Source organism: Mustela lutreola, chromosome 4, assembly GCF_030435805.1.
Source record: "Mustela lutreola isolate mMusLut2 chromosome 4, mMusLut2.pri, whole genome shotgun sequence".
Lineage (NCBI taxonomy): Eukaryota > Metazoa > Chordata > Mammalia > Carnivora > Mustelidae > Mustela > Mustela lutreola.
The window spans coordinates 79746629-79890807 of NC_081293.1; the positions used below are offsets into that span (position 1 = coordinate 79746629).

The 144179-nt window shown below is 42.9% G+C and overlaps 1 protein-coding gene across 5 annotated transcripts; it reads left to right on the forward strand.

Annotated features, from left to right (window-relative positions):
- Positions 1-1019: 1019 nt before the first annotated feature.
- Positions 1020-111423, forward strand: MTR (5-methyltetrahydrofolate-homocysteine methyltransferase). Of its 5 annotated transcripts, none has more exons than XM_059170331.1 (34): positions 1020-1541; positions 4972-5186; positions 9616-9705; positions 11992-12061; positions 13801-13893; positions 15274-15380; positions 16826-16885; positions 17602-17696; positions 27053-27153; positions 28262-28323; positions 30367-30434; positions 32641-32720; positions 35968-36080; positions 45572-45712; positions 48143-48328; positions 60378-60557; positions 62523-62639; positions 62927-63067; positions 68537-68626; positions 70109-70261; positions 72049-72156; positions 73289-73389; positions 79921-79988; positions 80576-80696; positions 87650-87731; positions 90652-90750; positions 91840-91915; positions 94871-95026; positions 96202-96398; positions 98865-99065; positions 100066-100258; positions 101325-101437; positions 101893-101975; positions 109161-111423. In XM_059170331.1, exons 1-34 carry the CDS (start codon positions 1508-1510, stop codon positions 109165-109167), a joined length of 3801 nt encoding a protein of 1266 aa, XP_059026314.1. In that variant the 5' UTR covers positions 1020-1507; the 3' UTR covers positions 109168-111423. The 5 variants fall into 5 exon arrangements, with proteins under 5 accessions (XP_059026314.1, XP_059026316.1, XP_059026317.1 ...); XM_059170333.1 differs by having other exon boundaries at positions 4975-5186; XM_059170334.1 differs by lacking the exon at positions 94871-95026.
- The last annotated feature ends 32756 nt before the right edge of the window (positions 111424-144179 follow it).

The window sequence follows — 144179 nt, forward strand, 5'->3', positions numbered from 1 at the left end:
CAAGTATGACCATTTTTGGTAAAGATGCAATACACCTGATTATCATAATTTTTTAGATATAAAAAATTGAGGTATAATTACATAATAAAATGAGAATGGCATACAAATGTGTACTTTAAAATAAAAAAATTAGTAAACTTCATAATTTGGTCTCAACTTTATTTTCCTAGATTCATTTGCTTTCCTCCTGTCTACCATGCTCACCCTTACAGAGCTTTTCTTTAATTTCTAAGTCTCTCGAGTGCTGTGTTCTGCTCAGGAAGTCTCTCCGCACTGGAGAGCTCCTACGTCAAGTCTCAGTTACTTCCTGGAAGCTTTGCTCCAACACCCTTGGAGCAATGCAGCTCTTTTGGCACAGTGTATGTGGTTCTCATTTTCCCCTGTTCAATTATTAGTTTTAGCTAGTTGTGAGTTCTTTCTCCAAGACAGAGGCGGGGGTGTGATGTAGCTTGTCTTTCCTTGCATTTGCCCCGTGTTTAGCCCAACGCATGATACATAGTTAAGTGTTCAATAAATTACAGTGTCAATTAGTTGACAGTTAACACGCAGGTATGTACCTCAGAGTTTTCACAGCGCGTTGGCACGATCTCATTTTCCCCCTGCAACAGGCTTATAAAACAGCAATTACGACCACCCTATCATTTCCTGCTTGTGGAGCCAAGAGACTCAGAGGTTATTTATCTTGCCCAGAGCCAGCCAGTAGCAAAACGTGGCTAGAACTTGGTCCCCCGACTCCAAATTCCCCGCTCTTGACACCACCACAGGTTGAAGCTAGCGCCAACTCCGCGCTACGACTTAAACTTGAGAGGCCTCGCCGGCCGCATTTCCGGATATCGGGCTTGGAGACGCGCCCAGTTTCCGCAGGGCATAACAGTTTGGGGCTCATTGAGTGCGTGGGACCTTGGACTACATCTCCCAGAGAGCTCCGGGGCAGACCCTCAGGTGACTGGTTGAAATGGATCCGCCAATACGGCGCGACGTGCTCGTACAGACCAATCATAGGCCGGAAGGGGCAGGGCCTCCCACGCAGAGGCTAGATTGAGCGGAGACGCTAGCAATGTTGTTAGATGTCCCAAAGCCCAAGGGGCCTGAGATCCTCGGTCCCGCGCCTCGGGCGCCACGGCGTCCTCCTTTTCGGGTCCAGTCCGCGCCTTTCCCGCGACCCGCTTAGGGTCGCGCGTGTGTGGCCGCCAGCCCCGCGCCGAGGACAGGCCGGGTGACCGGGAAGAAAGCACGTGCTGGAGCGTTGTAGCGGCCGAGGGCTCGTCTGTTATCGCCACGCCGCGCCCAGGTCGTGCGGGAGGTCCCGCGCGGCGTGTGGTGCGCGGAAGGCCCCGGGTGTCGCGGTCCCGGGCCGCGGGCTCCGGGCTCCTCGGCGCCTCCGGCGACCTCGGCCCCTGAGGGCGGCTCTCGGGCGCTGGCTGGCGTCGCTCTTGGCCGTGTTCTCCTGTGCAGCCTGCGACTCCCCGGCTTCGCCCCTGGCCTGCGGAGGAGGAGACTCGGCGGCATGTCGCCCGCGCTGCCAGAGCTGACGCCTTCCGGTAACGCTGCCTCTAGCTCTCCGCGATCGGGTTGTGTACTGAGCCCTGTTACGGGCTCCTAATCCCTGGGATAATTCTCCTCGCCTCCTGGAGGCGCGCCGCCAGGTTTCCCCGCGGGCGGGAGGGCGGCGGCTTTGAGCTGGCGGAGGTTCCACGTGCTTCTGCTGGGTTCCTTCCGCGCCTGCACCTCTTCCTCCCCAGGCAAGCGGACTCTCAGCAGCTACGAGGCACCCTCTCTCTGCGCGCGCCCGAGACCCCTCTTAATGTACAAGTAACTTCGCTGTTGGGTACAACATACTTCAGCGGGGCGCAGTGGAAATTTGGCCAGAGTTAACGTTCTCAGTTCAATAATTATTTATTGAGCACTTGCTGTGTTCACCCAAAGAAAGTTTCTGTGTTGCAAGGCGGATAAGGAAACCCAGAGAACGATTAAAACTTAAGGAAACGTTTCTTTTACCACATCAGGGTTAGAGCAGTCGTTCTGCACACTCTAGATTGCATAGAACCACTTTGTAAAATGAGCAGATCGTACGTCGTGATGGGGAGTAGTAATCTCAAGCCATTCTAATGATGGCTCTGACATTAATGTTGAGAAAAAACTAGGTTAGCTCAAGAGCTGACAGTAGTTTCAGTTTTATAATGAGATCGGTCTCTAAGGTCATCCTTGATTAAAATTTTTGGTCGAACATACCCATAAAAACACAGGAGGTATGAGGTAGGAAATGTAGAAAGAAGAGAACCAGTCCTAAGGACGGAGCAGTACCTGGGTGTGGGGGAATGAGGGTGTTCAGCATGGCAGGAGCTGAATACTGAATTCGTAACTCAGAAGGAAATTTATCAGAGGTGAGCTGGTGACCCTATTGATTCTAGGGTTCTGATATGGGACTGGTAAAATTGTTCTTGAAACCAGTGGAAATGTGACTGAGGAACATTTTATCACTCTTGGTATAAAAGAAGAGGTAGAGAGGCAGATCATACCATTCTTTGAATAATATCTCTGCCTCATGACTGCTTGCTTTCCTATTTAATTAAGAAGGGAAGCAACGTTGTTTGCCTTCATCTAAATATATCAACAGCAGAATGCATCAGCTAAATGGGGGCAATGTAGAGCTATATATTTTTGTTTCCTCTGTGAGAGTTGTTGGGTAGAATCTGCCCTGTTAAGAACGTGGTTAGTCAGGAGTAAACTGTACAGAATGTTCTGTATGCAATGAACTGAATATAGATAAATAGGAGGTTGTTTTGGTTATCATTGTTCTTCACGGAAGATCTCAGTGACTGCTCACCTTACCAAGTGAAAGAATTGTTAAGGTGACTTGCTCTTAGGAGAAGCTTCTGGAGGGGCAACGGTGATTAGAAGCCAGTGAAAGATAACCCCCTGTTGGAAAAGCTTGGGGAATACATCAGGATTAGAACAGTGAACACTTAAACGAACAAAGGAGGACCTCTAAAAGGGAAATCTTATCCCCTACAGGGTCAATAAGCATGTGGATGATGTAGAAGCAGGGAATTTTTAAGGGCCTCAGTTGGGGGGAGTTTTGTCTTCAATGCATGCAATTCCCATTTTATTATGTCCCCTTTTATCTCATTTTCTGTTCACAGTTCTCATGGTCTCACAGGTGGCCTGGTTTCCATATTGCCATGTATTTGTATGTTTCCTTGTACTCTAGTGTGTGTACTTACTTTTAATTTATGTAAGTAGTATCTTGGTAGTTGATGATTGCTGAACTTTTCACTCAGTATCCCACCATTATCATAAAGCAGTGCGGTGTTCCCCACAAATGCCTACCACATTTTTTTTAATTTTTAATTTTTAATTTTTTATAAACATGTATTTTTATCCCCAGGGGTACAGGTCTGTGAATAGCCAGGTTTACACACTTCACAGCACTCACCAAAGCACATACCCTCCCCAATGTCCATAATCCCACCCCCTTCTCCCAACCCCCCTCCCCCCAGCAACCCTCAGTTTGTTTTGTGAGATTAAGAGTCACTTATGGTTTGTCTCCCTCCCGATCCCATCTTGTTTCATTTATTCTTCTCCTACCCACTTAAGCCCCCATCACTGCTTCCTCATATCAGGGAGATCATGTCTACCACATTTTACTTGGACATTTCCCAACATTGTCTCCAACGTGCCACTCCTACTAACATCCCCTTCTGTGTTCCCGGTGGATCAACCTGAGATTTTGTTTGGGAAATATACCCAGGATTGAGGTTGCTGGGTTTTCTGCATGCTTACTTTTTACCAAGTTCTGCTAGGCTGCTCTCCAGAATGGCTCTGTCCAGCAGGCATACTGGAGGGTGCAGATTTCTTTGGCATTATCCCGTTTTCTAATTATTGGCCATCTATTGGGTGCAAATGGGTATCATCTTGTTTTAATTCACATCCAGTCGCTAATGAGCTTGAGCATCTCTTTATATAGGTGCTGAGTATTATTTTCTTCTTCCTTGACTTGACTATTTGTATCTTTTTAGGAGTTCCTTGTACATTATAGGTGTTAGTCCCTTTCAGTTTGAGACATTGCAGAATCCGCCTCCAATCCATAATCTGTTTGTTAATTTTGCCTATGGTAACTTTGATTTCATAGGAATTCTTAGTTTTTATGGAATCACGTTCGTTCTTTTTTTTTTTTTTTTTAATATTACGTTGTAGTTGGGCTTTTTGAGTCTTAAGTCTTTCCCTATTCCAAGCAATGGAGATACTCTATATTTTACTCTTCCTTTTTTATGGGAATATAGTTTTATGGTATATTTTGATATTTAGTGGGCCAAAGTTAATTTAGCATTTTTTGGGACTTCAGTCTTCCATGCAGAGTATAGAATATGTTTGTCAGATTTCTAATAAAAAGTCAGATGTTTTATTTAGGGTCTCTAAAAACAGCTTTGATCTCTTGCATATATGATGACTCCTTTCACAAGATCTCAAAATTTGTATATGTGGGAGCTAGGTTGTTTCACAGTAACAACTGTATTAAAGACTGAAAATAGTTTCTATTTCTGGACTGAAAAGTGAATACAGTAGAGACCCTCTGGAAAAAATGCTTAGACTTTTTATGAAAATGGGAGGAGGAATGGAGGCATGTGCCACTGTCAGAGCTGCTGAGAGTACAGAAGTGCTCTTCCCTAAGGACAGAGAGAGAAAGAGCTTGAGCCAAGCTGTAAGAGGATTATGAGGTGGAGGGCGGGATGAGTTTTGGAGCTTTGGGTAGAAGACTTATACTGACTGGGTTAGGTCGAATTTCCTACAGAAGGAGAAGGATTTGGAGCTAAAAGAGAGCAGGTTTGGGACGGCATACGTGGGCTGTGGTGAGGATAGCCAAGAAAAGCTGAACCAGTCAGTGTCCTTGAGGCTTTTAGTAGTTCTTATAAACCCGCATGCAACTTTTCCCTGGGGTTTTGAATGTCGGATTTTTCACTTTCTTTAAAGCAGGTGTGAAGAAAAGCCTGCAGGATGAGATTGAAGCCATTCTGCGGGAGAGGATCATGGTGCTGGATGGAGGGATGGGGACCATGATCCAGCGGCATAAGCTAAGTGAAGAAGACTTCCGAGGTCACGAATTTCAAGATCATGCCAGGTCCCTAAAAGGCAACAATGACATTTTAAGTATAACTCAACCCAACGTCATTTACCAGATCCATAAGGTACAGTACTGCCATGCCTCCTGTTCTCATGCCATTATTCTGTAAGCCTCTTCGCATATCGAGGGCTCTGGAGGGTACAGAAGAAAGAGGTGATTCATTCACCAAGACGACTTTGGGCACTGAAGAAAGGAAAGGCCTTGCACTGCGATGAGCATTCAGGATAAGGAGGTGAGAAAGGTAGTTTTCCTGCCTTTGCGGCAGTTAAATGAAAGGCCATAGAAATCCTGGACAAATTGGGCTTTTCACATACACTGCTTTACCTGAGTCACCACAGCAGCCCCGATAAAGTAAAACCAAAAAGGTGGTCGTTATTCTTATTTTGTGGATTTAGAAGTTGTGGCTCACAGAGGGTAAAGAACTTGTCTGACGTTTGGGAGCTTCCTGACATGAAATCCCATGCTCTTTCATTCCATTTTTCTGCCTCCAATAAAAATGGTTAGCCAGCATGAATCAGGAACAAGTAACTGGGGGCAGTAGATTTTTAAAATTTAGAAAGAAACATAGAGTGAAATTGTTTGGTAGGTCATCGCCAGAATTTCATAAAATTACAACCAGAAGAGATACTGAGGTGATTGAATCTATTTTCCTGGTCTGGATTCAACTGGAAGGATAAGACATATTTGCCAGTGAAGTGAGAAAGTTTTATTTTCTGGAGAAGGGCATTGTTACAGATGTTTCAGTCTCTTAAGGGGAAAAAAGTCATCTAAACAAATCATTTTGTGATTAAGGGTCCCAATGAGAATGGAAGGGATCATTCTGTTGTGTGGTCAAGACTTGTTCTAGGTTAATTGCAGAATGGCGTTCATGTGAGGAAAGCTAAGAATGCCTTTCCTTTGCTCATAGTGGGAATTCCAGGTACCAGAAGATTTAAAATTGATCCTTAAAAAAGTATGGTTCTGCAAGAAGAATGGTAACTAAATTTTTCTGCGAGGCCTTGAGAGTAGTTAAATCCTATTATAAAATCTAGTCTGTTGTAGATTGGGAATATCATCATGGATATGAATGGCCTCGTATGGTTACAAATACACTTTTCAAAAATTTTATTTATTTATTTATTTATTTATTTATTTATTAGAGAGAGCATAAACGGGAAGCAGCAGGCGGAGGGAGAGGGAGAAGTAGGCTCCTCGCTGATCAAGGAGTCTGTTATTGGGCTCGATCCTAGGACACAGCAGTCATGACCGGAGTGGAAGGCAGTTGCTTACTCGACTGAGCCACCGAGGTACCCCATAAATAGACTTCTTAAAATGCAGCTGTTGAAATCACATGCACTGTCATACCTGTAGCTTCATCATTATTGTTCCTATGGATTACCGCTAGATTATAAGATGCTGCAGGGCAAGCAGCTTATAATTATGCCTCTTTTTTCACTACTGAAGCCCTACTGCCTAGAACGTTATCTCCCACATAGGAAGTGCTCAATAAATATTTGTTAGAGGAAAGATTCCTTGCCCTGTGTATTAGGTAGGCATCTAGATGGGAGAACGAGGTTCCCATGAGAGGTCTGTGGAGTGGAAATGGCTATAAGTGCAACAAAGTGTGCCAGGGTGTCCCATTTATGGGGGTGCATTTACTAGCCAGACATGTGGAGAGCATGTTGTGTTCATGGATGAAGAGGGGAAACAGACCAGGTTTTTTTTCACATGTGGCTATTTCTAGTGGAGCCAGTGACCATAGATCAGATCCTCTGGTGTATAATTTTAACGGAATGTCCAAGTTGTATTTGTAACGTAGGTGCCTGGCGGTGAGCTGCTTTGGTTGTAGCGTGAATGCCTGACATTGAGCTTTTGGTTGCCAAGATCCCCATTTCAGGGGACACCCGTCTCAATTAAACATGGTGCTGCTACTCGCTGAACTGGATACCTGATGGCCCTCACCCATGAGTTATGCTCTTGGGGAGCTCTGGACGAGCCCAACAACTGCCTGGCCCCATTTTTCCCTTTCCATACCCTGGTTCCCATTCTTATGTTTTAAATTTGGCAATAAAGAGTGAAACTGTGAAACCCTAGGTGCCCCATCCCTATACCCCCAGAAAGGCAGAACCCTATGTCTGTGCTCACTCCCCTGCCCATATGCCCCCCGCCCCTTGAAGTGTGGCCCTGGGCATGTCTGTACCCTCCAGGACTTGTGAGTAACACACTGTTTTCTCCCTGATGTTCCCTATGGTTGTAGCTGAGATGCCATGAGGGCTGGTGCCCCCACACCTTGGGCTTCACCCAGGAAAATGTTTGTGGGAGCTTGCCACCAGGATACCGGTGAACGCCACAGGCAGTCCTTGCCCACAGCATCGCCCCACGAAACACAATTCAGAACCTCTGTTAGCCTCTAAAAATGCTGTCCTTCCTGGCCTACTTTCCTCCTGACAGCTTGCTCTGTGAGGAGTGGAGAAATTCAGTAGCTTGACTCAGGTCATAACGTTTTTGGGTTTTTTTGCTTTTTGTTTTTTTTTAAAGATTTTATTTATTTATTTGACAGAGATCACAAGTAGGCAGAGAGGGGGAAACAGGCTCCCCATGAGTGGAGAGCCTGATGTGGGGCTCGATCCCAGGACCCTGTGTTCGACCTGAGCCTAGGGCAGAGGCCTAACCCACTGAGACACCCAGGTGCCCCAGATCACATGTTTTTTAAATTGGCAGGAATAGGATTGGAATTGAGGGATGTCCTGCCTGGAGTCCAGGAGTGGGATATTGAGCTAGGAGAAGAGGCATAGGGAGAGGGTGAAGAGCTAGAAGAAACACCTTCTAAACTGTATATTATGGAAATTTTCAAATATACACCAAATTGGAAAAAACTATGAACTGAGAAATTTTTTTGCTAACTGTAAAGACAGTACATGTTTATTGTTTAAATAAAAAAGATAATATAGAAAACTATAAAGGAGAAAATCAAAATCAGGAGATATGAATCCAAGACTAACTATTAATCACATATTTTAATTTATATTTTAAACTAGTTTTTATACTGGGATTTTAAAAATTAAATTTTAATTGTATTCATACTGTTGTATGATTTGCATTTTTATCTGTATATAGGAGCATTAAATATTCTCAAACATGGTTTAATAACTACATGATATAACCTACATATATTACTTAACTAATTTACTTATTCCTAGGCATTAATGTTGTTTCCAATTTTTCTTGCTCTTTTTTGAAAAATTTAATTTGCTCTCATAAGATAAGACCCATAGATTGAGAATAAATTCACTTTTTTTTTTTTTAAGACTTTATTTATTTGACAGAGAGAGAAATCACAAGTAGGCAGAGCAGCAGGCAGAGAGAGGAGAAGCAGGCTCCCTGCTCAGCAGGAAGCCCAGTGCAGGGCTCCATCCCAGGACCCTGAGATCATGACCTGAGCCGAAGGCAGAAGCTTAACCCACTGAGCCATCCAGGCGCCCCGAGAATAAATTCATTTTTGACCACTATTCCAAATTTCTGTTTTTTTTCTCCTAAGATAACAACTTACTTATATATGTCTTTCCACATCAATTTGCTACGCATTTATGTATATATGAATTATGTATATGCGAAAACGTGTACTGTTGTATACATGTATGCTTTAAACCTAATGTGTTGTGTTTTACATATCAGTCAGTTTTGCTTTCTACTCAAGCCTATTTTTGGAGATCTTTCCATGTCAATATCAGTCGCTATACACAGTGTTTTTAGCCTTCACAAAGCATGTTATCAAATGGATACATTCTAGCTTATTTGTTTTTTTTTCCAACTGGTGGATATTTAGGATGTTTGTGACTTACTACAACTGAGAAATTCACTTCCCAGCTCTTTGTCAAGAGTGTGTATCAGTTAGGGAGGGGGTGGGTTTGTTCACTGTTGGGAAAAATCAAGGGAGTTGAGAGATTCCAGAGTGTTCCTCAGATTGAAGCTGAGGAAGTGTTGTCCCTGAAGAGTGAAATGGGGAAGGTGAGTTTCAAACCAGGAGGACAGGAAGGCATCGAGAGCCTCCGGGTTCTAGAAGGAATGCCCATCTGGCTCAGAGGGACCTGCAGAGAGGGACTGAAACAATCATGGGCAGAACTGGGCTCTCAGAGATACAGCCATCGCCGGTGGGAATCAAACTGTGCTGAGGCTGGAGATCGCCCTCCTGGGCCAGAACTTGTGTCATCACACAGCCACCCTGTGGGGTTGCGTTCTGGTACTTTCCGTGAGGAAACTAAAACTTGGGGTTTAAGGAACTTCATTCCATTCACCCAGCTTAGCATGTGAACTGTGTCCAAATCGAGCTCTGTGTTTGTTTACACCTCTGTCAAATCCTTGTATCTTTTTGCGTCTCTGGGCTCCAGGGCAGTGCCTGTGCTTAGTGGGTGGTCACATGGTGTTTGGGGTGGTGGTGACGAGCAGAAGTGTTTATTGCGGGGGGACAGGGCCTCTGAAACCCCGAGCACTGATGTTGCTATCTCTTATTGCAGGATTACTTGCTGGCTGGGGCAGATATCATTGAAACAAACACTTTCAGCAGCACTAGCATTGCCCAAGCTGACTATGGCCTCGAACACTTGGTAAGAATGCCATTGTTCCTCGTAACTAAGATCTTCCTGAATGCTTTCTGCCTTGACAGTTGCTAGTGAGAAAACCAGCCGAAGCTGCAGAGTACAGCTGATGCCTCGCTGTCTGTCGCTTGTGGTCAGACTGGGAAGACGCTTTGAATCTTTTCTGCTTCTGAACACAGCAGACTATTCATTTCCTAACTGGTGTCTTTTATGGGCCAGTAATCAAGTAAAAATGATACTTATTATGCAGTGGTTGCTGATAAAGGCACAGTGATTGGCTGTGTGGGCACCCTTTTTCTGCCCTGCATGGCAGATTTGGTTCTTTTTTTTAAATCATGGCAAAACACATGTAATGTAAAATTGACCATCTTAGCCATTTTTATGTACGGTTCAGTGGGATTAGATACATTCATCTTACTGGGCAACCATTGCCACCGTCCATCTCCAGAACTCTTGTCATCTTGTAGAAGTGAAGGTCTGTACCCATTACATTCAGTAGTAACTCCCTGTTCTTCCCTAACCTCTCTGGACCCCAAAAACCACCATTGTACTTACTCTATGAATTTGTCTCCTCTAGGTATTCCATGTAAGTGGAATCATACAGTTTTTGTCCTTTTATGACTCTTAGCTTAATGTTTTCAAGGTTCACTCATGTCGTAGCAAGTGTCAGAATTTTCTTTTTAAAGTTGAATAATGTTCCCCTGTACGTACGTATATGTGTGTATATATATGTGTATGTATATATATATATGTATATGTACACATATATACATATATATATTACATTTTGTTTATCCATTCATTCATTCATTAGGGACACTTGGGTTGATTCCACCTTTTTGTTATTGCGAACAGTGCTGCTGTGAACATGCATGTACAGCTAATCTGTTTGTATCCCTGCTCTCATTTCCTTTGATTACATGCTCAGAAGTGGAATTGCTGATTATATACTCAGAAGTGGTGATTTTGTTTCATTTTCTGAGAAACCGCCATACTGTTTTCCACAGTGGCCGCACCATTTTATATTCCCACCAACAGTGTGCACGCATCCCAAGTTTTCTACGGCTTTCTCGACACTTGGTGTCTTCTGTTTATGGGGGGTTTTGTTTTGTTTTGTTGATAGTAGCCACCCTAATGGGTGTGTGGTGAAGGATCTGGTTTCTTTTTAATCAAGATGATGCTCCTTTTTCAGATTTTGTAAAATGTGGAATGATGGGGGTACATAGTAGATGCTGCCGTACCCACGTCTGTGTGGGATTTTTCCAGACGCATGCCTCTGTTTTCATGTAGCACTGATTGCTCTCCTGCTGTTGGGACTTTGTGAGATCTTGTGTCTTTTGGGTTATCAAGAGCAAATCATTAGTTTTGTGTGACTTAGGGCAGGAGTTGACAAACTTTTTCTATAAAGGGCCGGATAAGTAAATATTTTAGGCTCTGTGGGCCATAAACAGCAACTATTTGATTCTGTTATTATAGTACAAGAGCAGCAGTAAACAGTATGTAAATGAATGATGTTGATTATATCCCAGTAAAACTTGATTTATAAAACTGGCCCAGGCTAGATTTGCCCTAGGACGTATAGAGTTTGCCAACCCCTATTTTAGAATACTCTGGTTTCTTAATTACTAAATAATGAAGATCCACAGCACGTAAGATTTGAGAAGGGCTCATGAAGGCCACAAATCTGGGACCTTCTAACCTGGTCTGGGAAAGATTTTGGAAGGCCCATGAACCTCTTTATATTGTAGCATTACTTTGTGTGTTCGTGCATACTTTTTATTTCCTACTGGGGGGGTTCATGGCCCTTTACCAAGTTCTAAAGAGGTTAGTAATCTGCAAAAAGCTCAGAGGCCCTGAGTACAACACCCCTACAGCAAAGGGAGTCAGAGCTCGGAGAAGCTGCTAAGGGAATGGCCCAGGCAGGCACTGAGAGAGCTGGGCCTCGAATCCTGGGCTCCTATCTCTGAAACCTGCGCTTCTTCTGTTCTTATGCTTTCTCAAATTCGCAGAGCATTTAACTGCATCAGCTTATTCTTTGATGTCCCAGATGGCCAAGAGATCACCCTTTGTTATTGGTTAGCTCATGGCTATGAGAGGAAGCTCAGAGCAGTTCTCAAGGACTCTTAGCTCTCCTGCTGCCTTCATGGCTGGGCCAGCTGAGAGGCCTTCTCAGACCTCCTGTTAATTCTGTCTACATTTCCTTACTGAGTAAAACTGGCTTTTATAAGGTCACGAGTCCCTGGTTTATGGGACGGAGGGGAATAAGCCCCCGCTAATGTTTGCATTCATGTGTAGGCCTACCAGATGAACAGATGCTCTGCGGGGGTGGCCAGAAAGGCAGCCGAGGAGGTGTCCCTCCAGACAGGTAAGGAATGTCTGCAAGGATGACTCCTTTGAGATTCGCAGGTGTCACATGCTGTCTTTATTGTGCTTTTCCCTTCTGTGACAAGTGGCCCCCAGCAGCCTGCAGATACTGTTTTGTACTTGTGGGTAGGTGACTTCTTTGCAGTTTCATAATCAAGCCCTCCAGAGCCTCTATGATTTGATTCTATCCCTGTGGACCTTGGGCTCAGGGTTTACTCTGTGTTTAGTGCGGGCTCTAGCTTCACTTTGTAGCTCTAGCTACTTTGTATATTTATGGTTTTAGCTTCTTTGGGTATTTACAGCCAAGCTGATCATTCTCCTTTTGGAAGCACATTACTAGGTAGTTCAGGTGTTCTGGTTATTTTGATAAACATTAAGATATTTGATCTTACCCAATAAAGCTAGCCTCATCCTTGTGATTGGCTCATGCAGGTGAACAGTATAATCCACATCCTATCCCTAATGTCCTTGAAGGCTCTGTGCAGCCCGCCCAGGACTGTGGCATGCGATTCAGGCTTGCTGGGATGTGAAAAGCGGCCTCTTGAAATAACTAACCCCCTGGCTGGCTGCCATAGCGTGACTTCGGTGCCAGCGGGTGGGGAGGCTCTGAGGGAGGGAATGGAATAGAAGAAATATGTGGAGCCCCTTAAGATTTGGAAATGTAAAATTATTGCCAGCGGGAGAAAATATAAAGGGGAATTGCTAGGAAATGAGATACAGCATATTAATGAAGACTGAAGCGGTTTGTGGGAACTCTGCTTCTGGGAGGTAGTCTTTAAATCCATGGACATGCAGAGACCATTACCCCAACAGAGTCACAGGTCAGAGAATATGAAACCAGCGAAAGCAGGGAAAGAGAAGGACATTTTTCTTACACGCATATTATTGTTCAGCTCTGGGAAAGGTAACCTGTTCGAAGGCTGGGTTATCAACTCATTGGTAGTCTTCTGTTAAACTGTAAATCGTGACCCAGGTTACTGAGTAGTTACCGTCATCAGTGTACCCCCAGCTTTGGTTATGCTGTGTGGATGAACCCAACCTTGGAGGCTCTTTTGGAAGCACCTGGACTCCAGCCCAGAGGAAAGGTTATCAAAGAATTATTCAAAGAGTGCTTACAGTAAGATTTGATCTGTTTCATACTTGAATTTTAGGCTTTATAATTGCTAATCCTGATTTAATAGTCCCTCCCGCCCCCCCCAGGGAAGGGCCTGCAGCATGATACTGGGGAACATTTCAAGTTGAATGCTACCATGAGGAGCTTTTCTAGAATCTGTGTTGAGTTCAGGTTCTTGGAGATACCTTAAGAGGAAGGGGAGGTAATTGATCCAAACATGACTGTGGAGATAGAAAAGGGTTAGTTACTGAAACGCTTTGAAGCCAGATAGGTGAGAATTTGGAGTCTTTCAGATCAGCTTGGCAATCACCTGTACACATCCCTCTATTTCAGAATTTTCCCAGTGAGGTCGGGGATAGCTCCCATCCTCAGATACTCATTTATAGTCAAATCTGTGCATTGTCTCACCGAGTGTGATCAAGATTATGAAGAGCTTCTTGTTGGTCCAGGAGAGGTCAAGTTTGTTGTCAAACGAATTAAGAAAATAACTTGAACTTTTGTATTTAAGAGTTGTGGATAAAGAATTACAGACTTGTGTTCTAGGGGAAAATCTTTTAGCCTATAGAGTCACAACAAAAAGGTCAAGCTGTTCAGAGATTTTTACACTTCTTTTTCTTTTCCCAAAGGAATTAAGAGATTTGTGGCAGGAGCTCTGGGTCCAACTAATAAGACACTGTCGGTGTCCCCGTCTGTGGAGAGACCAGATTACAGAAACATTAGTAAGTATTGTAAATAGTCTTTGAGCCCCTCTAAGTATGTCTGTGTTTCAATGATCTTAAAATCTGTACAATGGGATAACAGGCACTTCCTCAGGGTTATTGTGGCTTAATGGACATAAAGGGCTTGTAACAGTGCCTGAAATGTAGTAAACATCTAAATAAAAAGTCAGATCTTGTTATTATTACTACTATTCTTATTTCAAATGTACATGGTACTGTGATCATGCTTCTTTATCAGCTGAGAAAATAAAACTAATCAAGAGAAAGCTTTAAACTGAGAAGTTGAGCAAATATGGACACCAGGCCTTGGTCTATTATAGAGCAGCCCACTAGGTCCCCGTTTTGTGTCAGAAAGTGCTCCAAACTATATAAATGTACTGGCATTGTTGACGTTATAAACTAGCGTACATAAACATACTCACATTGAGATTTTATGAAAAACCTAAGCATCTAAGTCAATTTCTTAAGCATGGAGACAATGAAATACAAAAAGAATTAAACTTAGCTGAGTAGTACTGATACTTTGTATAGTGAAGAATATTGTGTAAGTGGCAAGTTCAGGCAAGTATGGTTTGTAGGTTTTTGGTTATAGAACTTTCCATGTGGTGATGTCATAGTTCTTCACCAGAGGTTGCTCATACTGGGCTTATGCTTGGTCGAGGCTTGACTGGGAGGGGATAAGTTTTCCTTTTTCTTGTGCTTTATACAGCAAGCGTGAAGGTAGTATTGGGTTTTTCTGTTGAATATCCAAGCTTTTTTCTTTTTTCATTGGGAGGTAAATGGCGAGAGGGCTGACCTCTCAAATGGAAATGGACAACTCAAGATGTTTCTAGTAAAAATTGTACCCTGGAATGATTGAACACTTTAGATTCAGACTGAAATTGCCCTATAAGGCAGGTTTTCTCTCTAGCAGGAGTGAAGTCCACAGGACTGAAGCCCTTTATCACTGCAAGTGTGAGAGGATGTGACTAGACCCACCGTGTTTCTAAGTCCGGGTGACATGGTTCTCTCCTTGTTTCTCACACTCATCTCTTAACTGACTGATTAAGACCATCCCTGGGAAGAATGATCTACTTTAAAGGTGTTGACAGTAAGGTATGGGGCTCATGAAACCACGCACCTTCCTGCCTCCTCACTTACTTCTTGCCTCGTACAGGGCAAATGGAGGTTGTATGGCAAGTGTTCAGGAGTGTTCAGTCTACAGGTTTAATTAACATCGCTGCCCCATTTCTTTATTTGGTTTCTCACAAAAGGTGATATCCTTAAATCAAGCATTAGAAACCAGCAATAGTTGACAGGTGCTAGGCCTGAAGACAGCATGTCCTGGCCATTGAGAGGATTTTGGTGACTGACGCCTTGGATGTGCTTTATTTTTTACAGCATTTGATGAGCTCGTTGAAGCATACAGAGAGCAGGCCAAAGGGCTTCTGGATGGTGGAGTTGATGTCTTACTCATTGAGACTATTTTTGATACTGCCAATGCCAAGGTGAGTTGAGGGAGATGAGAAGGACAGCCAGGGTGGGGGCTGTGAGGATCCCCAGTGGGACAAGAAGACAGACCATCGCAGCCATTGTCAAAGTTACATGAAAGTCTTCTGTTCCATTCTGTTTTTGAGCATTTCTAGTTAAGGCCAGTGGGATGAGAAAAAACTCAAAAGATTATCTTTTTAGCTTTCAAAAACACTTTTTTAAAAAATTATGAAAGTAAATACACATATAGCTGTTAGGTGCACGTATGCAGATATAGTAAATACATATAGATGGTTCTAAATTTAGAAGGTACATAAATGTAGGGAGTGAAAAGTAAATATCGTTTCTTCTCCTATTCCCTGGGCGTCCAGGTCTTTCCTGGGACACCTGTTACAGTGTGGGGGGTTCCTGAGAGAGATGCTACACAGGTATAAAAAAGTGCAACATAGCATTGTTTTGATTATTGAGGGACAGGTTGTCCCCATGATGCGTCTGTAATTTATTTTGGAGTAAGGAATGTGGTAGAGTTCTAACTAGGTACTCTTTTGCTCTAAGGTTTACCTAGTTGTCTTAACATCATCTATTAAATATCCTGCCATTTTCCAGTGACAGGAATTGTATACCACCCTAAATTCGGAAGTGCGTCTGGGTAGAATTTATTCCAGTCATCTGTCTGATGTCACACTCCCATCCTGCTATTTTCTGTAGCGTTATGATTAAAATACATCCTGAATAACTGGTAGGCTTTCATGAGCCTCTCCCCGCCACACTGTTTTTCCCCCAGAATTTACCTGGCTATTCTTCCTCATTTATTTTTCCGTCAGATCTTTGGGATCAACTGGGCTAGTTCTAAAAATAAAATAAAATAAAATTCTCATATTGTTGAGTTAGTAACTTTCAATGCAAAAGAACCCCCCCCCATCCCCAAGAAGGTATACATTAAGGACAAGTTGCATTCCAACTACAGCAAATTATGAAAATGTGCACATCTTGGAATCAGGAAATACAGTGATCAAAAGAAGGAGATGTTCCCTAGAACCTAATGCAGCTTGGGCGTGCGCTGAGTTACTTGGCATTAGTGCCTGCACAGTTCACTCTGAGCTCACTGCGTGCCCCTCATTTCTGTACCCCGCTGTATCTATGAGGATGGGGACGGCGCAGGCATTCGTATTTATCTCTTTTTAGTTTTGACTGGGAGAAGGAAGAAAGAGCAGAGCTCTTGAGCTCTTCTTTGGAGGAAATACTAGTTCATAGGTAAACTCTGAGGCAGCATGTTTCGTTTCCATAGGTACCATGTGCGACTTGAGATGGGGTGTTGGGATTGGGGATTGTACCTTATAGGGAGGATGTGCTTCCTCCCCAGGGAATGCGACGTTGCTCTCATCTAGAGAGGCTTTGGAAAAGGGAACATTCTGGGGACACAGTCTCTCAGGAACAAAGATGTTCTTTTAATCCCTGACAGGCAGCCTTGTTCGCACTCCAGACACTTTTTGAAGAGGAGTATCCCCCTCGACCTATCTTTGTAAGTTCTCAAATTTGCATGATGATTTTTGTCTTTTATTAATACTGTCATTTTGAGGGTAGGGTTTTTATTTTCCTGGCATAGGAGAACTATCTTTAGTATCTTTAAGGAACCACCCACTTCGGCTTCCTCTGTTCACCTTCCTCCTACCAGTGCAGTCTCAGCTCAGGAGATGGGAAGAAGGTGAACCCAGAAGGCAGGCCACTGGAATTGAAGCCTGGCTGAGTTGGTCCCCCAAAGTCAAAGGCTTTAGGACTCCCTCTGAGAGGGGCCCTGGGAGAGGTGGGCTTGCATGCTGACCCAAGTTTCCAGATCGGATGGCACCAGCCTACAAGTAGGCAGACCCCTGGGGGAGTCCCAAGATTGCTTGGTGAGAAAAGACTAGAATCAAATCAGGGGGTCTTAGATGAACCAGGGATCACAGCCTGAGGTCTCTGGGAAAGCCTTCTGGGTGGGACTGGATGTGTCAATTCCAAAGCTGTGTTGGTCATTCTTTTGCCTCAGTGACTTCCCCTGTTTTTTATGTGATGGCTTCATGACTCATCCCCGCAATCCCCTTGCCCCTGTCCTTTCTGACCATGATGAAAAGTGCTTCCTGTGTGAGAGCTCCACACTCCTCTTCCTCATAAAGGAACAGTGCACTCATTTTATTTCACTCTCATGAACCGTGTTCTTAATTTGAGCCTCCTTTGACCGAGTTCACTTTGTTAATTCAGATTTCAGGGACAATTATTGATAAAAGTGGGCGAACTCTTTCTGGACAGACGGGAGAAGCATTTGTCATCAGCGTGTCTCATGCAGACCCACTCTGGTAAGTGATCATTCTTTCCTTGACCCCATTCCTTCTAGAGCGACCTTTTCTCATGGCTTCAAAAATCACTCCTGCATATTTCTGCTGAGCCATCCGCATGGGATGTTGGATTTCTAGAAAGTACATTCTGAATTCCCTTCAGGGCATCAGAAGGTCAGTTTGAGGGGCTGGGCAAGTGCTCCTACCCCTTGGATCAGGCATGTGGTTGGCTCTTTCTCTGTAAATGTGCCTCTCATAGTTTAAGGAAGTGCTTGGCTCAGCAGCAGCTCTGCACAGACAGTGTTTCTCTTCCTAGGGCAGGGCTCTGCAAAGTGTTTTCAGTCACTGCTTATGAAACAAACAGTAGCAGTCCAGCTTGGAATAATGTAGGCATTCTAAAGCTCAGATTCTCATCTTTTAAAATTAACCTGGCTTTGGGACGCCTGGATGACTCAGTTAAGCGTCTTACTCCTAGTTTTGGCTCAAGTCATGGTCTCAAGGTACTGGGATTGAGCCCTGAGTCGGGCTCCATGCTCAGCACAGAGTCTGCTTGAGATTCTTTCCCTCCCTTTCCTTCTGCCTCTCATGCTTACATGCTCTCTCTTTCTCTCTCACAATAAAAAAAAAAAGGTAAATCTTTAAAAATAAATTAACCTGGCTTTTATTTTCTACTTTAAAATATCTCCCCATTTTTCTTATCAGAAATGTTTTGTGTTCCCCGCCCCCCTCCCCCCCCCAGCTAAGATTTTATTTGTTTATTTATTTGCTAGAGAGATGCAAGAGTACACGCAGGCTTCCCGCTGAGCAAGGAGCCCGATGTGGGACTTGATCCCACAACTGTGGGACCATGATCTGAGCTGAAGTCAGACACTTAACTGACTGAGCCACCCAGGTGGCCCTCTTAACAAAAATGTTTTAAATTACATACCGTGAGTGAAATGGAACCTCCAAGAGTATATACTGCTTTTACAGTATGTACTGTGCCTTTTCCACACATGTAGTGAGCTTTTCCAGAGCCATCTCTTCATCATCTCTATGTCTCTAGTGCTTTATCGAGTCCTTGGCTTGTCAGGTGGCTGCAGTAAATGTTTAACAGGAAAACTGAAGATAGGAAAATGTAGGGGTCTCTAGTTTACTTTCAGATTTTTTTGTCTTTCCTCAGATATTTAGACCATTCCTCCTTTCATTCTACTACTCTCCTCCCACCCCCTTTACTGAGTCTTAATTTGTGATCTGATTGGGGCCCCTAGATGTGCAGATGAAACCCCTGCATCTCCCCAAATGTCTTGTGGCTCTTCAGTTCACTGACTGTTCCCAGAGGACGTCCTTAGAGGATGTTCTCCCAGCCCCTGCCTCACCTTTGGGATCCAAGGATGATTTTTGTGGAGTTTTAAAAATTGAAACTTCTGTTCTTTAAGCAAACTTGCAGTGAATTCTAACTTTTGACCCACACAGTGGTTCATTTTTTCTTTTTATTGTTATCCTATATTTTATTCTGTTCTTCAACATTCATCTGTGCCCATTCACAGAGAGATATATCTGGTCTCCTATTTGTTAGGAATCTTACAGACCAAAGGGGCAAATAGGCAGATGCAAGGCAGCCCAAGAACTCGAGAATTGTATCAGGTCCTAATTATAGTTTTCCAGGTTCAGAACTCTGAGGAGTGCCTACTGTTTTCTTTCTAGTTTAGTACTAAGAGTCGAACTCAGTATAGAGGAGTCGTGTTAACAAATATATGATAATTAAAATATGTGTCTATGCACATATATGTGTGTATATAAACAGGTAGTGTGTAGCAAAGTGAGTGTGTAAGAAACTGTTGTTTACTGATTGTGATTCTTGCAAACTGTACATATGTTCACAAAATATAGAACCTTTGTAGTAGTAGTAGTAGTATTAATTCATTGAGCTTTAATTGAAATCCTACTCTGTGCCCTGGAATATGGGCAAATGGGAAATAGTCCACACTAGGAGAAATACGTAATTAAATTAAAATATAAAATATCAACTGCTCTGCAGAGGTGTGAACACAAATCTGGCCAGACAGATGGAGTAATGGTGTCCTTGTGATATTCAAGGCTGGCTTTGTCGAGAAGGTGACACTTGAACTGGTTTGTGAAGCATGAGTCAGAGTCCATTAGGCAGAGGCAGATGGATGTCTCAGAATGAGCAGCAGCAGGGGCAGGGCTGCATTTTTCTGAAACATTTTCATATATCTGATGTCACTCCCACTTGACCCTCACTGCTGACTGGGCATTGTTTTCTCATGCCGCAGGTGAGGACCCGAAGCCCACCTCACTATTGGACCAGATGAGTTAGGATTGGAACGAAGTTTAGAAAAAGTCTAGGATCCTTTCTAATGAGAATGTCATGATTTAAAAAAATTTTTAGCTTATTACCTGGTGTTGCGTGTGGATGACAGTGCAAGATTTAAAAAAAAAAAAAAAGAGTTAAAGCATTCTGAATGGAGACTGGTGCAACCGAACAGGTCTATTCAAGGTCTGTAACTTAGTTCTGCACAGGACCTGGGAATCTTTTTTTTGTTTTTTTTTTTTTAATGGAGGTATAACTGACTTAAACTACTATATGAGTTTCAAGTGTATAGCATAGTGGTTTGACACTTGTGTACATTGCAAAATGATTGCCACGGTAAATCTAGTTATCGCCTATCACCATATGAAGTTAACACAGTATTACTCACTGTGTTCCCCAAGCTGTATGTGACGTCCCAGGGATGTCCCAGTATTTTGTAACTGGAAGTTCCTGCTTCTTGATTTGCACACATGTCATTTCCACCGTACACCCCTCCCCGTGGCAACTGTTGTCTGTTCTTTATGCCTGTGAGTGTGGGTTTCCTTTTTTGTTTTTTTTAAATTCTTTGTGTAAGTCGAATCATGTGATCTTTGTCTTTCTCTTTCTTATTTCACTTAGCATCATACCCTCATTGGCTGTTGTAAGTAATGCTGCAGGGAACATAGGGATACATGTATTTTTTTTTTTTTCCCCCTTTGGGTAGATGCTGAGTAGTGGGACTGCTGGAACATATGGTATTTCTGTCTTGAATTTTTTTGGAACCTTCCTACTATTTCCTATAGCAACTGCATCAGTTTGCATTCCTACCAACAGTGCACAAGGGCTGCCTTTTCTCCACATCCTCACCAACACTTGTTGTTTCTTGTCCTTTTGCTGCTGGCAGATCTGACAAGGTATCAGGTGATCTCTCATCGTGGGTCTGATTTCGATTTCCCTGATGAGGAGCAGTGTTGAGCTTCTTTTCATGGGCTTGTTGGTTATCTGTGTATCTTCTTTGGAAAAATATGCATTCTGATGTTCTGTCCATTTCTTAATTGGATTTTCTTGTTTTTATTGGGTTGCATGAGTTCTTAATATATTTGGGATATCCGCCTCTTACCAGATAGATGATTTGCATGTCATCTGTGCGCCAGGGCCCTGCTGATCTTCTCTGTACCACTCTCGCTGAAGCAAGCCCCTGGTGCATGATTTCCAGATACCTTCTCCCATTCCGCAGGCTGTGTTTTAGTTTTGCTGATTGTTTCCTTTAGTGTGCAGAAGCTTTTCAGCTTGATGTGGTCTCAGTTGTTTTTCATTTTTGTTTCCTTTGTCTTTGGAATCAGATCCCCCAAAAAACATTACTAAGATGGATATCAGGGAGCTTGCCGCTTATGTTTTCTCTCGGGAGTTCTGTGGTTTCTGTTTTTACATTTAAGTCTTTAATCCATTTTGAGTTTGTTTTTGGTCTGGTGTAAGAGAGGGATCCAGTTTCACTCTTTTTGCATGTAGCTCTCCAGTTTTCCCAACACCATTTATTGAAGAGACTCTCCTTTCCCCAGTGTATATTCTTGCCTCTCTTGTTGTAAATTAATTGATTGCATATGTGTGGGTTGATTTCTGGGCTCTCTTTTCTTCTCTTGATCTGTGTGTCTGTTTTTAGGCCAATAACATACTATTTTGATGACTTAGAGTATGTAGTATGATCGGAAATCCAGGCATGTTATATCTCCAGGTTTCTTTTTTTCCCCTCAAGATTGTTTTGACTTTAAGTATCTTTTGTGGTTCCATATAAATTTTAGAATTATTTTTTCTAGTTCTATGAAAAGTGGATATTGGAATTTTGATACAGATTGCCCTGTAGATTGCTGTGGAATCTATACATTGCTTTGGGTACCGTGGACATTTTCACAGTATTCTTTTATTCCATGAGCATGGATATCTTCTGTTTCTTTGTGTCATCTTCAGTTTTCTTAGTGTCTTCCAGTTTCAGTGTACAGGGTTTTCACCTCTTGGTTAAATTTATTCCTAGGTATTTTATTCTTTTTGATGCAATAGTATGGGATTGTTTTTTTAATTTTTCTTTCTGATGGTTTGCTATTAGTGTATAGAAATGCAATGGATTTTTTTTTTTTTTTTGTATGTGATTTTTGTGTCCTACAACTTTACTGAATTCATTTATTAGTTCTAGCAATTTTTTTTTTAGTGGAAGCCTTCAGGGTTTTCTGTATATTGTATGATACCATCTACAAATAGTGTGTTTTACTTCTTTCCAATTAGAATGCCTTTTATTTCTTTTTGCCTAGTTTCCTCAGCTAGAACTTCAGATACCATGTTGAATTAAAGTGGGGGAGTGGGCATCCTTGTCTTTCCTGGTCTTAGAAGGAAAGCTTTAGTCTTTCACCATTGACTGTGATATTAGCTGTAGGTTTGCCACATAATGGTTTTTATAATCTTGAGGTATGTTCCCTCTATACCCTCTCTTTTGAGAGTTAACATAAGTAGATGTTGAATTCTGGCAGATGCTTTTTCTACATCTTTTTGAGATGATTGTATGAGTTCCACGTTTCATTCTGCTCACACAGTGTATTACACTGGCTGACTTGCAGATGTTGGACCATCCTTGCATCCCTGGAATAAATCCCGCTTGATCATAGTGTATGATTCTTTTAGTGTTGTCGAGTTTGGTTTGCTAATATTTTGTTGAGGATTTTTGCATCTGTGTTCAGGGATATTGGCCTGTAATTTTCTTTTTTGGGGCTATCCTTGTCTGGTTTTGGTATCAGGCTAGTATTGACCTCTTAAGGAGGTTTGGAAGCGTTTCTTCCTCATCAGTATTTTGAAAGGGTTTGAGAAGGGTAGATATTAACATTTTCTTTGAATGTTTTGGTAGAATTCATGAGTGAAGGCTTCTGTCCTGGACTTTGTTTTTGGTGAGGTTTTTGATTACTGTTTCAGTCTCCTTATTAGTGATTGATCTATTGAGATTTTCTGTTTCTTGGTGATTTAGTCTTGGAAGGTTGTAAGTTTCTGGGAATTTCTCCATTTCTTGTAGATTCAGTTTGTTGGCATACAATTATTCGTAATAGTCTCTTACGATTTTTGTATTTCTGTGGTATCAGTTGTAACTTCTCTGCTTTCATTTCTCATTTTATTTATTTGAGCCTTCTCCTTTTTTCTTAATGAGTTTAGCTGAAGGTTTGTCAGTTTCATTTATCTTTTCAAAGAACCAGCTCTTAGTTTCATTGACCTTTTCTATTTATCTTTTTAGTCTCTATTTTCATTATTTTATTTTATTTTTTAAAAGATTTATTTGTTTTAGAGAGAGAGAGAGTGCACACAAGCAGGGGGAGGGGCAGAGGGAGAGGAAGAGAATCTCAAGCTGACTTGGACTCCCTGCTGAATGCAGAGCCTGGTGATGTGGGGCTTGATCTCAGCACTCTGAGATCCTGACTTGAGCCGAAAGCAAGAAGAGTTGGCTTCTTAACCCACTGAGCCACCCAGGTACCCTGTCTATTTCATTTATTATTACTCCGAACTTTATTATTCCCTTCCTTCTGCTATCTTTGGGCTTCATTTATTCTTACTCTAGTTCCTCTGGTGTAAAGTTAAATGTTCATTTATTTCTCTTGTTTCTTGAGGTTGACCTTTGTTACTCTGAACTTTCAGAGTGTCACTTGGGCGGTCTCCCACAGATTTTGGTGTGTCGTATTAAAAGTTTTCACATGTCTCTAGGTATTTTTTTAAATTTCTCTTTTGATTTCTTCTGTGACTCAGCAGTTCAGTAATCGGTTTCATCTCTACATATTTGTAATTTTACTAGTTTTTTTCCCCTATAATTAATTTCTAGTTTTACTAGTTTTTTTTCTATAATTAATTTCTAGTTTTATACTATTATGGTTGGAAAAGATGCTTGGTTTGATTTCAGTCATCTTTAATTTTTGAGACTTCTTTTGTGGCCTAATGTGTTAAAGGGAATGTTTGTGTACACTTGAGAAGAACATGTGTTCTGCTGCTTTTGGTTGGAAAGTTCTGTATCTATCAGTTAAGTCCATTGGTCTAATGTGTCATATTAAGGCCAGTGTTTCCTTATTGATTTTCTGTCTGGATGATCACCATTGACGAAAGTGGTGTGCTAAAGTTCCCTGTTGTCCTGTTGCTGTCAATTTCTCCCTTTAGGTCTGTTAATAATTGTTTTATATGTTATTTTGCTCCACATTAGGTGCATATAGATTTATTGTTGAATTTTAAGAAATTTTTATGGTTTGGTTATCATTTCTTTATCAAATATGTGTTTTGCAAATAGTTTCTCCCAATCTGTGGCTTGTCTTCCCAAGCTTTTAACAGTATGTGTCTTTCATTGAGCCGAAGTAGTTGATTTTAGTGAAGTCCAGCTCATCAGTTTTTTCTTTCATTGATCCTGCTTTCAATGTTTTATCTATAAATTCATTGCAAAACTCTTGGGCCTCCTAAGTCTTCTCCTGTGTTATCTTTTTTTCTTCCAAGTTTTTCTTTAAATTCCAGTTAGTATAGTAAGTATAATATTAAATGTTTCAGGCTATGTTATCGTTTTATTTATCTTGTATCTTTAATAGTTTTGCAGCTTATATTTAGGTCTGGGATCCATTTTGAGTTAATTTTTGTGAAAGGTGTAAGGTCTGTGTCTTATTGAATTTTTTAAAATGTGAATGTCCATTTCTTGCAGCACTGTTTGCAGAGAAGAAGTTCCTGTGTTGGCTTCCCTTTGCTCCTTTGTCAAAGATCAGTTGACTGTATTTGTGTGTTTCTTTTTCTAGACTCTCTGCTTCATTCCATTGATCTGTTTGTCTCTTCTTACACTGATACCATTGATTACTTTAGCTTTTAGTGTCAGTCCTTCAACTTTGTTCTTTTCCTTCAATATTGGATTAGGTACTCTGGGTTGTTTGCCTGTTCATATACACACTAGAATCTGTTTGTTGATAGCTACAAAATAACTGGCTAGAAATTTCATTGGGTATGTGTGAATGAATATATATATATATATGTGTGTGTATGTATATTCATACATACCCCACACACACACATATTTTCATGGAATATATATTGATGAATTCATGGAATGTATATATTCCATGAATAGGAAGACTCAGTATTATTAAGCTGGCATCTTAATAATACTGAGTCTTGGGGTGCCTGGGTGGCTCAGTGGGTTAAGCCTCTGCCTTGGGCTCAGGTCATGATCCCTGGGTCCTGGGATTGAGCCCTGCACTGGGCTCTCTGCTCATTGGGGAGCCTGCTTCCTCCCCTCTCTCTCTCTCTCTGTCTACTTGTGATCTCTGTCAAATAAAATGTTAAAAAAAAAAATTTTTCCTTTAAAAAAAAAACTGAGTCTTCCTATTCATGGCTATGGATTATCTATTTACCTATTTAAATTTGCTTTGATTTCTTTCTTCAGAGTTTTGTTGTTTTATAGTATTCTTCAGGTAGATCATGTACATATTTTGTTAGAATTATACCCCACTATTTCATTTGTTTTGATGCCAGTGTAAATGGTATCATGTTTTTAATTTCTAATTTCAGTAGCTAATGTTTGGGATAGATGTAAACAATTGACTTTTGTATATTAACTTTGTCTTTTGCAACCTTGCTTTCAGTGCTTTATTAGTTCCAAGAATTTTTTGGTTGATTCTTTGGGATTTTCTATATCTTACCTATGAACAAAGATGGTTTTATATCTTCCTTTTCAGTCTGTGTACCTTGTATTTTCCTTCTCTTCTTGAATTAGCCAGGACTTTCAGTATTATGTCCATTAGAGTTGAAAAGAGACATCCTGTGTTTTGTTCCCTGTCTTATGGGGAGAGCATCTAGTTTTACATCATTAAGTTATTATGTCAGCTCTTGGTTTTCTGGATATTCTTTTTGGATATTCTTGGATATTATTATTTTTTTTTAAAAGATTTTATTTATTTATTTGACAGACGGAGATCACACAGAAGCAGACAAAGAGAGAGGAGGAAGCAGGCTCCCTGTAGATATTCTTTATCAAGTTGAGGAAGTTCTCCTCTATTCCTATTTTGCTGAGAGTTTTTAATCATAAATGGGTGTTGTGTGTATTTGTTAAATAAACTTTATTTTGGGATAATTTCAGATTTATAGAAAAGTTGCAAAAATAGTAGAGAGAATTTCCATATACTCTTCATCTAGTTTTCCCTAATGTTAGCACTTATGTAACTATGGTTCTTTTGTCAAAAATAAGAATAGTAATATTATTAACTAAATGCCAGACTTTATTCAGATTTCAAATATTTCCACAATTGCTGTTTTTTCTGCCTCAGGATCTAATATAGCATACCACATTGCACTTAGGAATCATAGTAAAAGAGAAAGATTAAAATATAAAAAACTAAAAAATCACATAGTCTAGTAGCTTCCTAGTTAATTTTCTGAATTCTTACAGGGCCCCCACTGAGAGTGGTATTGGAGGGGTTTCAGGCCCTCCACTCTACAAACTTCTATTAGAGCAACTCTGCTTGGATCCGTTTGATTTGAGCCCATAATAAGTTTCATTTGCAAAGCGAAACTTGGTTTTGTAGATATACCAGCTTAATTTATAAGAGGATAAATTTTAAGTCCAACGTTACCTTGCAAGTCAGCTACAGAGCAGGGACTACTCAGTCTTGGGTCTTCTGGGCTCCCAGAGTGGCTTCCAGGTATCCTCACTGTGTCTTCTCTTCTACATCCCTGATTTTCCTTTTTCCTTCTCTTTAAGTATTACTTTCAGATCAGATGTCTGTTAGCATTGGTAGTTGGCTGACATTTCTGTTTACCAGTATACCGGTAATCGACTGTGATCTTCTTCAAGGAGAAAGGCATGGTCCTTAGCTGTAAGATCATCTGACATTGCAGACATGGACAGAAACATTCAGAGCTTCAGGGAACTTCAGTGAAATGGCTTTGACTGTATCCGAATAAAGGTGCTAAAGCTAAAGTAGATGTATTGTCTGCTTTGTTTTAAATATAGCCATTTCTTTATTGTAATGTTTGATATACATAAATACCTTGTATACAAGATGGTATTCCTGATACCTTCTTATTGTTTTTACAGCATTGGATTAAACTGTGCTCTGGGTGCAGCTGAAATGAGACCTTTTATTGAAACAATTGGGAAATGTACAACAGCCTATGTCCTCTGTTATCCCAATGCAGGTGTGTATTTCTAGGGAGTTGCACGTGGGGATATCCAAATACACCGGACAGGGGTGGGGAGGGTTAAAAGAGTTTGGCTGAAAGAGTTGACTTTGCAGGTCTTGGTACATAGTTGAAATTCAGTGGCCATTTTTTAAATGAAGAGTGCTTGCCTCTAGACTTGAGGGAACAATGTGACTCACCCTGAAAGCTGCAGGATTGGATAGAACTTTGGGGGATGAAGCCCAGTTACAGAGCCTTGCTTTGGGTGACAGTGTTGGCCCTGTGAACAGAGCCAAAGGGTTGAGTGCCAAGAAGGGGAGGGGGGACCCTCCTCTCTGTTCTGCCATGTTGTTAACAACCAATGTGTCAGCTTTTTCCTTCCTGGAAGTTAGCACTTCTAGCTTACTATATACTGATATAGATGCAGGTATTTATGGACAGTTCTCAAACTACCCAGTTAGAAACTAGTAACCCATTCTGGATTAACCAGATTTCCTGGTAAATGTTTTTGAGCATTTGCTTAAGCTACTTAGGGCGGATAGTCCTTTTCCAACTTTCTTTCTCCAAATCAGTGTCTCTTAATGCTCACCAAATTTTATTTCCCAGAAGGCGTAAGATAACTGGAAGGAGTTAATAAATAAAATAGGAAATTGGTTAATTCAACATTAACATTTTACTTGGGAATATTTATTTGAAAATTGGAACTTGGGAAAATTTGAGAACTTGTGTTCTGTGTTTTTTATTCATATCACCAGGTGCTCATTAGTTCAAAGGATATGTAGTAGTCCCCCAACCTCTACCCGCAAGCAGATAGTTGACAAGGTTGAGTTTCCTACATGGGAAGGGGATGGAGTTGAAGAAATCCTGTCCCATATAGTAGTAACTCTTTTCTTTCAAATGGAAGAGAAACAGTCTATGTTTATTTGCTCCTTTGTGATTTTTTTTGGGGGGGAGGGGATGTGCTATCTCTGCATTTACTATGTTCAGTATTAAGACTTGTTTTTGCAAATAATTACCATTTAATTATAAATAAAAAGTTTCCTAACTTTTACACCTACAGCCTCAATGATCACTAGCTTGTTTGTTAAGATGGTTTTCAGTAATGCTTGAAATCATGCTTTCTTAGGTCTTCCCAACACGTTTGGTGACTACGACGAAACTCCGGATATGATGGCCACACAACTAAAGGTTAAGGATGGTCTTTCATTTGGTTTTTTAAGAGATAGAGAAATGGAATCTTAGATTTAGAATATTTAGAAGTAGAATTTTCTCCTAAAGAAATCCCTGTGTATATATAACAAAAGCTTAACCACTCCTAATTACTGTGGTAGAGGCAGAGGGAGGGGCTCGCTATCCACATCTTTCTCCCCATCTGGCCCTGGTGGCTGTTGGAAAATCCCAGTGAGGCCGGACCCACACTAACAGAAATTTGGATATCTTCTGCAGTCCTCTCAAGTGAGGCTGTTATGCCCAAGTTTTTGTGTCTGAGAGACCACCAAGGAGCCAAGCACCGATGCAATCACACGAGGGTTTATTTGACAAGCTTAAGCTTGGGCCCAAGTATACCCAGCACAGTGGAGTAGGGTCTTGGACCCCGAGCTTAGTTAAGGCAGGGGTATTTATGGCTTCCTGTTACTGAAGCAGGGTGGGGGTCTCTGGAACTAAAGCAGGGTGGGCTTACTAAAGCAGGGTGGGGGGTCTCTGAACTAAAGCAGGGTGGGGCTTACTAAGGCAAAGTAGGGGAAAGTTCAGCCCTTGGGCACAGGGGTCTGAGATGGCTGCGGAGCTAAGATGGCTGTACTTATGCTAAAGCTAAACCTGAGGTGGGATGGCCTTAATTTTCTAGGCCTCCACATTTCCCCCTGAACAATTTTGACCCTTAAATTTTTAAGGTGGTTGAAGTTGGAAGGTCTCATCTTCTGTAACTTCTTCCTGCTGAGTAGGGGTACAGAGTTGTCCCTACCAACTGGGGCCAACATTGATCAGTTGGGGAATGTATAGGGGAGTTATGAAAGACAGGCAGCTGAGTCTAGGGGTTTAAATCAATCATTAAAGGAGAGAGGGACTGTTTAAAGTGATAACCTGAGTAGATCAGAACCCAGGAAATATTTTGTGATAATCTGGAACATCAAGATGGCTGCACTTAGTCAGGGCTAGACTCGAGATGGGTATAGCCTTGTTTTTCTTGGCCTCCACAGGGGCCCCCTCCCCCACTCTACCACAACCAAACTGCTGGGTGGATGAGATGTCCTCCTTACTCCCTGTGGTCACCCACACACCTCCCACCTTTGAATCCCAGGTTGCGGGACCATAGTACCCACTAATCCCTGCATCTTTTGCCCCAGGTTGCGGTACCATAGTGCCCACAACCCCTGGGTCTTTTCCTCATTCCTTGGACTTTGAGCTTCTAACTCAGTAACATTCTCTCCTAAATGATTTGTGACTCCTCTCTTGTGGTTTCACTTCCTTATCTAGTAGATGATATTTCCAGTACTCCTAATTCCCAGTTTCTTAACTTCCTGCCTCAGTTACTATCTTTGGCTAGCTAGCATAAGGTTAAACTCTAGATCCCCAGTGGCCCGTATTTAGCCACTACCATGCGGTTATTGGAGAACTTGGAATGTGACTGAGGAAACGAATTTTTAGTTCTTTATTTTTTAAAAAGATTTCATATCTTTATTTGAGAGAGAGAGATCAGAGCACAGGTGGGGATGGGGAAGGGTCAGAAGCAGAGGAGGAAGGAGAGGGAGCCGCAGACTCCCTGCCAGGGTGCTTGATGATGATGTGAGACTTGATCCCAGGACCCTGGGATCATAACCTGAGCCAAAGGCAGACACTTTTAACTGACGACCCACCCAGGCGACCCTGAATATTTTTTTCTTTAGTTCTTTAAAATTTAATTTAAATGTAAAAAATGATGTTCACTTTGTTACTTGATACGTTTTCCAGCTCACATTCATTCAGCTCAGCATACGGGTAAAAGAAAAACTTTATTATGAGCAAATAGGCAAATGATTATGTAATTGTACTTCTAAATGGTGTGAAGGATTTCATAGCATTTGAACTATTTTCTGCTTTTAAACTGATATCTGGGGCACGTGAAAGCTTTATATTTTGTATTAAGTATGTTTAACTCTCTCTTTATAACAAAAAATTTGTTATTGAGGAATTGTCATCTCCAGTTTAGAATTCAGACGGATTCTGTGAAACTTACTCTTTTCTGAAATGCAGGACTTTGCTGCGGACGGCTTGGTCAATATAGTGGGTGGTTGCTGTGGTACGACCCCAGATCATATCAGGTAAGGATGGCTTCTAAACACTGGGTCTTTTGTTATGGGATGAATTGTGTCCTCCACCCACTCACCATTCGTGTGTTGAATTTCCTGCTGCCCAGTTCCTTTGAAATGTGACTTTATTTGGAGATAGGATCTCTAAAGAGATAATCAAGGTTAGGTAGATCATATTGGGTGGATCCAAATCCCATACAAGTGGTGTCTTTGTGAGGTGAGATGAGGACACAGACACACAGAGGAAGGGACCCAGTGGGGACAGACTGAAGGTGCAGGGTGGAGAGCGCTGTCTCCAGCAGGAAATGCTTGAGGGGAGACCAGCCTTGGCCTCACTGTGTCTCAGACTTCTGGCTTTCAGAAACTTGAGAAATGGCTGCTGTTTAAGCTGCTCAGCCAGGGGTATTTTATTTTGACAGCCCTGGCAAACTGAGATCGTTATATTGTGAAAAATTCCAAAAAACAAAATTAGATAATAAAATGACTCTCCATATGCTTATCACAGAGTTTCCATAATTTTAAAGATTTTGGTATTCTTGTCTATTATCCAACTTTTTCCTCTTAGAATACTGTAAAGCAAATTCCAGGTGTCATGATATTCTCTCCTTAAATACCTAACTAATATTCAGAAAATTAGGAAGAGATGGTTCGTGTTTCTTGTGGACAGATACATGCCTCCATTAGTTGTCTCATGGAAGGAGAAGACGGTAAGACAACAGGACCTTGAGGTCGAGATGTCACACTGTCATTGCTTATCCCATGATGTGAGTGTTGAAGCACGGGGGTGTGGAAGAAGAGCCTGGCCAAGTGTGTCCTTGCCATTTTGTGGCTTATAAGAGGGTTGCAGTCCAGTGGCATAGAATATAGTTTTTGCTATTTATAATTTGTTTTGTCTCTACTGTGACTGATGATCCTATTTTGAGCCAGTCATCTCACTGTTCTGAGTCTGCTTCCGTTTGCACGGTGTGTCCACCATCCTGAATTTCCTAACATTCCACTGCTGTTGTTAGCTTCTGTGATAGACTCTGTGAAGAACCTGTGGAATTTTTTTTTTTAAGATTTTATTTATTTATTTGACAGAGAGAGATCACAAGTAGGCAGAGAGGCAGGCAGAGAGAGAGGAGGAATCAGGTTCCCTGCTGAGCAGAGAGCCCAATGGGAGGCTCCATCCCAGGACCCTGAGACCATGACCTGAGCCGAAGGCAGAGGCTTTAACCCACTGAGCCACCCAGGCGCCCCAGAGCCTGTGGAATTTTAAAAATCTCTTTTAAGTAATCAGTAGTTGAAGGTGGATCTCTTTTTGTTTTTAAATCTTTGGATCTTTTTTTGTTTTTAAGGTTATCTCCTCCTTTTTAAAATGTTGTGTTAAAAATAACTGTGTGTGTGTTTCTGTGTATCGACATCAGATATATGTATATGTCTGTGTGTGTCTCTGGCTGTCTGTCTTGTCTGTGTGTGTGTGTGTCTGTGTTTCTCTGTGTGTGTCTCTGTGTGTGTGCGCGCGCGCGCACGTGTGTTATCTTACTTTGGTGTCTGCTTGCCAATCTAGGGGCAGCAAAGCAAGGAGAGGAGTTCATACTAGCCCTGATAAATTTAGTGGAATAGCCAGATTTTTCCAGGTTGATCAAAGACATAATTTACTAGAGCCAATAAAGTTGAAAAGTAGATGCATAATCAAAGCAAATTTTTAAGAGTCATCGTCTTGGCATTTTAGTGATTTATTCCTATGGACCCTCTCTCCTCTGTGCTTTCTGTGCTCAGTGGGGAAAACTGACCTAAAACACAGGCCTCCACTCCTGGCTTCTCCTCCTGTACGTCCCTCATTCTCAAAGATGAAGCCTTTTTTTCTTTTAAACCACTAAGAAGCAGGCACATATTTCATGGAGTAGAGGGCTTCTGTGGGCTTGGGAAAGAAATGAGATTTGCCATTTGCATTTGCATAAACCATAGCACATCTCGGTTTCCATCCCTGAGGGCAGAAACTGGTGCAGTCAGTCCACAGCAGACTGGGAAAATACAGAAAAGTTAAAGTTGACACATTCATTTTCTGCATTGCTGAGAAAACTAAAAGGCGTAACTGTTGCTGCACATTTGGAATTAGGTATATAATTATGTGCATAATTATGTTAAATAGACTTAATTTCATAGCTGGGAATTAGTTTAATTAAATTTATTTTATTCTGAATTAATGGATTTAGTGTTTTCTCTTTTAACTCAGGGAGATTGCTAAAGCTGTGAAGAACTGTAAGCCTAGAGTTCCACCTGCCACTGTTTTTGAAGAGCATATGTTACTATCTGGTAAGTGGTAAAGACATGATTTTTATCATTTCAGAAACCATTTTTGGGTTAATTTCACATGTTTATTCTAAGTGGTAGTGATGCGTGTGCCAAGCAACTTGTTTCTTAGGTCGAAGAAGTGTACATATTTTTTCTTGCATTTAAATGAATTCTGGTGAAGAGCAGGGGTGGGAAATAGGCAGAAGGCACAGGTGGTTTGCCCAAGGTGGGGCCCTTGCATAGGTTTTGAACGCGGCCCTGGCTCTGTGAGGCACGGCTTTGAAAACAAACTCTTAGCCATGGGCTAAGTATTTTAATTGTCAGACTTGCTATTAGTTATTGAAAATTCTAAACTGTCAGGGCCTATGGTGTGTCATGATAGCAGCCTCTTCATAGAAAATTGTGGTAGTTTCAGCAGCTTTATTGTCACGATCCCAGAGTCACCAAAAAGGGTTGTGTATTGAAAATTCTGTTTGGTGCTGCTCAGCAGTCCCATAAGGTGGGCACCCTCCCTTTTTGAGGATGAGTTTTGATGTTCAAATAAGGAACATTAATAAAAGAGTTTATCATGCTAACTTTTTTATTTTTAGGGAACAGATTTATTTTGATATTTCTGACAGTATCAGGAACTATGAAAAATAAGCTAAATATTTGGCCATACCAAAAGTAAAATACAAGTAAAAACAGCATTTAGAAATCATGTCTGACCTTACCCAAACATGGTTCAAGATACTAAGTTTACTCCACAATACTGGAGTTTTTTTTAATCGACATAACTTAAGAAAAGCAAAAATTAAAAGGAAAAAAATGAAACCACTCAATTCCCACCCTGGAATCTTGTCCTTTATAAAACAACATGCTCAGATGCCAGTGACAGTAAAATTGGAAAACCTTTCACATATCAATGAAGGAATTCAGATTCCAACAGAAGACCATGCTTTACACGTTTGTCGCATTCAGGTCTTAACCAAGTACAAACAAATAGAATAAGATTAACTTTAAATGTTATGTTTTCACCATAATACTTCAATGGTGTATTCTTAGGTAGTATCCCTAAGAAAAACAGTAAAATATATGTTTGTATATAAACAGATTCTTAACTGTACATGGGAAATTATGCACCCTAATAATTTTGAATTTAGCATCTCTCTGAATTGAAATATTTGTTCCTTAACGTTCCTCAAAGAAAATTGAAATAAAATACAAGGAACAGCAAAAGGAACACACCTACTTTCTCAGAACATAGTTTCATTGAATTCATCCCAGTGAGTGTGAAGTTGGGTTAAAAACCCTCTTCAGTCTTCCATGTTTTCTTTTTATTCTCCAGAAAACAGAGAGAGGTATGTTATGATAGTTTACTATATCCTTAGATCTTAAAATTATTGTTTGCTTCAGCCAAGTGCTAGCCATTTAAATAGTAAGTTGAAACAAGAGAACCACTTAGATGTGATTATTATTTAATTTATTTTTTTATTAAGATTTTATTTATTTGAGAGAGCACAAGAAGGGGGAGGGGCAGAGGGAGAAGCAGGCTCTCCACTGATCCCAGGTGCCCCTAGATATGATTTTTTAAACAAATTTAGATGTAAGAGTAAAAGAATCCTCTTCTTCTGATTTGAATTTCATGTGCTATTTCTAAATTGCTTAAAAATCACCTTCACGGAGTACCTGGGTGGTTCAGTCAGTTAAGTGTCTGCCTTTGGCTCAGGTCCTGATCCCAGGGTTCTGGGATCGAGCCCCACATCGGGCTCTCTGCTCATCAGGGAGCCTGCTTCCTGTTCTCTCTCTGCCTGCCTCTCTGTCTACTTGTGATCTCTCTCTCTGTCAAATAAATAAATAAAATTCTTTAAAAAATCATGTTGATTCAGATTTTAAAAGAATGACATCAAACATACTCTTTCATGGATTGCAAACTTAAGAAAAAGGTATTTTTTATGTCAGATACTTCACATGCATAACTGATGAGAAGCACTCCGTGTGTGGTGCTCATAGGGCGGTGACGCAGGACCACAGCAGCATTTGGGCTACAGTACAAATAGTACCCTGTTTGCCTGCTCTGAGAGCCCGGGATCTGACTAAGGACTGGGAGACATCCTGAGGCTCATGTGGAGGGTCACTACCAGTGGGAAGAAACCACAGGACAAAACTGGGACAGCATAGCTGCCCCCATCCCTTAAACAGTCTGGAATACTTCTGTGATTACTCATCTCATATTCGTTATTTTCCTCTCCCTGATACTTTGTTCTTTCTCAACCAGTGCTTTGACAAAGGACACAAAAGCCATTTTCTTTTGGCTGGTGCTAATTTTATGCTTATCCAGCGATCTCTAGTCTCCTTTTTATAATAGTGCTATGAAATGTATGAAACAAGTGCGAAAAACCGTCCTTTTTAAGTCTCTCTTTTTTTATGAGCAGAGGCTATGAAAGAAGTGTCCCTGGGCTGGGAACTGGGAACTGAGACAGATGGATGGGGCTTTGAACCTGCGGCTCTGTCCCTCCACCCGACCTGTAACCACCCAGGAAGACCCCTTGCTCCACTGTTTGTATAGAGCGAGTAGACAAAGACAGTTAAGGGCTGTAGTGATGCTTGACGCTGCATCTTGCTTTTTACGTCCCCAAATGTGTTCATAATTATAAAGTTGGTACTTGCCCCTCTGTTGGCCTGTAACAGGGGAAAGAGGTACAGAGAGCCCCGCTTTTCCCAGCGTCAGCTCATGAATGGGGGGTGAGCGCGGCAACTCTCTCCCTGGTCCAACCTGGGTCTTTCCTTGTGATCCCATTCATCCTTGCTGGTTGTCGGTTCTTGGCCTCTGGATCAAAGACATAAGGTAAACCCCTCCGCTCACTGCTGGGGGGATTAGGAAAGCTTGCTCCATCCGGCTTCAGACTGATATCGGAGTGGATAGCTGTGGAGCAATCCTGCCGATTCGAACTTCATGGCTTCGGCCCCCACTCTTGGTGAAATAGCGATATGACGATAATGTTTCCTTATTTCTCAGAGCTGGTATGAAGCAGTTCTTTGGAAAAATTTACATCTAAACTCCTAAAATACTTCTTTTGGGAGTTCTGGCTATCCATGTAGCCTTTGTTGTGTTTAAATATTCCTGGGGGAAAGGCCACAGACCTAATTGCACATCAGAGATCCTGTCTAGCCCCATGCATGGGCTGCGCCGCGGAAACTTCTTTCTCAATGAAAACATTTGTTTTCTGTCTGTCTCATGTCATCATATGAATTTTCAGAAAATTTTCAAAATACTTCTCCTTTTAAGGTCTAGAGCCCTTCAGGATCGGACCGTACACCAACTTTGTTAACATTGGAGAGCGCTGTAACGTGGCAGGATCCAGGAAGTTTGCTAAACTCATCATGGCAGGAAACTATGAAGTGAGCATCTCATTAAGACCCTTGAGGCATCTGCCATGTTTTTGGCTAGACAGCGTGTAAATGAGACAGCTCTGCCTTTGAGAGTTTTATTAGCAGAGCTTCTGCGGACCGTGAGGAGAGCGGTCATGTGTGTCTGCAGCAGGCTGGGCGGGTGGGAGGCTGTGACTAAGGAAGACCGAAGCTAATGTTAATATTTGTCAAAAAGAACTGCCTCTGGGATCTGAAGTGGGGTGAGGTGGGAGGGATCCAGGTTCTGGCTATTTTTATTAACTGTGAAATAAGGTTAAGAATTTGAGTATACTCTTCATGTTGGCTTCTCACAAATCTTTTCAGGGAAAGAGGAAGCCAAGAGCATTCCTGGTCACTTCCTCATGACCATATCCAACAGCTGACTAGGGTGGTGGTCTTGATGGTCCTAGCCCTAGACTAAAGTAAACAAGCCCACGGAAAAGAACGAATAGGCTCCCGCCTTGGAGAGTCTGCAGGATGGGTTAGTCATTTCTCAGCTTGGTCACTCTGTGGGTCAGCAAACTGATCCCCAAAGAGCCCAACCTATACAGCCGGGTAGATTTTCTTTTTCCCTTATTAAAATAGGATGTTAAACATTGGAGGGATTTAGTCTGGGCTTTCATGATGATTTATTTTCTCATCAACTGTCACTTGGAGTTTTCGCAGGCTTTAGGAAATAGATTTTCCAGAAACCAGTATCAAAGCAGATTGAATTTTAATCACAAAGAAAGGACCCATTTATCATCCTTCACGGGCTTATTAGTTACCCCTTCACGGTAGCCCTTGGTGGCGCCCCTCTGTGGCACTCTGGCAAGGCTTGCTTAGCTACTTTGCTGGTTCCTGACGGGTCCTGCCCATCCTCTGCCCTACATTGCTGCTGCTGCTTGCTGCCCCCACGTGCTCCTGTCGCAGCCTTCCCCCAGATGAGAAGCTTCCCCAGGATCACATTTTGTGCAGATTGGAGAAAATCCAAACTCTTCAGACCACTATTCATTTCACTCCACTTAGACACCAGACTGCCCTCCCATGCTGATCTGTCACCGAACATTCCAGAAAGCTTGCTTCTGCAGCCATGCCTTCTTTTTTTCTTCATATTTGCTCTCCTCCGAAATCCCCATGACCATATGTAGTTCCGTAACATTCTTCAGTTGGCCATGTTTCTATTTGTGTTTTCTTATGATCATTCTGTGGTTTCCTTTTGGGCTGTCAGATTTGATAGATTTGATACTGTGGACAGAGGGCATTTTAGGAAGATGAGCACAGATGGGAGTAATAATATGTAGCCTTTAGTAAGGTCTTACTATGTGACAGTCATGGTGCAAGGCACATCATGTCATTACTCACCGAATCCTCACAGACCTGTTCCGACCCTGTTTTACCCATGTGCCTCTGGGGAAAGGTGAACTACTCACTTGTTGTTTCACAGCAAGTGAATGATAGACCCAGCATCTACACTGTCTCTGCCTAGAAGACACAGGAGGAGGCGACAGTGGGATCTGGCAGGGGACTGCTAGGGCGACTCACTGGATTCTAGTTTTCCTTGAGAGAGTGATCCCTCAGGGCTTTGTGGTTTAACCAAAGGAGCACTGGCCTTCAAAGAAGCTCCAGGGCTGATTTTTGCTCATCTTGTACAAATGATGAGCATTTTAGCCTGCCCATTTGGGAAGGTTGGACCTCCAAGCTTTTACTTGGTGACTTTTCTGGAACAGAAAGGTGGGGTATTGGCATCTCTGCTTTCCAGCTCTTTCTGTCTCTGGTCTCATCAGGTTGTTGGCTGTCTCTGCTCTGCTTTTTCCAGTCTGTCCTCTAGGGGGTGGTTTCCTCCATCTCAGGCCACAGACACCGGCCCTCCCCTGCTGTGTAGGCCATCTCGCAGTTTACTCCCACCACAGTGCTGCGGACTGTTTGTGACTACGTCATAGGCCCCCAACCAGACACAAGCCCTTCAGGAACAGGGACTGGGCCACATGCTCTCGATTCTTTAGCGTACTTAACACATTGCTGCTACTGAAAAACATTTTTTGATGTGCTGAATTTTATTGTGCTCCCTTTTCTCATGTAACTTTTGGTCATTACAAATGGTCATCCTTATGGCATATGCCAAAGGGATAGGCCTGCTCTGTCACAACAGTTGCTTAAAATTTTGATGTGATCTTCTTAAGCTAAAGAAAAAAAGACAACCTTAGAAGTTATTTTTATCCTTATTTATTTGTTTGTTTATTTATTACGATTTATTTATTTATTTATTTTTAAATAAACATATGTATTTTTATCCCCAGGGGTACAGGTCTGTGAATCGCCAGGGTTACACATTTCACAGCAGTCATCATAGCACCTGCCCTCCCCAATGTCCATAACCCCACCACCCTCTCCCATCCCCCACTCCCCCCAGCAACCCTCAGTCTGTTTTTTGAGATTGATTCTTTCATGGTTTGTCTCCTTCCCAATCCCATCTTCTTTCATTTTTTCTTTTCCTACCCCACATTTTTTCTTTTCCTACCCCTCAAACCCCCCACATTGCATCTCCACGTCCTCATATCAGGGAGATCATATGATAGCTGTCTTTCTCCGATTGACTTAGTTCGCTAAGCATGATACCCTCTAGTTCCATCCACATCATTGCAAATGGCAAGATTTCATTTCTTTTGATGGTTGCATAGTATTACATTGTATATGTGTATATATATATATATATATATATATATATATATATATACCACCTCTTTATCCATTCATCTGTTGATGGACATCTAGGTTCTTTCCATAGTTTGGCTATTATGGACATTGCTGCCATAAACATTCGGGTGCACTTGCCCCTTCGAAGCACCACATTTGTATCTTTAGGATATGTACCCAGTAGTGCAGTCGCTGGGTCATAGGGTAGCTCTGTTTTCAGTTTTTTGAGGAACCTCCACACAGTTTTCCAAAGTGCTTGCACCAGCTTGCATTCCCACTAACAGTGTAGGAGGGTTCCCCTCTCTCCGCATCCTTGCCAGCATCTGTCATTTCCTGACTTGTTAATTTTAGCCATTCTGAATGGTGTGAGGTGGTGTCTCATTGTGGTTTTGATTTGTATTTCCCTGATGCCGAGTGATGTGGAGCATTTTTTTCATGTGTCTGTTGGCCATCTAGATGTCTTCTTTGCAGAAATGTCTGTTCATGTCCTCTGCCCATTTCTTGATTGGATTATTTTGTTCTTTGGGTGTTGAGTTTGCTAAGCTCTTTATAGATTTTCAATACTAGCCGTTTATCTGATATGTCGTTTGCAAATATCTTCTCCCATTCTGTCAGTTATCTTTTGGTTTTGTTAACTGTTTCCTTTGCTGTGCAAAAGCTTTGATCTTGATGAAATCCCAATAGTTCATTTTTGCCCTTGCTTCCCTTGCCTTTTGCGTTGTTCCTAGGAAGAAGTTGTGAGGTCAAAGAGGTTGCTGCCTGTGTTCTCCTCGAGGATTTTGATGGATTCCTTTCTCACATTGAGGTCCTTTATCCATTTTGAGTCTATTTTCGTGTATGGTGTAAGGAAATAGTCCAATTTCATTTTTTTTCTTGTGGCTGTCCAATTTTTCCAGCACCATTTGTTGAAGAGGCTGTCTTTTTTCCATTCGACATTCCTTCTTGCTTTGTCAAAGATTAGTTGACCATAGAGTTGAGGGTCTATTTCTGGGCTCTCTATTCTGTTCCAGTTTTTATGCCAGTACCATACTGTCTTGATGATGACAGCTTTGTAATAGAGCTTGAAGTCCGGAATTGTGATGCCACCAACTTTGGCTTTCTTTTTCAATATTCCATTGGCTGTTCGAGGTCTTTTCTGGTTCCAAATAAATTTTAGGATTATTTGTTCTATTTCTTTGATAAAAAAAAAAAAAATGGATGGGATTTTGATAGGGATTGCATTAAATGTGTAGATTGCTTTAGATAGAATAGACATTTTCACAATATTTGTTCTTTCAGTCCATGAGCATGGAACATTTTTCCATTTCTTTGTATCTTCCTCAATTTATTTCATGAGTACTTTATAGTTTTCTGAGTATAGATTCTTTGCCTCTTTGGTTCGGTTTATTCCTCGGTATCTTATGGTGTTGGGTGCAATTGTAAATGGGATTGACTCCTTAATCTCTTTCTTCTGTCTTGTTGTTAGTGTAAAGAAATGCAACTGATTTCTCTGCATTGACTTTATATCCTGACACTTTACTGAATTCCTGTACAAGTTCTAGCAGTTTTGGACTGGAGCCTTTTGGGTTTTCCACATACAATAGCATATCATCTGCAAAGAGTAATAGTTTGACCTCTTCTTTGCCGATTTGGATGCCTTTAATTTCCTTTTGTTGTCTGATTGCTGAGGCTAGGACTTCTAGTACTATGTTGAATAGCAGTGGTGATAACAGACACCTGTGCCGTGTTCCTGACCTTAGCAGAAAAGCTTTCATTTTTCTCCATTGAGAATGATATTTACAGTGGGTTTTTCATAGATGGCTTTGATAATATTGAGGTATGTGCCCTCTATCCCTACACTTTGAAGAGTTTTGATCAGGAAGGGATGCTGCACTTTTTCAAATGCTTTTTCAGCAACTATTGAGAGTATCATATGGTTCTTGTTCTTTCTTTTATTAATGTATTATATCACATTGACTGATTTGCAGTTGTTGAACCAACCTTGCAGCCCTGGGATAAATCCCACTTGGTCATGGTGAATAATCCTTTTAATGTACTGTTGGATCCTATTGGCCAGTATTTTGGTGAGAATTTTCGCATCTGTGTTCATCAAGGATATTGGTCTGTAGTTCTCTTTTTTGATGGGATCCTCATCTGGTTTTGGGATCAAGGTGATGCTGGCCTCATAAAATGAGTTTGGAAGTTTTCCTTCCATTTTTATTTTTTGGAACAGTTTCAGGAGAATAGGAATTAGTTCTTCTTTAAATGTTTGGTAGAATTCCCCCGGGACGCCGTCTAGCCCTGGACTTTTGTTGGTTTGGAGATTTTTGATGACTGTTTCAATCTCCTTACTGGTTATGGGTCTGTTCAGGTTTTCTGGTTCTTCCTGGTTTAGTTGTGGTAGTTTATATGTCTCTAGAAATGTATCCATTTCTTCCAGATTGTCGAATTTGTTGGCATAGAGTTGCTCATAGTATGTTCTTATAATTGTTTGTATTTCTTTGGTGTTAGTTGTGATCTCTCCTCTTTCATTCATGATTTTATTTATTTGGGTCCTTTCTTTTTTCTTTTTGATAAGTCTGGCCAGGGGTTTGTCAATCTTATTAATTCTTTCAAAGAACCAGCTCCTAGTTTTGTTGATTTGTTCTATTGTTTTTTTTTTTTTTGGTTTCTATTTCATTGATTTCTGCTCTGACCTTTATGATTTCTCATCTCCTGCTGGGCTTAGGGTTTCTTTCTTGTTCTTTCTCCAGCTCCTTTAGGTGTAGGGTTAGGTTGTGTACCCGAGACCTTTCTTGTTTCTTGAGAAAGGCTTGTACCGCTATGTATTTTCCTCTCAGGACTGCCTTTGTTGTGTCCCACAGATTTTGAACCGTTGTGTTTTCATTATCATTTGTTTCCATGAATTTTTTCAATTCTTCTTCAATTTCCTGGTTGACCCATTCATTTTTTAGAAGGATGCTGTTTAGTCTCCATGTATTTGGTTTCTTTCCAAATTTCCTCTTGTGATTGAGTTCTGGCTTCAGCGCACTGTGGTCTGAAAATACGCAGGGAATGATCCCAATCTTTTAATACCGGTTGAGACCTGATTTATGACCCAGGATGTGGTCTATTTTGGAGAATGTTTCATGTGCACTAGAGAAGAATGTGTATTCTGTCATTTTGGGATGGAATGTTCTGAATATATCTGTGATTTCCATCTGGTCTAGTGTGCCATTTAAGGCCTTTATTTCCTTGGTGATCTTTTGTTTAGATGATCTGTCCATTTCAGTGAGGGGAGTGTTAAAGTCCCCTACTATTATTTTATTATTGTCTATGTATTTCTTTGATTTTGTTATTAATTGGTTTATATAGTAGGCTGTTTCCATGTTAGGGGCATAGATTTTTAAAATTGTTAGGTCTTCTTGTTGGACAGACCCTTTGAGTATGATACAGTGTCCTTCCTCATCTCTTAATTATAGTCTTTGGCTTAAAATCTAATTGATCTGATATAAGGATTGCCACCCCAGCTTTCCTCTGATGTCCATTAGCATGGTACATTGTTTTCCACCCCCTCACTTTAAATCTGGGGAGGTATCTTCGGGTCTAAAATGAGTTTCTTTTGGCAGCATATTGATAGGTTTTGTTTTTTTTATCCATTCTGATACCCTCTGTCTTTTGATTGGGGCATTTAGCCCATTAACATTCAGGATAACTATTGAGAGGTATGAATTTAGTGCCATTGTATTGCCTGTAAGGTGACTGTTACTGTATATTGTGTCTGTTTCTTTCTGATATACTACTTTTAGGGTCTCTCTTTGCTTAGAGGACCCCTTTCAATATTTTCTGTAAAGCTGGTTTGGTGTTTGCAAATTCTTTCAGTTTTTGTTTGTCCTGGAAGCTTTTTATCTCTTCTTCTATTTTCAATGATAGCCTAGCTGGATATAGTATTCTTGGCTGCATGTTTTTCTCGTTTATGAATATATCAAGAATGTATCATGAATATATCATGCCAGTTCTTTCTGGCCTGCCAGGTCTCTGTGGATAAGTCCGCTGCCAACCTAATGTTTTTACCCTTGTATGTTATAGACTTTTTTCCCGGAGTGCTTTCAGGATTTTCTCTTTGTCACTAAGACTTGTAAATCTTACTATCAGGTGACGGGGTGTGGACCTATTTTTATTGATTTTGAGGGGCGTTCTTTGCAAATCCTGGATTTTGATGTTTGTTCCCTTTGCCATATTAGGGAAATTCTCTACAGTAATTCTGTCCAATTTACCTTCTGCTCCCCTCTCTCTTTCTTCTTCTTCTGGAATCCCAATTATTCTAATGTTGTTTCATCTTATGGTGTCACTTATCTCTCGAATTCTCCCCTCATGGTCCAGTAGCTGTTTTCCCTTTTTTGCTCAGCTACTTTATTCTCTGTCATTTGGTTTTCTATATCTCTAATTCTTTCTTCTGCCTCATTTATCCTAGTAGTGAGAGCCTCCATTTTTTTATTGCACCTCATTAATAGCTTTTTTGATTTCAACTTGGTTAGATTTTAGTTCTTTTATTTTTTCAGAAAGGGCTTTTATATCTCCCGAGAGGGTTTCTCTATCTTCCATGCCTTTTTCGAGCCTGGCTAGAACCTTGAGAATCATCATTCTGAACTCTAGATCTGTCATTTTACCAATGTCCGTATTGATTAGGTGTCCAGCCTTTGGTACTGCCTCTTACTCTTTTTTTTGTGGTGAGTTTTTCCACCTTGTCATTTTGTCCAGATAGGATTTGCTTTCTCCTCCTCTGGAATTCAGCTGTTCTCCTTGGTGAGTGAAGTTGGTCTTGGCTGGGTTTCTTGTTGATCTTCTGGGGGAGGCGCCTGTTGTAGTGATTCTCAAGTGTCTTTACCGGAGGTGGAATTGCCCCGCCCTTACCAGGGCCAGGCTAAGTAATCCGCTCTGGTTCGCTTTCAGGAGCTTTTGTTCCCTGAGCACTTTTGTAGCGCTCCGGAGGACGGGAATAATAATAGCGGCCTCCCAATCTCTGGCCCAGAGGAGCCGAGTTCGGGGTCCCGCACCTCAGTGCGCCCTCACAGAAAAGTGCCCAATCGCTCCCATCTCCCTGGCCTCTGGAGAAAAGCGCTTGGAGAAAAGCGCTCAATCACTTGGGCTTGTAGAAAAGCGCTTGGTCGCTTCTGCCTCCTTGGCCTCTGGTCACGCTTGGAGAAAAGTGCTCTGTTACTTCGGTCTCCCTGGCCTTCAGCCACGCGCTTGGAGAATAGTGTTCAGTCACTCACTCAGTCTTCCTGGCCTCTGGCCACGCTCTGAGCTCACCTAGCCTGTGCCTGGTTCAAGGTAACCCCGAGCTGAGAGCTCACTCCTCAGCTTTGTTGATGTAGCCGGCTTCCCCGCTCTAATACCTACGAGCTCTGCAACACTCAGACACCCCCCAGTTCTTCTGTGACCCCGCGGGACCTGGGGTTACACTGACCCCGCCTGGGCTTCCCCCTGGTTTAGCCTCTGAAGTGATGTCCCTCAGTGGAGCAGACTTTTAAAAGTTCTGATTTTGTGCTCTGTTGTTCTGTTGCTCTGCTGCTTGTCCGGAGCCGACCCCTCCCGCCGTGGTCTATCTTCCTGTTGCTTTGGATTCACTTCTCCACAGGTCCTACCTTTCAGAAAGTGAGTGATCGATTTTCTGTTTCTAGAATTGTTGCTCTTCTTCTCTTCGAGTTCCCATTGGATTTGTAGGTGTTTGCAATAGTTAGATAAGCTATCTAGCTGATCTCCCGCTACCTGATGTCATCTCAGCCTGCTACTTCTCTGCCAACTTGACTCCTCCCTCCCTTATTTATTTTATTACATGACAAAACATACAGTGCAGACCTAAAATGAACCCTGTTTTATCAGTTAGAAAGCATTATGGAACATGTATATTTTGCCCAGTCTTGTTCAGAGGAGATCAGGAGAAACCTAAGACCTTTCAGAGTTCCAAACACTAACACTCTATTTTGAGGAATAAGCTGATATGAAATCCTGAGGAAATGATATTCTCATAAACCAAGATGATGTAATGATCACAGTTGTTACAGAAGTTATAGAAGCAGCAGGGCGTTGTGGAAGAAACAGTGTTTCCCTCCCAAAGTATGCTCTCTGGAACCCTGAGCCAACAAGATTATTCCTTCAGTGATCACCAGTGAGAAATGCTACATATTCTCTTCTTGGATATTCACAGTGTGAAACAGTGTATTAATGGATTTGAAAAGCCTTCCAGTATAAAAACCTGCTGGATTTTATTTACCTCGTAGTTCACATAACTCTTACCAATGGCCTACAACACACTTTGCATGTCTTGGCAAACACAAGAGTCACAGAAATTTTGGATAGTTTCTCTGAGGGCTTTTTTGGGAGGAGCTAGGGCTTGAGCTGGGTCCTGAACAGTATAGAAGGGAAGGGGATTGTATCCCAAGCAGCGGGGATGACGTGATCTGTGGCCCTGAAGTGGAAACACACATGGCTTGGTGAGGGGAACCGGGAGGGGAGGATTGGGGCATTCAGTTAGGTGAGGCGACAGGGTCCGATCACAGAAGGCCTCGAACGCCAGGCTGGGGAGTTGAGCTTCTTTATTTACGGCAGGAAGACAGAGCCTTGGTGGATTCTGAGTCCTGACTGACATGAGGGAGGAGATGTGCAAGGAAGGCCAGTCGTCAGACTATGATGATGGATGGGAGGAGAGCTGGCGCAGACTCGAGGAGGCTGGTTCGCCCAGTCTTATTTAAACGGACTGCAGGAGGGGGGCGGGTGGGAATAAATTGGGTAGCTTTCTCTTGAGTCACCTTCTCCTAATGGTGCCTCATCTGGTGTTCCCTCAGGAAGCACTGACCATTGCCAAAGTGCAGGTGGAAATGGGAGCGCAGGTGTTGGATATCAACATGGATGATGGCATGCTGGATGGTTCGAGTGCCATGACCAGATTTTGCAACTTCATTGCTTCCGAGCCCGACATTGCCAAGGTTGTACAAAATGAGATTTATGTGCCCTCATCTGTCACTCTAACTTTGTCACTTGCCCCAGGGATCTGTCATCTCACACCCTGGTGTTCTGTTTTCCCACAGTGAAAGCCCAGTGGTTTCTGTTTGTCACTTTGTTCCCTGATGGCAGCCTTTCAGTGTAAACCAGAGCTGTGACCTCAGCTCAGCTGTTTCCAAGGTTTCTGGATTGAGTTTCCTCTGATGTCTGGATGGACTAAGAACCTGCTTCCCACGTCTGAAGGATACACTTGCCCATTGCTACCAGGATGTTAGCTCCATTCCAGGCACAGGGACCCTCAGGCAGTTCTTCCTTATTGTGGGAGGAAGAAACCTTCTGGGGTTTATCAGAGTTAACAGAACTATAAAATTAGATTAAATGTAAATAGTATGTGTCAGCTTTTACATTTATTCTTTAAAAGATGAAAGTTAACTTGTATGTCCAATTTTTTAAAAAAATTTTTGGGTGGATTCTAAAATCCTTAAAATTTTTACTTCATTTCTTTACTATTGAATTTGTGATGAGAAGTGATTTGTGAAGTTTTTTGTTTTTTTTTTTTTAAGATTTTATTTATTTATTTGACACAGAGAGAGATCACAAGTAGGCAGAAAGGGAGGCAGAGAGAGGGGGAAGCAGGCTCTTTGCTGGGCAGAGAGCCTGATGCAGGGCTCGATCCCAGGACCCCAGGATCATGACCTGAGTGCAAGGCAGAGGCTTAACCCACTGAGCCACCCAAGCACACCTGTGAAGTTCTTTTTTAAAGAAACTTCCTAGTGCTTTGAGAGATGGGGCTGTCAGTGTTTCATTAGGCCTTCAGCAAATGCTTAAGTTAGATGTCCCGTGATAAGCAGTGCATTAACCCGTCTTTCATTTGTGTCTTGAAAACTTCTCAGTAAAAAGCCTCATCACTCCCCTGGGAGTAAATACTTTGAGAATTTAAGATGCGGAGAAGCCAAATGACTTGTTCCGAGTCTGTCAGAATCAGAGGGGTAGAAGCTGTTCATCAGCCGAGTGGTGGGAAAGGGGCTCTGCCGGGAGTCAGATGTATCCTATGGTCAACTGACTGTTGACCATAGTTTCCTTTCTCCAGCCCGAAGTGGGAGCAGTCATTCTTGCTCTGCCTAACTCCGGAACCCTGCAGATGAAAGTGCCTCCACTATGAACAACTGTGTGTAACTTAAGACATTATTAATTACTCTTCTGATTGCTCCAGTAATTTTTTTTCCTTATCTTTCCTGGATTGGACCTCCTACCAAAATTTCTTAGAGACCAAATTATGAAGAACTGGAGTCGAGCATAAAAAGGTGTGACTAGCACCGTTTCACCAGCAGAGCTGGACACAAGACTCACCCAGAGCTTTAAAACATTGGCCTGGGATTGGCACTGGTACTTGATCCCTTTCCTTGCAAACCTGTTGTGACCAGTGCAGTAGGAAAGGGTAGAATTGATGGACCCCTGGTCCCATTGTGCTCTCACCTTTGGAGATGTGGCCTGAGGAAGAGCAGAGCCTTTCAGAGAATTCTCCTGGCCCGCTCTCCCTGTGCCACAGGTGGGGTCTGGTGCCCCTGAAGCAGGCTTCTTTCATGGCACCTGTGCTCCTCTCCTGCCCTCCTGTCTCCCACACTTTAGGCCATTATTTGTTCAATTGTTTATCTTTATAAAGCTCAGGGAAGCCAGGGAGCCCCCTGCTCTGTCATTGCCCCCAAGTCTAGCGTGGGGCTTGAGGTAGTTGTCACTAAATATGTATTTATTGAGTGACTTAAGCAGCGGAGCTTAGATCGGCTGCCGTGTTTCATTTCTGTGCTTGACTCTAGTCCTGCTTCGAAACCCTTATTTCTACCCTCCCTGGAGCAGAGGCGTGAATGCATGGAGACTATTTAAAATGAACCTGTTCTCATCTGTGCATTTCAACTTTGTCCTTTGTTGTAGTTATATTCTTTTATTAAATATTATGTCTTTTCCTAAGAGTAAAATTTTATTTTATCTGGTCAGGAACTTGATTCTTTAAGGGGAAGATTGGATTTGAATAGGCCGGAGGGCTATTCCCGAGACTGTGAGGCCAAACGTTAATCCCGGAGTCAGATCTGGGATACCAGAATCCTGTTTGAGGTGTAGGCAGTGGAAGATGTAAACTGACGAAGAAGCCAGTGGACAGAGCTCAGTGATTTCATCCCGGTGTTCATCTGTGATCTTTGATTTTCGAATCCCGGGCTCCTGCGTGGGGTCCCTTGTAGGACTGGAATCACTCCAAGTGTTCTGGGCTTTAAAAGAACAAGTACATGCAGATCCTTTTTTCTGTCATGCTACTGTTATTCCCTGCATATGAAATAGGGACTGTTTGGGTGCCAGCTCGTGGAAGGGAATCCATGGTGACTTGCAATTTTCCTATGATTCTTCCTGCCCCTCTGATGTAGGTGCCCTTGTGCATTGATTCTTCCAATTTCGCCGTGATTGAAGCTGGCTTGAAATGCTGCCAGGGAAAATGCATTGTCAACAGCATTAGCCTGAAGGAGGGAGAGGATGACTTCTTGGCGAAGGCTAGGAAAATTAAGAAGTTTGGAGCCGCTGTGGTGGTCATGGCTTTTGATGAAGAAGGGCAGGTGAGTGATTTCTTTGGACCTGGCTCTGTGGCATTCCCCGGGTGAGACAGAGCATTGGAGGAGAACAGAGTCTGAAAACTGTGTAAACATAAACGTCATATGTGTATACATACACGTACAGACACTTGTGCCCATGTATGTATGTGAAAACTGGATGTGTAGTAAAATCATTAGATCGATGGAGAAAGGAGTTAGTCGGTAAATGCTATTAGAATGACTGGCTGTGCATTTGAGAGAAAATAAAGCAAAGCCCTATTCCCTCACCATCTACTAAAGTTGAGTCTACGTCAATGAACAATCTAAACGTGTGAAACAAAATTCTGAAGAGTATATCGACAAATATCTAAACTGGGGAAGCCAGAGGGAAAATTAACAGAGCTCTCCACATGGCAATGTAATACTTTCTCTGGTGAAGAGCATGGTATTATCTGCAACATGAGAGTTGCAGCGAGTTAATATCCCTCATGTGCAGCAGTTCTGTAAATCAGAAAACAAAGCAGCCAGATCAACCCAAAAGAAGGTAAAGGAAATGAAGAAGCACCTTTTGGAAAAAGAAATACAAATAGCCAATAAACCCATGAGAAGAAGGGGGAAAAAACCCTATGAGAAGATACTATATGTTGTAATGACTAAAGATAGGAAAAAGGAAGCATTAATGACATGTTTGCTTCTTTCAGCAAAGAGAAGAAAAAGTAAAAGATTGACCCAGGGGTGCCTGGGTGGCTCAGTGGGTTAAAGCCTCCTTTGGCTCAGGTCATGGTCTCAGGGTCCTGGGATCAGCCTCTCTGCTCAGCGAGGAGCCTGCTTCCTCTCTCTCTCTGTGTCTGCCTCTCTGATTAATTGTGATCTCTGTCAAATAAATAAATAAAATCTTAAAAAAAAAAAAAAAAGATTGACGCGGGGCACCTCTCACAAGATCTCTGCCCTCGGAGTCAGGGAGGGGCGATGGGAAACTTCAGACATAATGATAGTTCACGAAAGGGATGGGCGTGCAGTAATTATAGTGTTTTTTTAAAAAGATTTATTAATTTTAGAGAGAGAAAATGTGAATAGGGGAGGGGCAGAGGGGCAGAATCCTCATGGCAGACTCCCCATTGAGTACAGAGCCTGACCCTGGGTGATCTTATGACCCTGAGACCATGATCTGAGCTGAAACCAAGAATCAAATGCTCAACTGACTGAGCCCCCCAGGCACCGCTGTTAGTACTATCTACCTTATATGACTTTTATAACTATTTTTGTATCTGTTCAATATTTTTTAAAAAACAATGAAGAAACTCCATTCCTTGTGAATCAGCCCCCTCTGGGAATCTCATAATAAGTTGTTACGTAAGGGTATGTGTTCACACTTACTGTAGTCCTGCAGTAGCAAAAAATGGAAAGTAGTCTGGAAGTTCTTTAATAGGGGAAGGCTTAAATTTTTACTACATGCCACACAGAATACTGTATACCCTGTAAAAAGAGTGAGGTTATGGAACCATTAATACAATGTATTAAAAAATGGGAAAAAAGGTGACATGATTCTGGTTTTATTTAATAAGGAAAGAATTTTATGTGTGTATGTGTGTCTGCATAAGCAGAAAAAAAAATTGCTAGTTAACTGGAGTGTAGGGATGGTTTCAGATGGGGACGTATATACTTCTTTTATATAATTGACAAGCGGTGGGATTATATGTCCTTTTTCTTTCTCTGCTTTTTGTATTTTTACAATAAAACTGTTTTTAACTAAAGGGTTATTGTATTTGTACAAAAGATGTATTTTCATCAGAAGAGAAATTCAGATAATCCAGAAATGTGCAGAAAAGAGACTTTTGATAATGAACAGGTATTGCACCTTTTTACTCATACCAAGCAGGCACAGTTCACATATTAAATCAGCTTTTCCTCCCAACGTATAAACGTTGGGTGTGTATGATTATTATTTTTGTATTGCATGCACTTGAGTCCCTGTTGTCACACGGGTAGCAAGCAGTAGTTGCTAGGGTTTGAGCCGAGATCTGCTCTTCTTCAGCACAGTGAAGTGACAGTTGTTTCTGGTTTTTTCGTAGAATAAATGCGATCAGCAAATATGCTGATTCATTCAGCCCTTTACCCCTGTGCCGTGGTTGTCCTCATCTGTTCTTGGAAGCGGGGCTGCTAGGTCAAAGGGTGTGCACGTGGAACACTGGGGGCCCACGCTGTTAAATCGTGCTTCTGCAAAGTTGGTACCTAGCCCTCCTCCTCTGGTAGTTCAGTGTGGTGGGACCTCTTGATACAATTTTTATTTTTCTCTCGGATGTCCCTGTGGGGAGTTACAGAGACAAATAGTTCTGTGTGGCTCTTAATGGAAAACAGAAGCCCGCAGCCCTCTAGACTCCCAGATGCACCTGCCATCAACTTTGTGATCCTCTCCGTGTAGCATTTACCTCCTTATCTCCAAATCCCAGTGTCGGCTGTTACTCATTGCCTCTGTAGTGGCGACGGATTTGGCGTTTTTACTCTCGGCTCCCCCCACTTCACACATCTTTCCTTTACTCCCCCACCCTCCCAATATAGTTCATTTTCGTTGTAACTATTTTCAGTGCCCGTATCACTGAGCAGCGTACGGGCTGAGACAGAGTGTGCCAGCTCCTTGTCCTTTCCTGCACCCTGAGAGCAGGACTGTCTGTCTGCCTTGTTTCTTAACAGATTGTTAGTTCAGAATACCCCATGCTTGTGTACCTTTCCAGTATCCAGCCTATCCTGGCGCGCTCAGTAGACGGCCATTTTGATTTCTTGAAGAATCTCCCTCCTTCTCTTCTGACACAGTCTGGAAGGTTGTAGGCCAGCTGCCCAGCTGGCCCCTCAGCCATCATCCCAGGGATTCTTCTCGCCCCTGTCTTGGGTTTTTAGATCTCATAAGGTCCTCATTCTAGGCTTAATCTCTTATTTGGTCAAGTGTGTCCTCTGTCAGCTGTCCAGGAAAGAAAACATGACAGTAAATATTTTTGAAATCTTACATGTCTGAAAGTGACTGTATTCTACTTGGACACTTACTAGATAATTGTATGGGTCTTAGAGGTACAAGCTTGAAATCATTTTGAATTGTTTTCTAGTTTCCATGGTGCTCTTCGAACCTGTGGTTCTTTTTTGCAAGACCTATTTAGTTTCCCATTTTCTGGATGCTTTTTGGATCTTCTGTGTCCACGGTGTTCTGAAATCACTTGATGATGAGCCCTTTCATTGGGGAAACTTGTGACCACAGTGTGGCAAGTCTTCTGGAGAGGTTTTTTTCTTCTCTTTTGACATGTGCGGCATTCAGATACTAGATGTTTTGGAAAGCTTGCCTAATTTGCTTTTCCTTCCTGTTTTTTCGGCTCTAGCATTTTGCTTTGCTCAGTGTGAGATTTCTGCACCTACATTTATTCTCCAAATCCTCTGCTGAGTCTTTCTTCTTTTGCCAGGAGCTCTTTTTTGTTGTTGTTGCTGTTGCTGTTATCCAAGTGTTCTTTTAAAAATTGATATGGAAATCTGTTATTGTTTGATGGAAGCAGATGCCAGCCTTAATTCTTTAAAATATATCTTGAGCACCTGGTGCATGCCAGGTCCTGGGGAGATAGCAGGGAAAAACATAGTCTCTGTCCTTGTTTAGTTGATAAACAAGGGCAAAGGGAGTAAGAAACAGAAAACACAGATCACACACATCATCTGACCCATATAGATATATGTGGATAAACTTGGGAATAACTTGGGAATAACTTTGTACCTGGATGGGATTTAAAGCAGGGAGGTGACTGTAGAGCAGAGGTCCTGGGACCATGGCATCTTGGAGCTGCAGTGCTTGGGGCTGGGGAGAAAAGGAGACACCATCATCAGAAGAAGAATTTGAGGAAGAGCAGCCTCTTTGGCAAGAGAGGAACCAGAAGACAGGGTTCACTTGGAAGCCAAGAGAAGAACAAGCTTCGAGAAAGGCATGAGGAGCTATTTTAAAGAGCTGTGATAGATCAAGTTGGATGAGACAAAGAATTTATCAGTATTTAGAAATGGGGTAGTTTATGATCTTGCTGTACAGTCTCCAAGGAGATGAAAGCCCGATTGGAGTGGGTTCAAGAGGGACTAGGAGAACTGGAGGCAGCAGGTGTAAACAGCCTTTTCTGAGGCGTTTTGATGTAGAAGGGAACAGAGAAATAGTGTGGAAACTAGAGATGGCTAAGAAGTTAAGGAAGGGAGTGTGTGTGTGTGTGTGTGTGTGTGTAAGAGAGAGAGAAAGAGAGAGAGGGAGGATGAGTGATGTGATAGTCTGTGTCCAGAAGCTGATGATGAGAATGATCTGGTAGAGAGAGAGGGGGAACTGATGCACCAGAGAAAGGGGGCGTTTGCTAGGTCCGTGACCTTGTAGTTGGAGGGGGCCAGCAGTGAGCATGGTAGCGGAGCGGGATGCAGTTCGCTCCCACGTCGGGAGAGAAGGCGGAGTGAAAGAGGCACCCCGGGCGGTGTGCTGGTGGGAGTCCATAATTGCTTCTGTTTTCTCAGTGAAGTTAGCAAGCAAGGTCAGCTCTGAGAAAGAGAATGCAGTGTTGTGAGCTTTGCCTGTCTGTGCTGCTTCACTAGGAGTGTGAGGCAGGAACACTCCTGCGGGGTGTTGGTGGTGAGACCTGACTTCATTAATTTTTTTTTCAAATTTTAAATTCCACTATAGTTAGCACACAGTGGGACATTAATTTCAGGTGTGCAGTGTGGCGATCCACCAGTCCTCTCCTTCACCTGCTGCTCGTCCCAACCCATCACTGTGTCACTCATCTCCCCAGCCCCGCCCCTCTGGTGACCATCAGTTAATTCTCTGTAATTAAGGGTCTGTTTCTTGGTTTGCCTCTCTCTTTTTTCCTTTGCTCATTTGTTTCGTTTCTTAAATCTAGCTTCAGGAATTTTAAAGCCATGGAGGGGATGTATACTCTAATTGAAAACCACCTGCAGGGGGGATCTCAGTCCTCTTAGCGGCCAGCTGGGGTAGCTGTCATCCCATTTTACAGTGAGCCAAGGTCAAATGGCTAGGACATGCCAGAGCCAAGTTTGGATTCCTGCTCTGCCAGTGTGCAGACTTTTGCATATTTCCAAGTTCTGTATAATCCCCATGCTTTATCTGTTAGCACCGCATAGTGTTTGATCCTGTCTGAGAACAGGCCTTCCCAATTTAGATTGGAATGTGATTATGAAGAAAAAGCAAGTGTAGGGAAAAAAATTTTAACTTGCTAGTTATGAAAGAGTGCACATTAGAGCAATATTAAGGTAGTGTTTTATCCATACTAAGTTAGTAGAAGCAAACTTAAAAATGATCAAGATCTGTGCTGGTCCAGCAGTAGTAAATAGAAAGCTTATTCATTCTAGAGCATAGACGGTCCTTTTGAAAGACACTATAATACCTGCCAAGAGACATAAAAATGTTCCTACCCTTTGTGCTAATGATCTCATTTCTGGGAAATTATCCCGATAAAAGAATTCAACAGCGTAAGAATGCTATATATGCAAAGATTTTTCATCAGCTTTACTGAAATGAAAACCAACCTAAATGCCCAACTGGAGAGAAATGCTGACTTAGATTACATCATTCTGTTAGAATATTATTCAGAGTATTCAGATTTAATTTTGAAGATTATGGAGCAGGATGACAGTGGTTATAAAATGTAAATAAAAATATAAAACCAAAATTATATATACACTGTGTATATGACTACGTAAAAACTACACTTGAAAAAGACAGGCAGAAAATGCTGTAAAGGGAAGGAATTGCTAGAGTAAGGTGGTAAAACTGAAGATCCCTTTTATTTTATTTTAATTTTTAAAAATATTTTATTTATTTGACAGATCACAAGTAAGGGAGGCCCGCGGGGGGTTGGGGGGAAGCAGGCTCCCTGCTGAGCAGAGAGCCTGATGCGGGGTTCCATCCCAGGACCCTGAGATCATGACCTGAGCCAAAGGCAGAGGCTTTAACCCACTGAGCCACCCCGGCGCCCCTGAAGATCCCTTTTAAACGCTGCTTTTTCTATTATAAAATAATTTTTCTGTATGACTGTAGACCTAAACGTTCACTGAAGGATTGTGGTGAGCAGTTATAAAGAGCCAAATTACAAAGAGCAAAACAAAAAAATTCACGTATTTGCAAAAAAGCTCAGAAACCAACAACCCAGATATTTTGGTTTATAAAGGCATGTTTTCTGTCGATGAGCTCTTGTCACGCTTTTGGGTGTAACAGTCAGTTAAGAACCAGAATTCGCTTTGCGTGCATGACACGGTTGCTTCTTAGGAGAATGCAGCTCTCTCAGATGGAAACCACTGCTGCACCTGAGCAGAGCCGAGGAACTCATGCTTGCTTTTGTTGCACTACCTGGTCGCTGATTTCAGTTTACGTTTTTGATTTGTGTTGCAATGAAAACTGCCAGCTCAGCCATCGGTGGCAGAAGGGACTGGCCCTGGAACTTCTGCAATAAAGGGCGAACAAGGAAGCATTTCTCTGTCTTCTCTTGATGTTAGTGGTTTTGATCACCTATTATTTTCTTTTTTAAGATTTTATTTATTTATTTCGAGAGAGAGAGAACACAAGCGGGAGGAAGGGCAGAGGGAGAGGGAGAATTCTAAACAGATTATCTGCTGAGTGTGGAGTCCGGTGCAGGGCTCTCTCTCCCAACCCTGAGATCATGACCTGAGCGGAAGTCAAGAACTGGATGCTTAACTGACTGAGCCGCCCAGGGGCCTCCCCCAGCCTCCACCTGTTGTTTTAACTCTAACAAAATACTCAACACCTTTATCATTGAGATTTCTATGGGAAAGTAACTTTATTCCTACTCATTTAATTTTCCTTTTCTAATTGAAATTATTATTTTGTATGATAATTTTTGTTAATGTAAGATTTCTTGGTATAATTATCACATGATAGAATGGGATGTATCATTTTTGTTTGTGCCTGTGCAGACTGTATAAAAGAACAATCAGTATTCTGTAAATGCATCCATAATATTCAACACATTTTCTTATGTTAAAATGATTTGAGAAGTAATTTTCCAATTTATGGAGAAATAAAGCCCCATTGAGATACTGATTAAAATTTCATTAACCCTAGCCTAAAAATAATGCTATCTTGGCAATATTCAGGGTCGTCATACAGGAGCATGGTATGTCTTTCCATTTACTATTCATCAGGTTTTATAGTTGTTCTTAAATAGGAAATCTCAAGAACGTTCCCAGGTATTTTGTGTTGCTTTGTTGTTGTGATGGTGGTTGGATGATTTTTCCTTTCGTAAATATTTTTCCTTTGGTAGTGATTTTTTTAGATTTTTATTTGCTAATGGCCTCTTTTTTGAATTTAGATAAATTGATAGTGTTTTTCAGTTGAATTCCAGGGAATTCCAGGAAAATATGCACCATGGTATCATAAATAGTTCTAGGAAATGGAAGTAATAGTTTTTAACATTCCCTTTATTTTTACCCTGTTAAAGGCAGTTGGCCCACACCCAGGAGCTGATTCTCATATGTTCTTCTCTGACCTTCTGAAAATCCGACCTATATTTCTACATTTCAGGTGCCTCTTTTTTAGTGGCTCTAGAGAGGTCCCCATTCCCTGGCTAAGCTTACATGATTATTTCTGTTCTTGGGCCTTGCCTTATGAGATGGACTACAGATCATATATTATTTTTTAAAGTTTATTTATTTACTTAAGTAATCTCTAAACCCAGCATGGGCCTCCAGCTCAGAACCCCGAGATCAAGAGCTGCATGGTCCTCTGACTGAGCCAGCTGGGCACCCCGATCTTATATTCTTTGTAAGAAAGAGACTTCTCTAGATTACCTTTGGAGGAGGTCTGTGAGATATGTGAGGGATAGGGGACCTGCAGGCACTCAGTCCCAAGACCCCCACGGAGCCTGGGATGGTCACTGACCTCACAAGAATAACAGCTCAGCCTACAGTTGGCGTCTCTCCTCAGCTCAGGCTCCTGACTTCCCAGAACATGCCTGGCATTCCTCTTCATGAAAGAGAAGATTTTAATGGAGTCATGTACCTCTGTTAGGGTATGGTGCTTCTTCACCTGGGCACTTCTGAGTAGGATTTTGCAGCAAGCAGCCTCTGCCTGAGGTTTCTAGGGGAAAAAAAACATGGGTAGGATCACGATGGTGACCATGCAAATAAGCCTGGTTTCTGATTTCCTCATTTGCTGTGTCACCAGTGGTTACAACTGAGACCCTTTTCTCCTCCCTGCTGTGAGCACAGTGTGGAGAGCACATCTCAGGCTCTTTTCCCTGTCCAGCATCATGTCTGTTCCTGCCTGCTTCCCAGAGTCCCTGCTGGAATGTGAACTGTGCCAGGGGCACTACTTCCCTCTTTCAGGTGGAGAGCGAACCAACGGGCATTCCAGGTTGGCCTTGCTTTCCGGTGACCCCAGCTCACTCTCCTACTCTGCTCTAAATCTATTTATCTAATTATATTAGATAAATATTCAGCGTTTTTCCTTCTGACTTGTCGGTGCCCTCCTGATGGTGGCACAGACGTCCCTTTCCGTCACTGCTGTTGGGGACCTGGTGGCAGCAGAATGGGCCTCCTACGGCGTTCCCTGGCCCATGTGAAGCACATTCCCATGTGAAGCTCATTGGAACCTTTAATCTACCTCGTAATTGGTCTGGTGCTTTCCCTGTTCCTTGTCAGGCTGTGTTCCTGCAGGATCTCAGTATCTTCCCCCTTTTCTTTCTTTTCCTCCCAGTATCCACCTTGATGAGTCAATCAGAAATTGTCTTAAGTCTATCTTCTTTTTCCCGGAGTGTGGTATTCTGGCAAAGCCTGGTGGTTGGATTTCTTAACTAAAGCTTCTACTTGCTGGTGGCTGTCTAACTTTCTGAAGCTCAAGAGTAAACTGGGTAAATCGTAGAATCATAAAAGGTATTTATTCCGTCGTGATCCCCAGATTTGTGGTGTCGTCTCTCAGGTTTTCTTACAGCTTCACCTGAGAAGGTGGCGCCTCACTGACCTGGCCTCCATCCCGTCTGTATGTTAGAAGCACTAGGGACTCCTAAAAATGCTGTTGCTTACATCTCTTCTCAAGATCCTGGTCTGTCTGGGTCTAGGGTGCGGTCCAGGTGTTAGTACACAAGCAAGAAGCCCTCCATTGATAACGTGCACCCATGTTGAGAGCCCTTGCGAGTAGAGGAAGGCTCCCATTCTGTGCTTTCGTGGACCTCTCTTTGGGTCTGTGGGATCCTCAGGCATGACTAAGCCTCACCGATGGGTGTATCTCCTAACCCTAGCCGAGGAGCCCAACAAAGAAAAAGTTGGCAAATCTAATGTGATATGACCTGCTCCTGGCAGAGGCCTGTCCCCTGAAACTCTGTTCATTCTGAGATTCTTTTGTTCATCCGGCAGCAGGAGTTGTGTGTCTGTTAACATGATAGGCACTCTGTTAGGTGCTACAGGAACAATCTGACAAGGCCCCATCATTCTGGGCCTGATAGTTGGTGATTCTGTTCTGGTCCTATGAAAGGATTCCTGTCCTGGGAGGACCCTCCTCCTTGTGGCTTGTGTGGTGGCTGGACTCTCCTGCTCGCCTATACAGAGCATACGTGGCCTGCCAGACGAGACCAGGTGTCCTTTATGACTTGGAGAAATGAGCAGGACCTTGATTTCTTGACCTACCAACCAAACTAGGCTCTAGGAAGCTCTAGTAGCTGCTGTAGGCCCAAACCCCTGTACCTTCTCTCTTAGGGATCTCAGCCAGGCCACTGAACCTGGAACCTTGAATCCTCACATGGCTCACTGGTGAAGGGTGAACCGAAGTTGAAGACTAAAGGCATCCCTGGGTGACTGCTTTCTTGTGGGCCCACATCTTGCTCTTACTTAACCTTGTTACTCTCACTGAAGGAGTAAGTAGGTTGTTAAAGAAATTTAGTTAAGGAAGATGAGAGAGCTTTCCACCTTGCCTAAAGCCTGGAGCATTAGGGCCCCAGAGCCCACTCCTGTCACCCTCTCCCTTGGCCCTTTGGTTTGCTATGCCCCAGGGGCACTGACCCCGCCAGACAGAATCTAACCCCACCAGCTGCAGGAAGCAGGGAGACATTGGAGAATGAAGGGAACAGTTGAACGGATACCAGAGTAGGTGAGCTTGTTGGAAGCCTAGGTGTAAGAGTGAGCTTTTCGTGTAATTTGACTACTGTGTCTTTTTCTGGAAGGTGGGGCCTCCCTATAAACCCGGAGCTACAGCAGTGTCTCCCTATCTGTACACTTGCCTGGAGAACTGTCTCTGGGAGGTCAGTGTGTGCAAACAGGACCTGAGTCTTCCCCATGCACTCTATCCACTTCCAGCCATGGGCTCCCTCCTTCAAAGTAGTCAGTTTGGAAACTGAACACGCAATTCAGTGGTCTTGGCCACTTTTCCGGAACATTTTGCACGTCTGTTCAGAATTGTATGTGACTTAGTTTTTTGGAACCACTCTAGTGCTAGCAAGTGTTCAGTTTTTCTTCAGAGTTTTTCTTCAGATTTGGTTTTTTTAAGATTTTTTATTTATTTATTTGTAAGAGAGAGAGAGAGAGTGAGAGCGAGCACAGGCAGACAGAGTGGAAGGCAGAGTCAGAGGGAGAAGCAGGCTCCCCGCAGAGCAAGGAGCCCGATGTGGGACTCGATCCCAGGATGCCGGGATCATGACCTGAGCCGAAGGCAGCTGCTTAACCAACTGAGCCACCCATGCGTCCCAGATTTGGTTTTTTTAAAGAGTATTTATTTATTTACTTATTTGAGAGAGAACAGAGAAGGGAGAACATGAGGTGGGGGAGGGGCAGAGGGAGAGGGAGAAGCAGATTCCCGGCTGAGCAGGGAGCCAGATGCGGGACTCGATCCCAGCACCCAGGGATCATGACCTGTGTTGAAGGCAGATGCTTAATTGACTGAGCTACCCAGGTGCCCCAGATTTGATATTTATACAAGAAATCACTCAGAATGTAATTTGTTATGGAAGCCCTGGGTTGAGATTGTAAATTTGATCTGAAAGTCTCCTTGACAAAGTTCAGAAAGTGAGTAAAAGCAGCATGCGTTCTTTCATTCAGTGAATGGAATTGGGTGCCACCCTAGGCAGGCACGAGACTGTAGGCTTAGGGGATGGAGCAAGATGGGCATTCTGGCTCAACAAGGTAATAATAAATAATAAAACAGATAAAAAATAAGTTGCCAAATAAATGCAAGTTCTAGAAAGAGAGGTACCCTAAAGAAGACAGAGGAAGCAAGCAAAATGGCAGAGGGGCTGGTTGGAGCCGGTGAGTGAGGAAGGCCTTACTGGGAAGAGCCATCTGGGCAGAGACATGAGTGATGTGTGCCATGCAGCCACGTCCTGGCGTGTCCCGAGCAGTGGCAGCAGTAAATGGAAAGGCTCTAAGGTAGGAGGGGCTTGGCAGGTTTCAGGAAAGTCAGAGGAGCATGGGGGAGAGTAGAGTAGAGGAGGGGCAAATAGGAGGAAATCAAACTGCAGATGTGGGCCCTGATTCCAAGGATGAGGGGGAGGGACTGGGAGTTTCAGTCTTTGCTGGAGTCAGTTCCTTGCCTTGCAGTGTCATTATTTTGAAGAGCAGTACTAATTTCCATTGATGGCTTGAGGTCCACGTTAATTAGTTTGTTTTGGGGAGGGCTGGGAAGAAGCTGGGGGCATATCCTGGAATCCTTGTGGGATATCAGAGCAGGAAGCTCAAGAAGCCTGTGGTAGTGTTGCCTGAGTGAGGTGTGACATAACTGCGGGCAGATCAGGACAGGAAGGGTGCTCATTTATTAATTGTTCCTTAACATGTGTGTATTTTTTACGAAGCCTGTGTATTCATCTACCCATCTGTGTGTGTAAGGTGTGATTTTCGCACAAGCAGTGTAGCTGTTGTGCGGATGAAAACACGAAGTGACTTTAAACCGTCTCCTCTGAGATAATTTGATAAATGCTGAGAGGCTGCTTGGCGTTTGGATTTCTATGAAATCCAAGCATTGATAGTTAAGTGCCTTCGAAAAGTGAAATGTGCTTCTGTTTTCATAAATAACACTTCATTTTTCTATTTCAAATTACATCCTTTGCTCCTTCCCCAGGCGACAGAAACAGACACCAAAATCAGAGTGTGCATGCGGGCATACCACCTACTCGTGAAAAAACTGGGCTTTAATCCAAATGACATCATCTTTGACCCTAACATCCTCACCATTGGTACTGGGATGGAAGAGCACAACTTGTATGCTGTTAATTTTATCCACGCAACAAAAATCATTAAAGTAAGTGTGGATATTTTCTCTCTTCTACTCAGGACACCACTCAAATTTATCTCATGGCTCCAGTGAATAGTTTGAACTGACATACCTGTTTATTGCCTGGGAATGTTGACAGTTTACTCTTAGGTAGAAAATTGGTTTTCTGAAATTTAGGGCCCATTATTATTTTTCTTTGATGTGATGTTTTATGCTATGAAGTAGAACGTAGATACTGGAGAAAAAATATTAAAAATATAGGTATAATAAATAATTATGAAACACATAATAGCTTTCTTGGGTCATGAAACAGAACATGCCTAGCGCCCCTGTGACTCTCCCTGTCAGATTACACCCTCAACTCTGAATTTTGTGTTGGAATCATCAGCCTGTTTTATGATAATGCTTTGTTTCTTTTCTTTATCATTTTATCGCTTACATACACTCTGGATTATCCATGGATTTTGTATTTGTAAATTCACCTATTTGCTAAAGTTTGTGACCCCCGAAATCAATACTCTTGGTGCTTTTGCAATCATTTGTGTACATACCCACAAGCAGACAGATGAAAATTCGAATGACCTAACCACCGTGTTCCCAGGAGAGGTCAACAGACTCCGCAGCTTGTTTCAGTTCTCAGTCTTTGAACAAGTGTCCAGTGAATGGCCTGTGTAGTGCCATGTTTTTCAGTTTTGAGCTTTTCCTTGGTAGTTTATTTTCTGTCTTAATGGCCCCCAAGTATAGTGCTCAAGTGCCTTCTGAGGTTCCTGATTGCAGGAAGGCCTGGACGAGCCTTACAGATAAAATGTTTGCGGTTATAAAAGCTTTGTTTAGACCTTAGTGGTTGAGAGCCAGTTGGCCATGAGCTTAGTACTAGTGAGTTAGTAGTATTTGTTAAACAAGATGTCTTTACACAGAAGAACACATAAAACAAGTTTCTGTATTGATGAGTAGATGAAAATTGTGTGACCAGGGGTTCACAGAAGCATAACTGTTTTTCCCCTGAGGAATGGTGGTTCTCAATATTCGCAAGTTCATTGTTCACGGTGACTTTATACGATATAACTACCAAATACTGAGATGCGGCTGTATAAACAGTACGGCTTAGTTTGGCCAGTTTTGAGCTTCATATAAATTAGAGTCTCAAGATTCTCAGGCCTTTTTGGCTTACCCAAACTTACTTAAAAAATTCAGCTCTGTTGTAGCCTGAATTTTGTTAATTTTTATGAACATACAACATTTTATCATGTAACTCTTCCACAATTAACTGTTCTACTGTTGATAGACATTTGGTTTGTTTCCCATTTGGGACAGTATGAGCAATGCTGCCGAGATCATTCTGGTATGTGTAACTTGGGTGCACATGCCCAGGTTTCTTGATAGCATATACCCGGGACGTGGGATGGTCAGGTCACAGCAGTAGGTGTGGCAAGCTGTATCCCTAAAGCTTGAGCTGCTTTGTATCTTAGCTGACAGGAAGTTCCTTTTGTTCCCACGTGCGTGCTAATGCTGGACATTGTCGTGAGGTGTTCTGGGAACCTCAGTTTCATTCTTTCCTCTCAGAATTAGTCAAGTTTATGGTGAATTAGCGAGTTGGTTAATTTAGGCTACAGAGAAGCCTTTGACTGAATGACAGACTACTCTCTGTCTCTGCGTTGTTCTTTCTCTGTTATATATTCAGCAGATACTTTCTGGCACACTCCCTAGGTACCATGGCCTCATCAGGCCCATTGTAGAGATCAACAGAGATAAGACAGAATTTTTTATTTTCCCTCAGGGAGATCAGAGTCTAGTAGGAAAAACTATCTGCAAGGCAGTGTTTTTGTGATGTGATAATATGGCAAGTTTTGGGTCTCTCTCTGGCTACAAGAAGCTCAGAATTATGTCAGACTGCATGTTTTTTACTTACCCCCTGATATATAAAGCTTGAGGGATGGGATTGTTGCTTTGGCAAAACAGGGAAGTCTTTTCACATTTTAAAATTTTTGCTAGGAAACCCTGCCTGGAGCCCGAGTAAGTGGAGGTCTTTCCAACTTGTCCTTCTCCTTCCGCGGCATGGAAGCCATCCGAGAGGCAATGCATGGGGTTTTCCTTTACCACGCAATCAAGGTACAGTAGAACACCTGTGTGCCCTTTGAAAGCAACTTTCACTTAAGGCAGGGAGGGGTTTGCTCACTTTGTCCTGCAAACTAAGTCTGGCCTGCTGCCAGTCTCTGTGGGTAACATCTTATTCATGCTTTGTATGTTGTTCTTCGTGGCTTTTCTGGGACAGCTGGAGAGCCGAGTAGCTGGGACAGAGACCATGGCCCAAAATATTTTCTACAGAAAATGTTTGCTGACCTCTGATGTAGCATATACCTGGAAATTCTCATTTTTTCCCTCTTTCTTGCCCTTAGTTTGGTATGGACATGGGGATAGTGAATGCTGGAAACCTGCCTGTGTATGATGATATCCACAAGGAGCTTCTCCAGCTCTGTGAAGACCTCATCTGGAATAAAGACCCTGAGGCCACGGAGAAGCTCCTGCGCTATGCTCAGGTAGAGAGGAAAGTGTTCTGAAGAGTGCTTGACCTGCCTTTGAACTTCACCCCCGTAGTTACCCGACCTCTGTTGTAGAGCAGGAGCAGGCATCCAGTTCTGTTGTCGGGTCCCTGAAGATTTCTGAAGAGAGCCCCAGAGAAGGCATTTTAGTTAAGGGTGAGGGAGCAGAAGCAAGAGCCTGCCTCAGGATCCTAATGTCAATTTTTTTTAATGTATCTGAAATTGTAAAATTAATTTTGTCCCATACTGAAGTAACACATAGTAATTCTAGAAAATTTACAAAATATAGGTAAGTTAAAAAAGGAAATAAAAGTCACTCAGAATCCTGCCACCAAAAGTTAACCACTGTTGAGATTTTGTTATGACCTTCTAGTCATGGTTTTGGTTTATTTTCAGAATGATTGTGTCCTCACAGCTGTTTGTACCCATGCTTACATACACACTCATGCTCAGATACACATTTACAAAAACAGACCTCTATTCTAGATGCTTTTTGGTAACTCTATACTGGAACATCTTTTCATTTCATGAGATATTTTTCTACCTCATAATTTAAAAGAATTGTTTTGCATTTCCTTGTGTGGCTGTGTTACTTCCTGGTACCCATTGCAGTGTGCTTGCATTTGTTTATGTCGGGATCTGGTCCATCCATGGCAGGGTTCTGTAGGTCAAGGCTTGGGGTCTATGCACATTTGATCTATAGAAACCAGAATATGATAGTTAATTCAAAAAATCGGTTTCTTGTCTCCCCCTTTACTGTGTGTCCGTAGTTACAGGTGCATCAAGCACCTGTCATGGGACTGCTTCCTGGAATTCTCTTTCAGGAGAGATGAAATTTATACCTGAAAAGAACTTCTTAATTTATTTCAGAAAGCGATGGCAAATGAAGACATTTGTCTTGCGAAGCACATGGGAAAAATGGTAGAGCACTTTCATGGATGTTGTCCCCTTTGTTAATGTTTTCCATGCTAAAATCTGAATATAACTGGCAGAGATGTTCACTTGTCCTCTTCCATCGCAGAGTGAGTGCTAGAGTGTTCTGGAAGAAGGCTAGGACAGTTAACGATTAACCACATCAATGATTTATCAGCTTTATGGGTGACCAGATCTAAATTTCTGAAATTGCCATAGGCTCAGCAAGGCTGATGGGGATCAGACCATGTGTGTGAGCACAGGACCCTCCTCCCAGTTCCTTAAAAACTTTCCTGACTTCTCTCATGGACCCAGGACAGAATGTCTCAGGCCTTGATTATTGCAGATATAATCACATTCTGCTTCTTGGCTCATTGCATAAGAGCTGTCTCTAGAATTTTTCCCCCTCTTTCCAGGGCTGTTTCTGCTCATGACAAAGTACTTAGCCCCTGAGTGTGGAACACTACCCCATTTTCTTCTTCGCCTGTCTTCCACCCAGTGGAATAATAACTCAGGCGGGGTTCTCTTGAAGGCCCGAAGGGCATCACAGCTTTTATAAACATGAAGTCTTACTAGAGAGTTCTTAACCCGCACAGCAGAGCATGGTTTCAGTTTTCTCTCCACTCCCTCACGTAGGAAAAAATTGGACTCCTTCATTGGAAGACTGTTCTCATTTAAGGTATTGCTGACTTTGTATTTTATGTTAGTCATTCTCTTGGGTCTTTTCGCGGTTAGCATTTTTTTTTACAAGTTTTTGTTTTTGTCTTGCTGAGCTGTCAAAAGATTTTGCCCCCAGGATGGACACAGCCAAACTGAGGGAAATCTTAATAGTGATATCGAGAGCTTAATAATCCATCATATGGGAGGTTCCTCCCTCTTAATGTAACCACAAGGACTTATTACAAACCATTGACCCCTCCATCAGTAGGCTGTCCACATTCATAGTGACTTCTGTCACCATTTAGGGAATTAGTAACCCAAACAGGCATACTTCCGTAAGCCCCAGGAGGGGTCACCTCAGTAGCAGTTTCTCAGGATATTCCAAGGGCAAATGGAACATAAAAAGAAGTGAAATTAAGAGACAAATATGGGGTGAGGATTTTTTTTTTCTTTGTAAGAGAATGATTATCTCTTTTTGTTAGTAAATGCTGAAGTCTGCACCCAAGTTTCCTGTGTGATCCATATTGAAAAAGTGGAGGCGCACCTGGCTCCGTCAGTCAAATATCTGCCTTTAGCTCAGGTCATGATCCCACCGTGGTGGGATTGAGTCCTGCATCAGGCTCCCTGCTCCACGGGGAATCTGCTTCTCCCTCTCCCTCTGTTGCTTCCCTTGCTCTCTCTCAAATAAATAAAATCTTGAAAGGTAGAAAGAATCTTGTCTCTGATCTTACTAAACTCTCTAATCCCACTTTGGGGGAGTTAATGGCTTTATTAAAAAATAATTATTTTAAATTTGGCGCAGGCTGACCTGTGATAAGTAGATTATTTTTGGTAATAAAAAGTTCCAGGTGTTATGGTACTGTATAATTTCCATGGAGTTCCATGGAAATGGAACTTTTTTTCTTTTTCTTTTTCTCCTCATGGAGTTCCTTTATTAAGCATTACCCTAATAGAGGTCATGACCCTTTTGGCCTGGAAGGATCTCTGCTCCGAATACAGTGACTCCTGAATGACCTTGAGTTGTGAGACTATTCTTGATACTTCTGTGGGAGAAAAGTTATTGGATCCTTTTTGGCCTTCATCTTCCTCATGTTCTTCTTTGTCTTTCTCTCGAGTAGTTTACTCCCCTTGGTGCCTGTCCAGCTTTTCTGTGTGTCAGAAACAAAGCACAGAGCCCCACGGGGACTCTCTGACAAGGAATCTGGTCTCAAGCAGTCGTGACAGAGACAAGGACAGCCAGATGGACATGACTGTTGGTGGGTTTGCTCCGTAGCCTTGGGTCTGACGAGCACCCAGGGTCCCCACCCCCCAACCTGGGCAGAGTTTGCAGTTCAATCGTGGAGAGCCTTCTCGCAGATAACTAGTTGGAAAGCAGGGTACTCCTGAAATAGCAGCTTTCAAATGTGCCTTTTAAGTCTTGATTTTCTGAAGCACGCTCATCAGGTGGGGAAGTTTGCATTGGTAGCAGCCACCAACATTTGGGCGAAACCTTTGGTGGCCTTCCCCAGATCCCCAGTGACCACTGTTCGTCCTCACGTAGGTCCTGACCACTCCCCACCCCAGGGTGGGCTGGGGAGCTTCCCATGAACTCGCCAGATCCTTCCTCCAAGAGTGTTTGGAAGCCTGTCCAATGTTTTCATCCTCAGACCCCATCGGGCCCGCAGGAGCTGCTGGGCGCATGGGCTAATAGGGCACACGGCTCGTCGCACATGTGGAGTCAGAGCATCATGAGCTTCGGAAGGGCTAGAAGGGCTTTTTTTCCTCCTCTCTTCTTGGTTTTCTTTTCGCAATGCCATGTGGCTCTGATTGGACTTTGTCCTTCTTTATGGCCAGATAGCATTACCTTGTATGTGTCGCTACTGCATTTCCTGAATCTGCTCGTCGCCCATGCATGTTCAGGTTGCTTCCTTTGCCCGGCTGTGGGCAGTAATGCCGCCACTCATTCTTCTAAGGTCACCAACTTTAGTTTTGCTGGTAGGGGAAGAACCCTTGTGCCATCAGTCTTGCTGGTAGCACCCCAGCCCTGCGGTTCTGGAGGCTCTCCCCGGGTCCATCCTCCTTTCTGTTCTAACACATTGTCCATTACTTAATGTCCTTATGCTTGTCGTCTTCTTTCCTTCCTGTCACCACCGCTGTGGCCCAGGCCTTGATCACCAATTACTAAAATCTCCTCCCTTTTTGGGGTGCTCTTAAAAATACTGCTTTGTCATTCTGCAGCTTCAGAATTTTGCATTTGGTCCTGCACTCCATGCTCTGCCCCCCCAAATGCCTGGAAGGTTAAATCCAAATTCGATAGCATGGATTTCTGGTGCTCTGTGACTTGGCCTCCACTATCCTGCATCAACATGGCTCTAGAAAATCGTTTTGTTCAGCATTAAACCACTCAGCTAGTATTTCCTGAAGTCTTGTTCTGTGTTGTTCACTTCACCAAGCATAGAGGATTGAACCAGTAAGAGAGATGGGCCCCTCCAGGGTCTACGGTTGAGTGAGGTGTATGAAAATGCTAGAGGCAGTTGTAACCCAGTGTGGTTGGTACTGGGGTAGGGCGAGTGCACGATGCTGTGAGAAGACATAGGAGGGCCACTGAACACAAAGGTAGAGTTGGTTGGGGGCAGCCTTCCCAGGAGGGGTGCGGGTCAGGGGAGATGTGAAAGCTAGGTGGGACTTAGCCAGGCTGGGCTCTGATGTCGGAGTGCAGAGCTGGTGGTCCTGCCGGGCCAGGGGCATTTGCATCTAGCCAGGGACAGCATGGAAGGAGGTGCTGTATTAAACATGTGTCACATGAATGAAGGTGGAAGCCCAGAGGTGAAAGGGGTGACAGTGTGGGGAATGGAAGTGTTCGTGGTGGCTGAGTTTGCTGGGTATAGCAGAAGATGAAGCAATCAGAGAAAGCCAGGTTGGGGCATCGCATGGCAGAGAGCAGCCTTGGAAAGGAGTCTATGGCATGGAAAAGTTACCTATCCTAGGAGAAACAGGACCCTTCCAGTGACTCTTGTCACATGGGGGTCGAGTGATGAGATTTGCCCCTCTGGTTTCTAGTTTAGTTTATAGTACAGAAGATACACTGCCGTTGAGGAGTGGATGGGACTGAGAGCAGCTAGTGGCTTGGACCATGTAAATGTGGAAACAGGGCAGGGAGGAGTTTAGAAGAGATGTAGGTTAGGACTCGGTGAGTGGCTGTATGAGAGGAATGACGGGGTATTAAAGAATGCTCTGTAGATTTTCAGTTGGGGCGAGTGATGCCACCCGTTGACGTGGAGAGAACAGATGAGGTCATGTGGTTCACTTGGTAGGCCGTGGTCATGGCACTTTCTGTCCCTTTGCTGAGTCCATCAACTTCTTCCACGTCTCTCCACCCTGGTTTGTGATGATGACTCGTGCTCAAGGTTCCGGGTCCAGTTTGGTGTCTGCTCATTCAGCCCCTGGCATGTGCCTTCTCTGGTGTCTAGCCCCTCCACCTCCCCCAGGAAGTGCCAAGTACTTGAGGGCGTAGGCGTGTCCTGCAACTCTTGGTTGCCCACCCTCCCATGCCGTCTGACTCCGGCCACCAGCTCTCTGTGTGTATTTCTGGGTGATGATGCCGTGTGTGGTGGGCCCTCGAGGTCCTCATGGGGGGAAGAGCTTCTCTTACTGCCCTTGAAATCCTTTGTTTGATGTTGTTAACTTATGGGAAAGAAGAACAGGGTCTTGCTGTGTCCTTCTACTACAAGGTCAAATCCTGAAATACCTCTCCTTGTTTCTGCTTCCCGCAAACATTTATTGAGACCTTAATTCATGCTGGATGCTCAGCTATGCGCTGGCCGTATAGGAGAAGAATGAGGCATAGGATTTTGCTGCTACATAGTTCAATGAGGGCCTGTTAATACCCATCTGTCTGTCCTAATTTCAACTCAGACACATGGCAAAGGAGGGAAGAAAGTTGTCCAGACTGATGAGTGGAGGAATGGCCCCATCGAAGAACGCCTGGAGTATGCCCTTGTGAAGGTGAGTTGTGGGAGCGCTGAGGGAGTGTGAAGTGACGGCTGGAGGCACCTCGTGCTTGCCTCGTGTGGTGGCTGGAGGGGGCAGTCCCTCGAGCAGCCCCAAGGCACCGTGGGCCAAGTCTGGAGATATTTTTGGTTGTCACAGTAAGGGGTGGGAGGTGTTCCTGGCATCCAGTGGCTGGGGATGCTGTGGCATCCCATAGCGTATGGGAGAGGCCCCACATGACAGTTGTTCAGCTCACAATGTCCTTAGTGCCGAAGTTGAGAAACGCTCTCCTGGACCAAGTTGCTGTCTTTTGATCAACAGGCAAGTCCTGGCTCTTCTGCTGATAATTGGGATTTTTTTTTTTAAGATTTTATTTATTTGTCAGAGTGAGAGAGCAAGCACAAGTGGGGGAGGGGAAGAAGGAGAGGGAGAAGCACACTTCCCACTGAGCAGGGAGCCGGACACGGAACTCGATCCCAGGAACCTGAGATCATGACCTGAGCCACAGGTGCTTCACTGACTTAGCCACCCAGGCACCCTGATAATTGGGATTTTAGACAACATAATCTCTTAGCTTCAGTGTCCTTATTTGTGGTCTGGAAAATTTCAGACTTCTCTTTTTTGGCTCTCAAATTTAACTTTTAACTTCTTGAAACTTTTGAGATTCACATATTTGAAGTTGTGCAATGTCAGCCACATCCAGGGGTCCTTGAACTGGGGACACGGGGGATTAGGGCTTGATCACTAAAGGCTGGAGAAGTCCGCAGAGGCTTCATGGGTTTGAACTTCATGTCAGAGTCCTGGCCATTGTCATCCTCCCACCCGCCCCCACCCCCACTGCCGCCTTGGAGCTTCATAGTGACAAAACGTGCTGATGTCACCGGAGATCTTTAATAACGTATACTCTGCTAAACCACTAAGATGCAAAAAGTGTATTTTATGATGAATTTGAACTTTACTTACTGGTATTCCTTCTCTCTCAGATAACTCATTTTTACTGAGTACTTAACGTTGTATCGTTCCCCTGGCTAAGCATTTTACATAGGGCATTTCATTTAATCCTCAAAATAACCACCTGAGGCAGGAAATATGTGACATTTTAATTTAGGAAACTGAGGCTTGATTAATTGCTTAGATTACTGATAGGAACCAGGATTTGAACCCATGCAGTCTGATTCCAAAACCTGTACTCTTAAACATTTCCATGATTCATTCTTTTTTTTTTTTTTTTTTTTTTAAAAGATTTTATTTATTTATTTGACAGAGAGAGATCACAAGTAGGCAGAGAGAGAGAGAGGAGGAAGCAGGCTCCCTGCTGAGCAGAGAGCCCGATGCGGGACTCGATCCCAGGACCCTGAGATCATGACCCGAGCTGAAGACAGTGGCTTAACCCACTGAGCCACCCAGGCGCCCCCCATGATTCATTCTTGATTGGCTATTTGGATGTAAGCCGATTTTTAATGTGATTTTTTTTTCTAACTTTTTTTTTTTTAATAGGGTATCGAAAAACACATTATTGAAGACACTGAGGAAGCCAGATTAAACCAGGAAAAATATCCCCGGCCTCTGAATATAATCGAAGGGCCTCTGATGAATGGCATGAAAGTTGTTGGTGACCTTTTTGGAGCTGGAAAAATGTTTCTACCTCAGGTTGGCAAAAGATGGGGAAGGGAAGGGGTAGTTTTTACAACCTAAAAAAGAAGACTTTGTCTTTTAATAGTAAGTTCGGGTGTATTTCTCAAGTTTTGATTTTGATAAGAGCTCGTGGACATTTGAGATCAGGTCATTCTTTCTCTAAATGTGTCAGGAGGAGTGTCTGGAAGGTCCGTCTTGAGGGTGAGTGCTGGCTCTAGGTCATCTAGAAACTGTTAGCATTCTGATCTGCATGATAGATCTGTGTCCCATCTCCTAAGTCCCAACACCCATCTGCTCTTCCCTCAAGTTACAGTAAAACCCAAGATGTGTGTGAAGTTCATAGCATTCACTTTTGATTCACCAGCTAGTATCATCTTTAAGGATACGTATTTTGAACAAATCATCACCATTTGAAATAGTGATATACATTACGTCTTATCTTTCGAGAAAGCCAGAACTCTCATTTTGATTTATAGGAGCAACTGGCCATATCGGTGAACAAGCTTCTCTTGAGTCGTCAGGGTTAGGACTGTGAGGCAAACACAAAACGTGAAGGCCCTAGTTTGGTTTCTGTTTGTTTTAATTACTCATTCTATACTTAGTTAATTGCCTGTTTCCTTCATAACATTCACCCCCTTTTTAAAACAGCTTTATTGTTTTATAATAAGCATATGACAAAGTTCACATATGTAGAGGATACAGCTTGATGAGTTTTAACATGCATGCACCAGTGAAATCCTCCCCACACTCGAGATAGGAACGTTTCGTTGTCACGCCCTCGTAATTTCCTCCAGCCCATGGCAATTCCTCAGTCTTAGTTCTTGATGGTGTTGACTTATTTTTCACTTGGTGTTTTTGAGTTAACATCAGGCATAGAGACAGTTTGCAAATGTGGTTTGAAAAATGTCTTGAATCCCTCCCCCAACCTCTACCCCTCACCTGAGCATTTTTACTGGAGCCTCGTGTAGTTAGCAGCCCTTGGAAGTTGACATGGATGTAATGCTGTTAGAGAAGGACTTCATTTGGACTTCACCGGTTTTCCCACTACTGTTTTCTTTGTATTCCAAGATCCCATGATGCTTTTTTATCCTGCCTTCCTCAGTACAGTACAGTTATTATGGACACTGTCCCTGAGATTGAGTTTGTCTGATGTTTGCTCATTTTTTGGCAAGAATAAAAGTGATCCTGTGCCCTTCTCCATGGATCATATCAGGAGTTCCAGAATGTTGCTGTGTCTCATTACTGGTTATATGAACTCTGCTCATTTGGTTAACAGTATCTGCTAGGTTTCCTGCGCTCTGAATTTACTTGTAGAGAGAAACTTGGAGACTGTGCAAATATCCTGTTTCCCATCATACTTCCACCTGTGAATTTTAGCATACATTGATGAATTTTGTAAAAGGCCCTATTCTTGCTTAAGCAGGAACCTTAATTATAAGTGGATTATAATACTAGGGATCGAGAAGAGAAGGCTGAAAAAGGACTCATGGTAGACAAGAATACCTAGAACTTGGAGAAGTGATAGACAGCCTTCAAGGCTGAGAAAAAATAAGTAAGCAAGACAGAAAGACAAAATTAAGAAGACAGAAATCACAGTGTGCAGTTCCTAGTCTTATTTTCCTTCTGCTATACCCTGTTCATTGTCTTTCTCCACAAGGAACTTGTTCCTTATCTCATCTGCTGTCAAAAGTGGACTTCAGTGGTCAAAACTTGCATTCTTGATTGATGCTGAAATTCACAAGCAGGCATTAACAACCATTCAGGGTCAGGTAAAGATGCCTGACTCCATGTGTTTTTCCTAGGTTATAAAGTCAGCTCGAGTCATGAAGAAGGCTGTTGGCCACCTTATTCCCTTCATGGAAAAAGAAAGAGAAGAAAATAAAATGCATGCTGGCACAGAAGAAGAAGAGGCAAGTCATTTTGTCCAGGCTGCTGGGCCCTGTGAGAAATTGATCTCAGAGACTTAGGGGGTGAGATAGGGACCACGGTCTTGGCTATGCTTGTCATTGAAGGTGAAATCGAGCAATGATCTGTTTGACCAAGAATCAGAATATCCTGGGATTTTCCTTTGAGTGTGGCTTTATGAGTTTTTAATATGAACATAGTTTTTCAGACAGAGCCCATGATTTCAAATCAAGTTCGTTCATTCCTCTCCTCACCATTTACAGAACTCCTGCTATGTGCTGGGCACTGTGCTCCATACTATAGCTACAGAGCCAGGCCCCTACCCTTGAGGTAATTGAGTGATATTTGGCTTTGGAAAACCTCTTCCCTGATTTGTCTCTGCATACTAGTAATGTCCTTGGCACTGCCTCTGGATCCAACTTAATTCCTGTTGGCTGTACCACCAAAGTAAATCATTAAGCTTTGACCTTGTTTAGCTGCCTGTGAGGCTCAGCCAGCTTTGGCCTGTAGGATTCTGAATTCTCATATTGATGTGAGCTTGTGAATGGCTCCAACATGGAATCCCACTTGCCTTGTGTGCTTTTTCTTTTCTTTTTTTTTTCTTTTGAAAAAAATGATTTATTCTTTCATTCATTTATTTATTTGAGGGAAGGGATGCCCACAGTGCATAGCACAATGGTATTGAAAAAATAAACTATGATAAAATGCCCCTGCCCTGGGCTGTTGAGATGGTGGTTTGGGTTCTGATGGGACCTGTGTACTCACCAGCTTCTCCCTCTGTTCCCTCCGTCTCCCCTTACTGCTCACCTAAATACTTGTCAGACAGCGTTTTTGCAGTTAAGGATTATGTTCTTCAGCTATAGGACTGTTTTGTAGTTGACATAACCTGTTCCTTGAGGTGATGGAAGCCCCGGTTGACGCTCCCTGGGCTAACCAGCGAGGCAGGCCTCCTTCAAACAGCTAGGGCCAGCAGCTTTCTACTGACAGAGCACATGACCTAGGTTCTAGGTCTGTTTTTGAGGTTGTCTCGCTTGTACGACAGGGCTTTTCGTGCCAACACCTGTCTGGCTGCAGGAAATTAGGGGATCTGCTATAAGGTGAGCGTGGCGATGCTCAGCTGTGTGGCTTTCTCCCTAGGACCCTTATCAGGGCACCATCGTGTTGGCTACCGTGAAAGGCGATGTGCATGACATAGGCAAGAACATAGTCGGTGTGGTCCTTGGCTGCAATAACTTCAGGTGAGTTAACACTGACCTCTTTCAAACCCCTTTCATATTTAAAAATAAAAGCATTAATAGGCTGATTCTTTGTTGGTCAGAAAGGGTAGGGTATGGCCGTGGATATTGTAGGTGATTTTTAATTTCTGTTTCCTGTTTTTTACATTTTCTGTGTTGAACCACCTTTTCAGATGAAAGAAGGTAGTAATTAATCTGTGATCTGTGTGGTAAGTACAAAAAGGACAGTAAAAGCTATTCCAGCAGGGTCAGAACAACCAAGAGCTTCTTGAGGATTGACCTTGGGCTAAGACTCTAATGAACATCGGGCTCCTGCCCATAGCCAGTGGCATGGAGCATATTCTGTTTTTCTTCTCAATAAACTGCCATGTTTTAGAGCCGAGATCCTACAAGACTTCGGCTCGGTGGGGTTTATAAGAAGGCTTTGACTGTACAATTCTCTCTTCCCTCTGCTTAGAGCAGGACCATGCATCCCTCTTGGAAATGATGAAGCTAGATTTTGAAATGTTGTATAGAAGAAAAGCCTCTGGGTGATATATCTCATTGTAGTGAATAGTCAGCCCTCAGTTACTTCTGTGTGAGAGCTGATGACCTATTATAAGTGTATGTTTTGCCCAGATTTTAGCATATTCTTTGTGAACAGAAACCTAATAGAACTAACACCTTCTCTGGTCCATGTCCGGCCACCAGTTCCTTTGAATCCAATGGACTTCTTTCCGATGTGCTATTTTATCTCTGAAGCAGGGAGCCGTGACTGCAGGGCATCTGTGCCCTTCATAGGCGTCCCCTGCTGTCCTGTAACAAGTCCCCATTGGGCCCTTCCCTCCTCTCAACTTGGTTAACCACCTCTGCTTTCCAGGCCAATTGAATGCATCCAGGCACTCTGGAAGGCTGGGGTTGGAGGAGCTGGGTCAGGATCAACCTTTTGGCCTCTGTCTTCACAGGTGTTTCCCTTAGCTGCCTGCCCGCTGTCAGAACACTTAGCACTATCTTCTCTATTCCTATTCTAGGAATATTGTTCTTGGAATGTATTATTTTTTCAATGATAAATGTATTGGAGATACCAGGGAGGTGGTTGTAATGAGATTTCACCCATAAAACAGGCATTTGGATAAGGTGTTTGCTTCCTGAAATCTACAAGACACCTCCACTCTTGTCTCACGGTTTCAAATCCCATGTCGTTGGCTTTGGTTTGCATTCATTGCAGTTAGTTAAAATTGAATTCAGCTCGCGAACGTCTGTAGATCGTCTCCTACACACCACACATTGTACTAGTGACACCAAAATGGTTTAGTTGACTTTCTCAAGAATTCAAGGAATTTGCTGTTTATAAGGCTAAATAGCCAAGTACATAGTCAGCTGTGATCATGGGACAGCAGCTGTTCAAAAAAGTAGTTTGTAGGTAAACCTTCTAAAGCAATTTATAAATTTTTTTTTGTATTTGTAATTTTTTATTTTGAAAAATGGGTAAGTAGCTAGGAGAGTCACACTAGGAATGTGTTTTCCTCCAGTAGAGACATCATAAGAGGCCAGGGAAAACTGTGGCGTTTCTCCAGGGTGCTCTGAGTATAGAATGTCAGCATTCGTGAAAGCCTGCTTATTAAACCCGAGGCTTTCCTCCAGCACATCCAGTCCTCTGTCTTGTGCATTGGAAGTCTGCTTATCTTCGCTCATAAGTCCAACTGGAGAAGTATCTTCTGGTGAAACTGTAGTTATTCCTCATATAAAAACACAAGTGAATGTGCAGTTGTTTTCTATCCTGTCAGACACCTTTGGGGTCTTGTGTCTCCTAACATGTGGCCTCCTGGTCAGTTTAATTTTATGGCGTCAGCTAGCAGAAAAGTGCCCGGATAATCTCCCTTATGTAGTTAATTGTATGCTTTTGCTGAGCATCAGGGTTCTAGATGGATCTGGGGTGGAGTGTGTGGTTCTGGATCTGGGATGAACTACCCAGCTAGTGAGTGAGTCTAGCAAACGATCCAGTATCAAATCCTCGTGCAACTTTCTAGTTCCTGGCTCTTTGCCATTGATGCACTAAATCTCATAAAATGTAAGAACTTTCTTCTTTGTGAAGGAAAAAAGAGTAAAGAGAACTCAAGATGATCGTTCTGTCTAGACAGAGGACGTTTTTGTGGAGATGACGCATTAGATTCTGTGTTACAGTAGCGTGTATAAATTTGAGAATTTGAATAGACCTCAGGGACGGATCCACTGAGAGTCTAGCAACACCTAACATTTGTTTACCACTGCACAAATTAGACAGTGCTTTCATAGCATTGTTTTGGTTTTTTTTTTTTCTGTCTTCTTTTCCTGGTGTTTTTCTTTTCCTTTCTTTTCTTTCATCCTTCCTTCCATTTTATGGTCTTAATCCTGCTCTGCTTGCTTCAGTTACTGTCTTTCTCACTTTACAGACGAGGAAACTGAGGTGTCGAGAAGTTAAGTGTTTGCTTCATGGTCACACAGCCAACAAGGGGCAGACCATAATGTGCTCAGGGCTTCTGACTCCAAAAGTCAGGACTCTGCTCTGTCCGTTTATCTTAAGGTATTGATTCTAGTTCAAAAGTTCAACAACTTTAACTGTACTGTTTAATGTTGATATTCCAGTTAACATTCCTCTTACATAATTTAAAATATTCAAAAATGCTTTCTGATCAAATCGTACACGAGAATGGATTTTAAATATACTCCTCACTAATTATTACATAGAAAATGTGGATTTTTTTTTTCCCCACGAAAAACTGGGATATGTCGAAAGTAATTTTAAAATTGGATATCCTGTATCTAGTACTTTAAAAATATGGATCTGGTGAAACAATAACAGAGGCCTGTTTATATTTTAATAAGTGGTTGTTAATGTACATGTAGAGTATGAGTGAAAATTAAGCAGCGTATAGCTGTGAGTGAATGGAATCACGTTAGCACATTTAGCTGTACTAAGTCAGGGGCACACTAATCCAGTCTCCTGTCCACCACACATGCTCACTTGATTATTCATAGGCTTTCATCCTGGGGTCTGTGTGGGGGTGGGAGGTGTGTATGGGCCTGTGTGTTTTCTGGTTTTTCAGCTTTACTGAGATGTAACTGACCTGTAACACTGTGTAAGTGTAAGATACTGACTTGCTATACCATGTTGCAATTTGATGACCACCATATGATGATGATGACCACCATATGATGACCACCAGCTTCACATAATTAATTCTTTCTTGTGGTGAGAACGTTTTCTCCACCTCTTGGCTAACCCATGTTACCACTTACCTTTTTTTTTTTTTTTTTTTAAGATTTTATTTATTTGTCAGAGAGAGAGTGAACACAGGCAGACAGAGTGGTAGGCAGAGGCAGAGGGAGAAGCAGGCTTCCTGCTGTGCCAGGAACCCGATGTGGGACTTGATCCCAGGATGCCGGGATCATGACCTGAGCCGAAGGCAGCCGCTTAACCAACTGAGCCACCCAGGCATCCCTACTGCTTATCTTTTTGATAAGAGCCCTTCAAACAGATTTAAGGTGATACCCCATTATGAGTTTGATTGGCATTTCCCTGCTCCTTAGTGATGCTGAGCATCTTCTCATATACAGGTTGGTCTCTTATGTCTCCTTTGGAAAAAATAGCTATCCAGTTTCTCTGCCCAACTTACTACTTTTCAAAGGGAGACTTTCCAGAATTAATTAATTAATTAAAAGATTTTATTTACTTATATGACAGAGAGATCACAAGTAGGCAGAAAGAGAGGGAGAAGCAGGCTCCCTGCTGAAGAGAGTGCCCGATGTGGGGCTCGATCCCAGGACCCTGAGATCATGACTTGAGCTGGAGGCAGAGGCTTAACCCACTGAGCCACCCAGGTGCCCTTTAAGGAGAAATGGAAACAGACTGTTAGTTCCGCTTAAGCTGATTGGAAAAGGTCCATGGGGACTGCAGAGTGGTAGGGTACTGCCATCTGGGGGTAGCACCTGTGAATTGCAGGGTCAGAAACGAAATTCTTTGTTCAGTTCATTTCCAGGGACCGCAGACAGGAGGCACCCAGAATGGATGTGGATACATGGCTCTGATTTTCCCTTTTAATTCTTCCAGAGAGGAAAAGGGACTTTATTTATTACAGTATTTTTTAAATTGTATATATTCTTAGATCGTATTGGATGCCTTTGCTAAAACAGCGAGGGCAGCTTACATTTTTTTCTGAATTAAAAGCCCAAATTAGGGGCTTCTTGGTGGCTCAGTGGGTTAAACCGCTGCCTTCGGCTAGGTCATGATCTCAGGGTCCTGGGATCGAGTCCCACATCGGGCTCTCTGCTCTGCGGGGAGCCTGCTTCCCTCTCACTCTCTCTGCCTGCCTCTCTGCCTACTTGTGAACTCTTTCTGTCAAATAAATAAATAAAATCTTTAAAAATAAAAAATAAAAGCCCAAATTAAATGCTTGTGTTCAGAGCTGTTATAAGCATTCTAGAAAGATGATTTTAAAACCAGCATTTTCTCATAACATTTATTTTTATTCTCTTTAATTTCTCATGTGGCATAATATAAGGATGTATGTAAGACGTGGCCTGTGGACATGGGGCATCAGGCTCTAGGTGAAGAAGGGAGACAAGGGAAAGCCCAGGGGAACAGAAAATGGAGCTGTGGTGGAATCAGGACGTGGCAGGGAAGGTGAGGGACAATGGCAAGGGACAATGGGAAGCAGGGCCACAGCCACGGAAGGCAGGGATGGCCAGAGTTCCTCAGGGCCAGCTGGGTCCTCATTCTGGACCCTTAGTGCTAGTCTCTTCCTGGCCTGCCTTCTTTCTTCCTTCATCTAGCTGATACCTACTTATTCTTTCAAAATTCAGCTCAAGTATCACCGTCCTGGGGTGCTTCAAGCTCCATTTGGATAGCTTAAGAATAGGGGGCCCATGGGTGTCTCAGTTGGCTAAGTGGCTGACTCCTGACTTCAGCTCAGGTCATGATCTCAGGGTCATGAGATCAAGCCCCATGTTGGGCTCCACACTGGGCGCAGAGCTTGGTTAACATTCTCTCTCTCCCTTTCCCGTTCCCCATCCCCAATTACTCTCTCTCTCTTAGAGAGAATGAAAGAAAGAAAGAAATCTTAAACTTAATATTCTGAAAATTGAACTAGTAGTGGCCATTAAGATGCTGACTCCTCCCCCTCTGACCTCTCTGCCTACCGTTTCCTTCTTTCCCCCATTCTGTCCAGCAACAAGCTCTCCTCACTGTCCTCAAACCAAGCAAGCATGCATGAGATGTTCCTGAAAGAGACATTGCTTAAAACAAGAAAATGAGAGCAAGTTGATTCTTACTATCATACTGATGATTTTTAATGGAATTTTTAAAAGTATATATACAATGTTGAATACAGTGGGCTTTGAAAGGTATGCCTTTTCGTCTTGATTTAAAGGCAATACACTAATTGAATTTAAATTTAAAAATGTAATATACTGTTTTGCTTAGTTTTATATGCAACAGTCTATACTTAGTCATAGCTTCACAAAAGATCCAATTACCAGAGTTTTTCAGTGTGCAAAAAAAAAGAAAATGGTGTGTTCTGATTCTTGTTATAACCTCTGGTGCCACAGCATTAAAACCTGCAGCATTTCCTCTAACAGGTCACTAGTCACATACTGAAGGTAGTTACCGTTTGATCTAAAATTGTCTTGGTTTTTACTGAGGAGTCTGCATGTGCTGATTTATTTGTCAAAAAAAAATTTTAAGTGATACGGGAGCAAACAAGTCAGTATAAGACGTATATAGCAAGAAGCAAAGCTCCTTCCTGCCCAGCAGCTACTGTTACCAGATGATACCATGTCAAATAGTAATTGTTAAGCATTAATTTTTTTTTATTAAAAATTATTTGGTGCACCTGGGTGGCTTAGTGGGTTAAAGCATCTGCCTTTGCTTAGGTCACGATCTTGGGGTCCTGGGATCGAGCCCCACATCGGGCTCTCTCTTCAGCAGGGAGCCTGCTTCTCCCTCTCTCTGTCTGCCTCTCTGCCTGCCTCTCTGCCTACTTGTGATCTCTCTATCTCTGTCAAATAAATAAATAAAACCTTAAAAAAAGTTGTTTTGCCTATTTTAATGACATTGTGAAAGAAGTGAAAGTGCATGCTATGAAGTGCATACTCATGATAAACTTAAATTTTAAAAATGACTGGCATGGTGGGGGCTTTCTCGGTCTTGATGACAGGGGAACAGTCTTAACTTACCAGTTAACGGGCAGATGAAGTTTTATATGTTTTACCAGAGCTTAAAAAAAAAATGTCATATGCCAAAAATGACTGAATTGTATACTTAGAATGAGTGAATTTTATGCCATGTGAATTCTGTATCAATAAAGCTGCTTTAAAAGTCTTAGCATAGCACCTGGCATGTGGTAAGGACTTCATATGTGGTCATTATGGTTGTGATGGTTGTCACTGCTTCGTGAGCATGTCCTGGGGATTCCGGTTGCCATTAGATGAGTGTTTGGCAGCTAAGTAAACGTTCCTTTCTGCTCTTTCTCTGATGGGTTCTCATTAATTTCTTCACGTCTCTTTTCTGTCTCTCAGAGTTATTGATTTAGGAGTCATGACTCCCTGTGACAAGATCCTGAAAGCTGCTCTTGATCACAAAGCAGGTACTGTCCACCTGTGCTTCTGGGCTTTCCACTGGATGTCCTCAACCCCGGGGTGTGTCTGTCAGCGTATGAGGATGCCCCAGTCCACGTGGGACCGCTGGAGCATTCGGACTGTCAGGGGCCAGCTCCTGGGTGGGGGGCTTCCACTGTCGTTTGTAGTGGGGGTTGAATTGGTGAATAGGTACCCATGAAACTCCTCCTAGCTCTGAATATGGGAAAAGGGAACAGGATTCTTATTACAGGGTCACATTAGATTTTTCTCTGGGTATCGTCATTTCTGTGTTTCTTCAGACACTGTGACATGTTCAAGTCTGGGAAATCATAAACAATATATTTTATTTGTGTGACTTCTGCAAACCGTGGCAAGCCCATTATTACAACTTGAAACTACAAATCGTATTTCCTACCGAAAGCCAAACAAATAAATGGAAACTCCCCAGAAAAGAGGTCATACAATTAGAAATTGGGAATTCAGATGAGGTCTTACGGTCTTTATTACAAAGGCTTTAAAGTGAATCTTGCATACTTTTCTACATTTTTTTCTCATTCTCCTTCTTGCTGTCCTTTTTTCTTTTTTGAAATAATAGATATAATTGGCCTATCAGGACTCATTACTCCTTCCCTGGATGAAATGATTTTTGTTGCCAAGGAAATGGAGAGGTTGGCTATAAAGATTCCACTGTTGATTGGAGGAGCAACCACATCAAGGTAAGTCATGCTAATGAACTTTTTGCTTTCCTTTAAATTCATTTAAATGCCAGTGTTTAAAAACAGTGATAAAAACAGTGATAAACCCTGTGTTTTGTTGTTGTTTTGTTTTTTATATTATGCTTAGCACATTGGCTCCTTCTGTATAAGCCCATGAGCGTTTAGTCTCCCCCTGGACAAGAGTGACTGTACTTTTGGAGCATGGTCTAGGAAACGCCTTTGTGATCTCCCCAACCCTTGCCTTTTTTTTTTATTTCTTTGGCTTGTCATTGTCCTTTCCTTAATCCTCTCATCTCCCATTCTGTTCCTGAGATTTCTGATAAATACTCCTCTTGAAATCAAACCAACTGGAGAAAAGTGTGTCTTTTGGCACAAAGACATTGCTTGAACTGCAGCCTACTCTCTGTCTGGAGGCAGGTGTCTGATTGAGTAATTACAGGTTCCCTTGAAAAAACTCCAGCTTTATAATAGTTGAGGCAGGAGGCCAAGCTATCAAGAGTGAACCAGAAGATCACCTTGGGAAGTTGTTTTTGAAAGGGGGAACATTTGGAGAAACTTTCCGTTAAGCAAGAGAGAGTTTTAAGTTGGTCGCGTGACTGTTAATCAGTTTGTCACATTTTTCCTGGGGTCGTGATATTTGGTGAGAAATATGTTAATTATGGGTACCGTTGGGCTTCTTCTGACATGTTCCTTATGCTCTATGTCATTTACTTTGGCAGGGAATAATGCCCAGGTGGGACATTGAGCTTGGTCACCTGCTAGAATGCAGCTTATTGTTTTTCTTTTCTTTCTTTTTTTTTTTTTTTTTTATTTGTTTATTTGACAGACAGAGATCACAAGTAGAGAGGCAGGCAGAGAGAGAGAGAGGGAAGCAGGCTCCCTGCCGAGCAGAGAGCCCCATGCGGGACTCGATCCCAGGACCCTGAGATCCTGACCTGAGCCGAAGGCAGCAGCTTAACCCACTGAGCCACCCAGGCGCCTGCTTATTGTTTTTCTGATGCAAAAATGCAATGGAGTCCAGTCGAAGATATTCCAAAGTTCCTTTCACACTATAAGCCATTCATCTTAATTGGGTTTTCCAGAGAAACAGAATCAGTGGGGTGGATATATATACATTTACTTTATGTACATTGTATATGTTTACTCTGTATTGTATTATTAATGTATACTGTATATTATATATACAGAGAGGTTTATTTTAAGGAGTTGGCCATGTCATTTTGGGGTCTGGTAAGACTGAAATCTGTAGGGAAAGTCCACAGGCTGGAGACCAGGCAGGAGTTGATGTTGCAGTCTTCCTTCCAAAGGCCATCTGGAGGCAGGATTCCTTCCTCATTGGCGCACCTCTTCTTTTATCTTAATCTTCAACTGATTGGATAAGGCCCAGCCAAGGAGGAGTAGTCTGCTTCACCCAGAGTCTACTGATTCAAATGCTCATCACATCTAAGGAATAACCTTCACAGAAACATCTAGAATGATATTGACCTAGCTCCCATGGTGTGGCCAAATTGACGCATAAAATGAACCATCATCCCATGTATAACCTGAGTGGATCATTTTCACAAGTAGTAACAGTGTTGTGGGTCATTTATTCACTAACTGCTTTTCATCCTTGAAGGACTCTCTAATATGTCCATTGTTGCTCACCTTACAAAACTGGGTTTGTTTTTCCGCCCAGGACTTACCCACTAGAATATGGGGCAGATTATTCTTCAGGGGTTTGACTACCCATTGAGAAATGGGGTTTCAGTGAGCAGGGTCTTGGGTGTTTGATAGTTGATGATTTTAATGTGAATATTCATCAGCCTAGCAGAGAGTGACCAGAGAATTTACAGACTGTTGTGAGGATGAAGTACGTTTTAAGATCATGATTGTGAAACCGAATACCTGTGACACTGGTTTCCAAATAAACTGTTTTAGAAGGCAGGACACCATACTGAGGAATTCGACTTCAGGAAACCATGCATAGCTCTTACGCAAGTTGGAATATTACAAATGGTCCGTTCTGTCATATTTCTTACCAAGTAAGAGATTAAAGAGGATTTTAAAAAACATTGGGAAGCAACGAGCTCCTCTAAGATACACCGTACGTAAAATTAGCCACAAATGCCTCCCAATAATGAGAAACTGGCATATCAAGTTAGAATTAAGTGGGTCAGAAGTCACCTACTGTCTCTCCATGCTCCTGCAAAACTTCGGTCCTCTTCGTCTGGGAATGGCGACATGATCCTCCCTGAAGGTGGAAATCTGGGTCCCATGACCTCGGGAAGTTCCTTCAGCTCGCCAGTGCTCTGTTAATGTATGAGCTCCGCCTTTTCTCGTGCTGTTCTCTTCATGCCTCTTGCAGTTTCTGGGAAAATAATTGGAAAATAAAAGCCAGTCACCAGATATGTGTTCCCTTCTCCAACGTGATGCTAGAACAGCCCTGGCAGGATAGATTCCTGTGCCATCTCTAAGAACCTCAGCTCGAAACTCCCCCATGCTGACTCCATTCTAAAGCAGCGACGGTGGGCGAGGCCTTATTTCATCTTCCTCAAGCCCTCTTCTTTAAGGAAACTCTTTTCCTGAAACCTAAGTCAAAAAGAAAAGTACACAAGTCAGAAATCTACAACTCGATTAATTTTTACAAAACTGTACCTCCGACGTAAGTACATCTAGATAAAGACATGACGGTTATGGTGCTCGGGGCGCTGGGCTGGGTCCTCCACGGAGTCATCCATGACAAGATGGTCACGCTGCCGTCTCCCATCACTGCAGCTTGTTGTTGCCTTCGTTTCAGCTTCATAGACATGGAGTCCTGCTGTGTGTGTTCTTTTGTGTCCAGCTTGTCTTGTGCACCGCTATGCCTGGGAGGCCCAAACTGGTTGTTATCGTGGTGGTTTTTCCACTGTGGTATGTGTACTATCTGTTGTATAATACACTGTGGCTTATTATCCAGGCTGCTGTTAGTGGACACTGGCTTTTTCCCAGTTTGGGGCTGTTTGGCAGAATGCTGCTGTGCTTGTATTTCTGCCCTGAAAGCAAACTTGCTGGGTCCTGTGTATACGATCATCAGCATTCAGCATTGCTGGGTGGTTTTCCAAAGCAATTGTATTAATTTACACTCCCGCCAGCAATTAAGGGAGTTCCAGTTACTCCACACCTTTTTCAATTTTATCTATTTTCGTATGGATATAATAGTATCTTGGAATGGTTTTCATTTGTGTTTCTCTGCTGACTAATGACATTGGCTACCTTTTCATGTGTAGGTTGACCATTTGGTTAGGCTTTCTAAGTCCTTTTTTCTTTTTTTAATTGGTTATTCTGCCTTTTTTCTTGCTGATTTATATGCGTTCATATTTATATTGGATGCAAGCTCTTTATTAGATGGCAAATAGATTCTTCCATTATGGCTTGCCTTCTGCTGTTTTAGTTGTATTTTTGGATCACAGTTTTTAATTTTCAGGAAGTCTGATTTATCTGTCTCTTCCTTTACGATTAGTGCTTTTTGCATCTCTCTAAGAATGCCCTCTACTTCTGGGAGAGTCCGTTTTGCTGGAAGGCAAGGAATAGTTGGGGTGTCTCAGAAGCCCTCTGAGAGCTCTTGCTCTAACCTCCCACAGAGCTGTGGAGAAAACAGCGTGTTCCATTTTTTTGCCTTTGTGAACTGTTATTTGAGCAGAGGACGGCTCAAGACTCCCAGGTTGTCATGAAGGAAGATGAGGGGCTGTAACATGTCCATGGCTTTTCCAGATCTCAGTGGCCTGTGGTGGCGTGATGGAATTAGAACGGTACTCTCAGGACACTTGCGATGAGCCTGACGGCTGACTGATGGATCCTGGGACGAGTTGAAAGGGCTCTACAGCTGTGGGGTCGTGTGCACGTGGAAGCATGCCTGGCGTTCTGTTTTTAACCTGTAGCTCTGAGAGGATAGAGAACTGAATGTTCTCCTGTCTGTAACGCATATTGTTTTGTATCACAAGTGAGAAAGGACTTGCATGGAAATCTGGTCCTGTTATCTATACAGCTTCTCACAGGCACAAGTCTGGCAGTTAGCACTCAATTTTTAAATGGTTCAAAGCCAGTAACAACAGAGTGTCTTTTTCAGTTATTTTTTGTGAATAGTAGAGAATTCAAAAGGAAGTCCCATTCCTTGAAGAGAGAGGTCATTTCCCAAGTTTTTGTTTCTGTTTTTTAATGAATCGTTAGGAGGCAAGATGCTGAACCACGTAACTGGCGTTGTTTTCCTCATTGCATTGGCTCCCGGGAACCTTGGAACTTGGGCCGGGGTGGGGGGGTGGGGAGGATTTCACAGACCCGACTTCTGCGTCTGACCCCACTGCTGACTGCCTCCCGTCTTTGTTTCCCCAGACTCTCATTTTTCTCATCAAATTCTGAGGGGTTTTTTTGGTCATGCTGCATTTATATAAACCATTTTAATTCTGGAAGGATAAGGCATGAAAAAAATGCTTGGATTACTTGTTCTTTTTCAGAGTTTTTAAAAAGACCTTCTAAAGTTAACACTGTCCTGCCCGTTGGGCAACCGTGGGGGGGCGGCACTGGTGAGGGAAACAGCAGACAAAGAGCTGAGATTCAGCCTCAGGGCCCAGCCCTGTGCTGTTGGTCTGTCAGAGGGAAGGAGAGAGTCCAGTGTTTTTTATCGTTTGAGGCTTCAGAGAGAAGTCTGCTTCCCACTGGAGATGGTTGCATAATGGAAGCTTAGAAGAAAGTAGAGTCAATGTCATTGTTTTATAAGGAAACCAGAAGTGTCCTTGATGGCCGACCCAGCTCAGATTTGTGGCTGCGCTCGTTTAGCTTTGTCAGTGTGTGTGTGTGTGTGTGTGTGTGTGTGTGTGTGTGTGTGTGTTTGCATGTGTTTGCATGCGCGCACGTTTGCGCGCTCGAAAGCAGCACTTTGCTTTTATTTGTTGTTGTTGTTTTTAAATAGTGGAATTCATCCATTTCTTCTTGGTGCCCTTGTCCAGAAGATCATCAATGAGAGAATGACCAGAATTGCACTGGGAATCTTTAGATGCTTAATAAATATTGATTGTGTTGACTTAAGATTTAAAACTGCACTTGTTCCCTTTAAGAGAAACGTCAGCCAAGTCTTGTCAGGCTTAATGTTCCCCGGAGAGACTTCAGGCAGAATGTACATTGAGGGATATTTGTGTGTTGGAAGAGCTGACCACCCGAGGAAGAGAACGAAAGCATGGTCTCACTTTTGTTCTGCTGAGAAGCCAGAAGCAGTTTCTTCTTTAAAACTATTCCCACTGTTTGAAAATCTTCCGCCTTGTAGAATACCGAAGATACTGTCAAATCTTTGTGCCCACAGTGGGCACCAAACAGCACATCCTTGGAAGGCAGTGGAGTTGGTTGGCTGCTTCGGGGCCATGGTCTGACTCCCCCACCCTGCTGCTCCTCACCCCACCCCACCCCAGGCCCGGAGAGTGTCTGGCGCCAAGTACTTAGGCCTGTGTATCTCTTGTATCTCTCGGTTCTGTGACTCTGGGCTGTAGGCTTCTGCTTTCTGTCAGTGTGTGGAGGCACCTGTAGAGCAGGGACAGGTGAAATGTCAGGGTCTTGTCTGTCTTGGGGAATGAACTTTTAGTCATCCCTGAGGAGCCTGTTAAAAACACACTGACACATATATTGTGCCTTTAGTGTTCCCTTGGTTTTTAAAAATTACCTCAGTAATCTATGATTGTTATTAGAACATGTCAATCACTTCAGAGGAATGGAAAGTAAAATTTAATCTCTCCCTTCCTGCCTTCGATTCTGCCTCCACCCTTCGTCTAACCAGTATTCACATCTGATGTGGATCTCTCGGGTTTTGTTCTGAATATACAGAAACTTACATACCAGGTTGGCAGGGTAGGGCAGGTGAAGAGTGGTAGTACTTGTTTATTTAAAAATCAGAATTGTAAAACAGACTTCTGTTACTTTGGTTTCTCCCCTCTACTTAGTAGCATATTCTGGACATCTTCCCAAAGGAAAGTGGGTGTTAGTGGAGGGGGAAGACTAGGAAAGCATCTGACCCTGGGAAGAGTGCTGGGGCCTTCAGGGAGAGGATGGGCTGGGAAAAGACTGGGAAGGACGGGCTGTCCTGAGGAAGCCCCAGTGGCTGCCCTTTAAATGCACCCGTGGCAAAGTGCACATTCATGTCCCACCTTCAAGGCCCTGGTGTAACCACTGTCGGGGAGGGTGTGCAAGTGGATCTTCACCTCTTACACTAGGGTGCCGTGTTCTATAAGGAAGGAGCAGCTAGGGAGCCTGTGCTAGGAGATCCAGTAATCAGAGGGCAGCTGGCGGCGCACTTTGGTCAGTTAAGTCACCTCAGGGTTAAAGAGTATTTCATCCTGGCTGCCCACATTTCCCAGTCTGGCAGTAGGCGTTCGGGGCTGAACGTTGTTGCCACTATGGCCTCTCTGTGTTACTTCGTGTTAGATTTATTTAGGGTCTGAGGTTCCTTCCTGCAGTCCAAGGTGGGCTTGGGGTATCCCTCGGGAATGGGGAGCAGCCCCTAGCGCACGCATCCCCTGCCTGGTGTCTGTTTCTCCGGGGGCCCGGAGGCTGTCCCAGCCCATTTGAAGGGGGAAATGCAGCCTGAGCTTTATGGCAGCCAAGTGCAGTTGCCAGAGCTGGTTAGCAACTTGGTTCAGACAGGCTGCTAATGAGTACGAGGTCACAGTCACGGCCATGTTCACAGAGAGCTGAAGACAGTCTTCCACATTTTGTGACAGACTGTTTTTGTATTACAAGCTGACAAAGTAATGTCTTTTCCCCCGGTCTCCCCATCTTGGTGGGGTGGGGAAGGAAGTCCTCTTGTCTTGCAAGGGAAATGGGAAGTTCAATATTTGAAGTACCTTATAGCCTTTCCTGGGAAAGCGTTATCTCTAATGGTTCCAAACAAGTGTCGTGGAGGAACTTTCAGCCCTAATGGATGTGTTTTTCTTCCCAATCCCTCTTTCTAGAACCCACACGGCAGTTAAAATAGCTCCAAGATACAGTGCGCCTGTAATCCATGTCCTGGATGCGTCCAAGAGCGTAGTGGTGGTAAGTGTAGGGCCTTGCGTCCACTTCAGATATTTCATAAGGAGAGGAGAAGATACAGAGTTCAGGGCATTTCCCAAGATGATGATGATCTTCTTCTTCTTCTTCTTCTTCTTTTTTAAAGATTTTATTTATTTATTTGACAGAGATCTCAGGTAGGCAGAGAGGCAAAGAGAGAGGAGGAAGCAGCCTCCCTGCTGGGTAGAGAGCCCGATGTGGGGCTCAATCCCAGGAACCTGGGATCATGACCTGAGCTGAAGGCAGAGGCTTAACCCACTGAGCCACCCAGGTGCCCCCCAAGATCTTCTTTTATTTTTGTGCAATTCTACTAAAAAAAATGTGGAAGAAAGCCTACGGCTTGTCATAGTGTCATTGTGGGGGTCTGTATTGCTAGAAGGGGGCAGCCAGGCGAGGAGTCCTGAGCTGACTACAGAATGCTGGTCTGGGTAATGTGGAACCAAGACTCTTGTGGCCTTGACACCAGCCTGGAGGGAGAGGGGTTTCAGCCATTTACATGCTCTTACAAACATGAATATATACCGTCTTAACTTTAAGCCAGAGCTAAAAACAATGTGCATTAAAAAAAAAAAAAAAAAAGTCCTATGTCCAGCTATAAAGACTGCTAATGCAGCAAGGGCCGAACCAGAAGCCAGATGAGGTGTGGGCACCGGTACTCCCTTTGGTCAGGCCAGCTGGATGGCTAACAGTGGGAAGCTCTTCTCAAATACAGAGAGATGGCCACCTTCTGAAATTATTCAGACTCAGTCTTTTGATCCAGCCGCAGTGGGCATGGCCCAGGCCTGTGGTCTGGAATCGAACACTTGGAGGATTGTGAAATATGGCAACTATGTAGAGCTGTAAGACTTCAGGATGCCCTTGCTTTCTTTCTTTCTAAATAAAAGCCAAGGTGCCAATTCTTAGTTATTTCTAAATTATAAACTATATCTTCAACTTTTTCCCTCTCATTGTGTTGTTATTGTTACGAAAAATAAAGAATAAAAGCATAAAACATGTCTGAATGGTTAGCCTGGAAACCCACGACAAGCTCTGATTTTGTGGTGGAAAGTTCACAAAGATCAGCCCATATAATGGGCATGAGCTTGTTTCCACCAAGCAAGTCAGACTGGGCAGGGAGGGTCTTGTCCCAATGGCTCTGGGTGCTGGGGCCCCCGGGGGTGTGGACGGTGCCTGCAGACTGGTATACTCTGTCTACCCAGTGGGAGCCATGTCAGAGTCCTGTTAAAAGTCCTTCAAGTGTTTAGAAAATCAGGATTTGCTTTCTCAGAGTCTAAAATCTAGTGGAATGCAGTATTTTAAATAATATTTAAAAACACCAGTTCCGTGTACTTTGGGGAGCTCAAGAGTAGGCATCCCCTTCCTGTCTTCATTAAGCCCTGCTGGCTTTCCTAAGTGAAGACTCCATTTAGCAAAGGTGGATGGAAGCCCGGGAAGTACTTTGTGGGGTGAATAGTGAATACCGTGCAGGAGCCTTTTGTTAGGCTTGTCGCAGTGCTTCTCTCTGATTAGGTTCCTTGAAGTGTTTTGGCTTTACACTAACTCTTCGGGGATTGGATTGCTATGAGAGATACTTGGAAGATTCACGTAGAATTGTAGACATTTCAAGCCAATGGGCTCCTCAGCCATTGTCCAGTCTAATTTGGTCAGTTTCACATAATGTTACTGACCTTCCAGGCCCTTGAGTTGGAGAATCCAGCTAGAGGCTGAGAGATGATGAGGCCGTGCAGGGCTTTGAGCTGATGGTCGCCAGTAGCTTTTTCTTCTTTCTTGACAATGGCATTTTGAGCTTTGCTGGGGGCTATTCTCTCATCACCTTGATAATCCCAGTCATAGACAGGATTTAGCTCATCCTAATTTTATAACTGACTGAGTTGCCTCCCATTTCTCAGATGATGGGTTTCCTTTCTTTTCCTAGCAGAAGCTCATGGTTGACCATGGACATGAATCTCATTCCTTCAGCAGACCTTTAATGAGGAGATACCTCATCTATGCCAGGCACAGAGCTAGAAACTGGGGACACGAAGGCAGTTAAGGTGCAGTCCTGCCCTCTAAGAGCTTGTCCACTTGCCTCCAAGTGGATATGCAGACAGACACTAACAGCCTGTGGGAAGTGCAGTGAGGGAGAGATGCACCAAGTACCTTTGAAACACAGAAGAGCCGAACCTAACTAGGGTGTTGTGTGGGTCCCCAGAAGACCCTCAGTTTCAGTGATGTGCTTGAAGGACTCCCCGAACTCAGAAACACCGTTCTACTCACAGTCACACTGTATTGCTGCCAAGGGATACAGATTAAAATCAGCAGAGGCAAAAGATACAAAGGGTAGCATCCAGGAAAGGCCAGGCACCAGCTTCTAGGTGTTCCCCCCCATCCCCCGCTCTTGTGGAATCCTACGGACAGTGCTTAATCCTTCCACAAGTGACGTGGGATTCCACAGGCAGCACATTGCTGACTAGGAAAGCTCAGCCAAGCCCTGGTGTCTGCAGCTTCTTCTGGGAGTCAATCCCATAGGAATGGAATGCTAAGCACCTGACTGTTAATTACTCCAGATTCAGACAGATACAACATGAGCCAAGTCTCCCCCAAAATCATGTGGTCCAGGCTCCAGGTGGATGAACAGTCTTAGGCAGGATATAGCCAGGGCTTCGAGCTGATCTCTCGGGAGCCACCAAGAGCCACCTGTTTCTCTGGAATGTGTGACCAACCGTTGGACATCCTCGGTCCACTGAGCTAGTCTTCAACTGCGCACCCCCTGGCAGGAATTAACAAAGCTGGCAAAGGGAGAGGGAACGACAAGAATGAGGAAAGGCTTCCTGGAGGAGGCATCATCAGAACTGACCAGTGTTGCTCCTGTTTTCTTTGTCTCCTTTTGCTCCGACGTTCTTGAACGTCGATCTTGCGTGTTCAGTGCTCACAACTATTAGATGAGAATCTGAAGGATGAATATTTTGAGGAGATCATGGAGGAATATGAAGATATTAGACAGGACCATTACGAGTCTCTCAAGGTAAGTGACAAAAACACTACTAGTTTGGCCATTAAAATGATCCTGCATTTTTTAATGTGACTTTATTGTTTTAAGGAGGGCAAAGATTTAGGATCATTTTAGAGATGCCCTGTTTCCTAGTTCAAATTGGAATTCTCTAGTGTCTAAGGTCCCAGTAATTTGGGGGCTATCCTAAAAGTAATTTCATTCATTCCATCAAACATTTATTGGGTACACAGTAGCTGTTAGGTGCTGGGCCAGATAGCAGAGTTATGAGAATGAATAAAACATACCCAGCAGGAAAACAGGAACTGAAACATTATATAGAAACGACCCTCCTGGATCCCTGTTCTTGAAATAGCAAAAGAAAATGAAGACATCAGATAGGACCATTGTCACCTCTCTCCCTCCTGCCTAGTGCAGACTGTGCAGAGCAGTGTTACGAGAACTGTCCCTCTCTAGATAAGCTTCAGGGAATCATTGGAAAGCAGACATAATCACTTGTTAGAAGTGGCTAGGATATTTCTTCCCAGTTTATCTGCCTGTTGGACCTTGTCTGTGGTGGGGCGCCCTTTGGGGGTGGCTAGGCGAATGGAAGGAGACAACAAACCGTGTGAAAACAGGTGTTTCTGAGGTGTTGACTAGCCCAAGATACTGTGCTTGGTTTTCTGTCTCTCCTTAGGTCTGCCTGCAGTTGACTGTTTCTTGGCTCTGCCTTCTGGTCTGAGGGCTGGCCGATGGCAGGCTGGTTAGCCCTGGCCTCAGGTGTTCGTTCTAGCCTTGGCCTCGGGTGTTCTAAAAGGACAGGCAGGACACCACTCTGTTGCTGTATGGTTACTGCATGGTTAAGGGATCTAATATCAATATTTAACGGATATTTACTGACTCTTTACTCTCTTGTTCTGGTGCTAATGGGAAGCCATATTGGGTGTAAAAGGAAGAGCTTTTTAGGATATGAATTTTCAGTAATAAAAAGAAGTTGTGGGTTTTGTTTCTTTCTTTCTTTTTTTTTTTAACAGAAGTCCCAGACTAGCTTTTGGGACGCACTTTAGTAGTATCAGTTGAAAAGCTAAGAGTCTCTGACTAAAATAACTTTTCTCTTTTTCATAGGAAAGAAGATACTTAACCTTAAGTCAAGCTAGAAAAAACGGTTTCCATATTGACTGGCTGTCAGAGCCCCCTCCAGGTCTGTCTGGCTGTCAGTTAGAGAAAGGCTGTGTGATAATGAGAGCTGGAGAGGTGTTTCTATTTACTTGGCTACAGAATCCAATGGGCAGCTAGAGACTCTTAATTGTGTCTAATAATAGTGACAAAGACAATGATGATTGAAAAAATAAGTAAATAGGTACCATTTATGGTGGATCAAACCGTGTCCTGAGACTGGGCAGCTCTGGGTGCTTGACAAAACTCTGTGGTGAACGTGCTGTTGTCCCCACTCGCATGTGAAGACCCTGAGTTTCGGGTCAAGAGCCCAAAAGGTTTCTGGAGTTCTCTCTCTGGTCTGTCTTCTGACCCACACTCTTTCTTCTGTGTGGGACTCAGCGGGCCCCTCCACAGCTTGATGTAAGTTCTAGAGACCTGCCTGGGTGGTGCTGTCGCTGAGTGGCCTGGGTTGCAGGGCAGGCCCAAGTGTAGACATGGGGTGTCTGAGATTGAAGATTCCCTCACTCTGAGGAGACTTTTAGAACATCTCAGCAAAGCAAGAGCTCCTATCTCTTGTTCACCCTCTCCTGTTCTCGCTCTGAATGCTTCCTTCTATGTCTTTTGTGGGGTTTTTTTCCCCCTTTCTTATTTCCAGCCACGTCTCTTGCCTTATGGGGGTGTTTATGAGGGAATAAAAGATGGAAGATGTTTTGACACGCTCAGAGAGGCATGAGGTACAAATGCAGAACTGAGACCGGTAAATAGGGGTTGTATTACTTGAATCCGTATTTCCAAGGTAATACCTCAAACCTGGTCTACTTGTTCACAACATCTGTGTTGCGCATATGCTCAGCAGAGTGGAGATCGTTAAATTGGAAATGTACGTGAGACTGGATCTGATTTCAGTCCTGCTGAGCTTAGTGTGGTTGAGTAGGAGGAATGCTGCATCGGGAGTCAGGAGGTCTGGGTTCTACTCCCAGTTTGGCTCCTGGCTCCGAATCACTGAATGACCTTGAGCGTCTCACGTCTGTGGTTCACAGTTTCTAACATGTAGAAAGGAGTTTCCCTGTGGAAGGTTGTGAGGATAAAAAAAGTTCAACTTTTGAAAAATGTAAATCACTGTATAGTCCAGCTGTTATTTTCCCTTTACCTTTCACTTTGAAGTTAGAAAAACATAACAAGGGAAAGTCCCACTTTGACCCAAACATCCAGCACGATTCAACGGAGACAGTCCTGTGAAGGCAGTGGTGGTGATACTTTTTGAATGTCCATCTGTCCCAGGGTTGGGCTGCTATGGGGGCCTGTACTTACGGCTTCAGAAGGGCCGAGGCCCTGAGGTACAGCCCGCAGAAATGTTTCTGAGGACAACCGAGTCTTCTAGTAGTTGCAGGAAGTCACTTTATAAAGGGAGAAAGAAGGGCTCTTCTCTCAAGGTCCTTGGTGGTAAAATTCCAGAAGAGCATCCTGCAGTGACTACAAGGCAAGAGTGAGCATTCATCCAGAGGAAACCTGTAGTTTCTTCTTAATGGTCCCACACATCAACACAGTAGAATATTACGAAGAAGAGATTATTCTGAATGGGAAAAAGATGACCAGCAACAAATGAGAAAGAGCTCCCGTGAGCATGTATGGAAAGATAGAGATTTCCAGGCAGAAGTAAGAAGCAGCTCTACTTTCCCTGTACTTTTCTCCCTCTCACGTCTACCTCTGACTATGTGATGACACAAAAATACTCTTTTGAGGCTCTGGTGTTAGCCCGGAGCACCTGAGATGAGTAGGAGACTGGGAGTTCTCCGATCCCTGTTGACAGAGCAGGGAACTGAGGACACAGGGGCCAGGAAGCTGGTGGTGTGGTGGTGACATCTGACTGTGGCCCGAGCCCCTGCAGGGTTGGGGGGTGGGGTGCAGGAATGCCGCCGTCTGTCTCTGAATTCTTTGTCATCAATTCACTTACAGTCTATTTTAGACTCGCAGGGAGCCGTAAAGAACAATATGTTGAAGATTCATGTATACCCACTAGCCACCTAAGAAATAACCTGGTGTAGGGGCGCTTGGGTGACTTAGTCGGTTAAGCATCTGCCTTTGGCTCAGGTCATGATCCCAGGGTTCTGGGATCAAGTCCCACATAGGGCTTTCTGCTCAGCGGGGAGTCTGTTTCTCCCTCTGCGGGCCACTCCCCCTGCTTGTGCTTTCTCTCTCAGACAAAATCTTTAAGAAAAAAAAATAGGGGCACCTTGGTGGCTCAGTGGGTTGAGCCTCTGCCTTCAGCTTGGGTCATAATCTCAGGGTCCTGGAATCGAGCCCCACATCGGGCTCTCTGCTCAGCAGGGAGCCTGCTCCCCCCCCACACCAACCTCTCTGCCTGCTTGTGATCTCTCTCTCTGTCAAATAAATAAAGTCTTAAAAAAAAATAATAACCTGGTACCCATTGAAAAGAAGAAAAAAAACAAAAACAAAGCAGCACATACGTAGTGTGAGTCACCCTTGTGCTCCTCCCTCCCCTGCAGGATCCTGAATTTGATGCCTTGTTTCCATGCGTTTCCTTATATTTTGCCTGCATACGTATGTAGCAGTGGGCAGTAGAGAGGATTGATTCACATTTCTAACATTTTTCTAAGTGGGTTACTGCGTGTGACTTTCTACAGTGGCATTCATTGTAGTATTGTCTTCATTTGTGCAAGCGAAGTAGAAACTCAGGTTTCCTCTCTTGGACTGAGGGACTGAGGGAAGAATTTCCAAGGGCAGTGTAGACAGCTCCCCGGGAAGAGTGGTCTGATTTAAGATTCACTGTGCAGTTACTCCTTCTCCATGATCTCTGAAAGTTCCACTGTGTGTAAAACAAGTCCTATAGGTGGCAGGTGACAGGAGGGAGGGGGATGGGGAAGTCCCAGAGCAGGGAAGAGCCAGCTGGGGAGGTGTGCGTGCAGGCGGCGGCCATGTGTGCTGGGCGCTCAGCAGGTTCCAGCATCGTCCTTGATATCAGGACCTCTCTTTACAGTGAAGCCCACGTTTCTTGGGACGCGGGTCTTCGAAGACTATGACCTGCGGAAGCTGGTGGCCTACATTGACTGGAAACCCTTCTTTGATGTCTGGCAGCTCCGGGGCAAGTACCCGAATCGAAGCTTCCCCAAGATATTTAAGGACAAAACTGTAGGTTAGTTCAGGAAGCCCTCCCTTTCTGCTCTGCTGTTCAGATGTAGTGTTGGGACTTTGAGGATGAGAAGGGGAGGCAAGCAGAGGGTTTGGATTCTGTCGGATATAGTTTATGGTTATAATCTAACGTATAACGTAGGCTGTTGTTTCCCTGTTCAGCTCTTCCGTGGTTTTAAACTGCTAGTTTGGTCCACGCTTATGGGATAATTGGGCATTTTGTTGATCTGTTCTTTGATAAATGCTTATTGATACCAGTTTCGAAGCAGGCTCTGTGTCGGGCCCTGGCAATTAATAGAAGGTAATGGTAGTACCCTTGCTCTCCAGTGCATAGCTTAGAGCTGGTATGACCACCAGCAATGGGCAGTTCCTGCACGGCCTGCCACGCTCCTGCCAAGGGGCCGAGTCCAGGGCATTTGTGAACACAAGGCAACGAGGCCTCAGACTGGGAGGTCAGGGGAGGCTTCCTGGGGGAAGTGGTATGTGAAGTGCTTTTTGAAAATGAAGTGGGAGGGACTGTGACTAGGGATGCGAGATGTCCCTGGAGAAAAGGGTGTCCTGGGCAGAGGAGACAGAGGATGGGAAAGCACAGTCACATGTTCCATTGGGGGAAGTGCCAGGAATCCATTGTGCCTGGAGCACAGGTGGAGGGAGGGGGTGAGAGGCTAGAGACGTGGGTGAGCTGGTAAACCACTGGCCCCATTTCTCCGGCCCAGCCCCACTCCCAGAATCTAGCCCCAGAGGCATGGGGTCACCATGCCAAGCTGCTCAGAGGATTAGGAGAGGGACAGGCACCCAAGTGCAGCCCTGGAAGCACTGCTGAGGGGCTGGGCCCACAGTTCCCTCCTCCACCTGTTCCACGGCCCCAGAGGCCACTTCGAAGTCTCTGGAGTGATGGGTGCGCAAGGAAGGTCGGTGATGGAAGGATCTGGCTGGCTTCACTTGCTGGGGGGCTCCAGGTTGGGCTCTCTGCCCTTTGTTGAACTGAGGCAATTGGGGGTGCTGCAGTCAGCCTGAACCACTAACCCCAGCCACGGACAAGCAGCAGTGAAATATTTGCGGGGAATAGGGAGAGTGGGAGAAGATGTCTGAGGAGGAGGAGTGGCTTTAAAAAGAAGTGCTTTTCTGCTGGCTCTCCTTGGCATTTTTAAGTGAGTTCTTACCATGTTCTCCTAATAGGCGAAGAGGCCAAAAAAGTCTATGATGACGCCCAGAACATGCTGGAAGTGCTGATCGATCAGAAGAAGCTCCAAGCCAGGGGCTTGGTGGGGTTCTGGCCGGCGCAGAGCGTGGAAGATGACATCCACCTGTATGCAGAGGACGCCACGCCGCAGGCTGCAGAGCCCATAGCCATCTTCCATGGGCTAAGGCAGCAGGTACGGGGAGCCATGCGCTCCTGAAAAAACCATCAGTAGCAATTACATAAGCCTGCGCTGTGTCTGCATGATAGGTCTGTACTGCCTCACCCCGGAGGACCACTTAAAGGCATTTGTGAGGATGGTGGTGAGAAGGAGCCGGTGTAGGTTGAGAGGCCAGCCCCTTGCACCAGGAGGAGGGGGTGTTCGAGGTGGTGTTGGACAGGCCGATTGGACACGCTGTTGCTGCCTTGGTGCTCACACACAGATGGACATTGCCTTAATCAAAAACATCGGTTTGCGTGCATGCATATCATTAAAATAGGCCAGTGGCTCCCTATCTCAAGGGGAAGACAGGCGGGGACACACGTTTGCTGAATGTCTGTGAGGGGCCAGGTGCTTAGCTGGGTGCTGACCAGACTGTCATCCTTCACTTCCATGCCGCCTTGCCATAGACACTTTACGTCTCCATTCCACAGGGGTGGGGGAGGAAGGCTCGCGGAGATGGTGCTACGTCCACGGCCTCAAAGAGGGGAGCACGGCTCGTTGCACCCAGCAGCTGTTCCTTCATCGCACTGGCCTCCCTCAGTGCGAACCGGCATTTCTGAACGCGGCTGGCTCTGCTGTCTCCCCACCCGGGAGAGTGCAAATACTGTGCGCGTGTCCCTGTGGCCGCCAGGAGAAATAGTTGTCCTCCAGAGTTGGAGCCGGAACTCACCAGAGCCATTAACAAAGGGTTGCAGTAAATCATCCTGCAGAGTTCCACTGCTGTTTTCGGTCATTCAGAAGTGATAGTATTGCTTTTAATCATAAGCACCATGTAATTCATAGTGACGGGTGGCTTCACTATAACAGCATCTGACGGGATTCTGTAGTTTGGGATGTTGCTACCATAATAAGGTCGGGGAGGGCAGCTCCATCCCTCCTGCCTATGCCCAGGCTCCGACACCACAGAACACAGGCCGCTGGCTCTAGTGTTCTGTTCCCGCCCCTCCTCACTAGTCAGCTGGTGACTTTGCTCCTGCAGGTGTAACTCAGGTCACAAACCTCTGCCCTGGCCAGGTTTTTTACGTCCAGCACCAGTCATGACCAGGCAAGCTGTGGCAGGCCGTGTGACGGCAGTTAATGGAATGACTTCTCCATGTGCATATGTTATACATTCGGATAAGTCACTGACCTTTCTCCCAGCATTCTGGAAGATTCTGGCTGCAGCTTCTTACTGCCTTGAGAGGCTTCTGTCTCTGTGACTGTAGTGACTGTCTCTTCAGTGCTGTGGTGCTTTGTGACCTGTCTCTCCTTTTGGTGCCGGGAAGCTCTGTCTCCCTCGGGCTTCTGTTAGCGAAGAATGGTTGATGGACAGAGTGCAGCTGGAAAGCCGCTCCTCCCTGCATAGCGGTCTCTGTGCTCTGTGACATTTCTGGGGGCTGTGATCAAACACCTTCTGGCCGCGTAACCATTTCTGCCCAGTGTTGGTTTGTCTGTGCTTGCTTCCAGAGTCGGCAAGCAAATGATAGCTCTAGAGCCTCTGGTGTGCCGCTCATTGATTAATTGATCAGTCTTACATGCCATACAGTAGTCAGGAGCGTGGGTTGTGCTATCAAACCCCTGACCTACCACCGGCAAGCTCTATCTCTGGTTTCCTGTCTGAAATGGGCCTGATGGTATCACTTCCTTACTTCACATGGTAGTTGGCAGCATGAAATTAGCGAATTCACTGCAGTACTGACGTATAGTAAGCACTCAGTATGCACTAGTTACTGGCTGTTCATCTTCCCATAAGCACTCAGTCCATACTAGTTACTGACTATTCATCTTCCCAGCAGGTATTTCTTGGTTGTGAAATATGTATATGACTTTATCTGCCCTCTTGGTGGCAGGGGGCAGTCTGTCACCATTTGGGCATGAGAAACAAGCAAAGATGGGCACCCGGCCTGGAGGAGAGGCTCCCGAAGTGAGGCTGCTGAATTCTGGGTCTCCCGAGCCACCACCATGGCTGGCGGCACAGGGTCCTGGGCTGCTGACCGGACGTCTGCTGAACTGTGTCTGCTGATGCGAACTAGAGGCCTCTGCATTTAGCAGATCCCCTTTGGATGTAACTTTCAGATTTAATGTTGATTTTGAATTGAAAACACCTTTGGGGAAAATTTATTTGAGATGAATGCTTAGGGTTCCGGTTGCTAGCACAGTGCCTGGAGATATACGGTAAACGTGGGAAGGAGCAAACTCGGGGGTTTCTTGACTGACATGTCATGTCACATCATGTCATGTATTTTTTTAGAATCTTATCTCTCTTGTTGATTCAACAAATATTTGTTGAATACTTGCTACATATCAGGCTCTCTTCTAAGTGCTGGGTATATAACGGTGAACAAAACAGACCTCCCTGTGTGAAGCTTAGATCTGTCTGCTAAGACTAGATTGCCGTCTGTTGCACATTGTTCCCACGTCTGCGCTGACGCTCAGTCCGTCTGTCTGTTGGGTTTGAAGGCTGAGAAGGACTCTGCCAGCACGGACGCGTACCACTGCCTCTCAGACTTCATCGCTCCACTGCATTCCGGTGTCCGCGACTACCTGGGCCTGTTTGCCGTCGCCTGCTTCGGTGTGGAGGAGCTGAGCAGGGCCTATGAGCAGGAGTGTGATGACTACAGCAGCATCATGGTCAAGGCTCTGGGAGACCGACTGGCAGAGGTAGAGCGGTGGCACTGGGCATGGGATGGGGAGCGCCATGGGGCCAGGTGCTGGGCAGCCCTTAGCATCCTTATCCTGCTGTTTCATTTTTACTGAGTCAGGTGAGGCTGGCGTTAGCATCCCATGCAATTTTATTTTATTTTAATTATTATTATTATTATTTTTTTAAGATTTTATTTATTTATTTGACAGAGATCACAAGTAGGCAGAGGCAGGCAGAGAGAGAGGAGGAAGCAGGCTCCCCGCTGAGCAGACAGCCCGATGCGGGACTTGATCCCAGGACTCTGAAATCATGACCTGAGCTGAAGGCAGAGGCTTTAACCCACTGAGCCACTCAGGTGCCCCTTATTATTGTTTTTTAAATTTATTTTATTTTTTCAGTGTTCCAAGATTCATTGTTTATGCACCACACCCAGTCACATGCAACTTTAAATCCGCTTTTCTTGAATTGTTCTCACACATAATGTTTTGGGCAAAGGGACACCTCCAGCAGTACCATAGTTCCTAGCTGTCCTTAAAACAACGGTGTCTTCCCTGCAGTTGTGATGTCTCCCTTTGCTTGTTGTGACATCCTTGTGAGGTGCCTGAGAAATGCAGGACAGATTTCTGTGCCAGGCCTCCTCGTTCTCCTGTTGTGATGCACTGTAGATTCCTCATCTTTCTGTGCGTGCCCAGGGTCCCCTCTCTTTTTTCCCAAGGCTGGCAGGGGAGGTACTGGCAGCTGGAATTGTCCTTGTGTCTCCTCCTGGCCACTGTCAGGGAAATGTTTTAGTTCAGGGACCTCGAATCCCCCAGGTCCTTGAAGAGGGGACGTCAGAGCCCAGGCAGAGAGCCGCTAAGGCAGCGACAGGCGAGCTGGGAATCCTGTCCCGCCCCTCTCGCCCGCTTCCTCCCGCTTGCAGTGCAGGCGAGGGGGGTGCCCTGGTGGGCTTTGAGGGCAGGTGGGCTGGGGGGACGGGAGCTCCTGCCTCACCCGCGCATGCCTTTTTCCCTGCTGCAGGCCTTCGCGGAGGAGCTGCACGAGCGGGTCCGCAGGGAGCTGTGGGCCTACTGCCGCTGCGAGCAGCTGGACGTGGCCGACCTGCGGCGGCTGCGCTACGAGGGCATCCGGCCAGCCCCCGGCTACCCCAGCCAGCCTGACCACAGTGAGAAGCTCACCATGTGGAAGCTGGCCGACGTGGAGCGGTGCACGGGTGCGCGCGGGGACCGGGGGGGGGGCGCCCTCCCGCTCTGTGCGGGTCACGAGTGTGCTCCTGTCACAGCAGCACACATGGGGCCACACGTGTCAACACGTGGAAGGGCTTACAATGAAATCCCACCCTTTCCACGTCTGGGTGCTCATCACACTATTTTATGTCTACATTATTGAATAGTCATCCCACTTTCAGATTGATTGACTTCCGTTACTTTCTCTTAACGTGTAACAGATGAGAATTGAGCTTATCATACTGCCCACCCATCTCCCGTCGTGATTCCCCGCTACAGGGCTTGTCACTGCTTCTCACCTCTCCATTAGTGACCTTCATAGCCGTCAGTAGTTCACATCTCTCACAGACTGTGTGTCTGGACACAGCTCCTGTCCTCACCTCTTCCCTCTCCTGGCTTTTACCCTTTATTGACACAGTTAACAGTGTCAGTGAATGAATCAGAAGCCATCAGTGTCGATCAGGTGAGGGGGACTTGGGTTCTGGTGAGGGACTGAGGCATTTGGGTATACACTGGCAGGAATAGCGTGGACTCCTGGAGCCATAAGATACCGAATCGTGTCCTTCCCTGCTGTAAGCTACCCGGTGCTCTCTGGCAGTGTTTAGGTTTCATGCTGCTCTGTTCCTCGTCCGTAAGATGAGTGGCTTAGATGGGACAGCCTGGGACTCCCTCTGAGTACTGCTGTGGGCTCGTTCTCGGGGCCCGACTCTTGGTCATCCCAAGGGGCAGGAGCCTGGGGTCCACATGGTGCCTTCTTCCCAGGGTTGGCGCTCCTTCTTTGAGAGGCCCAGGCTTAGGGGCAAGAGGCCTCTGTCTCTGATAGTGGAGGACTGGCGGTGGGAGGGTACAGACAGTCTTTTCCAGGCCTGTCCCCTTGAGTTAGAGGAGACTGGCCTGAATTTCGTGCTGTGTCATGTGTCCGCCTCGACGGCATGAGCTCACTTTCCTTCACCTCTTCTTCCTCAACAAGGGTTAATTGGGTGCTGCCAACCACCAGGCCCTGTGCTAGGCACTGGAGAAATCAGCATTTCCCCTCTGTGTTGCTTTCTCCAGGCATTAAGTTAACGGAATCCCTAGCGATGGCACCTGCTTCAGCAGTATCCGGCCTTTACTTCTCTAATTTGAAGTCCAAATACTTCTCAGTGGGGAAAATTTCCAAGGATCAGGTAAGTTAGCTGTTTCATTGTGTGTGGCTTCCCTAGATACCTGTCTTGTCTTACATGGAACCGAAGAACCTATTTTATTTTACATGTGAATGAGAATAAAAAGGAAGGGAAAGTGTGACAAAATTCACCCCCAGCTAATGTCTTCATTTGGTATCAGCTCATGACCCCGATCCTTCCCCTCCCATCTACGCACCTGCGCCCCCAACGCCCCCAACGCCCCCAACGCTCACGCACTCCAGCCTCATCTCAGCACCAAAGACTTACTGTGTGTTGTCTCGTGCCCAGAGAACAAGGAGACTTGGTGACTAGACAAATATCCGTCTCCATCTAGCTTAGTAGATTGCTATAAGACAAGACATGGAAGGCTTCCACGTTTTCTAGCAAGTCCTGTGTCAGCTTCACTTCAGAAAGCCTTAACCATTTGGGTTCAATGTGCTGCTTTTAATCTTTTGCAGATTGAGGATTATGCTCTGCGGAAGAACATGTCTGTGGCTGAGGTTGAGAAATGGCTGGGACCCATTTTGGGATACGACACAGAGTAACTTTTTTTTTTTTTAATTCTTTTCTCTGCTTGAGGATCCTCAAGGAAGCGTAGTGTAGAGTGCCTTTAAAATGAACGGCAACAGCAGACCCAGCAGCCCAGCTGCCCCTGGGCGACATTCGTTCTGCTTCAGGCTTTGGAAGACTGTTTGGTGGATGGAACCTCCCTGTGTCCTTGGAAAGCAAGTGGTTCCTTTCTAGGGGACCTTGAACCAAGAGCAGCACGCACAGCTCTGGGGGTTTTCCTGGTCCCTCTGGACGGGACAGGCTGGAGATAGAGGTCTTTTGCATTTCAAAACAAGTCAGCTTGCTTTTTTCATTTTTACTTTGCATCTAGGAGGCCACTTGTTATCTTTTTTTTTACCCTTTCTCTTGCTCTTAAGAAGAAAAAGGCCCGAGACTTAGCTGAATAGAGAAATATAGGGAAAAAATGTAACCCCTGGCAAAATCACTGTGTGTGTAGTGGGACATTTTAATCTGAATGATTGCAATAGTAGACTCTGACAGGGAAGAAGGTGTAAGTTTGCTCTCCCTCTGGAAGACCTCATTTTCATTTTCTGAAGTCCCGATTACATGGGACAGAAGGCCCGCTCTCACCGTTGACTGCTCAGAAATGCTCAGGCTGTTTACCCTAGTGTGGCCAAACACTGGTGTTCTCGTAGGATTTCATGCTCCCTGCCCTGACGGGGGAGAAGGAGGTGGGGCGAGGTGGCTGCTCGGCGTGGTTAGCATCTTTTGGCTGTTTTCCGGAATTGAGAGGCCCTCCGCTGAGCTGGGGTGTCCCGTGCGGAGTTGGACGGATGAGCAGCGTGACTCCCCTCAATCCCCCCGTTTCTGCACCAACCCAGCTGCGGGTTCCCGCAGTGTAGGAACAGCACAGTGAAGTATTATCAGTTGTTTCAGGGGAAACGGCGAAGAACATGAACTTTGAAGGGAGACCTACCTGGATTCACATTCCATCCTCGCCACTGCCTATGCGACGCAGGCAAATTGCCTCCACTCTCCAGCACTGTCTTCTCATCTGTTAAAGCAGGAGCAGCGATTCCAGTTCCTCCGTCAGGGGCCTGAGGGGCGGGTAGATGAGGTGATGCGCAGAGGGCACGTGGCAGGGGCTCTGACTCATGGTGGCTCCTGTGGGGCTCAGTGGGTAGCGCCTCCAAGCACATGGTTAGTCTTCCTGGCAAGGGAATAGACTAACAGGCAAGACGTTACCAGGGGATGCGGTTGATAATGACCGGTCTGACTGCCCTTGGTGCCCTTTCCTGAGATTAGATCCCTGTTTACACTGTGACTGGGTCAGGGCAGCTGCCTCCGTGTCCTGTGAACCGGGAGTACTCAAGTTTGGTGTGACAGCACTCTCCCTTGGCTCTCGTAGCTGGCCTTGCTTCCCAGAGCAGTTCTAGCAAGTGTACGTTCAAGTGCATTGGAGGCAAAGGGAGAATGTCTTAGGAGAAGGAGAAGCCTCCGCATCTGCGTTGTATCCATGTGGACTTAGCGTGTGACGGGCCTTCAGCTGTCACTGGCTCTTGAAGCAAACACAGCTGTGTGCTTCTGTGGGTACCGTTAGTCTGTGCCTGACTGAGAACGGGACTCAGCTTCCCGGGACACTTAGTTGGAAGACTTACCTTCTGGTCCATAACAGGTGTGTTATTCTTGGTACCTTCCTCCATGAGAAAGAGTGATCTCCTCCGAATATTTTGAGTGTACTTCGTCAGAATTAGAGTTGCTTAGAGTCTCCTAATGGCACTGAGTATTTACCATCTCTTCCCTCAGCTGGTGATGTGACAGAAAGGCTTGCTTGAATGTATCATTCATCTGATCCCACGAGGGATGCCTTTTTTTTTTCTCCAAAGACAAAAACAGCCAAAAAGTTTGAGCGCCAGCATATTCATGAAAGAATGTAAAATGCAAATTGAAAACCCCTCCCTTGTACATGTCACACCCTAGGAAGGCAGGTAGGTGGCTGTGCTGAATGCAGGGTCCCTTCTGTTTCGGAGCCTATCCACTCAGAACCTCTTCAGGTCATCACCGTCAATGGCTGTCCCGTGAACCCATTTGCTGTCACCATTTCACCAAAGATGCCACATTATTTTTCCCTCTAAAGAGGTGCTTGTTCAGGATCTTCCTCTCTCTGCTGCTTGCTGTGCTGTCCGCACTGAGGAGCCTGGTTTGTGGGGTAGTGGAGAGATTGGGTGTAGGACAACCCATTTCTCTTTGGAGATGTTCTCCTCTGTCCTCCCTGCACTCACAGCCAAACTCACGCAGAAAACAGTCCACCCTCTTTTTGTTTCTTTTTGGCACACCCTCAACAGATACTAAGTATCTACTGCTCCCTCTTTCTCTCCTGAACCCAGTGAAGTTGGGTTTTTACCTGCTTCTTCTGGCATCAGTGACCCCTCAGAGGTTAGACCCAGTGGCCTTCCCAGTGATTGTCATCTGCTTGGGCTTGGACAATACTGACCCACTTTTTCAAAACTCACCTTTCCCTACTTTCCCCTTGGCATCACTCTCTGGTTATCCTTCTGTGTTTTGGTCATTTCTCAGCCATTTTTATACTTTTTTTTCTTCCTCTGCCCATTTAAATCCTGGTGTGCTCTAGGGCCTGTCATTGGTGACCTCCTTAGCACGTGTAGTTTCACTGGGCGATCTCATGGACTCAGTATTCCCATCTGAGCTCCATCCTGAAGAGCACAGCATATATCTAACAGCCCCGGACAGATGGACACCTCAAACCCCATGTGTCTTGTCTCATTCCTCTGCAATTATAAAATTCAGTTGTGAAGAATGGTGCTACCACTCCAGGACCAAACCTCACAGCCTGTATCACCTTTGGCTTGGACTGTTCCAGGGATTTGGAAAGTGAGCATGGGAAACACACACTTAGCCTACTTTAGTCGGGACAGCAGTTGAGGCACTTTGGGAAGGCAATGCTTAGATGAAGGCCGACTTGGGACTTGAAGAATAAAGATAAAGCAAGGTAGGAACAAAAGAAGAGCTGTCTCTGTTCACGAGCAGGGATATGAAGGATTGTAAAGGTATCCAGTCTCCCCAAATTGATCAGTAGGTTCAGTGCCATTTCCAACAGAAATTATAATAGAGGCTATGTTCAGGGTGACAAGCAGATACTTAAATTTTACGGAAAAGGAAAGGATTAAGAATAGCTGAGTGCTTCCAGATATGAAGACAGGGTTATGAGTCAGTAGTTTTGTGTGTGGTGCAGAGGTGGGCATTCCAAGCAGGGCTGTGAAATGGGGAGCCACAGGATAACCATGTGCGTCTTGACCTTTATGACATGGCGGAGGTGGCTTGGCACATCCGGGAGGACAGGCAGGGTGACCACACAGGGTGCTGTGACGATGCTTATCTGAAGGAAAAAGATGAGATCTGGTTTCTGCCACACAAGTTATCCAGCCATCAATTCCAAATATATTAAGGTCTTAAATAAAAAAAATATGTATGTTTCAGTGTTTGCATGAACAAGCCTTAGGGCAGGAAAGAATCCCTCGAGACATAAAGCACTAACCACAAAAGGAAAAGATGGTTACATCAACCTTTTTTTTTTTTTTTAAAAGACTGATGTTAAGGTAATAAACAATGGAAAGGAGCAAAAAGACAAGCCATGACTTGAGATGTTTGTATTACACTTAAACTGACAAAGGATTAGTAAGCAGAATAGATAGAGGGTTCCTATTTAAGAAAAAAAGAAACTGGGCAGAATTAGACCATAAAAGGCATTTCCCAGAAGAGGAAATACACGTGGCTTACAAAAACATGTTGCACAGCATCGGAGATCAGAAATACGAATGAACACAACAATGAGATCTCATTTTACACCCATGAGGTTTGAGGAAGTTCAGGAGCCTGATGATCTGGGATGCCGAAACAGTTGCGGCCAGTGACCAGGCACCTGTGCCTTAGAAAACTACGCTCCCCCGCCAGAGTGGAACTCGTGCAGTGCCTTAGGATCTGGCTTCCAACTCAGACTCCCTCTTGGGGATCTAACAGATTTGCACACCTGCACCCAGAGGTGTGGGCGAGAACGTTCATGGTAACATCTTCATAAGAATCAAGAACTGAAAAACCCAAAATGTCCATCTGTCTCTAGGGAGGTGGATACATAAGCGAGGTATATTCACGCTGAGGGGTATTAAATTCAGTGGTGGGAATGAATGAACCGCAGCTGTATGGGACAATAAGAGTGAATCTCAGAAAATAAGCAACAAAAGCAGATTCCAGAAGACCACATGTTATGATGCTATTTTTATGGAGCCCCCAAACAAGCAAAACCAAAGAATATACTGTCTAACCATATGTAAACAGTAAAACTGTGTTGTGTTTAAAAAAAAAAAAAGTAAAAACAATAAACCAAAATTTAGCAGCATAATTAACCCTGAGGGGGGAAGCGGAGCGGATTGTAGAGGGATACGTGGGTGGATGCAGTTATTAGTAATACTCAGTTCTTGGGTTGAGTGATAGGTTTATGTATGCCTTGTAACAGAGTTTTATGTGTTAAATGTATTTAATGCATGTATTAAGTGTATTTTAAATAAAGACAGAATAATAAGTGGAAAATCTGAGTTGATGACTTTGTATATAATGTTGTATATGCATTAAGTAGATGTTTTTTGGAAAGGAAGGCCGTGTCTACCAGAGTGAACAGTGCAGAGGTGGGGGCAGAAGGGTGCTATGGGCGGGGGCCATGGTGCCCCGGGCTGAGGGCCAGCGTGGTTCCTGCCTGTCAGGCTTTGGTGAATGAGTGCACGCAGTACTGCTTGCTATGGCACAGGATGTAGGAGGGAAGAATAGATGACTTTGGGACAGGTTTGATGAGACTGAATATGGACAGTCAGAAAAGTGACTTTGGAATTTTAGAAGACTGGCCTTAGGATCAGGGAGGTCAGATGGAGGTCAGGTTACAAGGGTGGACAGGACAGCTTGTAGAGAGTGTGAGGAGGAGGGAGCCCAGGACAGAGCTGGATTCCAGGAATGGGGTGGGGGGGGGCAGCTCTCTGGGAGAGTCCACATCCGGAAGTCCAGGAGAGGGGGCGTTGCTGCAGCATCGTTGGGGGACGTGGGGACCATTGGCGGACAGTGGTGGGTTGAAGGTTGAATGGGTGGTGAAGAAATTGTCTGTTACTTAAAGAACATTGGGTGTTGAGTTTGATTAGTCTGTTACAGATTTTGGATACTAAACCTTTATCAGATATGTTATTTGCAAGTATCTTCTCCCATTCCGAAGATTGCCTTTTAGTTTTGTTGATTGTTTACTTGGCTCTGTGGAAGCTTTTTATTTTGCTGTAGTCCCAAAAGTTTGTTTTTGCTTTTGTTTTCCTTACCTCAGGAGAGAGAATCCTTAGTAAGAAGTTGCAATGACAGATGTCAAAGAGGTTACTGCGTGTGTTCTTCTCTAGGATTTTGATGGATTCCTGTCTCACATTTAGGTCTTTCACCCATTTTTAATTTATCTTTGCATGTGGTGTGATAAAGTCATCCAGTTTCATTCTTTTGCATGTTGCTCTCCAGTTTTCCAACACCATTTGTTGAAACTCAACACCCAAAAAACAAATAATCCAATCAAGAAATGGGAAGAAGATATGAGTAGATGTTTTTCCAAAGAAGACATCCAGATGGCCAACAGACACGTGAAAAGATGTTCAACATCACTCATCCTCAGGGAAATGTAAATCAAAACCACAGTGAGATACCACCTCACACCTGTCACAATGGCTAAAATTAACACAGGAAACAGCAGATGTTGGTGAGGATGCACAGAAAGGGAACCCTTTTACACAGTTGGTGGGAATGTAAGCTGGTGCAGCCACTCTGGAAAACAGTATGGAGGTTCCTCAGAAAGTTAAAAGTAGAACTACCCTACAACCCAGCAATTACACTACTGGGTATTTACCCAAAGGTTACAAAAATACTTATTTAAAGGGGCACTTGTACACCAATGTTTGTAGCAGCATTGTTAACAAGAGCCAAACTACGGAAAGAATCCAGATGTCTATTGACAGGTGAGTGAAGAAAATGTATGTGTGTGTACACACACACACACACACACACACACACAGACACCGGAATATTACTCAGCCATCAAAAAGAATGAAATCTTAACCATTTGCAATGATGTGGATAGAGCTAGTGTTGTACACTAAGCAAAATAAGCCAAAGAAAGATGAATAACATGATTTCACTCGTGTGGAATTTAAGAAGAAACAGGTAAACATGTATGGGGGAGGAGAGGCAAACCAAGAAACAGACTTCATTATAGAGAACAAACTGAAGGTTGCTGGAGGAGAGATGGGTGGGGGGATGGGTTAAACGGGTGATGGATATTCAGGAGGGCACTTGCAATGATCACTGGGTATTGAATTTAAGTGGTGAATTACTATGTTTTGCTCCTGAAATTAATACTGCACTATATGTTAACTAGAATCTAAATAAAAAATTGAAACAAAACGTTGGAGTGGTAGGTAGAATGGAGAGAGTATTTTAAGATAGAAAAGGATTTTTATGCCAGGAAGAAATATAATTAAGAGGGTTACAGATAGTGCAAAAGTAAACAAAACAAAACAAAACAAAAAACATATGTTTTCACCTAAGTCCAGAGAGACTGGACTTCCATCTACCAGTCCCCCACATTTTATTTTTATTTATTTTTTTTTTAAAGATTTTATTTATTTATTTGACAGACAGAGATCACAAGGAGGCAGAGAGACAGGCAGAGAGAGAGGAGGAAGCAGGCTCCCTGCTGAGCAGAGAGCCTGATGTGGGGCTCGATCCCAGGACCCTGGGATCATGACCCGAGCCGAAGGCAGAGGCTTTAACCCACTGAGCCACCCAGGCGCCCCAGTCCCCCACATTTTAAATCTGAGAGTTGTCCCTACCCTCCCTCTTTCTGGAATGTCATGTCCAGTTGGTGGCCATATTGAGACTGTTTTATGCACTAAATACCTCTTCAGTTCCTGTCTTCTACCCTGCCCAGGCTTAGAGTCTCATTTCTTCTCTGGTCTCGGTCCCCGGGGTGGGTTTCCTGGCTGCTGTAGCTGTAACCAGAGAGCTCTCTGAACCTTCGCACTCGCCCCTACCCTGCTCTCCAGACCAGTAATACCCAGCTTGCCTAGGATTTGTCCAAAGTGCTTACACACTTGCAAAGCTATCCTTCCACCTTCTCTCTCTGCAGGCCCTGAAGGAGGTTTTTGCTCACCTTGTCTCCGCCACCTGATGTAACCTGGCCCCCAGCTCCACCCAGGCCTCAGGAAGCCTTTCCAACCCTCCAGTCCCTGAAAAGCTATGTGATCCCTCTTCCTGCTAGGCGTTAGAACCATGCAGATCTCCCACTGCTGTCATGGTGGAAGAAGAAGCTATTTCCCCATCAGACTGTGATTCTTCAGGACAGGTTTGAAACCTTGTTCATCTTTGTATTGACATGTTTAAAATAAGAACTCGGTTCCTGATACCTGCTCAGTAAATGTTGGCTTGAGTTGATGAGCAGATTCTCTCATGGGGCAGTGGTTTGTAGGGAGAACATTCTGTGAAGCTCTACGAGGGCAGGGCACAGTCTCGCTGATGGGGCTCAGAACCCCCAGAGCCTAGGTCGGTACCTGCCATGTAGTTCACTGCATAAAGTATTTTCTAAGTGAGCGGGGACAGAGCCATGATGATTTTTTCTTGCTCAGAAGACTGGGACTTGAATAAGCCCTAGCACCCTGAACATCCATCTTCAGGATTTCATATTGGAAGGAACAGCCCTGTCCCTACTTTCTATACTGCCCCGTGAAGACAGCATATTGACAGCCCTGCAGAAAAGCCTCACTTCATAGCTTCCTTGATACAGATCAGCTGGATGGATGGTGAGATTACAGGACACAGAGTATTTTTTTTAAAGATTTTATTTATTTATGAGAGAGAGAGCATGAGCTGGAGTGGGGGCAGGGGGAGAAGCAGGCTCCCCACTGAGCAGGGAGCCCAGTGAGGGACTTGATCCCAGGACCCTGGGATCATGACCTGAGCTGAAGGCAGGCGCTTAACCGACTGAACCACCCAGATGTCCCGAGGACACAGAGTATATGTTAATTCCATATGTGTATGTGAAAACACACTAGTATATGCAGTAAAAATGTCTGGAAGGGTACACAGGAAATTCTTAAGCGGTTACTGCTGGGCAATGGGACTGGGTCCCAGGGGCGAGGGACTTGTGGTGGGGACATGGCTCATTCTGCACTGCTTCAGAGTTCTACAACAATCTATTGCTGTACTTTAAAAAAAAAAAAAAAAAAATAGATTAGCTTGGCAACAAACTCAGCTTGAAATAGATGCTATTTTGAATAATCTGAGTGAAAAGTTAGGATTTAAATCAATTAAGCCCCAAACTTGGTCCCATTTCTCAACACATGGAATATCTAATTTCACTTACATTCTCTCTTCTTCGAATGTGATTTTCAAGGCTATTTTTTGCCTTGTCCTTTGCTTTTAAGTATTATTACAGCCTTTTGGTGAGACAAAACAAGTGATTTCGGTAATTGTTGCCTAGAAAAGGATTGAGTTAAATGATTTTTGAGAACCTTAAGATTAGATATCGTATGGAATGGAAGAAACAAAAACCAGACAGACTGAGGAATGATGTTTATCACAGTCTCTGCCTTCTATAATGGGACACGTATGGCAGCCTGAGTGTGTGAAGCTCATGGCCTCTGAGAAAGGAGCTTTGAACTTTCTACAATCCTGTTTGTTCTTTTACCCAGACAGAAACTCAGAGGAGAGAAAAGTGACATTTCCTCCCAAATTATCTGACGGATTTCAGTGCTTACCTGTGTTCAGTCATGCAGCATTGTTTATCCTATTATAGGAAAGAGGATCCATTTATTTCATGCATGTCTTCAGTAAAAACAGGTGAAATCTAGCCGTCCTGGTGGATAGTGCTTAATGTCACTAATTAAAAATATTCTTACCTGATATGATAGATTGCTTTTTAATTCTGTTAAAATGAGCACATCAAGAAAATGTGAAGAATTTCAGTGAAAAGCATCTGAGTGTCACAAGTGGCTTGGTTATTTTTTAAATACAGCAACTCTTTTGAGAAAAGGCAGCAGTCAACTCCGAGCCCTTTTTCAGTGGCTTGTTGTATAGAAAGCCTTCTGTTCAGCTGTCTGCTTGCTCCTTGAATTGCTCTGGGCAGGTTATAATGTACCTGCTTTAACACTGTTCAGGAAGTTGAAATACAGAAAAGCCTAGTGAGAGCTTCATCATTAGCAGAACCAGTATTGAATCCTGGATTGCAGAATCCTGTTTCCCTCCAGTGTGCCTTCAAATTAATTAAATTTTGAATAAAGCTAGGCATCAAATACCAGTGAGTGAATATATTCCTCACCACTCCCCACCCAAAACTGGTGAGTTATAATAAAAGGAAGGAGATTGATAAAGTTAATAAGTGTTTGAGCACATCTCATCTTGACATAGGGATGAGTTTGGGTACAGTTCTCTTTTTTTTTTTTTTTTTTTTTTTTTTTTTTTTTTTTTTTTAAAGATTTTATTTATTTATTTGACAGAGAGAAATCACAAGTACACTGAGAGGCAGGCAGAGAGAGAGAGAAGGAAGCAGGCTCCCTGCTGAGCAGAGAGCCCGACGCGGGACTCGATCCCAGGACCCTGAGATCATGACCTGAGCCGAAGGCAGCGGCTTTACCCACTGAGCCACCCAGGCGCCCCTACAGTTCTCTTTTATGATTAGAAAAATGGGGACACGTGGGTGGCTCCATTGGTTAAGCATCTGCCTTCAGCTCAGGTCAAGATCCCAGCGTCCTGGGATCGAGTCCACATCGGGCTCCCCACCCAGCGGGGAGCCTGCTTCTCCCTCCCTCTCTGCCCCTTGCCCTGCTCATGCTCTCTCTCTCTCTCTCTCTCAAATAAATAAATAAATAATCTTTCTTAAAAAAAAGAAAAGAAAAGAAAAATGATCAATAAACTGAAAATAATTTAAAAACCTGTTCATGTTTCATGCTCTGCGCCTGTTTACTAGTCAGACCGGAGGAGCCAAGAGAAGAGCCTTACAAAACTTCTCTGTCTCCCATAATTGACCATCATGAAGAAAATGGGCAAAAGCAAACCTGCCTTCACCAGAAAGCTGGAGATACCTCTCCTACTTGATGAAGTACTCAAGGAAGGAGAACATTTGCAGTAGTTAACACCAGAACCAAAAGTTTAGAAATCATGTCCGGTGCATAGGGGGAACTTTATTTGTTCGATGGATGAGCAGAGGCTTGAGCACCAAGAAACCAGCTAGGAAGGGAGATAAGTCAGAGAAAGACAAATACTGTATGATCTCACTTGTATGTAGAATCTAAAAAAGCCTGAACTTGTAAAAACAGTAGAATGAACTGGGGCTCGGGGTTGGGGTGTACTGGGGAGATGCTGTTTAGGATATAAGTTTACAGCTAGTAGACAAGTTTCAGAGATTGAAAACACGGCATAGTGATTATAGTCGATAACACTGTATTAGGAACTTCTAAGTTGGTAAGAGACTATCTTGTAACTGTTCTCAAAGTAAAAAAGAAATGATATGTGACTGGGTAAAGGTGCAAGCTCAGCTTAATAATCACATTGTAATATATAAATGTATCAAACAACACATTGTGGGTCTTAAGCTTATACAGTGTTACATGTCAGTTATATTTCCATAATAATAACAAAAACAGCTAGGACTCCCTAGAGCGTTTCCAGGCACATTCGGAGATTTGCTGCATCTGTTCAATGCAAAGAAATAATTGAGCCAAAACAAGTCTGATGCATCTGTCAGTGGCTTTTCCGAATCCTACTACTCCGTGATCACTGATATTCAGAAGGTTGAGTCACAAGTATTGTAGTATTCCCGCAGTGCCTTCTGAATCATCAAAGATGTTAAAATTTAGTATAACTCCAGCATGAAGTACATTTTCCTGTGCGAATTACTATATTTGAAGGTTGGCCACCCAAGTACGAGAAGCGTGATCCCTCTCCCTTAACCAGAACAGAGACTAAGAAGAATTCTTCCTTCCACCATGATGACAGATACCAGAGTATCTTCTGCCGTTATCACCTGTGGCCAAAGAGCCCAGCCTTACAGACGGTGTGTAAACCAGACAGAGGGGTGCCGAAGGGCAGGGGGTCCATCAGGGTAAAGATGCAGAAAAAATGCAGTTAGAGAATGAAGGAGTGTGTCACGATAAGGATGTCAGCGCATACCCTTGGGGGAGGGGGTGAGTCATTGAGAGCCGTTAGCACTGAGGGGGAAGGAAGATGCTAATTTTGGATGGTCCTATCTGATTAGCAGCAGTATCTGACTTTAGAAAGCAGACTAATTATTGGATTTTGTTTCATAAGGAATTTATAGGGTTTGGATGCCGCCTTTAAATTTTTACACACAAACTGTGTGAGGTCCAAGGGGATGTGGAAAGTTGAGATTTCTAGAAGGTGGGGAGTGAGGGTAAATTTTTCAAAGGGTCTGGGAATAAAAGTAGCAAATACTTGTGGGCGTCATTGGGAGGGGGCAGAAGGGAATTTACCCAAATATTTTCCTTCCAGCATTCGAGGGATAAAGCCTGCCTTTCTTAGGGAAAAAATGTAGGTGGGTGTGTTGTTGCCAGTTGTTTTGGTATTATGAATATAGTAATTTCTCTTACTCCTTTCAGATAAAAATCTGAAAAACTTCTATTATTTTGTAGATTTGGTTGGTACCTGGTGGTCAGGGCCTTGCTAAGATTTGCAGCCATAGGGGACAAACACCTTTTTCTTTTGAATGAGCTCAAACAGTGCTCATGATCCTACAGAGCGGAAATGCTGGCTGGGAAAGTTACCTCTCTTCCGCTCTGCCTGAGATCCCCAGGAGGGGGAATGCATGCCGTAAGATGACATGGGCGCATTGTCTCGTCCTCATTCGATTCATTCATGTCTGTCCTCGTTCATCACTTATTTATTGGGCCAGGCCGTGTCCAAGGGCTGGGAATAGCAAGTGAGGCAGATTGTCTGGGCTCAGGGAGAGTATCATTTCTGCAGTTTGTAGTGAGTAGATTCCCTCCAGCACCTTGTGTCATTCAAGTCTTAAACCTGTCCTCCACTGCAGCTTTAAAAACAGATGAGGCCTCTGTCCTATCTCTCGGGCCCGGGGGTATGGGTTTGGAGGAATAGTGCATGTAGATTTCAGACCTGTTCCCCAAGATTTTGCTGGTGCTTCTGAGCACAACCTCTGGTGGTTAGGAAATGTTGATCTTTTTGCTTTGTCCCCTCATCGGCCCCAGCTGAAGACTTCATCAAGTAAGCTTGGTTGCCTTTCTTCTTCCTTACCCCAGATTGAAACCCGTGTGCTGTGTAGTAGCATCAGAAACACTGGTGTCCAACAATAGACCTCTTTGAGATTGTTAATCTCCTTGTTCCTCTCCCAGAATCATATACAGTGGGTGTGTGTGCGTGTGTGTCTGTCTGCACACACATGTATGCACAAGCACCTCCAGCCTCTATCTTAGCAGGAGAGGTCTGTGATCAGCCATGAGCAGAAACACGGCTCGTGAATCCAGATCCAAGAGCAGCTGTCAAGCTTCCCTCTGCCTTATCTCCCCCTGGCCTCTGGGGAACAAAAGTGCCCAGACATTTCCCCCTTCAGATTAACAAACTGCGCGTCCAAGGAGTATTTACTGATAAACATCTGCCTTCCAGAGAGAAACCATTTATTTAACAAACTGCTCTTGAGAGATTTATTGATGCAACTTGCAACATTGCTCTAAATCACAGTCCCTTATTTTCTCCCTTCTTTACGTGTCTTTCCTAAAAATTTGCTTTTTGAGCCTTGATAAACGAGGAGATAGGAGTTTCACGGTATTGTAAATTTTTTAAAAAGCCCCCACCTGGCGCACCTGGGTGGCTCAGTGGGTTAAAGCCTCTCCCTTCGGCTCAGGTCATGATTCCATGGTCCTGGGATCGAGCCCCGCATCAGGCTCTCTGCTCAGCAGGGAGCCTGCTTCCCTCCCCCCACTCTCTCTGCCTGCCTCTGCCTACTTGTGATCTCTGTCTGTCAAATAAATAAATAAAATCTTAAAAAAAAAAAAAAAGTCCCCACCTTACCCTATAACATCTTTTCTGTTCTGTCATTAAAGGGTATTTATGGTGAGTAAAATTTATAGAACCCTGGTTTATCATGTTAAACAAGTCTGCCCTCAAGTGCCTAGTAAAGATAAATGATCTTAACCAGCAAAATACCCTTCTCTGATGAATGCCAGCCTTATGGGTCCCTCAGTTCGTAAGTCTTAGCCCTTTGTCCGTCACTCACTTGTGGCTCTCTTGAGATTCTGTATTGCTTTGTAACTCTATTTACATCATAGGCTATAATGTCTTAGCTCCCAAATTAGATTAGAGGATATTTATTTATTTATTTATTTTAATAGTCTTTTTTTTTTAAAAGAATTTATTTATTTATTTGACAGAGATCACAAGTAGACAGAGAGACAGGCAGAGAGAGAAGGAAGCAGGCTCCCTGCCTAGCAGAGAGCCTGATGCAGGGCTCGATCCCAGGACCCTGAGATCATGACCTGAGCCGAAGGCAGAGGCTTTAACCCACTGAGCCACCCAGGCGCCCAGATTAGAGGATATTTAAAAGGGCAAAAACTGTCTTTTCTGCTTCCTTTTTATGTTTTGAACTTTGAAGAGAGCAGATACTTAAGCATTTGTTACTGAGGAATCCGACCTGAGATGAGATGACCAGTATGACCAGTATGAGGGGATTCAGGTCAGACTGTTGATCTCAGTGGACAGGTGTGTGATCAGCCATGGTGTATGTTCTGTGTGACTTCATAGATGCCCCCCCCCCCAACTCATGCCTCCAACAACTACTAGCTTGGGTGCCCTTGGTCAAGTTAAACGGCCTCTGAAAGCTGCAGCTTCTCCATCTAAGAAAGGACCATGATGCTAGTGTAAGAACTCAAATGTGGTACTCTACAGAAAACACCCAGCAATGTGGTATGTGCTAGAAGGCTGGCTTCTGCAAGCTTACCATGAATGCCCATGAATCACTATCTTGGTAAAAGAGATCCTGTCCTTCCTCTATATTCCCATCAAGCAGAGTATATGGAAGAGCATGTGGTTCAGCATTCAAGGTCAGGGACTCCAGGGATGGTCACCTTGAAGCATCTCCTTTGTAATGAAGAGTGTCTGGATGGCAGGCCTTGATCCCCTTGGAATGCTGGCTGTTTAAAGAGTCTACAGATAGTTGCTGGGCTAGTTGTCACATCATAAGAGCTTGCTGCTTATAGATCCCAGAGCAGATGCATTGTCCAATAGGCTGCTCCTAGACGCCCCTTATGTTAAGTTTCCCCAATACACCTATGTCTTGATCTCTGTCTTGTGTCCGTTTTCTCTGGACCATTACCCACCTTTGGCTGAGAGTCCACTGGGATGTGGCTGCACGCTTGGCACAGTGCTTCACTTAAAAAAAGTCTTCACTAGCTGAAGAATGACAGTGAAGACCTTTGGGAGATATTTAATTTTATCAGTTTTTCATCATGCTACCAAAGTAATGAATGCAACACCACATCAAATATACTTCATTTACAGACAATGTATATAAATCTAATTATGAATGCTAGTGGCACAAGAGTTTAGGGACAAGAGACCTGACTGTGGCGAGACTGGAAAATTTCCAGAAGGAGCCATAAATATTACAGAGGAGCCAACTGGGTGAAAACCAAGGCCATGCTGGGAATTCAGAGCTGAGTTTTATGAAATGACTTTTAACTGTAGCATCACATTTTTTTAAAATTAACCTTTCTCTGTATAGGAAATTCATTTTAATTTTGACTGGGTTCATTCCTGAACAAAGTCATAAGTGGGTAACTCATTTGGTTCTACATAATAGACAGCATCCCTGTTACAGGATTGACATCTACAGATGAATTACTGTGGTCATCAGGAGAGTTATACAAGATTTAATGAAATCCTTCATCCCACACCTGGAAAAGCACCCCAAATACACTGAGCTATATTTGCATTTTAAGTAGTTTTTTTTTTAATATAGAACTCGTTCTTTGCAAAAAGTTTATAAACTATATAAAAGTTTACAGAGGAAAACAGTTTATGATTCTAGAATCCACATTTAGCTATTATTAATACTTTGTGACATTTCCTTCTGTTGTCTTTCCTTCTTTCCATCCATGTGTTAGTAGGCTGAATAATGGCCCCCAAATATAGCCATATCTTAATCCCCAGAACCTGTGAATATTACTTTCTATGGCTAAAGGATGACTTTTACCTTCTGCGATGAAAGGTGGCCTTAAATTAAGATTATTGAAATGGGGAGATTATTCTGTATAATCCAGTGGGGCCTAATGCAGTCACAAGTCTCCTTAGAAGAGGGAAACGGGGAGATTTGACACAGAATAAGACGAAGTCACCATTAAAGCAAGGTGTCGCTGGCTTTGAAGATGGAGGAAAGGGCCATGAGCCAAGGAATGCAGGCAGCTTCTAGAAGCTGCAAAAGCAAGAAAATGGACTCTCCCTTAGAGCCTCTGGAAAGAGCCCAGCATTGCTGACACCTTGATTTTGGCCTAGTGATATGGATTTCCGATTTCCAACCCCAGAACTGTAAAAGACTGTAACCGTAAACACCAAATTTATGGTAATTTGCTATAGCAGTGATAGGAAGTGAATATGCAATGAATCTTACCAGTTTTTCTACCTACTAACCCATTTACTACATACTGTCTTTTTTATATAACTTATATGTTACTATATACATATATACATAATTATATATGTAATATGTATATTGTACATTAGATGTTAGTATATATTTTATACATATTATATGTATTCATGTACATGAATACATGATATTCATATATGAAGTTACATGTGATAGAGGTTATCATTTACGGGTATATTTCTGTGGCATCAAGTCCACTCATGTCGTGCAGCCGTCAGCACCATCCATCTCCAGAACTTTTCATTTCCCCCAACCAAAACCCTGTCCTCATTAAACACTAACTCCCTTTTTCCTCTCCTCCCATTCCCAGCCCTTGACAACCACTATTCCACTTTCTGTGCTTATAGATTTGACTCCTCTAGGGACCTCATGTATTTGGAATTGTATGGCATTTATGGGCTTATTTCACTCAGCATAATGTCTTCAAGATTCATTCATTTGGTAGCATGTGTCAGAATTCCCTTCCTTTTTTTTTTTTTTATAAATTAATTTATTTATTTTCAGAAAAACAGTATTCATTATTTTTTCACCACACCTAGTGCTCCATGCAATCTGTGCCCTCCATAATACCCATCACCCGGTACCCCAACCTCCCAACCCCCCGCCACTTCAAACCCCTCAGATTGTTTTTCAGAGTCCATAGTCTCTCATGGTTCACCTCCCCTTACAATTTCTCCCAACTCCATTCTCCTCTATAACACCCCCTGTCCTCCATGCGATAATTGACTCTCTCTGCTTGACTTATTTCACTCAGCATAATCTCTTCCAGTCCCATCCATGTTGCTACAAAAGTTGGGTATTCATCCTTTCTGATGGAGGCATAAAACTCCATAGTGTATATGGACCACATCTTCCTTATCCATTCATCCATTGAAGGGCATCTTGGTTCTTTCCACAGTTTGGCGACCGTGGCCATTACTGCCATAAACATTGGGGTACAGATGGCCCTTCTTTTCACAACATCTGTATCTTTGGGGTAAATACCCAGGAGTGCAATGGCAGGGTCATAGGGAAGCTCTATTTTTAATTTCTTGAGGAATCTCCACACTGTTCTCCAAAGAGGCTGCACCAACTTGCATTCCCACCAACAGTGTAAGAGGGTTCCCCTTTCTCCACATCCTCTCCAACACATGTTGTTTCCTGTTTTGTTAATTTTGGCCATTCTAACTGGTATAAGGTGATATCTCAATGTGGTTTTAATTTGAATCTCCCTGAGGGCTAGTGATGATGAACATTTTTTCATGTGTCTGATAGCCATTTGTATGTCTTGATTGGAGAAGTGTCTGTTCATATCTTCTGCCCATTTTTTTATATGTTTGCCTGTTTCGTGTGTGTTGAGTTTGAGGAGTTCATTATACATCCTGGATATCAACCTTTTGTCTGTACTTTCATTTGCAAATATCTTCTCCCATTCCGTGGGTTGCCTCTTTGTTTTCTTGATTGTTTCCTTTGCTGTGCAGAAGCTTTTGATTTTGATGAAGTCCCAACAGTTTATTTTCGCATTTGTTTCCTTTGCCTTTGGAGACATATCTTGAAAGAAGTTGCTGCGGCTGATATCGAAGAGATTACTGCCTATGTTCTCCTCTAGGATTTTGATGCATTCCTGTCTCACGTTGAGGTCTTTTATCCATTTTGAGTTTATCTTTCTGTACGGTGTAAGAGAATGGTCGAGTTTCATTCTTCTACTTATAGCTGCCCAGTTTTCCCAGCACCATTTATTGAAGACACTGTCTTTTTTCCACTGTATATTTTTTCCTGTTTTGTTGAAGATTAATTGACCATAGAGTTGAGGGTCCATATCTGGGCTCTCTACTCTGTTCCACTGGTCTATGTGTCTGTTTTTATGCCAGTACCATGCTGTCTTGGTGATCACAGCTTTGTAATAAAGCTTGAAATCAGGTAACGTGATGCCCCCACCTTTATTTTTGTTTTTCAACATTTCCTTAGCAATTCGGGGTCTCTTCCAATTCCATACAAATTTTTGGATTATTTGCTCCAGCTCTTTGAAGAATACCGGTGGAATTTTGATCAGAATGGCATTAAAAGTATAGATTGCTCTAGGCAGTATAGACATTTTAACAATGTTTATTCTTCTGATCCAACAGCATGGAATGGTCTTCCATCTTTTTGTGTCAATTTCTTTCATGAGAGTTCTGTAGTTCCTCGAGTACAGATCCTTTACCTCTTTGGTTAGGTTTATTCCCAGGTATCTTGTGGTTCTTGGTGCTATAGTAAATGGAATCGATTCTCTAATTTCCCTTTCTGTATTTTCATTGTTAGTGTATAAGAAAGCCACTGATTTCTGCACATTGGCTTTTTATCCTGCCACGTTGCTGAATTGCTGTATGAGTTCTAGTAGTTCGGGGTGGAGTCTTTTAGGTTTTCCATATGAAGCATGATGTCATCTGCGAAGAGAGAGAGTTTGACTTCTTCATTGCCAATTTGGATACCTTTTATTTCTTTTTGTTGTCTGATTGCTGTTGCTAGGACTTCTAATACTATGTTGAACAAGAGTGGTGAAAGTGGGCATCCTTGTCTTGTTCCTGATCTCAACGGGAAGGCTGCAAGCTTTTTCCCATTGAGGATGATATTTGCTGTGGGTCTTTCATAGATAGATTTGATGAGGTTCAGGAATGTTCCCTTTATCCCTATACTTTGAAGCGTTTTAATCAGGAATCGATGCTGGATTTTGTCAAATGCTTTTTCTGCATCAATTGAGAGGACCATGTGGTTCTTCTTTCTTCTCATATTAATTTGTTGTATCACATTGATTGATTTGCGAATGTTGAACCATCCTTGTAGCCCAGGGATGAATCCCACCTGATCATGGTGGATAATCTTTTTAATGTGCTGTTGGATCCTGTTGGCTAGGATCTTGTTGAGAATCTTAGTATCCATATTCATCAGTGATACTGGTCTGAAATTCTCCTTTTTGGTAAGGTCTTTGCCTGGTTTGGGGATCAGGGTAATGCTGGCTTCATAGAAAGAGTCTGGAAGTTTTCCTTCTGCTTCAATTTTTTGAAACAGCCTCAGGAGAATAGGTGTTATTTCTTCTTTGAAAGTTTGGTAGAATTCCCCAGGGAATCTGTCAGGTCCTGGGCTCTTGTTTTTTGGGAGGTTTTTGATCACTGCTTCAATCTCGTTATTAGATATCGGTATATTCAGGTTGTCGATTTCTTCCTGGTTCAATTTTGATAGTTTATAGTTTTCCAGGAATGCATCCATTTCATCTAGGTTGCTAAGCTTATATTGGCATATAACTGTTGATAATAACTTCTGATAATTGTTTCTACTTCCTTGGTGTTAGTTGTGATCTCTCCCTTTTCATTCATAATTTTATGAATTTGGGCTTTCTCTCTTTTCTTTTGGATTAGTGTGGCCAATGGTTTATCAATCTTATTGATTCTTTCAAAAAACCAGCTTCTAGTTTCATTGATACATTCTACTGTATCTCTGGTTTCTACCTCATTGATCTCAGCTCTAATCTTGATGATTTCCCTTCTTATGTGTGGAGTTGGTTTGATTTGTTGTTGATTCTCCAGTTCTTTAAGGTGTAGAGACAGCTGCTGTGTTCTGGATTTGTCAATTTTTTTGAGGGAGGCTTGGATGGCTATGTATCTCCCCCTTAGGACCGCCTTTGCTGTATCCCATAGGTTTTGGACAGAAGTGTCTTCATTCTCATTGGTTTCCATGAATTGTTTCAGTTCTTCTTTGATCTCCTGGTTGATCCAAGCATTCTTAAGCAAGGTGGTCTTTAGCTTCCAGGTTTTTGAGTTCCTTCTGAACTTTTCCTTGTGATTGAGCTCCAGTTTCAAAGCATTGTGATCTGAGAATATGCAGGGAATAATGTCAGTCTTTTGGTATTGGTTGAGTCCTGATTTGTGACCCAGTATGTGGTCTATTCTGGAGAAGGTTCCGTGTGCACTTGAGATGAATGAGTATTCTGTTGTTTTAGGGTGGAATGTTCTGTATATATCGATGTGGTCCATCTGGTCCAATGTGTCATTCAATGCTCTTGTTTCTTTATTGATTTTCTGCTTCGATGATCTATTTCTGAGAGAGGCATGTTAAGATCTCCTACGATTAGTGTATTCATATCAATATGACTCTTTATCTTGATTAACAGTTTTCTTAAGTAATTGGCTGCTCCCATATTGGGAGCATAGATATTTACAATTGTTAGATCATCTTGGTGGATAGTCCCTTTAAGGATTATGTAGTGTCCTTCTGTATTTCTGACTACAGTCTTTAAAGTCTAATTTATCTGATGTGAGAATCGCTACCCCAGCCTTCTTTTGAGGCCCATTGGCATGAAAGATGCTTCTCCATCCCTTCACTTTCAGTCTGGGTGTATCTTTAGGTTCAAAATGGGTCTCTTGTAGACAACATATGGATGGGTCCTGTCATTTTATCCAATCTGCAACCCTGTGCCATTTTATGGGCGCATTTAGGCCATTCACATTGAGATTGATAATTGATAGATACGTTTTTATTGACATCGAGTTACCTTTGAAGTCTTTCTTTCTGTAGACTGTCTCTATATTTCTGTTCAATGCTATTCTTGGGATTTTTCCTCTTTTATAGAACCCCCCCTAAATATTTCCTGCAGTGTCAGCTTGGTGGTTGCATAGTCTTTTAAGCCTTGCCGGTCTTGGAAACTCTTTATCTCTCCATCCATTTTGAATGTCAGTCTTGCTGGATAAAGTATTCTTGGCTTTATTTTCTTCTCATTTAGTTCCCTGAATATATCTTGCCAGCCTTTTCTGGCTTGCCAGGTCTCTGTGGACAGGTCTGACGTTATTCTGATGGGCTTCCCTCTGTAAGTAAGGAGCCTCTTTGCCCTGGTGGCTTTCAAGAGATTATACCTACAATTATAATTCCTCAATTTGACTATCAGGTGTCGTGATGTTTTTTTGGAATGTATAATCTTGGGTGGAGACCGTTCAGCCTCTAGTACATGAACGCTGGTTCCATTCACGAGATTGGGAAAATTTTCATGAAGGACATGTTCCACTATATCTTCTAGACTTTTTTCTTTCTCCTCCCCTCAGGGATTCCAATAATTCTGACGTTGGAACGCTTCATGGCATCATTTATTTCCCTGATTCTGTTTTCGTGGTTTCTAAGCTGTTTGTTCCAGGCTTCCTCCTGATCCTTTCTATCTGTTTGTTTTCCAGATCACTAATTCTATCTTCTGTCTCAGTTACCCTAGCTTTGAGAGAGTTTAGATTAGATTGGAACTCATTGAGAGCATTGTGAACCTCCTCCCTGGTAGCTTTAAGCTCCGCCCTAACATTGTGAACATCCTGTCTAGTCACTTTCAGTTCGGCCCTAATCAATTCCGTTTGGTCATCCATTGCTTTCTCCAACCTAGCTATTGCCTGGATAATTGTTAGCCTGAATTCCCTTTCCAACATAGTGTCTATGTTGATAGCCGTTAGCTCTGTTGCAGAAGGTCCATCCTCTGTATTTTTCTTCTGTTGGGCATTCCTCCTCCTAGTCATTTTGGTGGGAGATGACTGAACAGATGTAGCTGGATGTATCAACTGTGGTGCAGTCAAGGTGCACCCTGGAACACTTCTGAGCAATCAGGATTCCCCACCCAAATGAGAGACAAAAGAAAAGAAAAGTAAAGTAAAAAAAAGAGAGAAAGACAGGAAAGAAAAGGAAGATGAAAGAGAAGTTTCAGCCCAGATGGGCCCCAAGGTAAGATTTATGAAGTAGACAAACAAAAAGAGACAAAAAGACTGATACAAGTATATGACAAGAGAAAAAAATATATATATGCAAATAAAGGAAGAACCTCGTCAAAAAGAACCCCAAGTGTAAGATTTATATGCTATCAGGACAAACACAAAAACACAGAAACAGGGGCGCCTGGGTGGCTCAGTGGGTTAAGCCGCTGCCTTCAGCTCAGGTCATGATCTCAGGGTCCTGGGATCGAGCCCCACATCGGGCTCTCTGCTCAGCAGGGAGCCTGCTTCTCTCTCTCTCTCTCTCTGCCTGCCTCTCTGCCTACTTGTGATCTCTGTCTGTCAAATAAATAAATAAAATCTTTAAAAAAAATAAAAATAAATTTAAAAAAACAACAATACAGAAACACTGGTGGAAGAAGAAGATGGGAGAGTTCTTATAAATTCTCAGTGTGTGCAAGGAAGGTTGTTTTGATTCTTCCTGGATGTATCTTGATATCTTTGTTAAAGGACTCAACTTTCCTGCCCACTGGCGTCTTCTGCCCCTGTAGAGATCCAGACGTGTATAATTCTGATCTCAGGCTGATTTCATGGGCGAATGGAATTCTTTGTAGGTAATCAGCTCACTTTGGGGTACCGGCTGAAAAGGCGCCTCTTCCTACTCCCCCGCCATCTTGAGAAACCCCTTCCCTTCCTTTTTAAGACTGAATAATATTCCATCATACAGGCATCCCGCATTTTGTTCATCCATTCATTTGTTGATAAGCGCTTGGATTGCTTCCACATTTTGGCCATTTTGCATAAAGCCTCTAACATGGATATACAAATACCTACTGACATCCCTGCTTTCATTTCTTTGGGGGGCATATACCCAGAAACGGAATTGCTGGACCGTATGGTAATTCAGTGTCTGATTCTTTTGAGGAATTGCCATAGTGCTTTCCACAGTGCCCATATCATTTTACATTATAATTGGCAGAGCACAGGAACTTAAGTTTCACCACATCTTTGCCCACATTTACTATTTTCTTATTTTTTTTAAATAACAGCCATCGTAGTGGTTGTTTATACATGTATATATTCATGTTACGGTTTTTTCCACTCAGTTTTGTATCAAAGTCTTTAAAGATATTGTTTTCAAGGCTATATAACAGTCTATTCTAAGAACACTTGGGTGACAGCTTGTCAGAGAGCCTGCTTCTCCCTCTCCCACTCCCACTGCTTGTGTTCCCTCTCTCGCTGTGTTTCTCCCTGTCAAACAAATGAATTTTAAAAAAGCAACACCTGGGTGGTTTAATTGGTTAACCATCTAACTCTTGATTTCCGCTCAGGTAAGAATCTCAGGGTCACGAGATCAAACCCCACACTCGGCTCTGTAGTGGGCGTGGAGTCTGCTTGAGATTCTCTCTCTGCCCCTCCCCGCCACTCACTCTCTCAAAAACAAAATGTCTGATCTAGTCTAAATATGTTTTATAATTTATATAACTAGTCCTCCTTGTGGAATATTAGGCTTTTTCCAATTTTTTGTCATTGTAGATTACAAAAGTGTGAGCATAATTGTGAGCATAAGTGAACAAACTAAACCTTTGTTCACATCTCCGAGATTGTCCTAAGAATGATTTACTCAAAGGAGCATTACATTGAAAACTGTTGGTGTGTTTAACCACATTACTTTCCCAAAGGGTGTTCTGATCAGCAGATGATGAGAGTGCTGAGTAACACATTTTAAAATGTATTTTTTCAGGTGCAGAGTATTTCTAGAATATAGATCAGAGTACCTATGAACTTGAAGAATCATACTGGCATGATCCACTTGTTTATCTAAGGGCAGAAGGTTCATTTTTCAATGTTGGAATGTTGAATTTAAAGACAATTAAACCTGGTTTTCCCCTTAGGTTCTCAAAAGGGAGAAGTTCCATATTTTAAAAAGGGCATATTTCTGAAGAAAAAAAAAATGTATAATTTGCAAGCAGTTCATAAGACCTGAGCTCTGGTCTGGCCTAGCCACTAAAAAACCATGTGACTGTGGCAAGTTATTAAAATATCTGGGTTTCATATGGTTCAGTTATGTATGAGCAGGTTCAATCTTCACATTTTCTTAAGTGAACCATATAATTATGGGTTGTGAACTCACATTTGGTGGAGTTTTATCTGCTGGAGTCCTATAGGCTTGAGTAAAGGTGTGTCCCTCTAGATATTTCTTTCTTTCAGGCATACCAGGGGTATTTTCAGCCTGAGATGACTTTTTTATGTGAATCTTTCAATGTAGAAATCCCTACACAAAGGTAGTACAAATGTGAACTGCAAACAGAGGAGATAAAATGTCCATGGGTAAAACTCCCGAGTGGTATTGATTTTAACGACAATTAAATTGAAAGCACAGGATGAAACCAGAAAGCTATCTTGTTATATCACTTTGCTGATGGGTGATATTCTTAATTCACAGTTTTACTGAGGGTGTCAGACTTGAGGGTCCTGACTCTTGTTGAGAACTTTATCTTTTTTTAAGATTTTAAAAATGTGGGGCGCCTGGGTGGCTCAGTGGGTTAAGCTGCTGCCTTCGGCTCAGGTGATGATCTCAGGGTCCTGGGATCGAGTCCCGCATCGGGCTCTCTGCTCAGCAGGGAGCCTGCTTCTCTCTCTCTCTCTCTCTCTGCCTGCCTCTCCGACTACTTGTGATTTCTCTCTGTCAAATAAATAAATAAATCTTAAAAAAAAATAAAAATAAAAATAAAAAGATTTTAAAAATGTATTTGAGAGAGAGAGGGAGAGAGGGCATGAGCAGGGTAAGGGTCAGAAGGAGAAGCCCACTGAGCAGGGAACCTGAGGTGGGCCTTGATCCCAGAGCTCTGGGATCACGACCTGACCTGAAGGCAGATGCCCATCCGACTGAGCCACCCAGGCACCCCTTCTTAAGAACTTTTGCTCCATTTTCCTACCATGGGTCCAAGGCTATAGTTTTGGTCCTTACATGGCTATTAAAATGATAAATTCTTGGCCATAGAGGAACTAAGGGTAGCCTTCTGAAGTGTGCCCTTTTGGCATATTGATGACTTTAAGAGTTACTTAAGAAACAGCTAGTACAAAAAGGATTCTGAACCCCCTTTTTCTTCAAAAGTAGGAAATCTCCATGTAAAACGTACTTTTCCCTCACACCAGAAGGCAGAAAGATATCCTTATTACTAGGGATAGGGAATCCAGAGTGGAGATGGCTGTATAAACCACTCTTGTTACTTTACTTACTACCCCAGCCCAAATTTTGTTTAGAATTTCTTACTAATTAAAGCTCCTGAATCTATGTTTTGTCATATCAATTCTTCACAGATTCTTGTCTGTCTAAAAGGTATAAAAACTGCCTGCCTCAGCCATGTATTTAGGTGTCAATTTCATCATTGGTTTGCCATGCACACTTAAACTGGGGTTTCATTTTCCCTGTTAATAGGTGTCATGCCAATTTAATCCTTAGACCAGCCGGAACAATCTTGAAGGGTAGATAAAAAGTTTTCCTCCGCAACAGCTGTCAAGTAAAGCAAAATTCCTAAAGGCTATCTGAACTATTGCTTTTTAATTTTGTTTCTGGATTTGTCCTTAGGGGTTTCCCTTACTTTTTTGCATGTTTAGTTATGTACTTAAAGGATGTTTACTATATTTTGTGCTTGATTTCCAGGTGGGAAGTTTCTCAGTTACCATAATCTACCATATTGCCAGAAACGGAAGTCAGCTGTCTAAACTCTATGTGGATATTAACCACTCTCTCCCATTTAGCTAATTTGGGTATTTAACTTATTTCATCTTCGTGAGTTGGGTCTTCTGAATCCATTATGTGTTGGTACTGTCCTGGCTCAGTTCTCTGGAAGCATCCTGGCAAGAGACAGCATAAATTATCTAAAAAAGCTGAGAACTAAGGACTTGAACTTTGGTACCTAAGTGCAGTGGCTGAACCTAGCATGAAGAAATGCAGTTTTCCTCCCTCAAACATTTCAGCCTGTGCCACAATATAGGTCAACAAAGTCACTTTTATTGCTGGGCTAAGCATATATGCTAGATGGTGAAAGAACAAATAGCAACATTATTCATCAGCAAAGTCCAGTCACTGGTGAGCTAAGGAGAGACTCTAGTTCTCTCTCTGCTCAGCAGGGAGCCTGCTTCTCCCTCTCTCTCTCTCTCTCTCTCTCTGCCTGCCTCTCTGCCTGCCTGTGATCTCTCTGTCAAATAAATAGATAAAATCTTTAAAAAAATGTACATATCATCAGTGAGAAACTTAGAGAATTTTTACAAATATAAATATCAGTGTAACTATCATTAAAATCAAGACACAGTACATTCCTAGCATTGAGGAGCCTCCCTTTTGTTCCTTCCCAGTTACTGTCACTCCCAAATGTAAACATTCTAAGTTCTATCACCACAGATTGGTTTTTGTATATTATATAAATAGAATCCTGTTATATGGACTCTTGGGTCTTGCATTTTTTTGCCTTGCATTATATTTCTGAGATTAAAGCATGTTGTGTATCATAGTAGGCTTTAATTTTTCATTGATGTATTTAATCTATTGTTTGAATATACTACAATTTATTCTTTCTATTATTGAAAGACTAGGGTTTCCAGTTTTTACTCTTACAGTGAAGGATCTATGAACATGCTGGGGCCTGTCTTCTGGGGTACCTACATGATCATTTACATCAGGTATATTCCTAAGAGTAGTTAAGAGGTTGTTTTCAGCTTTAACAGATGATTCCAAAAACATTTTTCAAAGTGGTTGTACCAGTTTGCACTCCCATCAGTAGTTAGTAAGTTCTAGTTATTCCATCTAGTAGTCATTTTGGGTTATTGGGCATACCCCCTGCCAGGATCTGCATCTTTCTTTGCCCAAGGGCTTTCTCTGAAGGCTGGAGCCTGCACTGTCCATGCAGATGGCATCCTGGAACATGCTCTAAGGTTACTGCCTACAGGAGTCACTTTCAACCAATACATGACAGATGTTGGTATAAAAACCCATTAGTTCCCTCACTCCCCAAGTACGATAACTCTAAGACAAGCGTTCTACAGTGTCTCTCAGAGTTCCCGTGGGATTAAGCTTCAGTTTACCCTGGCTGCTAATTTGTTTGGTAAAGCATGTTTTATTTTCTGCCTTTCATTCCCTGTCTCTCTTCAGTGCTTGTCTACCTGGGGATCACATCCCAGATAAATTACCTGCACTTGAAAATTTGTCTCAGCATCAGCCTTTGGGAGAACTTAAATATGATGTCTCACACCCTTGACAATCTTGTGCTGCCAGGCCTTGAACATTTTAGTCATTTTGTGTATGATGATGTCACATTGTGACTTGTATTTTCTGGTCCCTTATGACCATTGCTGTTGAGAACCTTTTCCTATTTATTTAATGATTTTCTTTAAGATCATTTCCTCAACATGCATAAGTAAAATTGTTCTTTAGTTTTCTTCTTACAACAATCGTTATCAGAATTTTGTATGTATCACTGCTATTCTTGTTTCATAAAGCAAATTTGGTTTCCTGTTCCATAATTGTCTAAGTCTAATTGGATATATCTGACCTTTGAAGGCTTGGTGGAAGTACCCTGAGAATCCACCTAGGTTTGGTTTGTTTGTTTACTGTGTGTGTAGGCATGTGACTAACCATTTTAATTTTTCCTGTGGCAGGTAGTCTATTAAGACTTTCTGTATCTACTGGGATCAGTTTTTCAGGCTGTACCTTAAAAAATTATTCTTTTCATCTAGGTTTTAAAATTATTTATAGAGGGTACTTGGGTGGCTCACTCAGTTAAGCATCTGTCTTTGACTCAGGCAGTGATCCTAGGGTCCTGGGATCGAGTCCCATGTCCGGCCCCCTGCGTGGTGTAGGGAGTCTGTTTCTCCTTCCTAACCCTTCCTCCTGCTCATGAGCTCTCTATGTCTCTCTCTCTCTCAGATAAATAAATAAAATCTTTAAAAAAATTATTTGGGTGGCTCAGTTGTTAAGCATCTGCCTTCGGCTCAGGTCACGGTCCCAGAGTCCTTGGGTTCAAGCCCCTCATCGGGCTCCTTGCTCAGCAGGAAGCCCGCTTCTCTCTCTGCCACTTCCCTGCTTGTATTCCCTCTCTCTCACTGTCCCTCTATGTCAATTTAAGATCTTTTAATAAGATCTTAAAATTATTTGTAGAGAGTTGTGCAAAGCAGACTCATAGGTTTTTCCTTACCTTTTCTCTTTGTTGATTACCCCATTTGTTATAGATACTTTTGTATATTAATGCTCTATGACTTTTTGTCTTGATTAGGCTAGCTATTATTTCAATTCTTTTGTTGAATCAGCTTTTTGATTTGTTATTTCTCTTGTTTTCTGTGTTCTAAATCATTAATTTTTTGTTTGTAGATTTCTTCTGTCCTCTGCTTCTTTGGTTTTTCTTCCATTTTTACTTGGGTGCTTAACTCATTTTATTTTAAAATATTTATTGATGTGACATTTAATGCTCTGGAAACTGCTTTAGTTTTGTCCCACAGTTTCTAATATATACTCTTCTCATTACTGTTATTTAAAAAATTACAATTTAATTTTGTTTCATCTTTTACCCAAAAATTAATAGCATTTTTTGCTTGTGACCTAAACTCTGATTAGTGTTCTTGACTATTCCATGAGGACTTGAAATGGATGTGTATCCTTTATTATTAGAGTTCAGAGTTGATATATTTCTATAAAATCTATCTTATTGATTGTGTTGCTTAGACCTTCTATAGTTTTACTGATTTTTTTGTCCATTTGATTGGTCTTGGACTGATGGAAATAATTACATTCTCCTGTTATTATATTTTTGTCATTTTCTACTTGGATCTCTTTTGTGAAAATTGTTAAGTATTTTGTACATAAAACTAATAGTTATTATATCTTACTATTAATCAGTAGTTTTCAAGATAATGTGGCACTGCCACAACTATAAACACACAGATCAGAGGAATAGAATTGAGAGTTCAGAAATAAACCCTAATACTTACAACCAGCTGATTTTCAACAAGGTTGCAGAGACAATTGATTGGGGGAAAGAATAGTCTCTTTAGCATGTGGTACTGGGACGACTGGATATCTCCAAATAAAAGAATGAAGTTGAACCCTACCTCACACCATATACAAAAATAAAGTCAAGATGTATCAAAAGACTATTTAAAAAAAAAAGATTTTATTTATTTATTTGTGTGAGAGAGAGAGAGACAGGGTGAGAGAGCATGTGAGGGGAGGTCAGAGGGCAAAGCAGACTCCCCAGGGAGTTGGGAGCTTGATGTGGGACTTGATGCCAGGATCATGACCTGAGCCAAAGGCAGTTGTTTAACCAACTGAGCCACCCAGGCACCCAAAAGACTATTTTTAAAAGACCATGTGAAAGTGTTAGCAGAAAACAGCATAAATCCTATTGACGTTGGATTAGGCAATGGTTACTTAGACATGACATCAAAGAATAAGCACAAAAGAAAAAAAAAGAAACAAGTAAATTTAAGAAAATAAGCATTTACAACTTTTCTGCCTTAAAAGAGATATCTTTCAAGTGAATGAAAAAACAATTCACAGAATGGGAAATACATTTTTTTTTTTGCAAATCATAGATCTGATAAAGAACTTGTATGTATGATACAGAAAGACAATTATAACTCTAATTAAAAAAACACCAATTTAAAAGTTGGCAAAAATATTTGAATAGACAGTTCTCCAAAGAAGATATACAAATGGACAACAAGTACATAAAAAGTTTGTCAACATCATTAGCCATCAGAGAAATGCAAGTTGAAAGCACAATGAAATATTACTTCATGCGGCATCTGTGTGGCTTAGGCAGGTAAGCATCTGACTCTTGATTTTGGCTCAGGTCATGATGATCATGAGATCAAGCCCTGTGTTGGGCTCTGAGCTTCATGGGATATCTGCTTTGGGATTCTCCCTTTCCCACTCCTCCTCCATCCCACTCACTCTCATGCTCTCTCTTTCTCAAATCTTAAAAAGAAAGATATGTTGCTTCATATCTACTAGGATTGCTATGCTCAAAAAGACACATAAAGTGAGACTGAAACTATAAAATTCCTAGAAGAAAGCATGAAAGAAAATTGTGACATTGGTCTTGCTAATGATTTCTTGGGAAGGACACCAAATACAGAGGCAACAAAAGCAAAACTAGACAAGTGGGGCTACATCAAACTAAAAAGCTTGTGCACAGCAAAGGAAACAATCAACAAAATGAAAAGACAATCTACAGAATGGGAGAAAATATTTGTAAACCATATATCTGATAAAGGGTTAATTTCCAAAATGTATAAGAAACACCTAAAACTTGGAGTGCCTGGATGGCTCAGTGGGTTAAGCTTTGGCCTTCAGCTCAGGTCATGATCTCAGGATCCTGGGATCGAGCCCCGAATCAGGCTCTCTGCTCAGCAGGGAGCCTGCTTCCCCTTCATCTCTCTCTGCCTGCCTCTCTACCTACTTGTGATCTCTCCCGCTCTGTCAAATAAATAAGATTAAAAAAAAAAAAAGAAAAAAAAAGAAAGAAAGAAAGAAAAAGAAACACCTAAAACTCAATAGCAAAAAAACCAACCCTTTTTTAAAAATGGGCAAAGGACTTGAGTAAACATTTCCCCAAGGAACTTAAAGCATGCTCTTGTAAGCTTTCTATGTTATTTGCAAAGTGATACAATATCACTTGAAGGTAGGCTGTGATAAAATAAGATGTGTGCTCTAAACCTAAAATAAAGACTAAAATAACACTACAAGGAGTTATAGCTAATAAGACAACAAAGGGGATAACATTGAATAATAAAAAACCATCAATCAAAAAAAAAGGCATAAAAAAGTAAAAAGAACAAAGAACAGATGGAACGTACAGAATACAACAGCTATATGGAAGATTTAAGTCAAACTGTATCAGTAATCGCATTCAATGTAAATTGTCTAAATAGCCACTTCTAATGCAGAGATTATCAGCTTTGATAAAACAGCAATACCCAACTACAAGCTGCCCACAAGAAACCCACTATAAATGTAAAGGAGCAACTCAGTTAAAAATAGAAAAAAAAGAAACTCGGTTAAACAAAAGAAAACAAACCTAAGCAACCACCATTACCAGCTTTCAAGTGTCTCCTCCTAATCTTATTTTTAAATCTTGTACTATATGCCTCTTTATAAATCTTTTCTCAAATGAGGCAAGATATAAATGTTAAAATATTTGAGCGATACTTAGGATGAAATATATAGCCTTAAACACTTATTGTAAAAAGGAAGAAGGGGTTGAGCGTGTGGCTCACTTAGGCAGCTGACTTTTGGTGTCAACTCTGGTCGTGATCCTCAGGGTTGTGAGATCAAGCCCAGTGCTGGGCTTCATGCTTAGGGTAGAGTCTGCCTGGGACTCCCTCTCCATCTGCTTCCCCCTCCCTCTCCCACGGGCTCTCGCTCGCTCACCCGCATGCTCTCTCTCTCATAAATAAATCTTTAAATGCTGAAGTTCTCCCTGCCATTTAAAAAAAATTAAAAAATCAGAAGAAAGGTTGTCAATATAAAGAAATTGAGGAAAATAAAACAATAGAATACATCCAAAGAATGGGGAAACAGAGAGAACATTCAAAATAAGAGCAGATGGGGTGCCTGGGTGGCTCAGTGGGTTAAGCCTCTGCCTTCAGCTCAGATCATGATCCCAGGGTCCTGGGATCAAGCTCTGTTTTGGGCTCTCTGCTCAGCAGGGAGCCTGTTTCCCCCTCTCTCTCTGCCTGCTTCTCTGCCTACTTATCATCTCTGTCTGTCAAATAAATAAATAAAATCTTAAAAAAAAATAAGAGCAGAAATCAATAGTAATTTTTAAAAATACCTAGAAATAATCAATAAAGCCAAAACTTTGTCCTCAAAAGACACTAGTAAAATAGTTACATTTCCAGTGAGATTGAGTAAAAATAGTAATATTGAGAGTAGCAAAAATGATATAAATACAGATCCAAGCAAAATTAAAAGCAATATGGAATATTAATGAACAGGTTTATGCTGATAAATGCAGATGCTTAGACAGACTAGACAAATTCATAGAAAAATACAACCTATTGAAATCATCTTAAAACAGAGACAGAAAGCCACATGGCCCAATATCTACAAGGAAAGGAAATCAAAATAATAGTTTAAAATTTTCACACAAAGCAAACTCCAGAATCAGAGAATTTTTACAGATGAATTCCAACAAATTTTCCAAGGACATGTAACTCTAATCTTAGAGGTACTCTTCTAGAAAATAGTAAGAGATTAAATACTCCCCAGTAGTTTCTATGACCCTAGCTTAATCTTGATGGCAAAAGTGGACATTCTGTTGAGCAGAAGAACCCAGGCATAGATGAGCACATAGTTTGATGATTCCATCTAGATGACATTCAGGAATAGGCTGAAGTAATCTTCGGTCATAGGCTTGAGAGCAGGTGTCTACGGGGGCTGGGATTGACGGGAAGAGGCCACAAGGGCAGTTTCTTGGTTAACACATGTGTTCTTTAGGTCTTGGTTGGAGCAATGACTCTTTATATCCTGGTTAGAGGACAGGTTTATCAAACCTTAGTGAATTGTATGTCTAAGAGTCTGCATTGCACTTCATGCAAATTTTACCTCAAGGGAAAATAAATTTAACAAATATTGAACTCTACTTAGTAGGCTTATTTTTTGCAGTGGTTGGGTCTAACAATTCCTTTACTTTTTAAAGATTTTGTTTATTTATCTGAGAGAGAGAAGGGGCAGGGGGAGAGGGAGAAGCAGACTCCACTGAGCAGGGAGCCCAACTTCAGGCTTGATCCCAGGACTCGGGGATCATAACCTCGGCCGAAGGCAAATGCTTTACCAACTGAGCTGCCCAGGTGCCCTGGGCTAACAAAACTATTTTTATTCTCAGCAAAGGAAGCCAACAAAGTGGAAAGACAACCAACAGAATAGGAAAAAATATTTGCAGGCCACCTATTTGATAGGGGTAAATATCTAGAATAGACAAGGAATTCATGTACCTCACTAGCAAAAAACTAAATAACCCAATTTTTAAAAATGGGCACCAGATCTAAATAGACAAATTTCCAAAGAAAACATACAGATAGTCAAGAGGTTCATGAAACCTAGTTAGTAACACTAACCATCAGGGAAACGCTGATTAAAAGCCACAATAAGGTATCTCTTCAGACCTGTGAGGATGTCTGTTAGCAAAAAGATAAGAGATTGTAAATATTGGTGAGATTGCTAGGTGAAATAAGACAAATTCTGAGAAAGACAAATTCTGCATGGTATCACTTATATGTGGAATCTTTTAAAAAATCTTAAAAAAAAAAAATGTCAAACTCCTAGAAACATGGAGTGGAATGGTGGGGAGTGGGGGAAATGGGGAGAGGTTGCCAAAAGGGTACAAACTCTTGGTTACAACACAAGTAGGGTCAGAGGATCTAATCTACAACATGGTGACTATATTTGATAATAGTGTATTATATAATTGAAATCTAGAAAGAGTAAAACTTAATAGTTCTCATAAAAAAAAAAAGGCAAATACGTGAGGTGACAGATGTGTTAATGAACACGATTGTGGGAATTTTTTGACAGTGTATATGTCTATCAAATGATCATGTACTTTTAATGTATCGCAGCTCTGTCTCTTATACCCCCAAAAAGCCAAAAGAAAACTACTTCTTTTAATAGAAGGCATTTTTCTCCCTGCTGGAGAAAGCAGTCACAAATGTGGAAAGAAGGAAAGTCCATTGCCAGGGCTAGCACTCTGGTGTGTCTTTTCTAATCTGAATTTTAGAAAATATCCCAGGGGTCATTAAGTGGCTCAGTAGGTTAAGCATCTGCTTTTCAGCTCAGGTTGTGATCATGGGGTCCTGGGATTGAGCCCCAAGTTGGGCTCCCTGCTTAGCAGGGAGCCTGCTTCTCCCTCTCCCCCCTACTCATTCTCTCTTTCTCTCTCAAATAAATAAATAAATAAATAAAATCTTTAAAAAAATAAATATAAATAAAAAATATCCCAGTATTTGGAAACATTTTGGATAAATGGAAATAAATGTAACTTGATAGTTACAGGTTTTTGATATGTGTTACTTGGAATTAGGATTATTCTAAGACCACATCTGAGATATCTAATAGATTTTGCTTTGCTTTGGAGTTTCCAAAGGAAATTCCTTTTAAATATTATTTCCTGTTTAAAAACAAACAAACAAACAAACCTCTTCCTTGCAAAAGGATACAGTGGTTTTTAAAAATGCAATTGAGGGTGCCTGGGTGGCTCAGTGGGTTAAGCTGCTGCCTTCGGCTCAGGTCATGATTTCAGGGTCCTGGGATCGAGTCCCGCGTCGGGCTCTCTGCTCAGCGGGGAGCCTGCTTCCCTCTCTCTCTCTCTCTCTGCCTACTTGTGATCTCTCTCTGTCAAATAAATAAATAAAATCTTTAAAAATAAATAAATAAAAATAAAAATGCAATTAACCCTTGAACGACAGGGGTTTGAACTGGATGGGTCCACTTTAATACCTGCATTTTTCAATAAACACAGTACAGTCCTATAAATGTATTTCCTCTTCCCTATGGTTTTCCTAACATTTGCTTTTCTCTAGCTCACTTTAATGTAAGAATACAGTGTGTAATACATATACAGAATATGTGCTCATTGATCGTGTGTTATCAGCAAGTCTTCTGGCCAACAGTAGGCTATTGGTAAAGTTTTTTGGGGAGTCAGAAGTTCTCGGCACAGGGGCAGGAGTCCTGCACCCCAAACTTCTGCATTGTCCAAGTGTTGACTAATATATGTGCGGAGCATGAGGAATTTCTCTCAAAAGTCGCCATCATCCTTGGTGAAGCCTGAATTGTCTGGTGTTTCTACTTTAGGCCTCTTAGCTACATTTCTGTTCCTGCAGAGCAAGAGCGGGGTCCAGAAAAGAAATTTTTCTTCTTTTGTAGAAACTTCTTTATCTGGCAGAAAATGGGCACTTATCAAACCTGCATCAGAAGGCTACTTTTCAACTTTCAGGCAATATGATCGACATGAAGCATCCATCAGATGAAGGATTGCAAGCAATAACCTTACAAAATCCAGCCTGGCAACTAGTTATTGATTCTGTGTTCAGCCTGATGGATGAATGCGTGAAGGCAACAAGTGATTGCAGAAAGCCCGGCTCTGGCTGCCTGCCGACTCCTGGCAGGCCCACTGGCCGGAAAGCACCATTTTTGGTTTTGCCCTCATCGTTTTCGATCAGGATTCAATCCTAGATGGAGATCTGTTTGTCCTCGCCTTTCATTGGGACTTGCAGAAAAACCCACAGAACAATTTACAATCAAACCTAACCTTTCAGCCTGGCTGCTTGCATGACTGAGACTATCTGGGGGATGAAATTTGTGATTTATACCCAGAAGAAAAAAATCGGCATGTTAATAGTATGAAGGCACTTGTAGGAAGGGCTTAATTTATTTTGGAGATTAAATTCATTTTAGGAGCTTTAGAAGCATTGATTCATATTAAGGTAATAAATGTGCTAATTACAGTTTAATCGTTTCACCTCATTAAGCCACGACCACAAGACCTCTCATTAGTCACACCACCTTAGCGGGTAAGAATTATTTTAGGTGTTGTCCAAGGACTCCTGGAGTCAGTCAGCTGGCATACGGCTGAGCTGCCCTTGAACAGAATCAGAAGGTAGGTGATCTTTCTGGCAGCGTCCTTCTTCCAAAGTCCACTCCTACATGCCTTCATTGCCCATAGGTTTTCTGCCTTAACACCTCTGAAAGCTTTCCCTGATCCACCTTAGGAAGGGTCAAGTGAGTGAACTGTGCTTTATTAAGCCACCTGTAACTTGTACGTGGCACTTGCAATGACATTTAGGATTCCCTCCCTACCAGACTGTAATTTCTAGTCAGTACATTTTTATTGAATAAATTAATGCCTATTTGATGAAACTTATAAAAATGATGAATTCTATTTGGCCAATTTGAAAGTCATTAAAACTTAACAAGACAGTCAGCTCCTGGTGGATAAAGAGTAGGTCTTATTTAAGCTGCATCCTGGAAGCCCACACAGTATCTGGCACAATATTGTTGCTTAATTAATAATAGAAAGTTATGGTGATGATCTCTTAAACTCAGAGGAGCAAGCGCTAGTAGGAGAATTCTGACCTTGGATGAGAGTTGGCTTGGATGGGTATCTTCCAGGTGCCCCTTGGAGTCACATGGTTCCTTCTGGGACCCCACCTGACCCCACAAAGGGGACAATACTTGTGTGAACAACTCCCTTTGACTCATACCCACCAGAACCACAGCAAATATCTGTCACTGGCCATGTTCAGGGATGTGTGGAAGCTGGGGAGCCCTTCATCTGTGGACCATGAACTAACTTACTCCAGCATTCATGGAGTGACAACAGTGAGCTGTCATTATCAGAGCTCAGCATTACCAAAGAAGCAACGAGAGTGTTTTCCAGCACCAAGTGTGAAACGCTTGTCGCAGCTAGCTGGAGTGGTCAAGTGCAGAAGTCAATTGTATCTGCTAGGCACCTTGAAAATGGAAAGAGCCATATAACGGAAGTTGTATAACAAACCTCCAGCTGCAGCCCATCCCTTGAAAATCCTTGTGGAAACTTTGTTCTGATGCTCCGTCGTTCCTGTCTCAGAAATTGTGAACAAACGGATTAAGGTGAACAATTAACAAGAAAACATTTCAGAACCTCTCCTCCCTCTAGAGGATGTAATTTGGCTGAGTGTTGTATATTTACTTGAGCTGATTGAAAGAGGGAAAAAGGAAATCATCTGGCACCATGCAAATCAGCCACTGAAGTGTCGAGAGGGTGTGATATTTTTACAAAACAGTCCAGCTCATCTACACTGTTGGTTTAGAAGAAAATATCCTTTCATTTTCATTCCTAAGTTAAAGGTTTGTTTTGGAAATGGAAGGAAGCTTCATGGCTTGCTGCTGTTCCCTGTTAACACTGACATGAGTGATAACAGAGAATCAAGAGACTCGTGTCTTGTGGGTTGGGGGAGAAATTGATGATGAATGGTCCCGCTTCTTCCCCCCGGCCCCCAAATTCTGTGATAAATGAAGCATTCTGTGTATATGTTTAGAATATAAACTCACAAAATGACTTGGTACCGTGAGGGAAAAGATAACATCCATCCTGGTTTAGAAATTCAGTTGATCTAATCATTTGCTTGTGGCCAGCTTCTGTTGACTAAAAATGCTCAGTCTCTCAGGTGGTTTCTCGCACTTTTCCTCCCTGAGATGGTGTATGGAATGGAGTGAGGCTTACACATGCCTTGCGTGGTGGGAAGTTGTTGGGATGCTTAGCAGTGCTTTGATCTTGGAGGTGATGACTTGTGTCCATCGGAAGCTACTCACTCTGCTAGGGCTTCAGCTGATGTCTCTGTCTGCCCAGGACCCAGACTGGACCTTATCTGAAGATGGATGGACCTTACCTGAAGATGGATTGTGACTTCCACTGGGCTGGACCCCCATGGAAGCCCTTCAGAGGCTACATCCCTGTTACTGCAACCTCCTCTGGTCAGCTCCCGCCCTGCAGACTTGGTCTTATATATAGAAGAGGAGCAAAACATAAACCCCCAAATATGCCTCTTTGGCATAAGGACTATCTTGAGTTGGTTATTATTTTTAAGAAACAGCAGACATGGGAAAATCTCTGAAAATTGAGTAGAAGTTAACGTTTTGTGAGAGATATTAGCATTTATAAAGGAAATCTTCCTTTATAAAGTTGTCTTTCTCTCTGTGTCAGGAAGAGGAGAATAACTAAATCTTTGGGAACTCTTATCAGTGGAGAAGGTACTTAAATCTGTGTAACAACCATACCCTTGTTCACCGTGCTTTGCCTGGTCACCTCCCATACTGGCCTGCCTTCTTCCCTAACAACTTCTTTTGTCTTCAGCTGGAGATGGTATATAAGGTGGTGGCTTGGGCCATTATGGAGAGTTACTCAGGTATACATGCTATTAAACTTCTCTTTGTTTTTCTCCTGCTAATCTGCCTTTTTATTTGGGGAGCAGAGGCATTGATGGTGTCACAGCCTAGAACCTAGAAAGGTAGAGGGAAAATTCTTTTTCCTCCCCCACAGTATTCCCTACTTGAACTGAGGAAAGCCCAGTCAAGATGTGCCCAAAGCCTGCTCACCTGACTATCCTCTGTGGCCAAGTTTACCTTGACATGGCAGCATCCTGGTTTGGTACAGGGAAGCTTATTCCTGGGGTTTTCTTCCAGACCCGCATGTGAGAGAGGAGGACACACCTTTCCTCTTCTTCCGATAGCCCCTCAGAGTGGACAGCAGGTTCTTGTCTTCCCTTGGTCACTGTGTTAATTGCCTGGGCTGCCGTAACAAAGTACTGTAAACTGGCGGCCTAAAGAACAGAAATGTTTTGTCTCTCAGTTTTGGGGCCTGGACTCTGAGATCACATGTATCGGCAGGCTTGGTTCCTTGTGAGGGCAGTGAGGGAAGACTCTGTCCCAGACCTCTCTTCTTGGCTTGTCAATGGCCATCTTTATGTTCGTTTGGCATTCTGCCCATATCGCTGTGTCCAAGTTTCCCCTTTTCATAAGGAAGCCAGTCATGTTGAATTAGGGCCTACCTAATGGATTCATTTTAACTTAATTACCATGGCAAAGCCCTTATCTTCAAATAAGGTCATATTCTGAGGAACTAGCGATTTAGGACTTCAACATATGAATTTGAGAGGGGAGACAGTTCAACTCACACAGTCACATTCTGCTCTACTCAGGTCATGGAATTATCTCCACGATGTGGTTGTCATGGGCCAGTGGGTTGCCTCTTCTTCGTTATATGGATGACTGTATGAACCGAATCATCCAGGCTTGATAGTTAATATGCCAGCAGAGGAAGAAAGATGTTTAATCTTTTATTAAACCCGCAGCCTTATTGCAAGACTATTATTGCCTTTGTAGTTAATCCTACTTTACATGTCAAAAGCTGAATATTAATTGTATTTATCTTTATACTTTTTCTGTGACACATTTAATCTTCTCCATAAACACCCCCTCCTCCCAATTTATACCTGCCCCTAGGAAAATGCATGCTCTGGGCCAACTGGGAAGAAGGTCATGCAATGAGAAAGGTAAAAAATCAAATATTCCTATGTTTTAAAATACTATCCCCATTACAATAAATTGATGGATGAAGCCAGTAACGTTTGGAAGGAAGACACCTTGCTCTCCATTTGCCAAGCTGATTTTTTTTCTCTTTTTAAAAAAATTTTTTATTTTTTATAAACATATATTTTTATCCCTAGGGGTACAGGTCTGTGAATCGCCAGGTTTACACACTTCACAGCACTCACCGTAGCACATACTCTCCCCAATGTCCATAACCCCACCCCCTTCACACAACCCCCCTCCCCCCAGCAACCCCCAGTTTGTTCTGTGAGATTGAGTCACTTGTGGTTTGTCTCCCTCCCAATCCCGTCTTGTTTCATTTATTCTTCTCCTACCCCCTTAACCCCCCATGTTGGATCTCAACTTCCTCATATCAGGGAGATCATATGATAGTTGTCTTTTTCTGCTTGACTTATTTTTCTAAGCATGATACCCTCTAGTTCCATCCATGTCGTCGCAAATGGCAAGATTTCATTTCTTTTGATGGCTGCATAGTATTCCATTGTGTATATATACCACATCTTCTTGATCCATTCATCTGTTGATGGACATCTAGGTTCTTTCCATAGTTTGGCTATTGTGGACATTGCTGCTATAAACATTTGGGTGCACGTGCCCCTTCGGATCACTACGTTTGTATATTTAGGGTAAATACCCAGTGGTGCAATTGCTGGGGCATAGGGTAGTTCTATTTTCAACATTTTTCCAGAGTGGTTGCACCAGCTTGCATTCCCACTAACAGTGTAGGAGGGTTCTCCTTTCTCCACATCCTCGCCAGCATCTGTCATTTCCTGACTTGTTAATTTTAGCCATTCTGACTGGTGTGAGGTGATATCTCATTGTGGTTTTGATTTGTATCTCCCTGATGCCGAGTGATATGGAGCACTTCTTCATGTGTCTGTTGACCATCTGGATATCTTCTTTGCATAAATGTCTCTTTAGGTCTTCTGCCCATTTCTTGATTGGATTATTTGTTCTTTGGGTGTTGAGTTTGCTAAGTTCTTTATAGATTTTGGACACTAGCCCTTTATCTGATATGTCGTTTGCAAATATCTTTTCCCATTCTGTCAGCTGTCTTTTGGTTTTGTTAACTGTTATCTTTGCTGTGCAAAAGCTTTTGATCTTGATAAAATCCCAATAGTTCATTTTTGCCCTTGCTTCCCTTGCCTTTGGCAATGTTCCTAGGAAGATGTTGCTGCGGCTGAGTTCGAAGAGGTTTCTGCCCATGTTCTCCTCAAGGATTTTGATAGATTCCTTTCTCACATTGAGGTCCTTCATCCATTTTGAGTCTATTTTCATGTGTGGTGTAAGGAAATGGTCCAATTTCATTTTTATGCATGTGGCTGTCCAATTTTCCCAACACCATTTATTGAAGAGGCTGTCTTTTTTCCATTGGACATTCTTTCCTGCTTTGTCAAAGATTAGTTGACCACAGAGTCAAGGGTCTATTTCTGGGCTCTCTATTCTGTTCCATTGATCTGTGTATCTGTTTTTGTGCCAGTACCATGCTGTCTTGATGATGACAGCTTTGTAATAGAGCTTGAAGTTCGGAATTGTGATGCCACCAACTTTGGCTTTCGTTTTCAATATTCCGTTGGCTATTCGAGGTCTTTTCTGGTTCCATATAAATTTTAGGATTGTTTGTTCCATTTTTTGGAAAAAAATGGATGGGATTTTGATAGGATTGCATTGAATGTGTAGATTGCTTTAGGTAGCATAGACATTTTCACAATATTTATTCTTCTAATCCAGGAGCATGGAACATTTTCCCATTTCTTTGTGTGTTCCTCAATTTCTTTAATGAGTACTTTATAGTTTTCTGAGTATAGATTCTTAGCCTCTTTGGTTAGGTTTATTCCTAGGTATCTTATGGTTTTGGGTGCAATTGTAAATGGGATTGACTCCTTAATTTCTCTTTCTTCTATCTTGTTGTTGGTGTAGAGAAATGCAACTGATTTCTGTGCATTGATTTTATATCCTGACACTTTACTGAATTCCTGTACAAGTTCTAGCAGTTTTGGAGTGGAGTCTTTTGGGTTTTCCACATATAGTATCATATCATCTGCGAAGAGTGATAGTTTGACTTCTTCTTTGCCGATTTGGATGCCTTTAATTTCCTTTTGTTGTCTGATTGCTGAGGCTAGGACTTCTAGTACTATGTTGAATAGCAGTGGTGATAATTGGCATCCCTGCCATGTTCCTGACATTAGCAGAAAAGCTTTCAGTTTTTCTCCATTGAGAATGATATTTATGGTGGGTTTTTCATAGATGGCTTTGATGATATTGAGGTATGTGCCCTCTATCCCTACACTTTGAAGAGTTTTGATCAGGAAGGGATGCTGTACTTTGTCAAATGCTTTTTCAGCATCTATTGAGAGTATCATATGGTTCTTGTTCTTTCTTTTATTGATGTGTTGTATCACATTGACTGATTTGCCGATGTTGAACCAACCTTGCAGCCCTGGAATAAATCCCATGGCGGTTGTGGTGAATGATCCTTTTAAGGTACTGTTGAATCCTATTGGCTAGTATTTTGATGAGAATTTTCGCATCTGTGTTCATCAAGGATATTGGTCTCTAGTTCTCTTTTTTGATAGGATCCTTGTCTGGTTTTGGGATCAAGGTGATGCCGGCCTCATAAAATGAGTTTGGAAGTTTTCCTTCCATTTCTATTTTTTGGAACAGTTTCAGGAGAATAGGAATTAGTTCTTCTTTAAATGTTTGGTAGAATTCCCCCAGGAAGCCGTCTGGCCCTGGGCTTTTGTTTGTTTGGAGATTTTTGATGGCTGTTTTAATCTCCTTACTGGTTATGGGTCTGTTCAGGCTTTCTATTTCTTCCTGGTTCAGTTGTGCATCCATTTCTTCCGGATTGTCAAATTTGTTGGCGTAGAGTTGCTCATAGTATGTTCTTATAATTGTCTGTATTTCTTTGGTGTTAGTTGTGATCCCTCCTCTTTCATTCATGATTTTATTTATTTGGGTCATTTCTCTCTCTCTCTCTCTTTTTTTTTTTTTTTTTGATAAGTCTGGCCAGGGGTTTATCAATCTTATTAATTCTTTCAAAGAACCAACTCCTAGTTTCATTGATTTGTTCTATTGTTTATTTTGGTTTCTATTTCATTGATTTCTGCTCTGATCTTTATGATTTCTCTTCTCCTGCTGGGTTTAGGGTTTCTTTCTTGTTCTTTCTCCTCCATTGTGTTTTCATATTTGTTTCCATAAGTTTTTTCAATTCTTCATTAATTCCCTGGTTGACCCATTCATTCTTTAGAAGGATGCTGTTTAGTCTCCATGTATTTGGGTTCTTTCCAAATTCCTCTGGTGATTGAGTTCTACCTTCAGAGCATTGTGGTCTGAAAATATGCAGGGAATGATCCCAATCTTTTGATACCGGTTGTGACCTGATTTAGGACCGAGGATGTTATCTTTTCTGGAGAATGTTTCATGTGCACTAGAGAAGAATGTGTATTCCATTGCTTTGGGATGAAATGTTCTGAATATATCTGTGATGTCCATCTAGTCCAGTGTGACATTTAAGGTCTTTATTTCCTTGTTGATCTTTTGCTTCAATGATCTGTCCATTTCAGTGAGGGGAGTGTTAAAGTCCCCTACTATTATTGTATTATTGTTGATGTATTTCTTTGATTTTGTTATTAATTG

Bases quoted from the DNA above. Each gene is read 5' to 3' on its own strand.
- MTR (XM_059170331.1), top strand. From the start codon at position 1,508: ATGTCGCCCGCGCTGCCAGAGCTGACGCCTTCCG. The intron at 9,706-11,991 runs GTAAGAATGCCA...ATTCATGTGTAG, and splicing joins ACTATGGCCTCGAACACTTG to GCCTACCAGATGAACAGATG. The intron at 95,027-96,201 runs GTTAGTTCAGGA...TTCTCCTAATAG, and splicing joins ATTTAAGGACAAAACTGTAG to GCGAAGAGGCCAAAAAAGTC.